The 144,179-nt window shown below is 34.7% G+C and overlaps 1 protein-coding gene across 3 annotated transcripts; it reads left to right on the top strand.

Moving 5' to 3' along the window:
* The first annotated feature begins 51,469 nt into the window (after positions 1–51,469).
* On the top strand, positions 51,470–108,935 carry LOC149536813 (uncharacterized). Of its 3 annotated transcripts, none has more exons than XM_089804654.1 (10): positions 51,470–52,394; positions 53,897–54,036; positions 54,272–54,334; positions 72,228–72,317; positions 103,861–104,026; positions 104,624–104,816; positions 106,419–107,266; positions 107,398–108,051; positions 108,207–108,272; positions 108,530–108,935. In XM_089804654.1, the coding sequence occupies exons 1-10, from the start codon at positions 51,795–51,797 to the stop codon at positions 108,635–108,637; spliced, it is 2,928 nt and encodes a 975-aa protein (XP_089660780.1). In that variant the 5' UTR covers positions 51,470–51,794; the 3' UTR covers positions 108,638–108,935. The 3 variants fall into 3 exon arrangements, with proteins under 3 accessions (XP_089660780.1, XP_089660781.1, XP_089660782.1); XM_089804655.1 differs by lacking the exon at positions 51,470–52,394 and adding an exon at positions 52,493–52,509; XM_089804656.1 differs by lacking the exon at positions 51,470–52,394 and adding an exon at positions 53,446–53,535.
* Positions 108,936–144,179: the final 35,244 nt, after the last annotated feature.

The raw sequence follows: 144,179 nt of genomic DNA, 5'->3' as shown, positions 1-144,179 counted from the left end.
GAAAATAGTTGATATTTTCACCAAAGCTTTACCTAAGGATGCTCATGAATATCTAAGAGGTAAATTAGGGGTGATTCCCCTAGACAAGGCTACTTAAGTCTAGTTGTTTCTCTACATCAAATGTGTTGATCATAATATCTTACAAGTTGATGCAGACAATCCTACTTTAAAAGTTATAATGTTGTGTCAGTTATACACAGATGACAAAAGATGAATTCAATACTGATATGAAGATATCTACATGATCAAGATGCATAAGATAGATTAAGTTTCTTTGGTATTATTGTAAAAGAGGGAGATTATGTGTTATAATGAAGAAGGGAGAATATTGAAATGATCTGCAAGAGGGAGATTGTGTGTTACCATGAGAAGTTAATTTAGAATCATGGTGTTGCTAGAAATTTGTTCAACATTCTCCTTGGGATTTGTGACTAGAGCTTCACTGCCTCATGTGTATTATAGGTTGAGTAGCTGTATCAAGTATTGAAATATTAGTCTTTTGGTGCAACGGAAACCCACTCTAACAAGTGGTATTAGAGCTTGGTCATAGGTTTGAATCCGCAGACCCTCAGGTAATGGTGAGGGGGAGATTATTAGAAATTTGTTCAACACTCCCCTTGGGATTTGTGAAAAGGTATTCACCACCTCCTGTGTACTATAAGTTGAGTAGTTATATCAAGCATTGATGGATCAATATTTTGGTGCAATGACAACCCCACTCTAACAAGTGTTGCTAGAAATATAGAAGAAATCTAATTGATTTCATGATCTAATATGATAGAACAAGCCTATGAGTTACATATCATAGCTACGTGGATGAGAATCAGAATGAAACTAAAGCAAGAGATTATTGGACATAGAGATGAGAATCAAAATTAAGCTAAGGATATTAATGAAGATCTAATACTATACACAGAAGGAGTTTTCTTGATTCAGTACATGTTTTTCATTGCATGGTAACTAGAGGTGTTTCCATCAATTCCAAATAGGGAGATTGTTGGAAACTATAATTGGAACAATTTTTATGTTATCATTGATGTCAAACCTTTTTGGTGAGATAGTTTACTATCCAATTTGAGTGTCATATCTATATGATTGACAAAGACTATTTGAGAAGTTGGTCATAACAAAAGCGCCTAGAAGAAAGGTTGAGTTATAAAAAGAAACTATAATGAAAACATGATTAGTTAGACTTTGAAAAGATAAAGTGAATGTTACAAGTGGAGAAGATAATTGTACTAAAGCCTTGAAGAAGTGATTAGATATTGATGAAATGCATAGGCTTGACTAAGCAACAAAGAAAAAGTTTAAGGAACTTGAAGTTTGTGTTGAGTGATCGTAGTGTTGATTGAGCCATAATATGTGATGAGAAGAAATAGTGTTGACCAAGCATCAGTATTGACTGAATGATAGTATATGTGTCAAACAAAAAAAATAGTAATGACCAAGTAACCTAGTGATGATCGAGTATCAAAACCCAATGTTGGTCGAGGGACAACATTTTGAAAGTTTATGAGAAAATCATGATTTCCAGTAGATAGAATTAATTTTGTGGAATATGTAAAGCATATTGAAGATAAGGATGGATGACCTAGAACATTTAAATCAAGAGAAACTATGTTTGCACATTTTTATGCAAGGATTCAAGGAGAACTTTGGAGAAATTTCTAGAAGAGAAAAGAAGAGGTAAAATATTGAGAAGATTTGATGAATCTAACCAAACCATAAGATCTATGGTGGTGTTTAAGGAGAAAAGATCATAATTACCTATTTAATGAGGTACAAGGGCTAATCTAGTAAGGTTGGAGCAGTTGTTGATGTTATTGATCAGCAAACTTAAGTAGAAGACTGATAAGAGTTGAGAAGAAGTGAAGAGTGATTACTTGAAGGATTGCGAAGAAAATCAAAGACTAAAATGAAAATGAAGGCTAGTCAATGGATCAACATTTAAGCCCAACTAAGATTAGTATTTGCAAAGTGAGTTGTATTTCCCAGATCAAACCTGTTGTTACTTTCTAACCATTTTATCAATATTGAAATCCTTTAATCAAGGTTGGCCTAACAGTCATATTTAAATCTTGTAATCAAGGTGGCATTCTAATAGAATTTTATAAAGTCCTCTAACAAGGCCACTCCTAACAAGGTGATTAAATCCTTTAACAAGGTCACATTTAACAATGTGTTTTATAACCTATAACAAGGTTGGCTCCTAACAGAGCTCACTTCAGAAGAGTGAAAGATTGGTGGCATGTTGCTGGTAGTTTTTTCCAGATTGGGTTTTTGCATTAAATACTAGTGCCAAACTTGTGTGGATTTTATTTGTGATGATTTACTATTAATGTCTACATGCTACAAGTTTTTAATATTTAGGATAGTGAACTTCTAGTTTATGTTACTAAAATTTTACTATAGAGGCCAAGATAGTGGATGTTAAGATATGAAGTTGTTTAAGTGTTTGTCTAGATAACTGATTCCCCCCACCCCTCGAAGCTATCAGATTTCCTACCTGTTTGAAGTGTTAAAGTTTTATAGATACTAATTCACCCCCCTCCCCCTCAATATCTCACTTTCCCTATTCGATTTCCAACACAATATGGTTGGAGTTCACTTAACTCAATCTTCATGAATTTGTTCATCTCAAACTAGATCACAAATACACTTATATTACTCATATATGTTTATATACATGATTGCCCCTTCTCTTTCTAAAGTTCAAAAATATGTGCATTCAAAGGCTAACAAATTTAGGATTTGATCATTATCGATTTAGAAATGACTATATAAAGGCACCATTTTAGGATACTTTTGCATCATTGAATAAAATGCAAGTATTTTTTAGTGACCGTGATAACATATTCTCACATTTTAGAACTAGCATGTCAACTTCTACATCAATAATCAACATTCTTATTAATGCAAGCTAACACAATGATTCATTGAATCACATTACAAACCACCAAGATAATAACCATCTCAATGACATCACTAAGAAAATCACTTTAACATTTATTCCTAAACTTACATATTTTACCATTATTGTGAACTTAGTTTTGAGACTTGATTAATGTGCAAGGAAGTCTACTACAAGCCAACCCTTTGTAATGTCCCCCATCTTTTAGTCCCTTAGTGGAGTTCTTATCCTTTCATTCTCATCAGACTAAATGGAGAAATGAGCTAAATTCAATTCAACATATAAATAAAATCTAAATGTGACTTTATATTTAATTAATTTAATTTTCTAGAAGCACAACTAGTTATTGTATTGGAAAGGGGGAAATTTCTAGAGAGCATTTTTCTAGAAGCACAACTAATTATTGTATTGCAAAGGGGAAAGCTTCTAGAGAGTGAAATTAAATAATATTTTATTTCCTTCTAGAAAGGTGAAGGAAAAGAATAAATAGAAGCGAGAGCTTCATTTCTAGGCATCCAATATTTTCTTATTTGATTTCTTTGAGCTCTAAGCAAGGGTTTCAAAATTTGTCACTAGAGAACAATGTTCCTTTGTGTGCCTCTATTTGAGTTGGTGAAATACCTAGTGAATTTGGTATTGGGAGAACATCACATAGGTGTTCTATTTGAGCATATTCGTGAAAGATCCTTTGAAGGGTTGCATCTATTGGAGAAGAAAAAATAGTCTTTTCATTGGGCTAAATGTGTGGCCTAGGGCTAGATTGTGGAGTATGATAGAAGGAATAAGTTGGATATTGCTATAGTGTTGCCACTGCTATAATGACTCACTACAGCAAAATCCAGATTTCTTAAGTGGTTTCCAATTTCCTATCCATTTCATTTTGATTCACATGGAGGATATATTTGAGTATTTTGGTGCATGTGTAATAATTTATAAATCAATTGTGAGGTATTGTAATTTGATTTATATCATATTTTTACATCAGAATTGGTTATAGGGGATTAAGATATCATTAAAAATCATAGAAGTTGTTGCCTTAATATATTATTAATGTAGATGCTTATTTTCTCATTTATATTCAATTCTTATATTTCTCAAAAAAATACTTGCATCTTTATTGTTGGTTGTTTGGAGTTTTGCAAGTGTATTGATTCAAGTTTGGCATTTAGATTTTTAAAAAATAGAATTTAGATCAATGATATATTCCTTGTGTGCAAAGTGTTTGACAAAATTCTTAGGTTAAGAAATTAGAAAATTAAAATTAGAATTGCAAGGGATATTACAGTGGTATCAGAGCTAAATCTTGTCATCTTGAGAGTTTATAAATCACAGCATCTACATGAGGTTAGCTCTCCCAAATTTTGCACTCACAAGCGAGCTTTGACAAGGATTAATAATTTGATAGGTAGCCTGGTACCATGGATGATACGAAAGAGGGTAGCATACCCAAAGGCAATACGAATAAGGAAACAAAGGAATTTTTTAGAGCAGTGGTCACAGGACAAGAGTAGATGGATCAAGTTTTGTAGGCACTCACCACTATGGTTTAGTGCATGCATCCATAAGACAAACATAATCAAGAGAAAGGGGATAACATGCATGTAGTGGGGTCTCCTAGAGCTCATAGGATGCACTCCAGGATAGCAAAAAAGCCTACTTTTCCTACCTTCATACAAGATGATCCTGAGATAACACCTACAGAAGAAGCAGGAGAGGAGACATTCACAAATATCCTCATGGCTACAAATGATGAATGGGATTTATTAGCTCTATGGGTGTGAGGGAGGATGAAGTTCGAGTGGTTTGTTAACCTGATGAGAGAGAATTATAGTGTGGTGAGATAGGATAGGAGATCTCATGGTGAGGATGATGATTTAAAGCATGCTATAGGAAAGCTTTGCTTGACTGCATTTGATTGTAGTGGCAGACTAATAGTGCAAGATTGGATTCACAAGCTTGATATCTTCTTAACACTTAGACCTATGAAAAAAGTGGAGGAAATAAAATATGCCATGCTAAATTTTGAGTGAGCTACACATGACTGGTGGCACCATGGAATGGTTACCCTTCAACATAACCAAGTGACTTCATATTAGGACTTTGTGGATAGGTTGGTAGAGAGGTCTTATAAGAAGGATCCAAAAGTCTAATTTATGGAGTTGGCATAGTTAAGATAGATAAGAGGATCAGAGTATTTCATTAGTGACTTTTAGAGGCTATCTATTATGGTGCCAGATATCTTAGATAGGAGATTGGTTGTTTTATTCACTCAAGGATTATCCAAACCAATGAAGGGTTGGGTAAAAGCCTTTGATCCATTCAATTTGCAAGAAGTGATTAAGAAGGTTGTAAGTGTGGAACAATCAGCCCCAGTAAATAGATTTCAATCAAAAAGTTCATCATCTAGCAAAGAAAACAAACCATTCTTCAAGAAACATAAGAGGAACGAAACAAAAGCTAAAATTAAAGATAAAACATTTTCTCCCTTGGATAGAGAGACATTGAGTGATTTAAGGAAGAAAAAACTTTGTTTTTATTGCAAAGGACCCTATGACATGAACCATGACTATCCTTTGAGGCCAAAGGGGAAAGAAAATAGGGTTATGTGGGATTATTATGAAGATTCTAATTCTAAAAATTTGGACCAGCAATCTGAAAATGGGGAATCAATTGAAGAAAAGGAAGACACAGATGATGAAAAGTTGAACAAAATGGCTATATATGATGAGAAGAATGAGGGTAGACTCAAGGAGGAACATCTCACTAGTGCATAAAAAGAGGAATCATTCAGGATGAGAGGGGTATTAGATGGTCAATGATTGTAACTTTTCTTGTGCTACTTGTAGAACAAGAATTAGTATGCAAAGAACATTAACAAATAAAGTAAACATTCACAAACCAAAAACTAAATTCACATACATGCTTAGACAAAGAAATCAAACAAGAAGTGCAAACCTCATAAGAGAAAACACTCCATGCTTTCTTGATTCTGTAGATGTGTCCTTTTGCTGTGGATGTATGCTCAAGATGCTCAAAAGCTGCTTCAATGGAGATGGGTAATGGCAAATTGGTAGCTTTGTGAGCTCTCAATTTGGCATTATAAGGGTATGGGTATGGCTTTTGGCTCTCAAAAGGGCATGGTAACTTTAGCTCAAAGATTTTTGATGAAATGGCTTGGGATGGGATTCAATTTATAGGCTAAGAGGTAGAGGGATGGAGGGCTTAGATGCAAGGATGGATGAAGGCTTAAGGAGGGCTAAGATGCACTCAAAGGGGAGCACATGGATTGTGCTTGTTTAGCACCAATGGGAAGGTAACACTTGTCACAAGGAGGATGAGTGTGAGAGGGTAGGGTAAAGGGTTGGTTAAAGGCATGATGAGTGGGGTTGAGTATGTAAGAGGGATGTAAGAGGAATGAGTGTGGAAGAGGGAAGAGTGTGGAAGATGGGTGTAAGAGTCATGAGTGGGCTTGTAAGAGTCTTTTATGTTTTGTAAGAGCACTCATGACTTAGTGGTTGGGCTTTTTGAGGGGAGACTTTGGTTTGGATTAGGAAAGTCTTAAACTTGTTTAAGGAATGTGACAACATTAGGGGGTGGATTAGGCTTGGGTTTAGGATTAGATTAGGAATGTTAGAGATGTGCAAGTGGATGGAATTAATGAGGGTGGGTGAGTTAGTAGCTAAGCTTGGTTAGTATGGGTGGATGGGGTGGATTAGGCTAAATTGAGGATTAGAGATAGGTTAGGGGTTTTTGAATTTGAGGATTTCATTTATCAAATAGATTTATTTAATAAATGGGGATTTTTGGAATTAGATAGCAGAAAAGGATTTAATTGATAAATAATAGATTATTTGATTTATCAATTAGGACTATAGATGATTAATTAAATTAATCAACTAGGGATGGCAAAGGATTAATTAAATAAGAATTTAATTAATGATGCCTTTAGAGATGGCTAAATTAGATTACCAAAGCAGTGTAATCAAATTTAGGTGTCTACACTACTCACTATTTTATTGATTCCAAGTTGATTAAGAGATGTAGGATATAGAAAGAATAGTTTGAGGGTCTAAGAGTGAGGGTATTTGATGGCTACATCCTCAAATGTGACACAAAGATTATAGGTCTACACATAAAGATCAAAAAAATTGATTTCAAAGTAGATTTTTATGTTGTTAACATGGGTGATATGGATTTAGTTATTGGCGTGACTTGACTACATGAAATTGGAGAGTTCACTCTCAATTTGAGAGATATGAAGATAAAGTTTTAGTCAGAATGGAAGACCTATATACTTAAGGCCATTTGTGACAGTGGGTTTTTGGATGATGTCTAGCAAATGCATGTAGAGATTGTTGAGACATGATCAGGCTAAGTGGGCAACTTGTTGTACATTAATGCCATCACCGGGGCAGAAAAACCCATAATATCACCTAAACATAGAGGAACTAAGAATAAAAAACTATAAGGTTTTCAATGACATACCACCAGGTGGACCTCCAAATAGAGGTATTGAACATATGATTGAGTTAGAGGAGGATGCTAAACCCATCATGATCACACCCTATAGACATCCAAAAAGATTGAAGGATGAGATTGAGAAAACCATCAAGAAATTACTTGTTGTGGGGCACATTAGACCAAGTAATTCTCCTTTCACTTCTTCTATGGTTTTGGTGAACAAGAAGGATGGTACTTGTTGATACGAAATTTTGCACCCTTGCCTAAATTTTTTACCAAAAGGCAACATCATGTAGCATGGAAACAATATCGAAAGTGTGGAACTTTCCAATTAGAGATTGAGTCTTTGGAGAAGGTTGACTTCCTTACTATCAGCATGCACCTAACTATTTCTTGAGAGGAAAAGGGAGAAGGAATGCATGAAAGAAAACTGTCTATTCTAATCTAAATGGGGTGATACACCAAATAGTATTGTTCAATCTTATCCTTACCCAAGGAAGCACAGTTCATCAATATAATCCTTAGATATACAGATTCTATCTTAGCTTTGACTTAACAATCATGCACAAATCAAAAATCAATGAAATGATATAAGGAAGGGACTTCACTCTATATCATTCAAAGAAAAATAGACACAATGTATAACTAAAGAATGGAAAGCAATATATCAATATAAGGTAAGAAGATATTTCATGACATATTAATGACAAAAGGAGATACAATAGAAAATTATGTCCATTCGCAGGCAAAAAGGAAATTACAATAGTAGAGCAGAGAATACAATTCTATAGAATTAGAGAAAATATTGACCATTGAAGGGATTACAAAACTTGCTTTTATAGCTAAAGCATAATTGAGAAACTTTTTCCTTAAGCCAAAGCTCAACTACTGCCACTAAAATTGCAAAGAACAAACACTACAAATCTGGGGAAGATCTAATCGAGTGTGTGTCCATATGTAGAAAATCATATCTTTCATACAATTTTTGACCTTAGAGAGACAGAAATGACACCCATAACTGCATGGTTAGATAAATGGATAACCCAGAGCAATGATTGAATGCTCTTTGCATCAAACAAGCACGGAGAACATCAAAGGGTAGTTGCATACACTTTAGAAATTAGTTATCCATTGAAGAACTGCATCAAATAGTGTGTTTTATGTGCCAAATCAGCCATATCATCACTCGACTAAAGTCAATTGTCGAATCCTGCCATGTGGCCCAATGCCCATCAAATATCTCACCATCTTTTCTTTCTTTTTGTTTGTTGACCTAGGTCTTCCTTCATTCATAGTTTCACAACTTGCTTTTTAATTTAACCATCTGGCCTTATGAAACCATTATGGCCCTTGTTTATACCTAATCATTGTGTTGCAACTTAAAATTCTTTGATTTCCTTAACTACAACGACCCTGTAAAAACATGTAATTTATCTCTTCGCACCATTGCCATAGTTTAGACCTAACAACCTTTTACCATGTGATGGTGCGCAAATAGTTATTATTTCTTGTTGCCCCTTCATAGCCCATTTCTTTATTGAAATCAAATGCTTGTGACCCTATGATTGATGTTAACTTCACTACTTGTGTTACTTTTTGTATGATTCGCTTAAAGCTTGACTGTATCTTGAACACTCATGATTATGCAAAAACCAACCCTAACCGTAATCACCCAATCGCAACCTTGATCTAGGGTAGACCTTAACCATGAGTAATCATGTGAAATAATTGACCCTATATGGGTTGCTAACCTTTTCACAACTTTGCAACCTAACCATTAACTTTGAAGTTTCACCCTACAAGCGAGCGATCAAAGTAATTGTCGCATCGTAGCTTGAACTCATGTTAACCCTTAACCTCTTGCAACTAAGGGAAACACTAGAATCTTGACTATTAGATTTAATCTTCACATGGTCACTACCTAAAATTGGGTGAGCTTGAAGATGCCTACGATCGTGTGACTAACAGATAGTCGCAACATCGCAACTTAAACTAAAATCCTACCCTTTGATCTATGAAACTATGATGGCATTAAATATGACTATTTCACACATTTGCAACACTCATGATGGTTAAGCCCTAACTGCTTGCGACCAAGTGAAAAGAGATAGTCACATCATCACAGCCAAAAAAACCTTTATTCAATGAAGTCCTAAAAGACTTAGGACTATAAAGGGAAAAATCAAAGCCTCTTATTGTATTCTTATTGGCCTACATGGAAAAGTGAAAATTCCAACAAACATGAACATGGTTGTCAACCTGAATAAATTGGATTTTTAGGAAGGTGCAAAAATGGTGAACAATACTCTTAGGATGTGCATAGATTATAGGGTCCTGAACATGAAGACTATCAAAAATAGGTACCCCATCCCACAAATTGATGAGTTATTAGATTAGCTACATGGACCATATTTCTTCTCCAAAATTTATGTGAGATTAGGCTATCATCATATTTGAGTCAAAGAGAAAGATATAGAGAAGATGACATTCAGGTGTCATTGTGGCCATTTTGAGTTTGTAGTTATGTAATTTGGGCTAACTAATGCTCCAATTTCTTCTTAGTCCATAATGAAAGGTCTTTCAGCCTCGGTTGAGGAAATTTGTGTTAGTCTTCTTTGATGACATCTTGTTGTATACTAGGACATGGGATGAGCATGTGCAACACTTAGACACTATGTTGAGCATTCTAGGCAAGGATTTCTTGTATTTAAAGGAGTCCAAATGTGATTTGGGATTATCAGAGTTATTATATTTGGGTAACATTATCAGTGCTCAAGGAATATGCATGGGTTCTGAAAAGATTCATGTTATTATTGAGTGACCTACTCCAATGAACTTGACATAGTTAAGAGGATTTTTGGGGTTGTATGGGTTCTATGGGATGTTTGTTAATGGATATTCCATGCATGTAGGACCCTTGATGGACTTGATGAGAAAGGGGGATTTCTTATGGACTCCTGAGGGACAAGGGTGTTTTGATAAATTCAAGGAGTTCATGACTTCTTGTCTAGTGCTAGCATTACTAGATTTTAGCAAACCTTTTGAGTTTCATTGTGATGCATCTAGTGAAGGTGTTGGAGCAGAGCTTATGTAGGACAAGCATCCAATTTCTTAAGAGAGTAGGAAGCTCAAGGGTCCTAAGAGAAGCTTCAACATTTATGATAAGTAAATGTTGGCTATAATGCATGCTTTGGCCAAATTTAGGCAGTATTTAGTGGGTATCCAATCCAACATAAAACTAACCATAATAGCTTGAAACATTTCCTACAGCAGTGAGATCTTAATGACAAGCAGTAGAAATTGATAAGTAAATTACAAGCATATGAATTTGATATTTACCTATTTAAAGGGAACACATAATGTAGTAATAGATGCCTTATCACAAAGACCCCACTTGATCTTGATAATAGATATATCAAAGGATTGGAGACATTTGATCCTTGCAAAGTATGCAAAGGATACATGGGCATCAGAATTCATAGATCAATCGGTCCAGAATAGTGATTTCACCCTTGTAAATGAGCTCATCATTTACAAAAGGCACATTTATTTGGTTCCAGGGTTAGAGGTGAGGAGGATGATGTAGAGATTTTATCATGACTTGCCCATGGCAGGACATCTAGGTTTTTACAAAACCTATTGGCATATTCATGAGCATTTTTCTTGGAAAGGACTCAAAGTTGAGGTGTTGCAGTATGTTAGATGGTGTCCTACTTGCCATTAGAATAAATAGGATCACTCTTACCCAACCAGCTTACTTTAGCCACTTCTAATTCTTGACAGGAAGTGGAAGTGTTTGTCCATAGACTTCATCACAAGATTGTCAAGAGCCTACGGTAGAGACTGTATATATGTTGTTATCGATTAGCTTACGAAGTTTTCTTACTTCTTCCTAATCAACACTACATACATTGTTATGCAAGTGGTATATTTATTCTTTAGAGAGGTATTTAGGTTGCATGGATTACCTTAGAGCATTGTCACTACCAGGGACTACAAGTTTATGAGTCACTTCTGGCAAGAGTTGTTCAGATTATGCAAGACATAGGTCACTCTGAGTACTAGCTACCACCATAGAAAAATGGTTAGATGGAGATAGTGAACAAATGGGCGAAGGGATACCTTAGGAATTACATAGCAGGGCAAAAGAAGGCTTGGGTTAAGTGGCTATATCTATGTGAGTATTGTTATAATTCCACTTATCACATGTCTATATAGATGTCAGCATTCATGGCATGATACGGATATAAAGCACCAAGTTTCATGGATTTGTTGCTATCAAATGGTAGAGTTACTAGTGCTAGAGACTTATTAAAAGAGAGCTAGGACATTGTAAAGGCTCTTAAGGAGAATATCACTAAGGCACATAATCAACAAAAGCAGTATGTTGATCAGAAGAGAACTAAGTAGACTTTTGAAGTAGGTAATATTGTATATTTGATGTTGCAACCTTGCTACCAATCCACTTTCAAAAAGAGTGGTACTGAGAACCTTAAGCCACATTATTATGGGTCTTTCAAGGTGATCAAGAGTGTTGGAGAGGTGGCTTATGAGTTGAATTTTCTGGTAGAAAGAAAAGTTCATAATGTTTTTCATGTGTCGCAACTCAAAAAAGTGTTAGGACACCATATTTTTCCTTTTATAGTGCTTCTGCCCTTGGATGATGAGCGAAAAAAGATATTGGCACCAGAGGCTATCATTGATTTCATGGAAAGTAACTTGAGACAACATACTTTAAGGTAGTATGTGGTGAAATGGAAGGACTTGCCGCTAGAGGATGGGACATGAGAGAATGAGGAGATTTTGCAACACCCAGAGTTGAAGTTTCTTGAGAACAAGCAATTTTAGGGAGGGTAGACTATAATATCCCCCACATTTTAGGCCCTCAATGGAGTTCTTAGCCTTTTATTCTCTAAAGGCTAAGTGGAGAAAAAAGGAGAGATAAATTTAATTTAAAGTCAAAAAAAAAGTCTAAAGGTGACTTTATATTTACTTAATTTAATTTTCTAGAAACACAACTAATCATTGTATTGGAAAGGGGGAAGCTTCTAGAGAGTGTAATTAAATAATATTTTGTTTCCTTCTAGAAGGGTGAAGGAAAAGAATAAATAGAGGTGCAAGCTTCATTTCTAGGCATCCATTATTTTCTTATTTGATTTCTTTGAGCTCTAAGCAAGTGTTTCAATATTTGCCACTAGAGAACAAAGTTCTTTTGTGTGCCTCCATTTGAGCTGGTGAAATACCCAATGAATTTGGTATTGGAAGGACATCATATAGGTGTTCTATTCTAGCATATTGGTGAAAGATCCTCCAAAGGGTTGCATCTATTGGAGAAGACAAATCACTCTTTTCATTGTGCCAAATTTGTGGCCTAGGGCTAGATTGTAGAGTATAGTTGAAGGAATAAGTCAGATATTGCTATAATGGTGTTGCTACTATAGTAACTCTCTACAATAAAATCCATATTTCTTGAGTGGTTTCCATGTTCTTATCCATTTCATTTTGAATTGTATGGAGGATAGATTTGAATATCTTCGGGCATGTATAGGAATTTAGAAATCAATTGTGAGGTATTCTAATATGATTTATATGAGAGTTTTACATCAAAATTGGTTATAAGGGATTAGGATATCATTGAACATCATAGAAGGCATAGCCTTAATGTCCTATTGATGTATTATATATTTCAAAAAAATATAGAAAAAATACCTGCATCTTTATTGTTGGTTGTTTGGAGTTTTGCGAGCATATTGAATCAAGTTTGGCATTTAGATTTTTTATTTTTTTTAAACTGAATTTAGATCAGAAAAATAATCCTTATGTGCAAAGTGTTTGACGAAATTCTTAGGTTAATAAATTAGAAAATTAAAATTAGAATTGCAAGGGATATTATGCCCTTGTTAAAACTTCATAATGCTGCTTAGAACCATTATTATTTTTCATACCTCAAATATCATCAAGAAAACATTTACACAAAGTACAATATACAAAATTCTACTTCACATACAATTGTAAAGTCTACATGTAATTATGTCCCCTTAAGAAGATTGCTACCATTATTTATTCCTAGTAGTCAATTTATTTGATTCAAATAATCTCAACTCGTAACTAAGATTGTGAGACCTCACCCTAACTCGTCATAGCATAGGCATTCTTACTTGCATTTTAATATTTAGGACTTTGATATTTTGACACCTATTTGAGACTTAGACGGATAGTGGTTTGTTCTATCTATTAATTTTGACATTACGGTATTGTTTTGCATTTATGATATGTACTAAGAACTTGATATTGTGTATGGGATGATCAAACACATATGGATGCAACTTTATGAGAAGATAGAAATTAGATTTTTGATGTGATGTGAAATGTTAATTTGATTAAGATGATTCATGATTTAATATGATATGCAAATAGACGTTAATTTGATTATGATGGTTTATGATATGCAAATAGACGTTAATTTGATTATGATGGTTTATGATATGCAGATTAGATATTCTAACGTCCTGAATGATTTATTTGAAATGATTAGGAAAGGAAATTTAATTTGAATTATGTTAATATGGATTTCATAAAATTTGAAATTTTATGCATTTATGATATATATTTTATATGACCTCCTTGGACTACTGATGCTCGAGTTTAATGTGCCAGAAGTGACCATGGAAATTCTTGGGGAAAACAAGTTGCAAACTTGTGTGAAAATAGTTTAATCAAGGTGAATCTTTGGAAGATTCAAAAGCCTCATTGTGATGTATTTTATTTTGTAAATATAATTTTGCTTGTATGTGGAAATGTTTAATCATAAAGATGCATTAGGGACATGTCATGGTGATGTGGAATGTGCTTTTATGTGTCACTTGACACTTGTGGATTTTGTGTGCAATGACATGTCATCTAGGGTTTTTGTTATAGTGGCATCTTACCCTAAAACTAATTATCTTGCTAATGAGTAAGTAAACCTACTTGACAGGGGTAGGATGGGTCACAATCAAAGGAAATTTGAAAGTGGACTTGACCAGGGTTTTGAGGGGTCATTAGATGGTCCCAAAATATCTTTTATGTGAAAATAAGTTGCCCATATGATAGTATAACATGTTAGGGACATAATTTTGACCATGTTAGTGCCTAAACAGCCTAGGGGGGCCCTTTACCCATGCATTCTTCCATCAATTCGAAATTGGAGTTATCACATGTGTTTTCAACCATGTTTCCACTAAGTCAAATATAGAAAATTTAGAGGGAGACAAGTTTGTAAGAGGAAGTGGCTTGGTGTCTTTGCTAAAATAGTTAGTAAGAAGGCCTTATTAGAGAGTCTTGGACAAACTAGTCGGGTGTTCACCCACTCTCTAAGTTTAGAGACAATTAAGGTTTGGAGGGAGATTGAGGGAGCTCTACAACAACTATCATTGCCTTTAGCTTGGACCAAGGTTGGTGTTTTAAACCATAGTCATTTTTCTTTCTTTTGGTATTGCATAGTTAATATGCAAGCATGGAGTATTTTTCATGGGATCATGCATGGTATTGTGAATCTTTGTATGGTAGATTTTGGTATTGTGTTGTGACAGTGTGAATGTGTATTGTGTTCATCTAATTTCCTTGGCTTTATTTCTTGATCTTTTTGTTTTGATGGGAATGTCAAGTGTTGTTATGGGTGTGAGGGCTTCACTCACCCTTTGGGAAGGGAAGAAAAGTCTAGGGGGAAGGGCTTAGTTGGGCTTGAAATATAGTTGAAAACCTTGGAGTATGGGCTCCATTGTATGCCATATTAATTCATATCTTGCTTTGGGGGTGATAAGGGAAAGATGGTGTAGAAAGGAAGTTTATGGAGTATGGGATTCAAAGAAGCTATAACTGATGGTAGTATGTTTCAAGGAGGTTTGTGGAAGCCCCGAAAGGGCATGTAAATTTGTTGATTTTTGACAGCCCCGAAAGGGCATGAAAATTATTATTGCAAATATGGTATGATATGGTAAGTCTCCTTTTTGAAAGCACACCTTCACCCTATGTTCAAGGTTCCATTGGTGAACCATTGTGAAATACCCTTGGGATGGGATTGTGCAAGTTTGTAATGTGATGTTCATGCATTTGAGATTAGAATTAAACCCAGTTTGAATCTTGTTTCCCCTACTCGGTGGGTAGCTTCATAGAAGCCCAGGATGGGAGGAGGTGAGCCTCCATGGTTCCTAGTTTGTGTGTGTTGCGGGTTTTGTGAAGATGGATTCCTCAAAAATATTAGGGTTTCACCCTTGACAATGTTGAATAATCAAGAGTGTATAGAGCCAAATCTTCTGATGTTATCACAAAATGTGTTGTCATGTAAAGTCTCCATTTTGTTTTCAATGTGATGTAAAATGAAATTTTTATATTATTATATATTGTTGAAGTGGTGTAAGGATAGACTGACAATTTGTATATATAGTTACTTGTAAGGAAATATTCATTGTAAGTTCTTACATTATGCGAATTGATGTAATATGGAGATTCATGTAAATGAGACACTTCTTCTTAGAAATCAATTGGTGGAAATATTTCATAATGGTTACGTTTCTATTGATATAATTGATTTAAATCAAAACATAGATGATTGCATTGCAAGTTTATATGTTATGTATTCAATATAATGGAAGAAAGCATCATAGTTGATAGTTCATTTCATGTGTATGAAAATTAGTTCATTTTGATTCCAAGTCTAATAAATTCCTAGGTTAGCTAATACCATCACATCATCAAACATGTTCACTAAAATACCATGGAAGGATTAAAAGAAATTTAGCTTGAGGAAAATACATAGTCCAAAACTAAGAGGAAACTTGTTGTAGGAGCATATTATGCTCTTTGGAAAATGTATGGGGGAAGAAAAATAATTCCTTCCCCAGAATACAGAGTAATAAAATATTCAAAAAGAATATACCCTTGGGGACCCCATACATAAAATAATAAGAATTAGGACATTAGAATAGAGATTCACACAAATAATAAACTTTTGGCTTATAAACAATTGAAAATCAAAGACTCATATGAGTCACATGACATTTGTCACATATTTCTCAAATTATATATATATATATATATATATGTTTAAACTATGTCAAGACTATATTAGTACCTAAGCACCTATCCCTTAACACTAGTTGTTAATCAAAGAAAGCATTACCAATAACATTTAGAAATAATAAAATTTTATACAAAAAAAAAGAGATGCAATCCTAAGCGCCTTCCTTTCCCAAGTGCATGTGACAAGGTTTTTTTTTTTTTGGTGGGGGGGGGGGGGGGGGGGGGCAGCCATTGACATAAAGTCAGACCCTCTTCCCTAAGTGCATCCACCTTGGGGAGGGTGTTATGGTGTCTTAAGAAAAGATGGCTTCAAACTGATTGGGGTTAACCTTCCTAGGTGGCTTCTCCTTGGGACATGGTGAAGTGTGCCTCCCTAGATCCCTAGGTGCATTAGGAGGAGGTCACATGCTAAGGGGATAAGTATTCATGTTTGGGGAGTAGTGAAATCTTAGGTCAGAAGGGGTAGGTGTAGGTGGTAGGTAGGGTAACCTTGTAATGGGAGATGGCCACCTATTTCAAGGGAGAAAAAATCATATTTGTGTGTTTAGGAAATGATTATTATATTATGAGCCAAGTGTTAGTAAAGTTATAAACACTTGGTGTATTTAGGATTAGGAGTAAAGTGGTAGTTAGCAAGTAGGTTAAGCGGTAAGATTTGGTTTGGTTAAGATAGGTTAATAAAGCATGTCATGGGGTGTTTAGTGTTATTCAACTAGAGCTAAATTTTTTATGTAGATTTATATGTAGATTAACTATTATACTAGTATTTAGTAAGCCTTGTGGAATAATGGTTAGGTTAGATTTCTTTCATGTTTGTAATTAATGGGTAAAAAGGTTAAGGGTAGATTGTAGTTAAGTAGTGAAGTATGTTAATATTTTATCTAAGCATACTATGACTAAGTGGTAATTAGTACTTTAAGTGTATTATATTTAATTATTAGTAAATGTGAAATTGTTAGTAGATATTAATAATAGGGTGGTAGCACTTAAGATTTAAATCAATAATTTATGATCTTAATAAGAAAATTTCTAGTACGTGACTAGGTTAGTAAGACATATAGTTAAAATGCTAAGATTAGTGAGCTATTAGATGGTCCTAGTCTAGTTAGTGATAAGTATACCATAATAACTTGTTAAATTAATATTAGTTTGTTAATAGCTAATAATATAAAAAGGTAGTAGTGTTTAGAATTAGAATAAATAATTTATAATTTATAAATTTATATAACATGTAATTAAAATCCTCTAAATGTTTCTAAGTAATCTTCAACTAGAAGAAATGTAGAAAGAAGTTGACTAAGTTCACACTTTATAGGTAATTCGCAGAGGAGTTAGTCAGGGACATGGATGAGTGCTTGATAAGTTGGTTGAGAGATAAAATAAGTGAATTTACCTTTGTTTGTTACAAATTAGTGAGACGGTTAGTATGTTGTAGGAGGGTGGTTGATTTAATTACTAAAAGTTATCATGTGTACTTCATAAAATGAATATGTTATTAATTATACATGCTATCTTGTGGCTAGAAAATGAAATATTAGATATAACCGATCACTATGAATAATAGTAAACATAGTAATCTTATAAGTTTTAATATAGCCTTAATGCAAGTAATAAACCCTATTAATATTTGAAATCAAAATACTAACCATAAAAATTAACTTATTACCACCTTATTACATTCTGATGCATCTTGTGTTAACATATATACAATACACACTATTAGGAAAACAAAACAAAACAATATGAGATGAACTAAAATTAGTTGTGCTTAATAGTAAAGTGATGAATCCTTCTATGCTGACACCTTACCAAAATGTATCCCTAAACTTTAACTTGGAATGTTAGCATCCTAACCCTGACACCTAAGGCATGGTTAGAGTATCAACGTACCTAGAATTTGCTAAGTATTACCTCCAGCCCATGATCAAATTAGTGATACCCTAATGTCCTTAAGAAACATGGATTGTAGATTTCAATCTCTTTGTAGTTCGATAAAGTATATCTATTATACATAGATACATGTGTATTATCCCTTGTTTTACTTCAAAAAAAATTTGTTGGTTGTCTTTTGCCCTGTTAAATTTAGGGCATGACAAAGTTTAATTTTGAATCTAAATATCTATCTTTAATTATAATTCAATATAAAAATTTACTATGCATAGATTTCAAGGTGCACAATCGTAACTTCATCCACTTTCAATTTACTATAGATTTAATTATAATATTATTTATTTATTTAAGTTAATTAATCCAATTCACTCCTAACATACCTCAATTACAAAGTATATTAGATTTATAGGTAAGAGTCTATAATACAATGGTAAATTGTGAGTCTCTCATTTGGGAGGTCTTGAGTTCAAATCTACTCGAGCTTAACACATAATAACAATTAAGTTGAATAAATAATAATAAATGATCTAAGCTTCAACCATTTACCTATTAAAAAAAGATATATTATATTTATACAATTAAAAAATTGATATTAATGATCATCTTATTTTCTTAAATACCAATTTTATTCTAAACTAGGGGTGAGGGGCAAATATTGAGATACCTAACTTTGTGAGTATAGATTGTGATACAACTTATTGCATTAATATTTTTGGTCAAAGATGTTAAAAATGGAAATTTTCAAGCCCTAATTGAAAATTGTAGAATGTGTGAGAGACAATCCATTTATGCCCCCAAAATTATAGTTTTACCTTTTTTCTGCCATTTATTACAGGGAGTTTATTTAGGCCCACCTTTTATAACTAATATAAGATCTTTTATATGGTTTTTCCCTTTTGCCAAAAATATATCTAAGGATAATCTCCATTTTCCCTTCCACACCCATCATGCTTCTAAGGAGAAAAAGGTTTGATTTTTGTTTTATGTGTGGAGCTATCTAAGTCATTTTTTCAAAATTCTATAATTTTTTAAAGTTTTCTACTTTTAGGGTTGTCCATCATAGAATGTCATTCAAATTTTTTTGGTTTTTCCTTTATCTATCAAGATGTTAGGATTCATCTTCATGACATACTATTCTACTTGATTCTAATAGTCCAAATTTGTTTTAAATTTTTTATATGTTGATTTTGTTATTGTATCTTTCAAGGTTGTCACACTTCTTTTGGTACTAACAAAGATGCAAGCAAATAAGAAGGTTTGAGAACTTTATATTCTATTTACTTTTATTGGTTAATTTAATACTTTTGGGAGTTTAATGCTTATTAATAGAACTATTCTATAATGTTTGTAACAATGATTGATACAAAGTTCGTGTACTTATTGTATAGAAGTAAAAAAGTTGAAAAAAACAATGTAAAAGTACTCATAATAAATGCTCTTACATCATAGAATTATTAGCACAAGAGAATTATTAAGCACCAAAGTAAGAAGTTCACATCACACCATGGCAATATTAGACACCTAATTTGTAAAACATAAATTCAAATAAAAACTTTAGAAAGCACAAAATACAATATTCTTTTAAAAGTTAACATTCAAATATAATTAAAGATTTAGATCATAAAAATACTTTTATAATAAAAAATATTGATTAATAATATCTTTTATTGTCAAATCTCCATGACTTCAACAACTAATGATTATTTTCATCAACAACCAACTTTTTCCATGAAGTAATCCACCCTACTATTAGCCCTTTCCTCTACTTAATTTTTTTATGTAAGTAAAATGGTAAAACGAAAATATATTTATGGGAAAACCATATTTACCTTTAGAAATGAATTGGACAACATAAAATATGAGGTACAATTTCCAAAAGTAAAAGAAAAGAACTCCATGCAAAGGGAAAATCTCACTTCATATTTTTCATTTTAATCTAAAAACTCAAAATTGTTTTCTTTAATTACACCTAGAAAAAAACTTAACACTGAACTCTTCTATCATGTAAGATTAACTCCATTCTTGTGGAAAATATTGTGGAAGATTCACATTTAAAAGCCTACAATGAACCTCTCGTACAGAAAGCAATGCCTATAGATTTTTATAATTAACAATTGTTGGATGTTGTTGGGATTATTGTAGGAGACTGCATTTTATGTTTTGGCATTAACATTTTGTCATTGACATCAACATGTTTCTTTTCCTAACAATGTTGATAGTTTATTTTGTGGAGAGATTGGACCAGGTTATGATTTTTGTAGTATTAATCATATGGTGCATGGTTGTAGATGGACTAATGGATGTTTAAGGATGGTTATTGTTGGATCAAAATTGTTGATGTTATGATTTACATGAGTTATAGTGAGTTAACCATTTTTTGGTATTTCTAGTGGTGATATTGTTGTAGTATTTGGATTGGTGTGGATTGGTTATGCAATATTTCTTATTGGTAAGATGGTGGTGTTCTTAGGACTTGGATATGTGTCCTCAATTGGATTAGTTCATGATTTTGAGATGAGCAAGCTATTTTTTCTTTTATGGTAGCGATTGCCTAGTGATCTTCATGATAGACAATGAGGAGTTATTGGGAATTCAAAGACAAAGATGTTGTTATTGTGGTGTTATTCTATGATGCTTTTTATTATTTGTTAATGACTTATCCTATTCTTGTTGTTGGATTTAATTGGCTTATGTCACTGGATTCAAAATATTTCATGAAGCACGTTGATGTTGTTGTCCCAAATCGGTACTAAGAGGGGGTGAATCGATACTAGCTTCCAAACCAGTTAGTCAAACTCCAAAATGAATAAACTTTACCACCAATTATCTAAGTAGTACTAAAATAATTAAAACAACACTAAAAAACTATGTACATTCACACACAAAAACATTCATCCATAATACATGAGTTTTGCACGTGGAAATGCTTAATGAGAGGATGAAAACCATGGTGAGAGTAATATACCCCCTAGCCGTCAAATGCATATAAAGGTTTCCTAGTAAGAGGCTACAAATATTCTTCCTAAGACCACATTCTGTTAAGAATATTTATAACTTGTGAGGATTACAAAAGCTTGTGAAAGCTACCTAGTGAGACAATTTACAAACACTCCTTCTAGGAGATGCCTTGTTAGCAGATTTACAAAAATGATTTATAATGAAGCATGCTTGGTTAAGAGATTACAAGATGGTTGAAATGGTAAGAAATTGTCAATGTAAATAATTAATTATTATTACACTTTATGTAAGTTTACTTAAGAATATGCATAGACACATGAGTTGTCTTGTTGACAACACAGGAGTTAGCAACTTATTTGAACACATGGTGGCTACAACATCTCTTTATGAGATAAACCTATGTAAAATTATCCTCTCATCATCACACAAACTCTTGTGCTCAATGGAGGATAATCCACCTTTGGTGGACACGTGCTGAGTTGTAATCCTTATCTCTTGTGTGACTTCTAGTCATTTTAGTTGCCTTTATATGCAGGCACTTCTAGGGTGTATTCAATTATCCAATTATCCAATTATCTGATATCCATTCTCATTTGATCATCATTTGTCTCTCTTGTACTATCTACTGAGCTTCTTGATCTTGGTGTTGAATTATTGCCTTAGGAAAATTCTTACATGGTATCAGAGCATACCAAATTCTTACATGGTATCAGAGCCATAGGAGCATCATTGCATAGCCATTGGAGATATATTTTTTGTAAGTCAAGATTGGAGCTTGTTGGTACAAATCAGAGGTTGGCATCATATAGAGAAGATCAAAATCCCCCCAAATCAACTTTTGTTTTATCAAAATTGGATATCTGAGGTGAAATCTAGAGTCATTTGATTTTTGGAGGTGCAACGACGACAATTTAGGAAATTATAATTATAGAGCTGATTTTCAAACAGTGATATCCCCTCATACAAACTCCTTTTTTGAAGCAATTTTTTTTGTTTTGGGGTAGAATTTTGTGATCTACACATTGTTGCAGGTTATTTGTAATCCCTATTCCTGAATTTTTCTGCAAATTGCAAATCCCAATTTGTGCAACTTCAAAGGCTTCATTCGGACTTATCTGAAGACATATTCAAGTGCTATTTTTTTTTGAAAGTGCATGATTTTTTGTCCACTTTCTAGATCTAGTATTACTTTGGAGTAATTTTGAGTAGACATACTACTTTCAAATTTTGGTCTCATTTTGGCCTATTGACACTTGTAATTAATAAGATCCTTGAGAGATCTTGTGTCTTATCTTGTTGAGTCTAATATAGCTTCATATTTGTTGTTGTAACCATCAAAATTAGAACTCCACTTACACCCTAAATTGGCAAGTGGCCATTGTAATCGCACTAAATATAAAGTGCCAAATCATGCATTAGCAGGGGGTTTCTTTGATTGTTTTTTTGCATTTTGGGGGTGCATACATTATTTGATCTCATGGAGTCATGTCAAAAGTGTCACTTTGGTTTAAGATTCAAATTGACAAAAAGGAACTATCAGAAATGGAGTGCTTTGATGATTGATTATCTAAGAGAACATAAGGAAGTGGTTCCTTATCTATATTCAAAGATATTTCCACCTAATACTAATTGGGGATATCTTTCTCTTCTTCTTCACTTTATGTATAACAGTATGAGTAAGGAATCTTTTGATCCTCTTAGTAAGAAAAGTAGTCCTCATGATGTTTGGATGTGTCTTTGGGAAGCATATGGAGATCCACAAGTCCCTCCATTACCAGAGGACATTCTACCTCTAGTCACTTCAGTTGTGGTACCTACAACTCCAGTTGAGATCATACCTCCTAATGCTCCTATTGCTTCTACTAATCTAGTTCCAGCCACAGATGCTCCTAATTCAGTGCAGTAGGAAACACCATGTCTTCCTATTTCAACTTCATGGGGTGACTTCCTTCCAGAAATTGTAGTGTTGTTTATGGAGTCTTACATTGAAGATGTGGGAGACATTATTGATGACATCCATCTTCTCTTTGTTGAGGAGAATTCTTCTTCACTTGTTGTGAGGGAACACTCTGACCCTCAACCACTTGATCTTTCTTTTGAGATTGACATGATTGTGGACACTTCTCTTCAACAATTGGAGGAGGAAACTTTTACTTCAAAGGAGACATATCAGTCTTTGGAGATTGTATTCTAGTTTCCTTAAACATCATATCTTTTGAGGATTCTTCCTACTAGTTAGGGAGCATTCTCTACTACACCTATGACACCACTTCTTCCTACAAGGAGGAACATCATTCAGCTTTCATGGTGCAGCTTCTTCAATCATCAAGGAGCTTCTTTCATGGGTGTGCATTCATTATTGAGGGGAGGCTAAATTTCTTCTCTTCCCATATCTTGCTATAAGGATGATTCCTTGTCTTTGGAGTTTGATTCACTTTCATACATGGACATGTTACTTTGTTTGCCACCTTCTTTTGGGCATCCACCAGATTGGCTTGTGGCATCTACATTCATCAAGGACTTGTCAACATATGAGCAGGCTTTAGAGGTAGCATCCATAGCATACTACATATGGATTCCTCATCCATCTTCCTATCCAAAATGGGAAGTATACTTGCACCTATACTTGGTGTATCTTCTTCCTAAAGGGAGAAATGTCATTTGTAGGTGCAATGCCCTGCCCAGAGATCCTTGGAAACAAGGATGAAAAACAAGCAAGATAAATTTTTTTTTAAAACTAAGTGTAAGTGTACATGATAACAACCTACACAAATCATAAAGATCGCAATGGAAGACTAACAAACAACCAAGACCAACGGATCTCCAAATGCCACTACTAACCAAAACATAAATAAGAAGACATACAAGATCAACCAAGCTGATAGACAACTACTGACTCCTGAAAATTGGCTAAGTTTGAAATCTTGAAGCCTTATTTGGCTATCTGGATTTCTGAAGCCCTGAAATTTCTTAGAATCTTTATCTTAGCCCGTAGAGGTCTGAAACCTATTTCAAATGAATCGTCCCATATATTAAAATATATCTTAAATATAAGGAATTAAATATACGTCAGCTATATTTAATTCCTAGTTGACATATATTTAATTCCTTATACTTAAACAATATATTTTAAACCCCAAGAGACTGACTAAGGCAACACACACAACTGGAATCAAAATGCAACACCATAAGATTGAAGAACACTGAAGAGGGTATCCAAATAAACTCTCAAAAAGTTCAAACTAGACCAAAAAGTGCTTGTTGCTTGCCCACATAGGTTTTTAGAAAAACCCAAGTGATACTTTAATAAAACATAGAAAAGTATCGTGCGACATTTCTAAAGAAGGAGGGTGACATTTTCAAGGACTGGGCGATACTTCTCTCAAAAGCGTGCAACACTTTAAGGGTGTCATATGAAATTTCTTATAAGGAGGTACAATACTTTCCAGTATCGTGTGACATTTCTCCAAGAGTGTGTGCGATATAATCAGGGGACGTATGATATAGTTTCAATGGGCGTGTGATACATTTTTGTGTCACACCATGCCAATAAAAGGTCACCCAGGGAACTAAAGAAAAACACTTAAGGACAAACAAAAGACTAAAACTGAGTTCAAAACCTCCACACCAGGGAGTACTGGATCCACATTTCAAGGCAAGAACCCTCGAATTGAATAAGGAAATACAAAAAGAATAACATCTAACCATCTAACAGATAAGAGTAAAAATACAGAAGGAACATCGTAGTGAACTAAAGCAACATTGCAATAACTAAAATAACATCGTAATGTTCAAAACAACCAAACTAAGTATGCGGTTCCTCCCAACTATTAATGACATCATAAGGCCATTGTGGGCCCTAGCCATCCCCCGCGTGTAACATCCCAAGCCACTGATCAAATCGTCGGTACTGTCGTGATAGGGATGTCACTACTAAACATGCTAATAACCAAAAGCATAAGGAATTCTAACATGCTAGTAGTACAACAAAAGATAAACCTACAAGTAGATAACATCACCTATCACATGCTAATCATCATAATAAGGAATGTGTCAAAACTAAGATCATCTAAACATGATAAAAAACATCCCAATGAAAGCATAAATCACAAGAAACATACTCCATAAACCAAAGTACCAAGTGAACACATCCAGCAATGGTTGCACTAGGATATAAGACCGTTTCTGTACACCGGTCCCTAGTAGTGGTGAAGGTAGCTACGCCTCCCAACCATGTGGCACCCGTAGGTCCACACCCACCGTGCTGATGGAGATAATGATCCAACCACAAACATATGCAAAACAACATCCATGGCTAACACACACACCAAGCAGTATGATGACTGAACCCAAGATAAAGACAATGCATAAACTATAGGTCTTGGTCAGACATCTCAATGGGCTACTATGTAGGGACTAACATCATGGAGAGTCGCTTGGCATCGAAAAGGCCAAGCTAGGACTTGTGCAGATTCAACATCCCTCAAAGGAAAGGCTCTAGTACCCCAAATATTTTATTATCTTAAGTTATTACCACCCAGTATTTTATTTAATTATCACTTAATTAAAGCTTCCTTCACCAACCCTCTAGGCACAATGATCACCAGGCTATGAGGTAAAAGCCCCCTCCATATGCTGCCCTACCCTACCCATGTACATCCAATGATGAGTTCTTGTAGGCATGAAAATTCCCAACCCATCCCAAGTGATCACAACTTCTAAAAGTACCATGGAATATCAGGCCCTACAAGTCATGTACTTGTGTGTGGCACACCACCATCATGAAGATCATACCAAAAGGACTAGATGAGAACATAAACAGAAAGTCAATCAACCGAAAACATAATCGAGATGATGGGTGCTACATGTATCCTAATGCAACATAAAGTGAAAAAGTGGTCTGACAAATATCCAAACAGATCATCCAAGTCCACGACCCACATTGTGCCAAGAAAACCCAAGAAAGTAGGGTGACACGCAAAATGAATCAAAAAATTCCAATTTTGGAAAATTTTTGAAATTAAAACCCATTTGGCCTTTTGGTGCAAAAACCCTAAAAATCCAAAAATAATTGAAATTAGACACCGTATGCAAAAATGGCCAGCATAAAGGCTCAAAAACCTAAACCCCCATTTCAAAAATAGGGAAAACATTCATATCCGACCAACCGGGCAGAACTAGAAAATAGAAACGGAGGGGAACACTAGTGCTCTGCCTCCTAACATACTGCTACAAGAAACGAAAGCTGAAACAGAGTGAAAACAACAAAACAACAAAACCCTACTTGATAGAAAAAAGGGGTAGAAACAGTAACTCGCCCAATAAAATAAATCACCTGTCAATCTGCGGAAAATAACGACAAAGTATAAACTCCTTGAGTCGAATCCAATGAGACCAACCTCACATAGATCCCACACTCACAGCTCCCGGAATGAACAAAACAAGAATCCTTCAAAAGAGGATTTACAAATTTTCTCTCAAAATTCTATTTCTAAAAAGAGAGAAGTGAATAATGAATTCACTTTTCCAATACTTATTCACTTTTCGAGTGAATAGTCAATTCTAGAAATTAGCCAGTTGGAGTAGCTAAACTTTGAATCAACCCAAATGAAAATAGGTTATTATCCGTAATGAAAATTCACCTCAGGCAAAGCTGCCAAAAATTAAATATGAAAAGATTTAAAACCCAAAATCACAGAAAATCACTTAACACTTTCGCGACAAATGCAAACTTCTAAATGCACAGACACACTCACTGGTCTAATCACATAATGCAGATGAGTTTAGATTTACTAATCACTGAAAGGTTTAGATTTAAATAACTAAATAAGGGTATGTCGACCATACAGGGACAACATTGGCAAAATATGAACAGCTGAATCACTAACTCCATTTGCCACTGCCAGGGATATAATTCGTACACATTAAAACACACGATCAAGTGCAATTGCATATAATATCATAGCCCAAGTAATGTGTATTAAAATACCTATTTAATCCATTTACATCACTCACATTCGCAAAAAGCGTAAAGATACAAGAATGAAGTAAATAACCATTACATAGAATCCATCTCATAATATACTCAACAAATATGTCCAATAAACCATAAAACTAGATAACATCATAGATCTATTGTCATCTCAAAATAGCATCAACATGCAAAATGATAAACTGAACAACATAGCAGTATAGCATCTATGGTACTGAGTCAAAATATAACATCTGACCCTCGAGTCATCATAAGGTACAAAATAAGAGTATCAAATATCTCTCGAATCAAAATAGACAAGATACAGACTACAAACATGAGAAGCACTATAGTAGACATTAGATACATTTTTGTCTTCATGACATCCTTATAGGAGATTATTCAATATGGGGGGATACCATTATGTATTTTTTCTTATGGGGAATATATGCTTGTACATGCATGATGTATGTCATACTAGGGGGCTCTTGATTACTCCATCCTTGCATGCATCTTGTATTTCTTCATCTCTCTTTTTGGAGGAGGTTTTTCCCATGAGGTTTTCCCTCTTTCTCCATTTTTAGAGAGATTGCATTGCATTTGTACATGGGTACCTAACATGGCCTAGTAGTCAGAACCCACATTGCATCTTACATTTAGCTTTGTGAGCTTAAGTGCATTCCCCTAAGTTGCACTTAAGGGGGGGTGTTAGTGTAAATAATTAATTATTATTACACTTTGCTTAAGTTTACTTAGGAATATGCATAGACACGTGAGTTGTCTTATTGACAACACAGGAGTGAGCAACTTATTTGAGCACATGGTATCTACAACATCTCTTTATGAGATACACCTATGTAGACTTATCCTCTCATCATCACACAAACTCCTGTGCTCAATGGAGGATAATCCACCTTTGTTGGACATGTGCTAAGTTGTAATCCTTATCTCTTGTGTGACTTCTAGTCATTCTAGTTGCCTTTATATACAAGAACTTCTAGTGTGTATTCAATTATCCCATTATCTAATATCCAATTATTAGATATCCATTCTCATTTGATCATCATTTGTCTCTCTTGTGCTATCTACTAAGCTTATTGATCTTGGTGTTGAATTATTGCCTTAGGCAAATTCTTACATGGTATCAAAGCTATACCAAATTCTTACATGATATCAGAGCTATACCAAATTCTTACAGAAATAAATCAAAATGGTTGATCTAAATGAGTGTTACACCTTTCCTCATAGATCTATTATGTATATCTTGGAGATCCCTTGATCTTTTTTCTTTTCTCTGGCATGCCCTGTGAACATGCATGAGTCAACTTCCTCACTTGCATGTTCTACACTTCCTCCTACCACTTGTTTTTTGTTCCTCAACTCTTTGCTTTGCAACTTTGTTCTCCTTTTCTTTCTCCACTCTAACGATGAAAAAAAAATTCCATAAAAATGATTTTTTCAAGTTATATACACTTTGCAATGTCTGGGCATCAACACCCTAAAATATCCTTCTCAAAGTAAAATTTTGAATTTTGAATCACATAGATGAGCTAGTCACAGAATACCCGTGACACCTAAGAGTAGGAGTCTAGACTAGTAGGCCTGTTAGTCTCTCTATGAACCTATGTGTATCTTTTATCTTTCACAAATACAAATGTTTGTCACATCATGATGCAATATATGCATTCCTCTTCTACATCACATCAATGATGACCCCTCATGTTCAATGCTTGACTAACTATTCACTCAACCTCTTTTATCTGTTGTGACTTCTCTTAGCCACATCCCTTATCCTAACTAGTGTGTGGTCTCACTAGTGATGGTTAATGGTTGAACCCTTGGACATCTTCCTTGACTAGTTTAAAATCAATGACAATACTTAGAACTTTGTGATGTTAAGTATTAGTCATGACCTTTCACTTAGTCATTCTACCAAGTTGACTAATAAGTCCAAAATATATATTATTAGTTGAATTAGTTGGTTGGCATGTTGCATTAGATTGCAAGTATGATCTATGGATCATGGACCCAAAAAAATATACTACTTATGTCTTAATTGACATATCTTGGATATAATTGGTTATTAAAACATGTTATTGTGGTTATGATCTTAATCTTGGTTGACTCGGTCTTATGTTGATGTATTATATAAAAGGATGAAATAATTTTATATTTCGAAGAGATGGAGGATACGATGAGTATATGAGATGCAAAGGTGTGTGTGCATATTATGTTTATGATTGAGAGCAGAGGTATGAGTGGAATTTATTGAGACAAAGCGCTGATGTACTTCATTGGAGATATATTGGCATATGAGAGATGTAATCAATCAATTCATAATATAGTGGGTTGCTTCCTATGATGGATTGTTGTCCATTCTAGGGTTATTTCATTTTTTGTACTCTTAGTTCTATTGCCCTCTTTTATAGAATTGAGTAGTGAGCTCTAGGAAGTGATCCTAAATATATGTGCATTCTCATTGTACCTTCAAAAAGGTTTATGTGATAATACATTATCTAGTGGGATTGATCCCTATTGTGGGTTTTTCCTTGTGATGTGAAGCCTAATCAGACTCGGAGGTTAATTTTTTCCCACTTTGTTTGTTGTGGTTTCACCCCAAATCTTACTATGGAGGTCCGAGGGCACCGTCCCCATGCTCTAGGTGTCAAGGGGCAACACCCCTTATGGGTTCCTAGAATAGCGCCCCTAAAGCCAAAAAAGAATTTACTATTGTAAAAGGCGTTGGGATTTCTATTTTTCTATTGGTCATCTTATCCTAGTCCTAATTTTGTAACTTTCAAAAAGCTTGTATAAAATAACTTAGGATTAGGAATTCCAATATGTATGATGAGATTGTAGCTTCTTGCAGTGGTATTGAGTTGTAAGGGATTACATATTGTATTCATGTTGTAATCAATGGATAATAAGCATATTGGACTCGTTGTTTGATGGAAGTAGCCCAGGGATTGGGTGAACCACGTTAAATCTTTGTGTCTTGTATTTTCATCTATATGATTTATTATTTTATGATATTGGTTATATTTGCATGTAATTGTTATTTCTATCTCAATTACTCCTAACACACTTAATAAGATTTCCACATAAAAAATCTAATGTTACGTGTTATGGTGGTGTTTCCTTCTTTGCTTTGATGCTTATGTTTCATATCTAAGATATTTTGGTGGTGAATAGTTTTATGGATCAAGTTTTATTGCACAATTGATTCCCCCGCAGTTGTGAGTGCTACCTTGGTATTCCTAATAATTACAAACACCTCATAAATCAAATCTAAAATATTACTATTTTTATTGGGCTTACATTATGTAATTATCTTATATTTTTATAAATTATTTGAAATATAATGAAAAATAATATATAACACATATCCTTTTATAACTTTATTTCAAAAATACACATATGAAAGAAGCAAAAAGTATTATCCTTTCAATTCACACTATTTTCATTTGATATCTTTGTTGTACGATTTAACACATACACTCATGAATATGTGGTTCAATTAGTTTTCCATCTCTATATTTTGTGTCAACTCAATTTTCATAAACTTTTTCAATTAGTTATGTCTATAATTAGAATTTACCAAACCCAATTTACATCAACATGTTTAACTATGTGATCTCTATATTAAGAGTTCACTTACCTCACTTTTCATTAATTTGTTCATCTCAAACTAGATCATGGCTGCGATTATATTATTCAAATAGTTTTATATACATGATTGTCTCTTCGCACTCTAAAGTTCAAAAATATGTGCATTCAAAGGTTAACAAATTTAGGATTCGATCATTATCAATTTAAAATTTGATTATATAAAGGCATCATTTTAGGATACTTGTGCATCATCAAATAAAATGCAAGTATTGTTTAGTGACCATGATAACATATTTCCACATCTTAGGACTCACATGCCAACTTCTATATTTACATCACTAATCAACATTCTTACTAATGCATGTCAACATAACAACTCATTGAATCACTTCAAGACCCAAGGTGATAATAATCATCTTAAAGACATTAATAAGTAACTCACACTGACATTTATTCCTAACATTATATATTTTACCATTATTGCAAGCTTAGTTTTGAGACTTGATTAAGGTGCAACAAAGTTTAATACTTCAACCCTTGTTAAAACTTCATATTGTTGGACTTAGAACCATTATAGTTTTTCTTATGTTAAATACCATCAAGCAAACATTTATTCAAAGTGCCAAAAAACAAGTCTACTTAACATTAGATCATATAAATACACATGTAATCACGTCCTCTTAGACAAGATTGCTACCATGATTTATTCCTATCAGTCAATTTATTTGATTCAAATCATCTTAACTCTTCATCTAAAATTCAATTTTAAATCTATATATCAATCTTTAGTTACAATTTTCAATATCAAAATTTGACATGCATATATTTCAAAGGTGCACAACCCTAACTTCATCTTGTTTCAATTTATTACATGTTTAATTATAATATTATTTATTTATTTAAGTTAATTAATATAAAACACTCCTAATATACCTTAGTTGCAAAGTGTGTTGTATATATATAATCAAGATGTTTATATTAATTATCATCTTACTTCCTTTTAGCATTTATGTTCCTAACTAGAGGTGAGTGGCAATAGTTGAGATACCTAACTTTTTGCAAGTGGTGTACCATGAAATCGTGTAGGAGTTCTTTCATATAGTAAATGACTTGGTTGCTTATATCTACTACTAAATTTTGTGGGTATAAATTGTGATACAACTTGCCACAAATACAATTTTGTTCAAAGATGTAAAAAATGTAACTTTTCAAGTATTAATTGAAAATGATGGAATGTGTTTGAGACAATCCATCTATGCCCCCACATATTATAGATTTATCTATTTCCCCATATGTTATAGAGACTTTATTTAGACCTGCCTTTTATAACCAATTGAAGATAATTTATATATGGGTTTTCTCTTTGCATAAAATATATCTAAGTCAATCCTACATTTTCCCTTCTATGCTCATCATGCTTCAAAAGAGAAAAAAGTTTTTTTTTTTTTTTTTTGGGGGGGGGGGGTGTAGAGTCATTTCATTCATTTTCACAAAATCCTATAAATTGTCCAAGTTTTATACTTTTAGGGTTGTCCATCAATCCTCGTATGCCATCCAAACGATTGTGTTTTTCCTTGGTTTATTAGGGTGTTGGGATTCATCTTCATGACATACTATTCTATTTCATTCCAATATTCCAAATATATTTTTAAAAAATTATATATTGATTTTGTTATTATATCTATCGAAGTAGTTACAATTCTTTTGTTATTGAAAAAAAATGCAAATAAATAAAAATGTATGATAGCTTTATATTCTATTTGCTCTCACTCGTTAATTTAATGGCCTGGGGAGTTTAATGCTTATTAATAGAACTATTCTATGGTGTTTGTGATAATGATTGATACAATTTTGGATAAAAATAAATGCAAGAGTTCGTGTACATATTGTACCCAAAAAAATGTCGAAAAAAATAATACAAAAGTACTCACAATAAATTCTCTCACATTATAGAATTATTAAGCACGAAACTAAGAAATTCACATCACACCATGAAAAGATTAGACACCTACTTGTAAAACATAACTTCAAATAAAGACTTTAGAAAGGACAAAATACAATATTTTTTTAAAAGAAAACACTCCTATATAATTAAAAATAAAGATCATAAAAATACTTTTAAAATAAAAGATATTGATTATAATATTTCTTATTGTCAAATCCCCATGACTTCAACAACTAATGACAATTTTCTTCAAGAATCAACATTTGCCATGAAGTACTCCACCCAACTTTTAGCCCTTTACTTAAGTTTTCCGTGCAAGTAAAAAGGTAAACCAACATAACAAAAATATATTTATGGGAAAACCATACTTACCTATAGAAATGAGTGGGACGGCATAAAATATGAGGAACAATTTCCCAATTATGAGAAAACCATACTTACCTTTAGAAATGAGTGGGACGGCAAAAAAAAAATGAGGGACAATTTCCCAAAGTCAAAGGAGGACTAAGATGCAATGGGGAATCTTGCTTTATTAAAATAATTTTGGTGTTATTTTCAAAAGCCTGCTTGTGGGCATAATTGATTGTACATTATTTTTCCTATATTTTGTCACGACACAAGATTCTCGGGGCAGAAGATTCAATGAAAGATTCTCCGGGCAACGTGTATGGTGCCCTTGGCGGGATTCGAACACCAGACGTCTGGTCACGCAAGGGCCAAAACGCACGGTGATTTGTACGATGGTCCTTTGGCCATTTTCAGCGTCCCTTTCTTGGAACGGATTACTCGGATTTCATAAGACTTTCACATCCGTTGGTGGAAATCATGCATTGGGGTCACGGAGATATTATAGACCTTCATTTTGAAGTCCATGTGGGTGGGGTCTTCATTTTTCAGCCACATAATAGTCAATATTACATATCCCATGTTTTTTCCAAGTTTTATGTTAATGATAAGTTGGTGTATAACTCTTTGGTCAAAATGGTATATAATTTGAGTTTTGCTTGTTGAAAATTTTGGATTTGTATTATTTGTGGAGATAGTATTTGTTCGAGAGGTTTAGTTCGGTTGGTTGAAGCAATGAGTTTGTAGAGATCCTAGTTTAAATTCTAAGAGGAACATCTTTATGAAATTTTAAGTTCTAACTCTTGGTCTTCCAATTGTTTTTGAATTATAAGCACCCAAAACTAGGGGATTGGCCCTTAAACAGCCAAACTGGTCAACTACTAGCAAAAAACCAACAACCAAAACTACCCCCTACCACTTACAAAAATAAAAGCATAGTTAGGAAACATAATTGGTCTTCCAATTGTTATTTCTAGTGTGATTGCTCGTAAAGAAATCAAATAAGCTTGCAAGTCTCGTGTTGTTGCTCGAGTGAGTACAAGATTTGTAAACAATCTTTACTCTGCAGAAATGATAGAATCTAAAACTTTGAAGATTAAGATTTGAATTGGAGGTTAATTTTTGTTGTAGTTGTTATGTGTTTATATGAAGTATGAAACATTTTGTTTATCATTTTTAATAAATTATCTTAGTTCATTTTGAATCAATGGAATTATAACATATTAGAAAGTTCAAACATTACTAGATCATTCATTAAGTTATATTACTTGTATGTTTCAATCTTTAGAGATACATTCAAGTATTTTTTTTTAACAAAATCTTTTTTAAAAGTTGTTAAATTGATATCCTTGAAGTTTGACTAGGGAGAACACACCCTACCTACCATACTCTTCAAAGGTGTTCCTAAACCTTGCCAGTTAAATTTAGCAAATTGAAGCATCCAAACAAATTGAAAAGCATCAAAGCTTAGTACGTATTAGATTTGCAAACTTAAATTCAAATTATTAAACTTAAGTTAAATCCACATTTCACCTAATCACCTTTGTAGTCATGTAGTCATGGATTTGACTCATAAGGAGAGACATTGAATCAAGGCATCCATCTTTTTCTATATATTGTTGAATCATCTTTAGACATCTATCACAACATGTATGCATAAATTCGCTTAAGTACATTTTCTTTTACAATTTTATCTCATCATGTTACTCTAAATAATTATTGATGCTAACTATTTGATTTTAAGGAAATTATTGAATTATTAATGTTTGATTATTATACATAAGGTTTTATATAAACAAAAAAATTATCTTCTCTTTTCACTTTGGTAAACCTAACCACTACGCAACTCCTTAGAGTGTGTCTTAAGTTTTTTAAGTTTATGACTATTTATATCTTAGATTCATTCTAATTTTGTCTAGCTTTGGATTTGTGATTGCTCATTTTTCCCTAGTTTTTGAATGTTGAGATCTAATGAGAACCTAATTTACCTTTGCAATGTTCTCACCTAAGCCCTCATATGGATTGTCATTTTGTTGATTAGAAGGTCCCAAATGAAGTATTCATCCTAAGTAGTATGATTTTGATCATTATGCACATATAGATAAGCATAACTTTCTATTAGTAGATAATTACATTAAAGAGATTGCTAATCCAACTTCTCATACAGTGTTGCGTCTATTCACAACTTGTTGAGTAGTGTGCTCTTTAATGCAAAGGATCTTTGTGGCATTAATACCATGGTGTTTTTTTTTTAGTTCTTTACATGGTGCATCTTTCCCCTTACCCAATCACACTTCTCTTCTCATCCTAAGGTAGATCCCTCATCATGCATGCCTCCAATTTCTTATGTCCCTTCTATTAGTGTCACTCTTACCACATATTTTGATAGTGTCCAAATTACCTCTTACATTCTAGTTTTTTATTCTTTTATATTTTCCCAAAGTACCAGTTATTCATCATAGCTTTCGCTTGTATGACACATTTATATTTTCCTTTTAGTATTGTCTTTCATCCAAATAGTGATAGCCTTGCCTTGTGTTTCTTATCACCTTCATACCAATCTATCATTATTGATGCTAACATTACAACTAGAATCCTTATGTTTTCTCTCAATCCAATTTTGTAGAAAATGGAGGAAAAAATGTTGATTTCATCCACAATGGACAATATGTTATTACTTTCCAGCACATTGCATACTTCTTAAATTTGAAATTCTGACTTATGTACTACTTACTAGTTCCCTATTAGGCCACTTGAGTTATAGCACATGGTGAATGTGACCTTAATACTCACTTGTGAGCCTGCAATACAACTTTTCTAGATTATTTTCATAGTGACACAAGCTTGGATAAGTTACTTTCTCATACTATTCATGTTCATTATATTTAATTATTATTTTTGTTTTCACTCTTTGAATTGTATCCATTTTTTTTTATTAGTTAGTTACAAATTTATTTAGTCATTTCTAGATAAGTATGAGTTTTAGAAATACTACTTCTAATTTATTTGAATTAACCCAAGGTTCCAATGAACAAAAAAAAACATACAAAGTATTTTGTATAATGACTCAAGCTAGAGAATATTTTTTTTTTTTAGCTATCTAATCATTTTATTTCATTAAAGTATATTCCTCACAACTGTTATGGACCATTGTATATTCAGAGTATTATTCCTGAGTATGCATTTGATGATACCCTTAAATTGATTCACTAATATCGTTTGATACTTGTATAATACAATATTTACATAATTGTCATTTGTAGTAAGATAATAATGCACATTTAGGCATATTCTTAAAAATAATTGATGACATCCTCCTTGTTAGTTTAGGTTGCATAATATTTCCTCTATAAGAGGGGCTTAAGGAAGCCAAGGAATCATTTCATTTCATTCTATTCTTGGTAAAAAAAAAATGTCACTTGTAATGGCTTAACTTAAACAACAAAGTGGGGTTCCATCTACACAATTCATCAATGCTTAAATTATGTTCATGTTGATAGTATCGTCGAAAAGAAATGCATACCTTCGTATTTTTTAATCAAATTACTTCATACTACACACACACATAAAGAAGATAATGATGGATCTAAAAAAGAGTTGCAAATGTAAATATCATGGAGCAAATTGAATCCCTCTTCATGAACTCACAAGATATCTCAAGAGGCAAATGTCATCCTCCACCTTGTGAAAAGTAACAAAATGTTTAATATCAACCACATGTTCAAAATTAATGAAGATTGAATCCTTATCATCTAAAGAAAAATAAGTAAGAAAAAATTAATAATCATAGTGTTACTTGTCTAAAGATATTTACTCTAGACATGAATTTTAATTAAATGTTTAAATGAAACATAAGGACCATACTCCAGACACACAAAGAAAAGAATAAATGTTATTAGGACACACATTATACACCTCTCAAGTATATTCAATGAAGTTCTACATCTTATTATACTAAAATTAAATTACTTGAACATAGTTACTATAGTGTTGTAAATTGTATCCCTTTACAATATCAAACTCCTTTTTGGACCCTTGCTTTGAAGTTTGCCTCATCTTGGGTCATGTTTCGGCCTACTTGGGCCTTATCACATCCTCTATCATCATTTGTCAAGATGAAAACCAAATATTATGTCTCAGACCTTAGTACTTTACCACAAAAAAAATGTTGTCCCTTTTTGAGTGGAGTATGACAACTAGATCCATATTCACTCCAAAAGGGGCTAAAATTTGAACGTGCAAAAGTTTTACTTCCTTCTCTTTGTGATCCAATTCTAATATTTTTATTTGATTCTTGGAAGTTATCCTAAATTGAGATATAACAAGTGAGAAGTCTATATAAGGCAATCATTTATCATTCACAAAGTCTTATTCACAATTTCATTATATCATATTCCAATTCAAGAGTCCTTATTCTTTCATTCAAGAGAGTATTCAAGTACAAGGAGCATCAATCTACACCAACTTATCTTCAAGTAAGTTTTCATGAGCAATTATGTTATGATTTTTTCATTTTATTGCATGAACACTTGGACAACTTACCTAAAGAGAGTCACATTAGCACTATTATTAATCCTAGGGTATAACTATGTCAATTCAACATTTCATGTATCATTTAGCCTCTATCCTACCAGGAGCGAGCTCTTTTTCTGATCATCATGCTTATAGTGGAGGTGGAAACACCTAAATGAGGTTTGAATTAGGAAAGCCCCTATAGAAGACAACATTTTTACCTTTTAGTGTGAAGGATACAAATACAATAATAAAGAGTTGCAAAGTAGTAGAGAAGATTAAGATTAACAATTCTAGACATTGAATAGGTGAAAACCATAGGCCTATTATGATTTGGGCACTTGATTAACAATCTTAAGATGAGAATTTGTGGGAACAATCTACAAGGTATCTTGATATGAAATAATTTGAAGCCTCAATGGATGGAAGCACATTGAGATCTATGATGCCTAGCACACTTGATCGATACTTTCAATATTTGCATCTCATTTCTAGATCTCTATTTTTTTTAATCTATATCTATTTATGCTTAATATTGTCCATTTTGTATCATTTAACCTAGTCATTATATATTAATAGAAAATAAAATCAAACCATAAGAGGAAATATAGTCATGTACACAAAATCCATCTCTCCTTTGGGACTAAAATTGGCCTTGTTGGCCTATTCCTCCAATGAATGATAGTAATTTGAAGATTAAGATCTTAGTGTGTGTCTCTAGTCTAGGATCCAATTTCACGACAATTAAAATTAGAAATCATACTTTTGGTGCGATGATGACTTATCAGATGGGGAACTTGGATTGTTGGTTGAAAACTAAGACTTTCATTATTTAATATATACATATATGTACATGTGCATATCACATAAAATGGTGTCTCCAACTTAGAGAACATATCCTTTACAAAAGTTTGGCCATTTTTATATTGTATACTTTTATTATTCTCTATAGTGTTCTAATTATTATGATCAAACTTAACATTTTTGAATACATGTTACACTAACATATTTTTATTGTTATGAAAACTATCTTAACTTTTCTCCTTGAATGTTAGGTATATAAATAATGAGATGTTTTGGAATACAAAATGCTAATACTTAATTTTGTTTAAGATACTAATATTAGGTTGTTCACCAATGATTCCAAGGTTTCTATTGTCTATACATCTTTTTGAACTCTATATTTGGAAAAGGGCATCAATAACCTCTTAGATAACAAAATGGTTACCAAAAGTTGGGCCTTTTTCCATTAGAAATGTAAAAATGTACATGACACAAAAAAAAAGTTGTAAGCGGGAGTTACACTTGTTGAACAACTTGCGATGCATGTATTGATATAATAAGGATTTGACTAGAGATATTGTATCCAAATTAGAATTCACAAATTGTAGAGTAGATTATGATGTGCTTTGACAAATGAAAATAATATGACATTTTTAGGCTATAAACTCATCTTGGCATTATGGGTATTGGTTTTTTACCAAACATGTCATATTTTTCGTATATTTATGAAGATCTTTTAATCACCATTTGATGCTTTTGTATATCAGTTCTCTTATAATATGCTTGAGATTAACAGATTGAGATAACTTGAGCTTGTAGGCATTTTATGTTGTCATAAGTACTTCATCTCTCTAATTAGTGATGGTATTCTAATTGTTGAATAATATACTGGGTTTCTTTGGACTTGGATTTTTCCTCCCAAAAGGGTTTTACCCATGTATACTTTTATTGTATCCTGATGAATTTATTTATGTTTTATATGTTTCTCCTTTTTTGGGAAATTGTAAAGATGCAAGCTTTGTTTGATATTTTTTTCTAATATCACTTTAGGAAGCATTTATGCACATATATTGCTTCCTTTTAGTTTTCTTATATAGCAGGTGCACGATCTTCCATGACTACAATGCTCATATATTAATGATTCAATGCTTGGTCACATTAATGATAATCATGATTATAACTTATAATAATAAATTTATAGTATTTATACCCTTTTAATGATCAACATGTTACCTTCCTCTATTTTCAGAATCTTGTATCTAACATTCACACATACTTTCATTTACATCTCCAATTAGGGACAACACTAGGGGAAACTTGACACCTATTATTATATGTGCTTTCATGCAAAAAATTTAGTAACTTCTTTGTGATGTCATACAATACTATTCTTACATCATTTTATGAATCTTTAATTTCAAAGATTTCAACATTTTTTACATATTTTCTCTCTCCTTAATAAATTCATTCTTTGCATGGAACTAATTGGAGAGGCCATAGAAGGTCACTCACATTTATTTCTTAAGTATGATTTAGTGACTACCTCATTATCTACTACCAAAATCAAATGTTACCACATCAATTTGATTTCTCTAGAGTACTACCCATTGGCTTCATTATCTCAATGTAGTAGCTTTGTTTCACCACAAGTGAAATATCTTTCACTCTTCTCACTTTTTCTTTTCTTTTTATCATATACTTAATATTCTTATTTTAAATGCCTTTTATGGTTTAGTGACTACCTCATTATCTATTGGAAAAATCAAATGTTACCACATCAATTTCATTTCTCTAGAGTACTACCTCATTGGCTTCACTAGCCCAATGTAGTAGATTTGTTTCACCACAAGTGAAATATCTTTCACTCTTCTCATTTTTTATTTTCTTTTGATCATATACTTAATATTCTTATTTTAAATGTCTTTTTTATGCCACATGTTGAATTATTTCACTTTATATATTTCTAACATGGTGTACTCATTTCAAGGGAGCATGTAGGTCACTCACATTTCTTTCTTAAGTATGGTTTAGTGACTACCTCATTCTCTACTGCCAAAATCAAATGTTACCACGTCAATTTCATTTCTCTAGAGTACTACTCATTGGCTTTACTAGCCCAATGTAGTAGCTTTGTTTAACCACAAGTGAAATATCTTTCACTCTTCTCACTTTTTCTTTTCTTTTGATCATATACTTAATATTCTTATTTTAAATGCCTTTTTTAGGCCACATGTTGAATTATTTCACTTTATATATTTCTAACATGGTCTATTCATTTCAAGGGGGCATGTAAAATAATTGAAATTTATATTTTATCCTATAATGAGCATTTGAATAAACTTACTTCATGTTGATTTCTTGATTATACTTTCACATACATCCTTGTATTGTCTTAAAATGGACACACTTTATTTTGAGACCTTTCAGCCCTCCCTAGTGTGGTTTTGGTCTCTTTCTATTCTTCCCAATCTTTCCCACATTTCTATACCATCTCTCATCTTTCAACATGGTCCTTTAGATGTTATTTTATCACCTTTTTGGCCATATCTTCTAGCAGCTTCAAATTTTCTTGCTCTTTTTGCACCTTCTCTGAGGCCTCCAGGACCCCTTTCTTGGACCCCCCCTTAGGAACATGTTAACTTAGATCAAACTATTCTAGAATAGGTTGACCTATCCCTTGAGGAAATGTGATTGTGGGGCTCAAAGTGCCTCAATTTTGCCAATTATTTACTCTCACTCCTAGGTTGACCTGCTTTAATTTCAATCTGAAAACTAGTATATAGGGACTCTTCATTTTCACACATCAAGCATCCATCATTCATTCAAATCTACAGGAAAATAATAGAAATCATAGACACATTCATAAGGCATTCTTCAAGCATTCATCAAGATCAAGCATTTCCTTTTTGTATCAAGCTTCTTCCTTCAAGGCAGTAGTGAAGTTTGGCTTCTAAGGAGGAAATACATCATTCCAAATCATTCAAGTTCTTCCATCTTCATCATGGTGTGTCACATACATTCCTATTAATGAGGTTTTGGCTTCTTTAATTTCATTTTGGTTTCTTTGGTTCAAGGCTATCACATTTGCATACTTGACTACATATCAAATTCAATTACTTCTACAAAGGTAATTGTATCTTTCTTTGATGTATTCAATCCTACTACATGTTAACATTTTCTTTATCAATGTATTTACATCTCAATTTCAAGGTTGATTCCTCAATCTACAGCTTGACCAAGGAAAGCCCTCATCAAACCAAAACAAAAACCAACTTTTTTTTAGTGTAGGAGAAAGATAGCAAAATTATGACCACAAATCTTTAAAAAATTCGCTGAACCATTTTCAAAGTAGTTCAGTCAAAGTTGTTACTATGTCTTGAGAATACGATGGCTTTGTTACAAAGCATCCAAGAACACAATGACCAAATTGATGTCTTTATGAGGCTCTGAGAAAAATAACATTTTCTAGGTTTTTGGTTGTGATCACGAATCTAAAGTCAAAAGCTCCCTCACAGTCTCATATCCATAATTTTTAGAGCAAAAAGCATATTCCTCTACACATTTCAAGGTGCGTACTTTATTGTTTATTTCATCTTTTAGTCTAGACCTATTTTCATATCTTAATTGGGTTGATTGCTTACATTTAGCACCTAGACCCATCTTACACTTCTCATTTAATCAATCAATTCAATTGCACTTTTACATTTACACATCCATTAATCAAATTTACATTTCATGAAAGAGGACTTTCTTGTGTACTTCCTTGATATATTTTGGGTTTAACATTGGCATCCCATTATTTCCTTGGGCTTTGCTAATCTAACTTGAGATGTGTTAAGAGTTATGTTTGGACGATCCTCTTTCTCTTGTATTGAGTACTAGTGAAAGGTGGAGGCCCAATATTTACATATATTATTATGCACTTCCATTTTTCCTTTAAAAAATCCTCATAACAACTCACATACATGTAGGGATAAAATGTACTAGTAGAAATCACATACTTTTCCTTTTCCCACGTTACTTGATTATTGTTTATATAATGACAAGTTTACAAATGATACAATTTATATTGAAAAATGACTTACAACACAGACCTTATTCCTAAAAGTTAAGAATAATTCTCAATTTATTTATTTCATAATTAAATATTAATATATAGAAATTTAAAATCCAAAATATTATACAAATACAAGTTAACAAGGATAAAATTAATTATGCTCATTAATATTGGAACAAAGCTAAAATAAATTAGCTCTCACATTTTTCTTCCAATGATTGTTTGGAATCACTCTAAATATAGGCTAGAAAACAAATAATCAAAGCTTTAAGGTATTCACGTTGATATGACTACAACTATGAAAATGTATGGATGGGCATATGAAATGCTTCCCACAAGATAATTATTAACATTCAATAATTAAATATAATTGTATTATTATTAGTAATTTGATTAGCTCTTTTGATGTTTGTATACAATTCCTACAACCATGATGCATTTTAATTGTAAGCACATTATTGCAAGCTCTATGAGTTAACTCACATGATTTATATAAGGTAAATATAATAAGACATAAATAAACTATAATGACTCTTAATAAATTTTTCTCTAACCATTACAAATATTTCATCTCTTTCTAATTTTTTAATTTTTTTTTATCATTCTAGTTTTAATAACTGACTATTATTTTATTTTATTTATACAAAAGCAAAGCGTTTGAAAATAATAATGATATTATAAAGAAAAATAAAATACAATATCTTTTTAATGGAGTAAATAAATATTGAGATAAAATTATAAAATTATATGTTTGAGTAATGTTTACAAAGATTGTCACTGTTAACTTAAAATTTAAAAAAAAAAGACATTATAGCCATCTAATATATGTTTAAAAAATACTATACCAATTAAACAAATAATTTAAAATATTTTAGTAGAAACGATTACCTATAACTTGTCTATTAAAGTATGCTTTATTTTGATCATATTTGACATTTGGTATTTGTACATTCAATTTCAACATAGATCTTGATTATACAATAAAAAAAACATTAAATTGCTAGTTTATTTTCTTTTGATAAAGTAACTTTGTAATTAAAAAGTTATAATTTAATGGTAACATATCATTTTATTTTATTTTTATTAGAGAATTAATTTTTTTCCTATTTAAAATCTTGAGAGTCCAACAAATTCAATTTATTAAAGATTAAACATAATATATTTTGGAAGGGTAGGTTTGACTTTTTAATATTATTATTAATATTTTTAATTGTGTGTGATTTAAAACCTATATAAAATTGATAGTTATGTTGAGAGATACGTTGGTTTTCATGGTAGATAAGTTGGAGTTAAAGACATAATATTAAAAAATAAATAAGTTTTTTCATCAATAAAATGAACTATTAAGGAATTTAAATTGAAAATTAATGGAGGACATGTCATTTAATAGCACAAATAATAGATAGGAGTATCCTATAGCAAAATTGTGTTATTTAAAGAAATTTATTTTTCAAATGATAAAGTTGACACATTATATCTTGTTACAAAGTAGGCAAATTAATGAAAATCACATCAATGAATGGAATATGTCAAACATATTAAGAGTTTTGTTTTTTAGGCTCAAGACAATATAGATTATAAGGAAGTGATAACTCAAAATGCATTAAGTCTTCTCAAACAACTTAATCTTAGTTGAATTCAAGGATAAGTGCGTGCTAAAATAGAGGGGCAACTTATAACCATTAACAACATTTATGTTGCCCCTACAAATTACTTCTCCCCCACAATAATCAATAAGCTTTAGAGATTGCATATCTTTTCATGACAACCTCACATATTTCACATCATCAAAATTAAGAATGACTTATCTTCAAGTAGCTCTCTCCTCTAGATTCATATCCTTATAAAATTGGTAAAGGCTCGAAGAATTTTGCGAAATGGATATGCCCATAAGACTTCTTTCAAAAAAGAGGTAGGTATTGTTTGTGGGTTACATAACATACAAAATTTTAAGGGTAATTGTTAAGCATTCTTACAGATTAGTCATTCATGTTGTCATAAGGATTTTGGGGCCAAACTTCATTCACACTGATCATAGATATAGGGTAGACATTGATATACCCTCCATTTTCTAGCAACCATCTTATTAGTGGGAGAGAAAAGTGTAGTGGTAGAGAAGTTGTGTAGTAAGTCTTCCATAAAAAGTTTCTTGGACACTTGGATAGGGTCATGATCAACATAGACGATAATTGAACTATTCTACACCCCTATCACTTCAGTCTAGTTCTGGCATAATGAGAGGTTTACCTAACATTCTTACTCGGTTGGGATGGGTGCTAGGAGGGAGACAAATCCCAAGATTTCACATACTTACATGTTGGGAAGGAGAAGCCCATGATATAATATGATCTGTCATCTTGAGAAGCATGCATTTTCTCAAATAGTGATGAGAATTATTAATTCTTATGAGATGTAATTAGAGACAACATTGGTGAAACAAAGGAGTGGTAATGAAACACAAGCATGATAAAAAAATTGAGGGCATGTGGAGTGAATGTTCTTCTAAAGAAGAGGAAGAATATGCAGGTGAAGTTGAGAGAATGAAGTCAACAACTTCAATTGGAATGTCCTAGGGCATCATTGAAGCAATCTAGAGCTCTCATTTGGGAGCAGAATCATCACCTAGGATGAGCACAAAGACATACCCTTCCTCAAGGGAATGGGTAGATCTTATCCTTCTTATTTACACCTTGGAAGTTTTTTTGCTTACTTTTGATCGATATTTTTTTGGAAGATTTAACAAATATTGAATGTATTGTCTATGGTTTTACTCAAACTTATTGTTGACATAAATCATCTAGTTAATTTATTTTTATTCTTATACCCAAATCTATATTAGATACTGAATGGATTTGGATACTATTTTTTATTAGAATAATTTCTGAAGTGGCCCTGAAACCCTATACAATAAGAAACTAAAGATATAGCATTAATTCCATAAATAAAACATAGCAAAAAGAGATAGATCCAACACCCGAACAAAGCCAATTGTAGAAGGACAATAGAACTAACAAAAGACAACACCAAAAAGACACAAAAAGAACTAGAAGGACACCAAATGGAACTTAACCCATTTTCTTGATTAGCTCAGTTGTTTGCTCCTCCAGTTGGCCCATCTTCTCAGCAACTTCTTTGATTTTCCTAATATCTTAAGAGGCCCCAATAGTCATTTTCCTAGTGTTGGCCTTGGTCCTCCTCCTAGTCCCTTCCTTGTTATCAACACCAACACCTTGATCTTTAGTGACAGTGACAATGGCTTTCTCCCCCGGATTACCTTCTACTTGACTAATGATAATTTTGACATGCTCATTGGAGGCTTTGAAGATTTTATAGCTTTGGTTTGCTATATTCTTAAGGGAGCTCTCAATACTATTCACTTTATTGTCTGGCTCTAGCACCTGGGCCTCCAACCTATTCTATTTCATTATGGGTTGATAGTGCCTTTGATACTTGGTGAATGCCTTTTGTTTTAATCTAGGTCAATAGCGCCCTTAATACTTTATGCATGTTTTGTATATATACAATTTATTTTGATTTTAATATAAATATAAATCTTGTTGTAGCACCATATGGAGAAAAAAATGGTTATATTGAGAGACATTCTAGAATGATTACCAATTTATTTTTTGAAAATAAATATGACACTTCTAAGAACTAAAAACATAAGATGAACTCATCGATTGTTTATATGTGTGTGTGTGTGTGTGTTGGGGGTAGGGGTGGGGGGGAGGGGGTGCCATTGCTTCTTAGTAAAACAAGTTTTGAAAGAATCTTCATAATTTACATTAATGTTAGATAACTTATGATAAAAAAGATTTACATTAATATTAGATAACTTTTGATGAAAAGGTTTACATTAGTATATGATTAAAAATTAAATTTATATAATATCATTTAATCATAGATAGACTCAATAAAATTGACAACATAATCTTCGTCATTACTTTGTCTCCACCTTCAAAAATCTAATATATATTCTATTTTAAGTTATAAATTATCTACATAACAAAACTAGAAAACTATTGATGAGTCTTCTACAAGGACAAGGTATCTATAGATAACTCTATTGTTAATGCTATTGAAGAATCTTCTACACGCTCTTTCAGCCAAAAAAAAAAGCTCTCCTCCCCAGTGGAGGATACTATCATGGAGTATTGGAGACAATATGGACGAAACAAAGGAGTGGTAATAAAATACAAGCACAATGAAAAACTTGAGGGTATGGGGAGTGAATGTTCTTCTAAAGAAGAGGAAGAACATGCAGGTGAGGATGAGAGAATGAAGTCAATAACTTCAATTTGAATATCCCAGGGCATCATTGAAGCAATCTAGAGCTCTCATTTGGGAGTAGAATTATCACCTAGGACAAGCATGAAGACATACCCTTCCTCAAGGGCATGGGTAGACCCTATCATACTTATTTACACCTTGGAATTTTTTTTGCTTAATTTTGATCGATAGTTTTTTTAAAGATAACGCATATTGAATGTATTGTCCATAGTTTTGCTCAAACTTATTGTTAACATAAATCATCTAGTTAATTTTATTTTATTCTTATACCCATATCTATATTAGATATTGAATGGATTTGGATACATTTTTATTTATTTTTGATGCTGAAGCCAAGATTCATTATAATTATTATGTATTGTGATTAATTATTACAATTTATTAACTTCAAGTAGATTCAAACCCAAGACCTCCCAAATAAGAGGCTCACAATTTACCGTTGTGTTGTAGGTTCTTGCCTGGATTTGGATACCATTAATATACTGTGGTAGTTGCATTTCATTATGGGTTGATAGTGCCCTTGATACTTGGTGAATGACTTTTTCTTTTCTTTTTTCATTCTAGGTCAATAGTGCCCTTAATACTTGATGCATGTTTTGTATATACCCAATTTATTTTGATTTTAATATAAATCTAAATCTGACTATAACACCTTATGGAGAAATCCATAATTATATTGAGATACATTCTATAACGATTACCAATTTATTTTTTAAAAATAAATATGACACATCTAAGAACTAAAAACATAAGATGAACTCATCGGAAGAAAAAAGGTTGTTTATATTTGTGTGTGTGTGTGTGGGGGGGGGGGGGGGGGGGGGGGGTGGTGGAGGGAAGGTGCCATTGCTTCTTAGTAAAACAAGTTTTGAAAGAATCTTCATAATTTACATTAATGTTAGGTAACTTATGATAAGAATATTTACATTAATATTAGATAACTTGTAATGAAAAGATTTACATTAATATATGATTAAAAATTATATTTATATAATATCATTTAATATGATAGACTCAATTAAATAAACAACACAATCTTCACCATAATTCTATCTCCACCTTCAAAAATCTTATATATATATATATATATATATTCTATTTTAAGTTATAAATTATCTCCATAACAAAACTAGAAAATTACTGACGAGTCTTCAACAAGGAAAAGGTATCTACTAATGACTTTGTTGTTAATGCTATTGATGAACCTTCTACACACTCTTTTAGCTAGAAAAGAAAAGAGCCTCTCCTTACTGGTGGACAAGGACACTACCATCCCCCCCGGCCCTAATTACACCCTGCAATCCTTGACCCTAAGCCCCACCCCCAACACCCCTAATAGGTTGTTGTTCTGGAGGAGCTAAAGGCTAACACCAACACCCCTAAAATTGGTGGCATGGTGGGTAACATCAAACACCAACTGTTGGCCCTGGAGATTGTTGTGAAAGAGTTGAAGAAGGATGTCAAAGGTATCAATAGGTGTACGCATGAATCTAACAAATTTTCCATCAAGGTGATGCATGCTTTCTCAGTCACCGTCTATATGATGTAGGAAAGGATCACGAGTTTGAAGCCAAAAGATGAAGATGATTACAAAGATCTCTTCCAATTTCTCAAGGAGGAATGTATCTCGACGCTCCTACTGAAGAGACTGGGAGGGAATGCTAAAATCTAGTGGTTTATGGGGTTTTCAATTTTTAGCTATACGGTTTGTGGCAACCTTAGGGGCTTTGCTAGTTTGTTAAACAAAATTGTTAGTATTATTGGCCTTGTGTGGCTCATCATTTACCTTAACTTTCAATTTATTCATGTTCATACTATTACCTCTAATTTTGGTATGAAATACTCCAATTCATTTTATATTTTTGATAGAGGCAAGAAGTGGTTGCTCTATTATGCTATAAATGTGCTAGATGATGTTAATGTACTTTTAATGCTCTAGTTCTTATTGTACCATGGACCAACACCCTCTTACTACTTTTCTTTTCAAAAACAAAAATAAAAAAGCAATAATAAAAATCTATATCATCATCTCATTTAAAAATAAATAAATAAACAAACAAACAAAACTTTCAAATGGTCAACTTTTACTTCTCTTCTCACCTCATCAATTTAGATTTCACTTGAAACCATTTTAACTAAATTTATATGAATACTCTTCTTATTATTAGTTAGCCGATAGACTTTTACATTGGGGCAAAGCTTGCTGGGAAAATTTCATGTTGTTACTAGACCTACCCTGTGATGAATGTCTCAGGCAAACATAAAAGTTTGACAAATTATTTTCTGACCCCTCCAAAGCGGTTGATCCCCAAAGTTATAACATGCATAAAGATGAAAAACATATAGCTAGTTAAGACACACCATTTATTTGAAATGGACATTGCAATGAATAATAAAATGAAAATAAATATAATATATATTTAAACAGATAAAATCATGAATTTGTGAACAATTAGGGTGTGGAATTATAAGATTACAACGAATCAACCCCATTTGAATGCACTAAAAAATTATCGAACTATGTTGTGGGGGTGGTAAATAAATAGAAATTATTTTTCTAGACTGGAAAATACATACTCATTAATTTCATAAACACAAACAAGACAAAATTCTAAAATCAAGCTTAAAACTACTAAATACATAACATGATAGATCCAAACAAGCCACTCCCAAAATCATTTCAGGTAAAACTATTTTTTAATAAACAAAATTTACAGAGCATTTTCTCCATCTTTTCTTTAACCTGGACAAATTCTGCAAACTTGGGAATATTCACAGGAAATACTTCCCCTGCTATTGTTGAAAGCGAAGTGTATTAATTTTTTATTATCACTAATGACTATGAAAGTGGAAATAAACTCTTCAATAATCTAACTTTTTCATTTCACTCAAATCAATTCAATCCTATCAATTCAAATTGTGAGTAATCAATTAATATAACAAATGAGAGGCAAACTAAAATTTTTGTTAGATGTTTATAAATAAACTAATAACTATTATTTTATTTATAAGACATAGAAATATAATAATTAAGTAATGTTAACTCAAATTATCATAAATATTATTATATGAGTTGATGCGCACTGCATGTTAACTCAAATCATAGTGTAACATTTAACAATTAGTTAATTGATTTTTCAAATAATTATGTGATTAGGGTTAACTTATATTTTTATTTTATTGAATCAATTTTATAACATTTAAACAAATAAATAAGCATCACAATTCAAAAAAGAGATGCTCAAACACTCACACAATCAATAACACAAGATCAAACACAATATTCCAAGCATAACTAGAAGGACAATGTAGCCAAACACAACAAAATAAAAGGGTAGGTATTACACATCTTTATTATTAAACATGATTTATTTATACGATTTGATTCTTAATCCATGATCAAACCTCTGTCATAATCAACTTCCCCATTCATAACAATAGTTTTTTTAAATTTTTTTTATGTCACATTAGTTGTCCTTTTAAAGAACCGAGGCTTGAAAAGAAAGGAGAATGCAGGTAGAACATAGAATGTGTGATTTAGAGTTAATATTATATACGAAAGTGACCTCCGTTTTTGTTAGAAATGTTAGTTGGATGAACATGACAATCAATTCCTTCAAAATATTCCACCAAAAAAAATTATATTCAAATGTAATGACCTCTTACACAATTAAGAACCTCGAACCATTTTAAGGACTACACAATTATTTCCTTAACTTTTGAATCCAACTTCATTGATTATTATGTTTGACAAACTCAAGAAAGGGAATCCATATTTATTGAAAACCTAATTACTAGAGAAACATCTAAAAAATACTATATTAAGACCATTTAATTTTTTTTACTAGGATTGAACTTTATCCAAAATGTCTCCAATTGTGATAGTATAAAACATAAATTTAATTTCTTTTAAAGATATGTTTTCATATTCATCAAAGATTTAACAAAATACTCTCATAATTTTATCCATTTAAATTAATCTTTACTTAATATTGTATAAAACATGTTCCTATAACTAATTATTTTTCAAATATATTTAACTTATATATAATTAAGCCGAGACTATAATTATAATTAAAATTAAAATAATAAAAATTAAAATAGACTATAATTATAATTAAAATAATAAAAATTGCAGAGAGGAAATGAGGCAGATCAAGAGTCTCGAATCATTTCCTTACGTCTCTTAGGCTCACATAAATATGCGATGATGAAAATTATGGAATTACGCAAATAGATATATATAAAAAATATATATATAAGCTAGTATCTTAATGCAACCGCTAGTTTTTATTAATTTTAAATGAATCCGTGATCAACAATAGAATCAACTGAAACCCATATTTTAAACAACTACAGCCTTCAATCAGATTAGGGAGGATGCATACGATTACATTCATTCACTAATTCAACTACTAACCTTGAACCATCCTGCATTACTTGATGAAATACGGAATATGGACCTCCAATGTCGAGCTTAGATTAAGCTGAATGCCGCCGAATTGGAATATGCAGAAGTGGAGACGAAATCGACTAGTTAATTACGACCATCCATGTGTCCTATTTCTGCAGAAAATGTATAAAGGTGTTTCCCAAAGCCATGCTCGTCTCAAATGCCATGTGACGCACCCACCAAAGCCTTTGAATATTACCCAGAGGGTTGGAATTACAACACACACGCTCATCATCCCCAACCTTTTGATGTGGCCAGGTGTGACTTCTAATGTTATACCCTGCACCCGTCGCTGTTTAACTGACTGGTACGCATCCTCCCTTTAAGCTCGGAGGCACCGTTATCAATCCTCATGAATTTTAGATTCTCTCTCAGAATCCTCTATACCCACACTAATACGCAGCACAAAACAGGCCATAGATGAATGAATGAGCCAACAAACAATATATATGCCATAATTTTCAGACACAACAAAGTTGTAATCTTTTTGCATGGATTAGCCCATTTCACGCCATTGCTATCCATTAATATACACTTGGAGGTTATAATATGGGATGCTTATATTACAAAAACACCCACAAGTTCCTTTGGGTTGTTGCAATTGGCATACTTGAATTCACAGTTTATTTTGCTTTATCTCAATCTTTGCAGTGCACATATCCGCCAGATGTTGAGGAGTTTGTGCAGCTGACGGACAGATTTTGGGCTTATGACAGCGACTCCAATAAGTGGACGCAGTTGGAATTGCCCTTTGATTTATTGAGCTGCAATGATGGCAACTGCTTCAGAATTGGAACCATTGAAGACCTTAATCAGGATAATGAAAACAGTAGCCACCCACATGACTATAATCCAAATTCTAGGGAGGAAGAACAATTTGATCGAGGCTCCGAGGACGAGTCTAATTTATTGGCTGAAGAGGAATTGGGTCCACCTCTTGTTATTAGGAAGAGGTTGTCCCTCACAGTTATGTCAGAGACCTCTGTCTGGATTACGGGTGAAAGTGGATCAATATATGAAAGGTTTTGGAATGGGATGAACTGGGTGATTGCTCCTCATGAACTGCAACCCTCTGCGGGATATGCTACTTCGGTTTTTGCAGTCAATCATACATTTACCGCTTTGTCTGAAGCTGGATATTTGTACCAGGTGAATAATTAGATGTGACCGAGGCTCTTTTTCCATGACTTTAATCCATTCAATCTTATATACATAAACGCTGCTGGCGTGGGTTACGCTACCAAGCTGATAGAATTTGACCCAGGTGCAGATAAAATAAGATTTTCCCATTTCTGAAACGCATTCATTATAGCTTTGGTAAACGTTTTGTTGATTAAATGTCCTCCCAATTTGTTGCGCAGACTAATATTTCTTAGACAATCACAAACAGAGAGTGCATACGTTTGATTGTGTATGTGTGGAAATGTTTAAAACCACACTGAAAAAATAAAAGAGGAGTGGACACCTTGGTGAAATATCCGCTTCGGCCTTTTCGTTACGGATCCATGTCCTGTACTAGCGTACTAATTCCATCCTGTTCTAGAATAACTTGTGAATTTTCATCTTGCAGTACTTATTTTTTCTGGATCCAAACATTAGAGAACATAGCAAAGGGTATGCTTGTTGCTGATCAGTTAGCCCTTTTGATGTTCAAAGGAGATTTTACATTCTTAAACATGGGATGGTCCGTGACCTAAACTGCTAAATTCATATTCGATAACCTTGGAGAGATTGGATAGGCATGTGTCTAGACAATCTTCTATTGCGTTACAAATTGTTTTCAGATAGCGAGCCAAGACCTTTTAATTGAGAGAGAGCTCCAATTTGATCATGGGGCTTTAATATTCCTCGATTAGAAAAATACTTACGTCTCTGCATCTTTGATTATTTCTCCGGGCTTCTTCAAATAGGATTACGTGGTTTAATATAACATTTTTGCCTCTTCTTTATGTTGCGAAAGTTTTGCAAGGTAAGCGTTGCTTAATCTCCCGCCTTTGTATCTGCAATCACTCATTATTAATTCTTCCTCAGTTACAATCATTCATATTTTGGCATACATAATGCTCTTTTGGGTATTTGCTGAAAGCAGACATATATAATATAATCCCTATAAATGAACATTTTTAACTAACAGACCTGAACACTGGGAAACATAGTTCAGTTCTCACATAAGTTCATTCAGATCTTGATAATCAGTTGCAATGATGCTAAATCCCAGTAAATTCAGCTCAAATTTGGAGTCTAACTGTATTAATTGGCTTTGGTGGCCAGAGATGCCACAAGATCAAATGTAAGAACAAAGGCAGCTTGATGTCCTTTACTTTATGCAGGGACAACACTTAGCAGTTGTTTTTTATTTTCCCTTTTGGAAGGTTGCTATAAGTTCTCTGAATTGATAGTAGTGGAATAGTTCTTAGATATTTAAGTTTTCTTCTCTATTGCATAAGCTGCTGTATCGTCTTTAGGTGGGTGTAATGGGCAGAGATTCATAGGCTTTCCTATCTGAGGGTTCTGTTATTTTTTGTTCTTGTTTAAATGTGTTGACTAAATCAGGCATTTCGTATAATCTTCCTACTCGTTACTTATTTATCAAGAAATATGGTTATGTATATACCATTCCAATCTGTACTGTTTTTAATCCAACTTTGCAGCTAACAATGGATGCCAACACACAACCTTTGTGGGTGGAATGTGGGCCGTCATTCCAATCAATGGCAAATATAGACACGTCAGATGAAGATTCAAGCATGAACATTCCTTTGCGATCAGGGTTTCCATCAGTAGATGGAAAGTAAGATTCTTCTGTTTTCCATGCAAATAATTTGCTAGTGAAGGAATGGTTGGAAATTGTGAAACAATGTTATAATAGGATGAAATGTGAAAATAATATCTGGGAAAGCTTGTAAAAATCTTTGGAATGATAATATTAAATAAAAATAGGTTACAGTCTATAAAATCCTACTGCAAATTTGATGGATTTGTGACATATTTTTTTAACTATGGGCATCTTTTTGTTTTCTTTTCAGGTCAATGTATTTTTCTACAGCAGAGGGATCACTTTTGGAGCTCTCCGAATTGCAGCCTGTTAGGTAAGATATTTTATATAAGAGCTACAATAGCTGCATCTCTTACTTTTTCATTTTTTCATCTTTTCTGATATTTTCATTGTATAAATTTCTATACGGATACATCTTTTAGTATAAGGTAACATTTTGTTTCTGTCAGAATGATTCTTTACTTTAGGAAGAGGATTAAAAATGAATAATTTGTAGGCACTTTATTTAGCTTAAAGTTACATGTTCAAGGTCTAGAAAATTTTCACTGAGGGTGATTATTCCTTTCTCCCAAGGCTATGCATCCTCATACGTTAGCCAAGGCAGAAAGGTTGCATAAGCTGATGTCCTCTGCAAAGCCCTCTGCTTAAATATCTGAGAAGTGAAAGCAGCTTTTGCACCACCTTGCAAATAGTCAACATCCTTTCTAAAGTCTCCATTATAGGTGTAACATCATGAGCTAAATTGACCTGAAAAGAAGACGAATTACCCTAAAAGTAAGTCTTCGTCTCCTCCAAAGGAAATAAATTGGAACAAAGTCACATAGATTGTGGTATTTCTTTCCCACAATCCTTCATCTTTGAAGTATCTCCATGTATAGCCTGTTAGAAATAGGGGATACTAGGGGAGGGCAGGAGGTTTTGTGAATCAAACAATTTTCTGCCCAACTATGGTTATCAATTGCAGACCTTCAACTTGCATAAATGAGTAAATTAAACAGTAATACCATGTATAACATAAGAAAACTCATAACACCATATTTTCTTAACTAGGGAAACCCTGCCCAAAGAAAAACTTTGACGGGGATGGTACCCACAAAATGATCCACTAATCAAAAGTATTTTGTAAAAGATGTTGACCCTGTTAGGAGACTATTGCATGCATATAGTGTATTTGTCCTTGTTAGAAGCCTTAACCCTATTAGAAGTTATGTTTACAATACAAAGATGGAGCTCACTGCTCATACAAACTTATACAACTTTACAAGAAGTAAAGATCAATACAAAAACCTTGACTATGCTGATATCTTCAATATCTGATTAGTCCTTGTAGTTACTGCCTCAAAAACATTCATAACACTGACCTGCTCTTCTATAACCATCAAATTCACATCTATACAATACCATCAAAATGCTCTCATAACAATTATATTATTACGATACAATTGCATGCTTTGCTAATCAAAAGCTTCTTTCCTTTATACCAAAATCTTTAAACTATCAGCCTTGATCTTCTTCACACGTTTCCTAAACTCAAAATTAAGATCTACCATGTGAGGGTTACCATCTAGGATATCATCCCTACCTTGTCAAGTTTTTGATTTGACAAGTCAAATCAACTCCTCGACCAATTTGCCAATATTATGTCGACTGCTCTGTTCCTGCGATGTAAAACTGCCCTCACCAAAACTAACCAAAACATATGCAAAACTCAACATAATGTTTAGTGGCCTCAAACATAGCTTCTATGATGTCCAATCTAACTTCCTCTAAGCTTGCAAACTTATATCTGCTCTCTATAATCCTCGCCGAACAACATAGTCTGCCTGTGCATTGTATTCCTGTCTGATACTTAAACGGTTTTCTAAATTACCTTATACTGAACTTATCTCTTAACATCAGTGACCTTAGTATGTCATCATGTTTCCATTAATGGCAATACTTATCAACTTGCATTAGCCAAATTGCCAAGAGTCTCCCCCTTTGATATTGATGGCAACATAGGGAGAACTTGGCTAAGTGATATACTTCAAAATCTCAAAACTCCAAAATTGTGGCTAAAACAAAATTTCAACATGTGGATCATCTTACTTATACCATCTATCCGAACTTTATACATTCTGTACATATGCTCCCCCTTAGAATATAATCTATACATACTTGCATATATCTACTAGTCTCCCTTTGTATAACTTGTCCTTTACAAAAACTTTCACCGACTATTACTCCCCCTTTGACATCAATGACAAAGGTGAGTCAAAACTCTTTATACAAATAAAAAATTTGATTCCCAAAACTGCACCTCAATGTAAAAGCCTGACAATCTGAAAAGTTTCTCTTGAAGGTCTGAAACTCTGTGTCCCATGTAGCTTTTACTTGCTCTTTTACATGAATTAAGGCACAAATTCCATAAGCTGCAACTTTTGCTCCATTAAGTTCCTAGGTACAAAGTTAACATAAGATCTTTTGGCACTAATCAATGTTTCCAACTGTTTTTGTAATAAGTCAATTCTGGATGTTAAATGATCTCTGAATAGATTGAATCTCCAATAATTCTTTCCTTGTCATGCTTCAGAATTTGCAATCCATCATAAGCTTGACTAACTTTCTTGTCCAAATCAATAACACTTAAGTTACTGCCTTTCAAATCCTCTACCAATCTCAATAATTCCTCTTCTCTTTCCCCGATGGCTTCACTCACATCTGATATATGCTTGTGCGCTCTTGCACACTCAATGTATAACTTCTTACCATCTGCTATGCATTTTCTGATATCTTTTATACATGTATCTATAACTGATAAGTCATTCTTGATGTTCTCACATACCTGATTAAAAAGTTTTGCCTCATGCTGTGCTTAAACATTCATTCTTACTGATTCTTCAAGTGTGGTATAATGAGCATCAAACTCATCAATTACTTTCTCTAATTTCTTCTCCCTGTCTTGGTCTGCAAAGTGTACTGAAAAAGGTAATGTCTTTTGAAGTCTGTCCAATGCTAGTTCTAATACCTTCTGAGTGTTTGCTGACTTCTTCTCTGACTTCTCAATTGCCTTATTAAATGCAAAAGCTGACAATTGCATAAAAAATTCCTCATCCATGTCCTCTGTCATCAATTTTGTTATGTCTCCTCCAATGCTAGGACTGGCTAGTAATGTTTGAAATGTGGGGGCTGGAATACTAGCAATATCTTTACCTTTATCCACTGATTTAGTTGGTGTCTGCATAAGAGATGTGGTCAAAATATTCTGGACTGCTTCCTCTGATCTCTGTTCTACCTCTGACCTCTGCACTTCTTCTGATCTCTTATCTGTGAAGTCATTTTTCTCTGTTTCTGGTCTCTATTATGATGAAACTTTCTCTATGGAGTCAGATCCTGTGGGTAATGAAGATCCTTCTTCATTTGCCACAGCTGGTATAGTGTCCTCTACCTTATTCTTATCTCACTGAATGGTTTGATCCCACTGATCAACTTTTTCCCGCTCAACTGTAGACTCTGCATTATGAAGTTCTTCTTGTACATCAGTAACTTGATCTTGTACATCCAATCTCTGAACCTCTAATTGAATCTCTGTTTGTCCATCCTTTCCATCTTCATCTTTGGCATCCTTGTCTTGTTGACTGGAATTAATAATATCATCTTTAATCTCTTCTGTCATTTGCACTGCTTCTTGCATAATGTTGCCAATTCATGCAAATTTCCAACATCAGTAATGGTTTAGTCTTGGAATGGGTCTTCTCCTGTTGTAGCTGCACCAAGATAGTTGGCACACCACCAATATAAACAGCTGGTTGTGCAACTGTGCTCACAAATTCCTCTGCTTCTTTATCATCTATTCTTACAATTTTAGGCTCATTTATAATACCTACTAATTTCTTCTTAGATTTCATGGCCATAGGATCATTAACGATTGTATGAGCTACATTCTCTGTTTCTTCTATGACACCGTTTGGTGCACCTGCTTTGATCGGCTCTTTTGTTTGTATGCTTAGTCCCATAAACCCTTGTGGTTTCTTGTTTGACATTAATATCATTATATTATCATCTTATCTTGAATCTTTTCATGTTGTCCCGCCATAATCTCAATAGTCCTCAATTTTTTTCTCAATAATGGCTTCATGTTCTCAAGAACATTATTCAAATCTTCATAGCTTACCAAATTACATAATTTGCTAACAGTAACTTCTCTTAATTTCTTGTCCTCCTCAATTGCTCTTAGCTTCCTTCCTTCTAATTTTCTGCAAGTGATCTGCTATGCTCTCTTTAAGCTCAACAACATTTCTCTTAAACTTTAAAAGATATTTTACTACTACATTTTCTAACTGTTTCTGATCATTGACATTATATCTCCACTAGAACTTTATCACCTGATCTAGGCTACCATCAAGATCAATTTTTTCTATAATCTTTATTATCTTAGGCTTCCATTCTTTCTTTTTGCAATTAAGTCTGATGGTTGCTCCTCAATTTGTTCTTCATTTCTTTGTTTTGCAGTCTCTTCTTCTTTCTTCTTTTCTTTTTCTGCTTCCTTATCCTTCTTGCTTATTTTTTGAAATGTATGTTTTAGCTTCTTAAAGACTGGCCCATGTGCTTTATCCGTTTGTCTAGCGACTCTTTTCTGCTCTTTAACGCCAGTTATTACTGCTTTTCCAACATCTTCCTTCTTTACTGCAGGTGAGGTCCTAGAAGATCTTCTAGAAGTGACAATTTGTGTGATTTCACTGTCTTCCTCAACCTTACTGTCATCATCCTTAGCTTCTTGTGCTGCCTCTTCTGCTATGTGTTCTTGTGATGCTTAGCTACTAGATGCTTCAAGTTTAACCTTTATTTCACTTATCCTTTTCTTTGTCTCTTGCCATTGTTCTTTTTTCATGCCTTGTTCATTTACCATTTTCTCTACCATTTTAGCTACTTTTCTTTTGCTAGCTCCACTGTATAATTGTTCTCTCACTGCACTTGATTTCTCTTCATATGTTCTCCATCTAGGGTATTCAGTTTCCCTCTTAGAATTTAACATTGCTTTAGCACATACTTCTAATATTTCTTCACTAACCTCATAGCCCATTGGGTGAATCAGTATACCACAAACAATTTTCTGCCCTACTATGGATATCAATTGCAAACCTTAAACTTGCATAAATGAGTAAACTGAAAATTAGTACCATGCACAACATAAGAAAACTCATAACATCATATTTTGTTAACTAGGGAAACCCTAGGCAAGGGAAAACCCCGATGGGGATGGTACCCACAAAATGATCCACTAACCAAAAGTATCTTGTAAAAGATGTTGACTCTGTTAGGAGTCTATTATATGCATATTGTGTATTTATCCTTGTTAGAAGCCTTAACCCTGTGAGGAGTTATATTTACAATACAAAGATGGAGCTCACTGCTCATACAATCTTATACAACTTTACAAGTAGTATAGATAAATACAAAAACCTTGACTATGCTGATATCTTCAATATCTGATTGTCCTTGTAGTTCCTTGCCTCAAAAACATTCATAACAGTGACCTGCTCTGCTATAACCATCAAATTTGCATCTATACAATAGCATCAAAGTGCTTACATAACAATTATATCATTACAATACAATTGCATACTTTGCTAATCAAAAGCTTCTTTTCTTTATACGAAAATCTTTATACTATCAACCTTGATCTTCTTCACACATTTCCAAAACTCAAAATTAGGATCTGCCATGTGAGGGCTAACATGTAGGATGTCGTCCCTACCTTGTAAAGTTCTTGATTGACAAGCCAAATCAACTCCTTGACCAATTTGCCAATACTATGCTGACTACTCTGTTCCTGTGATGTAAAATTGCCTTCAGCAAAACTAACCAAAACATATGCAAAACTCAACATAATGTTTAGCGGCCCTGAACATAGCTTCTATGATGTCCAATCTAACTTCCTCTAAGCTCGCAAGCTTATATCTGCTCTCTCTAAACCTTGCCGAACAAAATAGTCTGCCTGTGCATTGTATTCCTGTCTAAGACAATTTTCTAAGTTACCTTATGCTGAACTTGTCTATTAACATCAGTGACCTTTGTATGTCATAATGTTGCCATTAATGACAATACCTATCAGTTTACATTAGCCAAATTGCCAACAGAGCCCCTTTCCAATTGAAGAGAGCCACAAGAAAGTAATTATATTTATTATTGAACAAAGCCTTTAATTAATAGATTGAGTGACATAAATGGCTCTTCACTTTCCACTAAGAAATCAGGAAAGATAGATGGATCAAAAGAGGCGACAACGTCTCATTTTTCTTCACATATTCACCTTTTTATGTCCACTCAGATGTGGTATCAACATAATACATGCAACAATAAGTACATCGTGACTATCTAAAACCTATGCAAACAAGATTCACATTGTATTTACGTAACAAATCCTTTCAGATCATGCTTCCCATGTGGAGATGTATGTGGTCCACAAAAAATGGATATATGGTGAGTTTACCTACCTATCTTCATATTTGATGTGTTTTCTTTTTCATCAGCTATATCCATTGGCTTTGGAGTGGTGGAATAATATTCGTCTTGCACATTACTCTGTCCACTCACTTTGAAATGTCAAAGCATAATTATTGCTAAACAGTTCCTGTCCACCATGGAGAGCATTACATTAGAGATTTTACAGCTGAAACAAAATAACTACAATTCATGGTGAAAACATTCATTCTGTAACTATTGCCTAATTCAATCAGCTGTGGATTTTCCTGCTACAAATCTTGCCAAAGTGGGTTAATACACACTACAAACCATTGTCATGCCCAAAATAGAGCTACAATGGTTGCATGCAAAGTTAGAATAGAGTGAACATAATAGGAGAACTTTAACTAGTGTTACTAGGATAGGTGACTCTCCCCCTCCGAGACTCGTCTTGGAGACAAAGATGCATCTTAGAGACTTTTTGCATCTCTAGAGACCTCAAAGAAGGTTGGAGACTCCATGACAAAGTCTCCAGAAGACTCCTAGTCTCCAAATCCATAAAGTGAAGTCTCCTCGGTGTCTCCTGATTAAAAAGTAAATATAAAATAAAATATTAAATAAGTAAAGTATTTTGACCCTCATTTTAATGTTGTTTTTAATGCAAAACCAATGGTAATTTAAATGATTTATCATTTAAGTCGTATCATATTAGATACTAGATAGATTTTTGATTTTTGTTTACAGTTCTGTTGTCCTGCATTTTGTCACCACAAAATGTAGGTAACAGTTCGAAACTTTTTCAAACTAGTTTTAGATCTCTCTAAGTTGAATTTGATATTCAATTGCTGAATGTTGGTCGATCAATCAACTCCAATTCGTATATCAAATTGTTTTACTGAAGGCTTTCGTCAAGTCCTTTTCGTTTTTCTTTCTATCAAGCCTATGCTTGATTTTTAAGGCCTTCATCATCCTTTTCTTTGCTTTTGAGTGTGCGCTTGTTGGTTTTTAGTCCTTTAATTTTTCTCTAGTCATGGCTTTCGATTTCCTCTTTGATTTGATCTAACCTAGAGCGTAATCGGAGTTGTTAGTCAAGAGATATGGTCGTTTTAGTGCCCAAAAAGTGGACCTTTTTGATGCAACAACACGGATTACAAATATCATGTTATATTTTTAATTTGACATTCACTTTTTGAAAAATATAACTTAAATTCACTTTATGTGATGTTTTTAAGTTACTTTATCATTTAAATTTTCACTTAAAGTAACTATAGTGCACTTTATGCTATAATTTTAAGTTGAGTTACTTTTTGATTTTTCACTTAAGTGCCTATATTAACTATATAGTTCAGTTTAATTTTTAGCATTTAAATCGTAAATATTACCTTTTAAATGGTATTTACATGTTATATTATTAATATGATATGTAAATATAATTTATGTCCCACTTAAGTAATATTTTAATGAATTTAAATTGACATGTGCTTATTAAATCACTTAAAAGTTATCAAAAGTGGACATTTTATATGTTATAACATGTAAAATCCATCAGAAGTGGACTTTTTACATGCCATTGCATATAATTTTCAACTTAGAAAAGTAAGTCCATCAAAAGTGGACCTTTTTGAAGTCTTAGCATGTTAAAAAGTGGACCTTTTTGATGTCATTGCATATAACTCACTTGAAATGTGCATTGACATCAAAATGGTGAGTTTTATAACTTAAATGTGTTATTGCATCTAAAATGTGAGCTTTCACTTAAAATATGCAATCACCCCAAACAGGTGAGTTTTTAAAACCAAATGCATATTTTAAAACATGCCATGCCTCCCAAAAGGTGCGTTTTGCACTATGGAGGGATTTTTAAACATGTAATGGACACCAAAAGGTGCGATTTTCACCTTATGCATATTTTAAAACATACTATGGACACTAAAAGGTGCGTTTTGCACTAAAAGTTCATGTTCTTGCCCTCATGAAACCTGTGTTTCGAAGAACACATGCAAAGAGCCTCCAAGAACCTGATTTTGAAGATTGTGGGAGATTTACTTCATGGTTTTTCACGAAATCTTCTCTACTAGGGTCGTTTTTGCTTAGCCATGGATTTTTCAACATTGAAAATGGATTTATCTTGCTAAAAAACATTATTTCAAGTTCCTTCCAAGGGCACATTTTTGGAAAAATCTTCAAAAAACACCATTTTTGGCTCACGTTTTGGCCTAAAGAGAATCAATTTGACATTTTAAGTGTTTTCCATTGCATTGTGATATACATATTCAACTTTGGAAGCCAAAACGTTTTGATCTCACACTTTGAGAAACATATTTTTGGCTAAAAACGTCCCATGGCATGTGCAACAAAAAACGTTGGATTTTAGAGCAATGATAGGGCACGTTTTTGGCATCTACCACTAAAAATGCCTCATTTGCTGCCTTCTCCATATTGAATTTGCAAAGTTTGAAAGAGTCCAAGTGTTTTTGAAGAAATTTTCAATTTTGGAGCATATTTTTTCATCATTTTTGGCATCTAATTGTTGATGTATAGCAGCAGTTGAAGTAATGCTGTATACTGAAATCTGTTGATATATATGACCAGTGGAATATATATATATATATACACACACTTGTGTGTTCAAAACAAATCATAAAACAAACTTAATGTGCATTGGGCTTTTGTCCTGAAGGTTATTGGGGCTTTACATCTGCCACAAATCACGACTTGTCATGTACACTGCCTATATGCATTGGTTAATAATCGGTTATGTTTAGTAGTTGTTAAGTCATGCCTACGTAGAGGCATGAGGTCATGTAGAGTCATGTCTCTACGGAGACGTGACTCTTTGCACTTATATATGTGGCAAGCAAATTGTTGAGAATAACATCAATCCATGGCATACAAGTCCCAGCGATCTGCTTTATATTCTCTTCAAGTTAAATACATTTAGTTTTGGTGATCCTTTATTGAAGCAATAAATAGAAGATCAATATACATTGACTACCATTCAAAAAAAAAGATCTGCATCTCTGTTTCTATAGTCTATGATTACAAGTAAGAATATCTATTATTGTTCAATTCTGATATAATAGTTTTTATCTATCAGAGATCCTTAATTTTAACATGGTATCAGAGCCATTCTGATAAGAAACTTTATTATTCAAAATTAAATCTAAAATCTCAGAATTTTAAATTTTGTTTATCCTCAAAATCAAAATGGTTAATCACGTAAGATTAGAGGATACACTTGAGGGAGCATCAAACTTTTCATTATGGAAAATTCGAGTCATGATAATATTAAGGGAAATGGAATTAGAAGAATACATAGAATCAAATAAATCCATATCTAGAAATGATCCAGATAAAACAACATGGAAAAGATAAAACAACAAAGCTATGAAGATTATTATAGACTCTGTGAAAGATCACATCCTTCCTTCTATATCTAGTCTTAAGACTGCATTTGAGATGTTCTCTACTATTAAAGACATGTTTGAAATCAACAATACTAGTAGACTGTTAACTCTAAAACAAGATCTACTGTACATAAAGATGAATAATGGGGAATAAATTACGTCCTATTTTCTAAGAATTTCTGAATTAAAAGATCAACTTGCAACAATTGAAAATTGAGTTGATGATAAAGAACTTATCATGATAGCATTAAGAGGACTTCCTCTATCTTGGGAAACATATATTCTAGGTCTAAGCTCTTGACCTAAGTTTCTTAAATTTGAATTTTTAAAAAATGAATGTACACAGGAAGAATCAAGACTAGTCTCAAGAGGACTAAGTATAAATCAAGAGGGAGACATTCAAGCTCTTCATGCAAATTTTAACAAGAAAAGAAAATTCAAACATAATAAGAAGGAATTTGACAAACCATATAAGAAACGAGATTGGTCTAAAGTAAAATGTTTCAAATGTGACAAAATTGGTCACTTACACAACTTCTACCCTGAATGAAAGAGAATTCAAGCAACCCTAGCAGAAATCAAAGAAGAGAAAGTAGAGAAAGAAGAAAAACAAAACTATGTATTTTATTTATCTCTTTCAAGTGAATTAAACTCAAACAAAAACACTTGGATTATAGATAATGGAGCATCTCAACATATAACAGGTTTTAGAGACAAATTTAATATTTTTTCAGAATACTCCTTAGAAGAAGTCACCCATTGGAGATAATTCTACTCATCCGATCAAAGGTATTGGCTCATGCTCAATTCATCTAAATTCAGGAATTACTCTCCAACTAAAAAATATTTTATATGTACCTGCTATAAAAAGGAATTTGGTCTCTATCTCTAGTCTTGCTGATCAAGGATTCATAGTCACCTTTCAAGAGGACAAAGTTCTATCTTGGCCAAAGAACTCTAATATCAAGAAAGCTATTTCTATTGGATACGGAGACGAAAGTCTATATAAACTTTGTAATAATCGAAATTTAGCCCTAATTCATGAAACATCAAATTCTACTGACATTTGGCATAGGAGGCTAGGTCATCTTCACTATCGTGCATTATCATCTATAGGAAAAATTGTAAAAGGATTACCTAGTCTCAAAACTGATCACTTAAGTATCTACAAAGGATGTGCCCTAGGCAAAAATATTAAGCAATCATTTCCTAAAAGTGTTCACAAATCAAAATCTATTCTTGAACTTATCCACACTGACCTTTGTGGTCCTATGTTTGTACCTTCTTTAAATGGGTGTCTCTTCTATGTAATTTTTATTGATGACTATTATAGAAGAACTTGGATATACTTCCTAAAATAGAAGGAATCAGTTGTAGTATTATCAAAATTCAAGGAATTCAAAACTCTAGTTGAAAACCAGATAGGAAAGAAAATAAAAATACTAAGATCAGACAATGGAGGTGAATACATATCTGAAATTTTTAAAAACTTTTGCATTGCTATTGGGGTTAAGAGGGAGTTTTCCGTACCATATAATCCTCAACAAAATGGAGTTGCAGAATGTAAAAATAGATCAATTATTGAATCAGTCAAAGCAACGATGCACGATTAAAACTTTCATACTTCTTTCTGGGCTGAAGCATCGAACATTGTAGTTTACATTCAAAACAGATGTCCACACTCAATATTAGAGAACACCACTCTTGAAGAAGTATTTACGGGTATTAAACCAGATTTAAGTCATCTGAGGATATTTTGGTGTCTTGTTTATATTCACATTTCTAAAGAGAAAATAACAAAACTAGAACCATCTGGAAAGAAGGTGATACTCATTGGATATAGTGAAACAACCAAAGGCTACAAAGTTTTTATTCTGGGTCAAAGAACAATTGAAATTAGTAGAAATGTGAAATTTGAAGATGTCACATTCAATCTTTCTAAAAATAGTGATGAATCACCTACAGAACCTGTCTCTGAATAGATAAAAATTGCACAACAAAAATTAAGAGGGAGAGTGATATTGAACCCTTGTCTACCACTAAATCCTGAGGATTCTGAAAATGTTAACAATAAAAAGAGACCACTTTGGGCTAGAAAAATGATAGAAGAGAATAATGTTGAACTTAATGAAGTAATTTGAGAAAGTAAAAGAACAAGAAACCAGTCATGTTATGTTGCATTATTAACTGAACTTATAAAAATAGAACCTTCAAATGTTGAAGAAGCCTTATCAAGCCAACCTTGGAAAGAAGCAATGATTGAAGAATATAATTCTATATTAAAAAATGATGTCTAGGATATTGTACCCAGACCTAAAAACAAATCAGTTGTTTCTTTTAAGTGGCTGTTCAAAATCAAGCATGCACTTGACGACAGCATTGAAAAGTACAAAGCTAGATTTGTAGCACGAGGTTTCTCTTAGAAAGAAGGTATTGATTATGAAGAAACATTTGCGCTAGTTGCTAGATACACTTTAGTTAGAACTATCTTGGCTATCGCAACATCCAAATGATGGAAAGTTCATCAATGGATGTTAAAACATCATTCTTAAATGGTAAAATTGAAGAGGAAGTTTATATTAAGCAACCAGAAGGATTCTACACTCATGACAAAAAATCTCATGTATGTAAGTTAAAGAAAGCATTGTATGGCCTCAAATAGGCTCCCAGAGCATCGTATGAAAGAATGGACAACTATCTAACGATGTTAGGATAATCTAAAAATGAAGCTGATCCTAACTATAGATGGTGATGATATGATTATTCTTGTATTATATGTTGATGATTTGTTGATAAAAGGTGAAGAACATCTTATAAAGAAATGCAAACAAGAACTAACAACAAAATTTGATATGAAAGATCTAGGCCTTCTTCACTACTTTCTAGGACTAGAAGTTTGGCAAAAGGATAACTACATTTTTCTAAATCAGGGAAAATATATTGTCAATATTTTGACAAAATTTGGAATGATGGAATGTAAACCAGCTATTACTCCTATGGAAGTCAATTTACACAAGTTGAAGGATGATATGATCAAATCTGAATGTACGGATCCTACTTACTATAGGCAGATTATTGGATCCTTAATGTATTTAGAGAAGGGAACATTCCTATGTATTTATCCTTTGGGGGGCATCTAAGGATACTTTGGTGAATAATGTAGAGTCTCATACTTTTCTTGGGATGATGAATGGCAAGAGGTTTTCTCATTTTTAAAATATCTACAAAAACAGTCCAAAAACTTGCTCAAAATCATTTATAGTATGATTAAAATGGAGATTTCAATAGTGCAAATGGGGATTGTACTGAGTCTAACAATGACGTATTAAATAATGGTATGTCCACTCAAGATAAGGGGAGTACATATTAAGATTCGTCTCTAATGCAAAACGTCATACTTTAGTGTATAAATTTCAGCATCATTTTAGTTGTAAATTATTCAACATTATATAGAGGATTTATTGCAATTTGTTTTACCATTTTATGCAATTAATATTTGTAGGTTATTTGAATAGCCATTTCCCCAAATTTTGTGAAAAAAAATTGCTGTCCCTAAATCCATTCCTTTATCCTAGAGACCTTGTGGAACATTGTGTTCTTCATTTTCCTAAAGCGTTCATGGTACTTGGTGATGGATTACTTCCTCCAACATATAACATAGAATGGTTACTCTTACAAAAAAAACTAAATGGTTAAAGATCCCAACAATTATATTTTACACGGTCTCTTCTTTCTCAACAGAAACAAAAAATAGAGGAACTTTCTCCTATTTAAGTTCCTTGGTTGTTTTTGTGCTTTTCTTCTACCTTGCTTTGGCTTCCAAGTGGCAAAACATTTGGAGTTCCACAGAATCTTCTTAACCATCTCTTCTCTTCACATCGATATAATATGGATGGATAGTTTGATGTATGATTCACCAACATGTATTTACTTATCTTTATCTTTTGTTTTAATATTTTATGCTCTTGAAATAGCAGGCTAAGACTGTAAATTGATGGTTCGTACAGCTCTGTCTGCCGTCTCTATCACATATTTATTTTACAAGTGTATGCATGCTCACATCATACCATGTCTTCTTTATTCCAAATAAATAGTAGTGCAACAAAAGAGTATATTTTTTTATTAGTAAGCTATGGAGTAAGACTCTCCCATAGCCTCCAATACACATAGGAACCCACTTTGTCAGATCATCTCACATGCACCTTTTCATTAAAGTGAGAACACTTAATATGAGGCATGGACATCCCAGAACTCGCACCTAATAGTTTCTCAGGGAATTGAACCCAGATCTTCGTCTCGGTATCATAGGAGTGCAACAAAAGAGTACTTTTTTTTATCAGTAAGCTGTGGGGTAAGATTCCCATAGCCTCCAATAAATAGAGGGACCCACTCTGTCAGATCATCTCACATGCACCTTTTCACTAAAGTGAGAGCACTTAATGTAAGGCATGGACATCCAAAACTTGCACTTGATAGTTTCATGGGGAATTGAATCCAGATCTTCATCTCGGTATCATAGTAGTGCAACAAAAGAGTATGTTTTTTTTATCGGTAAGCTGTGGGGTAAGACTCCCATAGCCTCCAATACATAGAGGGACCCACTCTGGCAGATTATCTCATGTGCACCTTTTCACTAAAGTGAGAGCACTTAATGTAAGGCATGGACATCCCAGACTCACACTTGATAGTTTTGGGGAATTGAACCTAGATCTTTATCTTGGTATCATAGTAGTGCAACAAAAGAGTACGTTTTTTATTAGTAAACTGTGGGGTAAGACTCCCATAGCCTCCAATACACAGAGGGACCCACTTTGTCGAATCATCTCACGTGCACCTTTTCACTAAAGTGAGAGCACTTAATGTAAGTCACGAACATCCCATAACTCGCACATGATAGTTTCTTGGGGAATTGAACCCAAATCTTCATCTCAGTATCCCTCTTTTCACCATTCTGTCACATGCACAAGACTGCAACAAATCAGCATGTTGCTTCTTTCATATATGTGATATTGAAATCAATTTCTATTTTATTTTATGAGCAGTCACTATGCTTATTAATCATAGTAACATGTGGACGTGTCTCCCTTGTTTTTGTACCACGTCGTAGATACAGGGACGCACCCGGGACTTGGGGACTCGGTTTCCCCATCGCCAGTTGTGCCACCAGAGTCCACCACCTCCACCAAGGATGGAGGGACATCCCGGTGTTGACTATTTGCTGATTCGACTATTTATGTTAAATGTTTGATGATCCAATACAATACAATGCTCAAGTATTTACTCTTTTACATCTTTATATCTTATATTGCAATATATTTTTTCATAACTAGCATTTTAAGTACCATATGTATAGTATATACAACCCCTCCTGTCCCCTGAAGCTATCCCCCTGCCGTTCCCCCGCCGTCCCCACCGTCCCCAAATTAAGGCCCCTCTCTCCCCCGTCTTGGAAACTTGTCCCCTCCTTCCGTCGCCCCCTTGTCCCCCAAGGCAGTGTAACTATGTTATTAATATATTATCAATTGAGCAAATTGTTCTCATTATTTTTCAGGTGCTTGAGATCATGAATCATTTATTTTGGATGGAATAACTAGTAATAAGCAAGCAAATAAATCAGCACGCAAATGAAAGTACGAGATAAACAAAAAGCTTACCTTGGAAAAACTCTATTTGGGAAAAATCCAAAAGAATTGAGCTATATATCCTCATCTCCACTATAATCTTGCTTGTTTTTGCAAGTTAATTGCTTGATTTAAAGTCTCAAATGCATTATAGCTTTGCTAGCATCTCTACCCTTCTCTCCATCCTGCCTTGATGTGGATTACTTGCTTGTTCAACATACTTGACTGCCTCTGTTTTCTGTTGTAGTCATCATCTACCTCAGTGACCCCTTTACTTCTCTCTTGGTAATGATTCAATGGCTTTCTGCTGCCTTTGAATTCACTTTCCCCCATTTTCCAGGAAATCTTGAGTTATATCTATGGACTCGCATGATAACCCAAACATTAAACAACTTGAAGAGTGTTTTCTTTCATTACTTTTCTTCCTGTTTGAAAATTGAAATGATAAAAAATCTAATGGACATCACGCATAACCACCATGTGGTATGCACAATTTCTGTGACAATGAAAAACGTCCACATGCACAACTGCCATTAACACAAATGAAACTGCCATGAAAAATAACCACCTCCCAGTTGTATCTTGATTCTCAAAGTCTTGTCAATGTACAATATTATTTGTGATTCTTGGTGGCAAAGATGTAGTACATTACCCCATTGATTATTTTGGTCTCTGCTTTATACTTGCATTGAATATCCATCTTTGCCATCATCAACTCTTCCTTAATGAGGTCAAAAACATGTTTCAAGCTTGTATTTAGTTTCCTGAACTGAGAAGTGCAGATAACCAATTTGATTGACTAATTTTAATGATTTTTACAATTCACATTTTGGATTAATGAGTCCTATGAATAGTGATGGTTTTTTACATTAATGTGGTTTTTAACAGGAGTCTTGCATTTTGGCTCACATTTCTTGGGAGCGCGATTTTTCTGTCCATTCCAAATACCAAATGCTGCAAAAGAAAAGGAAGAGAATGTCACAAATCACCTTAAGGTCAAGCCTGCAAAAGTTCTATGACTAACAAAGAAGAAAGCTTAATTTCCATTCCACATTTTCTCTGACCTACATAGGGATGCTAGAGTAATGTGTGATCAAACTGCACAATCTGCCTTATCCAAATTCACATAAACTTTACCCTCTTCCAGAATTGATCAAATGCAAAAAATGTTTTTATTTTTATAATCAATCACAGTGGAGCGATGTGGATCATATTAAAACCATTATGAGAGACATTTTGCTTGCTCTCTAAATATGTACTAGAAAAATTCTAAAAATAATTTTCAGTGTTCCTAGTCTACTTATAATTGATCTAAAAGAGTTCAATCTATCATTGATGTAAATGTCTTTGATCTATCTTTCGCTGATCAGAGAATATTTGAAGTCAGATGTCTCTTTCCATATGCTAATTATAGCAATATTAAGAGTACTAATTTTACAAAAGGGAACCAAATTTGATATATCATATCTCAAAGATGAGTTTCCAATAGGTCACTTTGATGTCGAAGTGTCATGCCCTGCCAAAGAGGCAACCGGATCACAGCTTTGATAGAAGTAATATCCCAGAAATTACAAGAAAATACTGCCTATATTGAATCATGATTGCAGACCTTAGAAGTAGAAGTTAGGCTGATTAAAACAAAAGTTGCTAGCGATTCATAGAGAAAGTGAGTTACAAATTAAAGAATTTTTTGAAGGACAGCAATTTCCTACAATGAAAGAAAATTTAATCAAAATTAAACTATTATAAGGGTTGTTACTCCTGCAAAGACAATCGTGTGATGAAGAGGTGTGACTCTTCCTCATTTGAAGATACAAGGAGAACAAATGCACTAGGGGAGGGATCAAATAAGGAAATCTGATTCTGAGTATAATTCAAGAAAGAGCAGCAATCTATATTATTTAGATTACTGATTGGTATGCTACATGATTGTATCAATTATTTATCTAATTATGAATCTGTGAGGAAGCTATAATTTACTTTTTTAGTTGACTGTAGGGAGATGCAGCAGTACTAGTTCCCTCTTCAAGCACCCCACCCCAAGTTGGTTTGCTTGATGGTCAAGGCTTCGAATGCATGTATACTTGCCCCATGGATAATTATCTTATACTAATAATAAGGCTGGAATCACCCATTTTTAATTTTGGATTGTGAATTTTGCATATCGATGTTAAACCATTCTCTCACTTAATTATTGGTGATATACAAGAAAAGGTCATAATTACTCACTTTCACAGCAATGTTAAGAAAGTATACATTATCTTATGGTACCACTGAGTGTATAAAACTGTTTACCAAAATTTCATCATCTATACAAAGCACATGTTAAACAAACTGATTTAGAAGCATCTGCTGTTATTCAACTCAGTTGCCAAATTAACATAAGCTTTGTCTCTAGAATATTCTTTTTCTTCCTGTGAAAATTCAATAAGAAGCAGCAGTATCTAAATTTTCTTACCATGATTTACTTAGACCTTATTGTTTTTGCATAATGATAATTTTTTGAATCACTCCACTGAATTTACTAATTTGTGTTATACTATCCTAAATAGACAACAAGATTCACCTTTTGACACTAAATCAAAATTTGAAGGACTCGATATATGCCTTATATAATAAAAAATTGTATACTTATTTTGTATCTTCCGTTGTTCAAATGTTGAAATATTTATATGGACATTGATTATCTTTTGTTTATGTCATATGAAATTTCTGACTTCGAGATTTTTATTAGGTGGATAAACCATGGTCATCCTCGTGGTGGGGATGTTGCAGCTATTGCTGATGCTGGGACTTTGAGACCAGAGGTAATATTTACTGTAAGGTATGGTAGGTTGCCTTATTCAAAACAGTTTACTGAACTATGTAGTTATGTTTTATAGGTAGTATATTGAAAATTTCATTTTTTTCTTGCTAAATATTGAAATGCAAAAAACTGGCAAACAAGGAATACAGAGGTCCCTTCACGAAAGACACAAACAATAGTAAACATGATAAGATAGCATTCTCACCATACATTGAAAACATATTAGATAACCTAGCTACAACACTTAGAAGAAATGAAATTAATATATTCTTTAGTTTTTGAACCTTTGAACAACCATAGAAAAAATTATTAGGATTCTGAAAGATCATCTTTCCCATAGAATGAGGACGGGTCTTCACTTATGCTCATTCAGAAGACCCCAAATGGGAGAAACAATTTAGTATCTCGAAACTGGAGTTGAGGAGTATGATGCAGATAGTAGGTTCAAAAGTCATCTTTGGCCAAACACAAGGACAAAAAACTAATCAATTTATTTAGATTGAAAACATAAAACTTCTAGCTTTGCAAAGTCAAACACAAAAATGAGATAAGTTGTGGAAATGGAGAAACAGCTTAACAATGTAAAATCGTAAATAGTGTAATGTCCCATTTTTAAAATTTTTTGGGAGGAATTAATTATACGGTTATCAATTAAAAAATATATATTACAAGGTAACGTTATAAATTAAATAAAAAAAGTTTCTAGAGGTTGCTGGAAGAAGCGGAGGAAAAATTAAAAAGGGAGGCCGACCTATCAAGGAAAAAAGAATAAATAGGCATTGAGGGCTCATTGCCTATCATCGAGACTTATTATTGATTTTTGCTTATGTGCGTTGTGGAGCCTAGGGTTTCTGCAAATAGTCACAATTGGCCATTGAGAACTAAAACTCTCAATTGGTACGCAATTTTGAGGGTGTGAGAGATCACCTGAATTATTGCAGCTGTGGGAAGGATATTTCAGTCCTTTCATTTGTGTGCTTAATTGCTGATTTGGAGTTTTAGTTGGAGTTGCACTTTCACCATATCATCTTCAGCAGTCAGTCTCCAGTATTTGATCAATCCAGGTTCTTCTTTTCAATCTGTAGTTGCAACAAGTTCTCAATTGTATACAGCCAGTTAGGGTTTCTCTGTAATGTGCTATGTCATAATGTTTTGGCGCTGAAATTTGCCATATCATTTGTAAAAACATTTGGTTTTCATTGAATGAATATTATTTCTTTTATTTCAGCAATATATTTTAGCAGTGTGTTAAATCTAGGGTTAGTTTAGTGGCCTATTGGTACGGGTCATTACAGTGGTATCAGAGCAGTTTCCTACCAGCCTGATAGGGTTACCCAGCCCCCATTTAATTTAGTTTACAAAGGAACCCGCATAACTAAGAATATGGCTGAGAGACATTCTCCAAGCCCATCCAGAAGTGTGCGAGATGATGAGACTTTACAGCAACAAGAGAGGCTTCTACAGTCAATAGAGGCAAGTACACAGGCAATGATGGTTATGGTGCAACATTTGATTGGGGAATATAGGAGAAATAATCATGATCAGGATGATAGAAGCATAGCAGGATCACAACATAGGACACGATCTGGAACAACTGATAGACCCACACGTCCTACATTTAGAGAAGAAACTCCAGCACGAACACCTGATGCTATGGTAACAAATATTGTAGATGAACTCCGACAAGTGAGGAATGAGTGGGATTCATTACCAGAATATGTACAGGATGGATGGACATTTGATAGGTACCTGAACTATAGAGCTGCCAGGCAGAAGTAAGTAGATAAACACAGTGAGTTGCAACAGGTCACCAACAAGTTGGTATTACCCACATTTGATGGCAGTGGAAAAATGACTGCTCGTGCTTGGATTCATAAGGTGGATACTTTCCTATCTCTGAAGACTATGACAGAAATTGAAGCACTCAAGTATGCCACTTTACATTTAGATGGGGCAGCACATGATTGGTGGACACATGGCATGATCACATTGCAACACAATCAGGTAACCACTTATCAGGAGTTTGTCGATAGATTGATAGAAAGGTTTGATAAAAAAAATCTTGAAGTTTATTTCCGGGAGTTAGCCCAGTTGAGACAGTCAGGAGGCTTAGAACAATTTATCAATGACTTCCAGAAGCTTACAGTGATGGTGCCTGACATTTTAGAAAGGAGGCTAGTCATTTTATTCATAGAGGGATTAACTGAACCACTCAAGGGGTGGGTAAAGGCCTTTGATCCTCCTACATTATAGGAAGCCATGAAGAAAGCCCGCAGTATGGAACTTGCAGCTCCATCAAACCGGTTTAGTTCAAAGGGTTCTTCATCATTTAGAGATAAGGGGAATTCAACAAGGGTAAAGAGAAGGTTAGTGACTCAAAAGACAAGCTAGCTGCACCTTGGGATAAGGAAACACTTAATGACTTGCGTAGGAAGAAGCTATGCTTCTTTTGCAAAGGTCCCTATGAGTTTGGTCATGATTGTCCTATGAAGCCTAAGGGGAAGGCTAACCGGGTGATGTGGGCTTATTATGAAGGTTCAGATTCAGACATCTCAGAGCACCATGATGAGGATCCTGATGAGGTAGAGGGTGAACAAGAGGTAGATAGTGCTGAGAAAAAAGAGGCTCCAGAGATACATTTACAAGAGGCACGTCTGTCTAGTATTCAAAGAGAGGGATCTTTCAGATTTCGAGGAGTCTTGGCAGGACAAAAGATTATTACTCTGTTGGATACAGGTGCCACGCATAATTTCATTGATGCACAATTTGTGGAGAGGCGTGGACTCATTACTGAGGAGTTCAAGGGACTAAGAGTTAAGGTAGCTGATGGATATACTCTTCGTTGTGATAGGATGGTGCGAGATCTACCTTTGCGCCTAAACAACTATGAGTTTAAGGCAGACTATCATGTGGTCAACATGGGTGACATGGACATAGTACTTGGGATGCAATGGCTACATTCTTTGAAGGAGGTTACCCTGAGATTGGAGGATATGGAGATACAATTCGTGGTGGATGGCAGGACTCATGTGCTGAAGGCTATCCGTAATGGTGATGTTAGGACTATCTCATTTAGGCGGTTGGAGAGATTATCCAGGCATAATAATATAGAATGGGCAGCAATATGTGCCTTGATGCCTACCCAGGGGGAGCAACATAAAACTGAATATCATCCAGATATTCAAAAATTGAGAATCAAGTATGGGAAGGTATTCAGTGAGATTCCACCAGGTAGGCCACCAGACAGAGGTATTGAGCACATTATCAAGTTGGAGGAAGGTGCTAAGCCTGTCATGATTACACCATACCGGCACCCAAAACAACTCAAAGATGAGATCGAGAGGACCATCAACGAGTTGCTAGCAATGGGACACATCAGACCAAGTAAGTCACCTTTTGCATCTTCTGTTGTTTTGGTAAAAAAGAAGGATGGAACTCTACGAATGTGTATTGATTATAGGGTGTTGAATAAGAGAAATATAAAGAAAAAGTATCCCATCCCACACATCAATGAGCTGATAGACGAATTATATGGGGCTTGTTATTTCACAAAAATTGATTTGAGATCAGGCTATCACCAGATCAGAGTTCGAGAGCAGGATATTGAAAAAATTGCTTTTAGATGTCATTACGGTCATTTTGAGTTTGTAGTCATGCCTTTTGGTTTGACTAAGGCACCTACCACTTTCCAGTCCACTATGAACAAGGTCTTCCACCATTAGTTGAGGAAATTTGTGCTAGTGTTCTTTGATGATATTTTGATCTATAGCAGGACATGGAAGGAACATTTAGAGCACTTGGAGACAGTATTAAGCATTTTACAGAGCGAGTCCTTGTATGCCAAGGAGTCCAAATGTGATTTGGGGATGACAGAATTGTTGTATCTTGGACACATCGTTAGTGCGGAAGGAGTGCGAATGGATCCTGAAAAGATCCATGCTATTGTTGATTGGCCACCACCAGAGAACCTTACACAGTTAAGAGGGTTCCTTGGTCTATGTGGATTCTATCGCAGGTTTGTTAATGGCTACTCACAACATGCAGCGCCCATGACAGATTTGCTGAAGAAAGGGGCATTTGTGTGGATTCGGGAGGCACAGGAGTGTTTTATGTAGTTCAAGGAAATAATGACTACATGCCCAGTATTAGCATTGCCTGATTTCACGAAGCCATTTGAGCTTCAATGTGATGCTTCTGGAGAGGGAGTTGGTGCTATACTCATGCAGGACAAACATCCTATAGCTTATGAGAGTAGGAAACTCAGAGGGGCCGAGAAATCATTCAGCATATATGATAAGAAGATGCTGGCCATCATGCATACCTTGGCCAAATTCAGATAGTATCTTGTGGGCAGCAAATTCTGTATTAAAACTGATCATAATAGTTTGAAGCACTTTTTGGGACAGCGGGACCTGAATGATCGTCAGCAGAAGTGGGTGACTAAGTTACAGGCATATGATTTTGATATCACATATGTTAAGGGGACACAAAATATTGTAGCAGATGCTTTATCTCGTAGGCCACACCTCACTTCTGTGTGTAATGGACACCTAGGAATGCCCAAAAGCTGAACCAACTACTGAAATTATATTAATTCTAAAAATGCTGCAATCAAGTACAAAGAGATGTATTCCAAAGGCCAAACCCTAAGGGAATGACGTCTAGAATGTTACAACAGAGAATGAACGTCCCCTATTGTTAGCCGACTGGATGGTTCCGGCGGTATTTTGTATTCTGTGGCCGACGGTCCGGTGATATTTCTGTAGCCGACGGTCCGGCGGTGTTTCTGTAGCTGACGGTCCGGCGGTGTTCCTGTAGTCGACGGTCCGGTGGTGTTCCTGTAGCCGACGGTCCAGCGATGTTTCTGTAGCCGACGGTCCGGCGGTGTTTCTGTAGCCGACGGTCCAGCGGTAAATAGTTTGTAACGGATAGAATAATGGTGGCCGATGGACTCCTTCGGGAAGGTTCGGCAGTAGTATTTATATCCCGTTTGGGATCATTGTAAATCATCATTCATCTACTATTGCGAATATAATTCTGCTATTCTGCTATTATTGTCTGTATGTGTTGACTTCTTTACCTGTACGGTAAACATTGTAAGACATGTGAGACGATCTGGCGGGCAAATGGAATCACAGATGCCGACGAATGGGCCAGGCAATTTTCGGCAACCCTACGGGGTGTCGCGATTGATTGGTTTTCGGATATGGATCCGCAGAAGCTGGATACATGGGATAACATTAAAAAGGAATTCTTGGCGGAATTTAAACTCTTGCGGGATGATAATGAAATTGTAGCAGAAATTTTCAATACCAAGCAAGGGAAGCACGAAACTGTTCGTGTCTACGCTAGGAGATTGAAAGACTTAATAAACAAAATGGAAAGCAAGCCAGCGAACGGATTGCAGAAAAGGTGGTTTGTGGACGGCCTATGCTCGAAACTGGAGGAAAATGAAAATTGTGCCACCGTCATCATATGCCGATGCTTACAACAGAGCCCTCGACCTTGAAAGTGCACAAAAGACAAAGAAGAAGAAAACCAGCTCCTCTGACTCTGATGATGATGAATTCGTGGAGGATGATAGCAGCGACGACGAAGGTAGTAACAAAAAGGTTCATGCCTTACAGAAGGATATGGTTCGAATGATGAAGGAGTTTAAAAATATGCAAAAAGAGCCAAAAGGTAATGAATTGTGGTGCACGGAATGTAAGACCGACGGTCATACTAAAGGATCGTGTCCGAAGAACCAATTCTGTGACATCTGTCAGATCATGGGACATTCGACAAAGGACTGCCCCTTTAACATGAAAACAAGAGGATCTCCGCAGCTGCTTCTTACAAAGGAGGCCTCCCCGTCATGTAGCAACGGAAACACGAATGCCGTCGGCGCTACATCTGGAGGCTACAGGAATAATCGGTGTGGACAAAATAACAACAATAATAATACCAATACAAGCAGAAGCCGGATTCAGTATGATGCAAACGGACGACCAATTATTCAGTGCAGAGCATGTAACTTGTGGGGACATTTTGCGCGGGAATGTCCAACAGCAAATACACCCCAACTATTGTGCCGATGGTGCGGACCCGGCGATCACGATGACTCAAAATGTCCAAAATCCGGAGTGAACTTGATCACTGTTGGAGCCGAGGAGGAAGAAGTTCTGGCAATTACACGGAGGCAAGTGGAGGAAAAGAGAAAAGTGGGGGAAGTGCAGGCGAACATTGCAAAGGCATCGTCGGCGGGGACATCTCAATTGAAGGATATTACCGGCACCTTGGCAAGGAACTTTGCAGAACAAAACATTGTACGACAGATCTTACAAACAGAGATATCGGTCAAGATAAGTGACCTCCTTCTCACAATGCCCCAGTTATGGACGGCCATTCTGAATCATACACCGTTTCCGAAAGAAACAGAGGACACAGGAAGGGACAGTAGGGAAGTGACGGCAATAGACCCAATGCTGCTGGCACTCACCTCCGGACGGCATCTAGCGGTCGTTGAGATGGGGATTTTGGGAAATGTTTTGACAGAGACAATTGTTGACGGAGGGTCCGGTGTGAATGTCTTACCGGAGGATACTTGGAAGAAGTTGGGAAAGCCGACGCTGTGGCCACTTGCATTTCAGTTGCTCACGGCAGACCAACATGGAATCAAACCGTTGGGAATTCTGAAAGCGCAACCGGTAACAATTGGTAGGCAACCATTTTTATTGGATTTTGTGGTCATTCCATTAAAAAGAAAAGACTATGATGCTATTTTGGGACGAGATTGGTTGGTGCAAGCAAAAGTAAAACATGATTGGAAACGCAATACCCTATCAATGGAGCGCGGAGGCAAAAGATTCATAATTGACCTGTACACGCAAATGGTTGGCGAGGAGGCAGCATTGTCAGATTTTGACAGTGAAGGCGAGAGTGATGACGAAAGAAAGAGGAGAATGGAACCGGATGAAGGAGTATTGAGACTTGACGGAGGATCGAATGACAACGACCTGAACTCGGTGAATGGCCTTTACCACTGGCAGATAGAAGACTACGAACTCTTTCCGAGTTGCAATATGTTAACGGTCGACGAAGATGAGAAAAAGGAGGAAAACGAATGTTTGGAGGAATGCAGGGAAGTGGAAGAAGGAAAAGCTGCCATGGTTGAAGCTGAGGGGAAGAACATACAGTCTGAACACAGAAAAATGAAAAATCCCACTATCCGGTATATGGTGAATGGACCGCGTGGAAAGAAAAGGTTACACCGCAGCATAAAATTAGTAGAAGGGCACCAACAACAAGGAAATAATCCAGTTGCGCGACGACCGCAGGCACAGTGGGCGACGGGGTTGGCACAAAACAAATGTAAGGCGTACGACAGTCAAAATGAAATCAAAGTGGAAAAGTTTAAGGGTAGTTGGGTTGGACCATATCAGATTCGGAAGGTCAGCGACAATGGAGCGATCAGATTATCAACTCTGGACAAGCAGAAGGTACCTCCGGCAGTCAACAGATCCAAATTCAAAATATATGGTGCCAGGAAGACTCCGTCGCTGTCACAGGATGGCCACCTGACTCCGTCGTCGTTGCAGAATGGCGACGCCTGGAGGCAAAATGGAGGTACCTCTGTTATTTGATTTCTTTTAGGAATAAATTTGAAAAAAAAAAAAAAAAGAAAAAAGAAAAAGAAGATTAAAAACAAAACAAAAAAAAAAAAAAGGCTGCGGAAAGGCCCCGCGGGCAGCACCTGCCGGAGGCCCCACGGGCAAGTCAGACCCCGCGGGCAACACCCGCCGGAGGCCCCGTGGGCAGCACCTGCCGGAGGCCCCGCGGGCAAGTCAGACCCCGCGGGCAACACCTGCCAGAGGCCCCGCGGGAAACACCTGCCGGAGGTCCCGTGGGCAAGTCTACCCGCGGACAACACCAAACGGAGGCCCCGCGGGCAACAGCTTCCGCGAAGAAAATAAAGCCCCACGGGCGACGAAGAAGAAATAAAGCTCCGCGGGCGTTTGAGAAGACGGAAAAGCTTCCGTTGAAGAAACGCCTGAAGCAAATGTTGTCTCAGGGGACGCAATCATTGTCAGATTTGCAGGGTTCAGCTTTGGAAATTTTTAAGCAAATGCAGCAAGCAAGCGATCTCCAAGCCAACGGTAAATTCAGAGCCATGAAACAGGGTATGGAAATTCTTTGACGAACAGTTGGAAATTGGTTTTTGTCAAGCTCTAGTTTCACACAGGCAGATAAGGGCGTCTCAATTGAGGGGGTTGCCTCGTTTAGTTCTTCCTACAAAAGTGCACAGAAGTTTATGAGTGGGTAGTGGCGGTCAGCGAAAATTTGATCACGAAGGAAGAGAGAGGAATTGAAACTAATGATCCGCGGGGAGAACAAGAAGGCCGTGGGTGATGCCAGGAAGGCCGCAAGTGAGGACAAAAAGGCCGTGGAGTAGGACGCGGGCCCCAGGACCCCGCGGGGGCGCTGCCCCTCGACCCTGCCGGGGGCGTTGCCCCCTGGACCCCCAATCGTGGCGGATATCAGTCGTGGGAGTCTGACCAGTTGAGAAGAGTTGAAGTTGCTGTAGGCATGGACTTTCTGTTTGCCAGAGGCAGTGGGAGCAGGTGTTGGCTGTGAGGCTATCTTGGTGGATGCGTAGAGAGCTCGGGAGGAGCTGATCATCCAGTTGGAGGCAGTGCAGTGACACTGGGCTCAGGGTACCGAGGAATTGGAATCAGAGAAAGCAGCAAAGGTGGCTATCAAGGTCAGCTTAAGGAGACAGTATTGTGTTAGCAGAGGCTACAGATGTAACGAGATGAGTGTGGAAGTGATGTGACAGAAGCAGATTTCTCTTGTTGTAGTCACTTTGTTAATGTATTTTGTTTGTTAATTTGTCTCAGATATTTTGTCAGTCGTCAGGAGACGACTTTTCTTTTTGGGGGGGATGGTGTTAGCCGACTAGATGGTTCCGGCAGTATTTTGTATTCTGTAGCCGACGGTCCGGTGATGTTTCTGTAGTTGACGGTCCGGCGGTGTTTCTGTAGCTGATGGTCCGACGGTGTTCCTGTAGCCGACGGTCCGGCGGTGTTCCTATAGTCGACGGTCTAGCGATGTTTCTGTAGCCGACGGTCCGGCGGTGTTTCTGTAGCCGACGGTCCGGCGGTAAATAGTTTGTAACGGATAGAATAATGGTGGCTGACGGACTCCTTCGGGAAGGTTCGGCAGTAGTATTTATATCCCGTTTGGGATCATTGTAAATCATCATTCATCTACTATTGCGAATATAATTCTGCTATTCTGCTATTATTGTCTGTATGTGTTGACTTCTTTACCTGTACGGTAAACACCTATTGCCAAAAAAGAGTGTGATTCACACATCCAAGCTCTTATCAAATGCGAGTTATAATCATCCGATGCTCAGCAATGAGACTTTCAGCCCTATTTATCCTTTTTCATCCTTCTGGAAGGAAATAAAACATTAATTAATTGCAAGAGCTAGAAGCTTCCTCCTTCCAATAGTTAATGCATACCCTAGAAATTCCTCCTTGGCAATAATTAATTAAATCAGGAGAGGCTTCCATTCTTCCAATAATTAATACAAACCCTAGAAGCTATTAATACAAAGTCACCTTTTAATTTTAATTGAATGACTTTAATTTTCTTATCCTCCACTTAGACTTTGGAGAACGTGAAGGCTAAAACATGGGAACATTATAGGTCCGCCCTCCTTGAAATTGCTTGCCCTCAAGCAATCTTAGTCTTGTTTGTTGTAGCACCTGCTCACTCTCCCAAGTAGCATCTTCCTTTGGCAGATATTTCCATGACTAAAGATTCTTTAATCAACCTGCTTCACAGAGTCCTTTCCCTAGTATCCAGAATAGCCTCAGGAATTAATACAAGCTTCCCCTCCTCATCTAATGGTGGTAATTCTGCTGAAGGCACAACTCTTTGTCCGATAGCTTTCTTAAGCCTTGACACATGAAACACATTATGCACCCGACTATTTTCTGGAAGCTCTATCTCATAAGCAACCTCACCCACCTTGCGGATCACTTTGTAGGGGCCATAAAACCTAGGCTTCAACTTCTCTGCTCCACTTTTCTTGAGTGATGACTGTCTATATGGTTGTAGCCTCAAATAAACCATATCCCCAACTTCAAAACTACGCTCTATCTGGTGCTGGTCAGCATACAATTTTTGCTAATTTTGGGCTTGTTGTATATTCTCCTTGAGCACCCTCAAAATATCCTGACTATCCTGCAAGAAGTTTTTTGCTTTGGGCACTCTACTATCTCCCAAAACTAGATCCATGAAACTAGGTGCTTCATAACCATACAGTGCCATGAATGGAGTCATCTTAATGGACATATGATAAGTGGTGTTATAACAGTACTCCCCCATATGTAACCATTTGACCCAAGCCCTCTGTTGTGTAGTCACATAGTTCCTCAGATATCCTTCCACCCATTTATTCACAATCTTTGTCTGCCCATCTGTTTGTGGATGATAACTAGTGCTAGGTGTAAGTTCAGTACCACACAACCTAAACAGCTCTTGCCAAAAAGTGCTTATGAATTTACTATCCCTATCACTAACAATGAAAGTAGGTAGCCCATGTAATCTGAATATCTCTCTAAAGAAAAGATCAGCCACCTGTGCTGCTGTATAAGTGGATGAAATAGCAAAGAAGTGAGCAAACTTCGTCAATCGGTCAACTATCACATAGATGCAATCTTTCTCTTGTACTCGTGGTAACCCGGTGATGAAGTCCATGGAAATACTTTCCCATTTCCTATTTGGAATGGGCAAAGGTTGTAACAACCCTGCAGGATATGTGTGCTCTCCCTTATTCTGCTGACAAATTGTACACTCCCTGACATACTTCTGAACATCATCCTTGAGCCCTTTCCATGTGAACCGTTCACGGATCTGCCTGTAGGTCTTAAAGACCCCTGGATGTCCAGCTGTAGGTGCATCATGAAATGCCTTCAATATTACTTATACTGTGATGAAGGAATCAAATATATCCTGCCCTGAAACTTTATCAACCCATCCAACACTACATAGCGATCATCATGTATGGTGCCTGCAATTACTCCAGAAGCCCAAATGTCCCTCGCATATTCTTCTGTGATCTTATTTCTTAGAACTCCTGTAATCTCAGCTAGAGCACAAATATGAGGCTTCCTGGATAAGGCATCTGCAACCACATTCTTCTTACCTTTGACAAACTCAATGTCAAAGTCATAAGCCTGCAACTTTGTGATCCACTTCTGTTGTCTATCATTCAAATCACGTTGATTCATGAAGTATTTGATGCTGTTGTGATTGGTTTTGATAACAAACTTTCCCCCAACTAGGTAGGACCTAAACTTAGCCAATGCATGCATTATAGCCAACATCTCTCGATCATATATGGAATAGCTTCTCTCCACTCCACAGAGCTTCCTGCTCTCAAAAACAATGGGATGCTTCTCCTGCATCAAGAATGCTCCGATCCCATCTCCTGATGCATCACAATGAAGCTCAAATGGCTTTGTGAAATCTAGTAGAGCTAGTACTAGACATGATGACATCACCTTCTTGAAATGATCAAAGCTTCTCTGAGCTGCCTCTGTCCATGTGAAGGCCCCTTTCTTGGTAAGGCCTGTCAATGGTGTAGCGAGCTGTGAAAATCTTTTAATAAATCTGCTGTAAAATCCACAGAGACCAAGGAATCCCTTAAGCTGTGTAAGATTTTTTGGAGTAGGCCAATCAACAATAGCCCTAATCTTTTCAGGATCTACCTGAACTCCCTTTGCATTGATAATATGTCCAAGATATAGTAGCTTGGTCATCCCAAACTCGCACTTAGATTCCTTGGCATACAATGATTCTTTTTCCAAGGTAGACAACACCATCTCAAGATGTTGTAAATGCTCCTCCCAAGTCTTACTAAAAACTAAAATGTCATCAAAGAAAATCAAAACAAATTTCCTAAGCTGCTCCCTAAATACCTGATTCATGCAACTTTGGAATGTAGCGGGGGCATTGGTTAACCCAAATGGCATAACCAAAAACTCGAAGTGGCCATAGTGACACCGAAAAGCTGTCTTCTCAATGTCCTCCTGCCTCATCCTGATCTGATGATACCCTGACCATAGATCAATCTTTGTAAAAAAGCATGCACCATGTAACTCATCAATTAGCTCATCTATTCGTGGGATGGGATATCTGTTCTTAATGGTCTTCATGTTTAATGCCCTATAATCAATGCACATGCGCATTGTCCCATCCTTCTTTACCAACACTACTGCTGAAGCAAAGGGACTCTTACTAGGCCTGAAATGTCCTATTTCCAACAACTCCTTAATTGCCTTCTCTATCTCATCCTTATGTTTCTTAGGATGACGATAGGGAGTAATCATGACCGGTTTGGCTCCCTCTTCAAGCTCAATAACATGTGCTATCCCTCTGTTAAGAGGAACCCTGTGCGGAATCTTGCCAAATACCTTAGTGTGCCTGTCAAGTATCTCCTGAATCTTTGGTGGATGACTCTTCACCTGTGGCTTTTGTGAAGTTGGCATAGTGAAGCATTCTGCTGCCCACTCTATGTTACTATGCCGAAAAAGTTTTTGCATTCTCCTCAAGGAAACTACTCTGCAACTCCCATCTGAAAGTCCTCTAAGTACCACAGTTCTTCCCTCATGCTGAAACTTCATCTCCAATTTTGCTAGGTTAAGTGTGAACTCTACTAGCGAGGCCATCCATACCATGCCAAGGATGATATCATAGTCTCCCATGTCTACCACATACAACTCATCTTCCAACTCATAGCCATCTCCAAACTTGATGTGAAGATTAGATATCTTCTGAGTGCATAATAGTTTGTCACCATTAGCTACCATAACTCTAAATTCGGCGTGCTCCTCAGTCTGTAGACCTCTCTTGGCTACAAATTGTGCATCTATAAAATTGTGTAGCCCCAGTGTCAATGAGTGAGATCACTTTTTTCCCTTGGATAGTACCTCTGACTTTAAATGTGATTGCCTTCTGAGCCCCCGTTAATCGTGCTAATGACTTCTCATCCTCAGGAATGCTGCTCTCCTCTGTAGTGCTATCATCATCTGAATTTGAGTGTTGATCCTCTCTCTCTGACTGTGACTCTTCTACTGAGAAATACTCCATTTGATTTGCCTTAGCCTTGAGTGGACACTTATGAGATAAATCCCAAGGCTCTCTACAATGAAAACATAACTTTTTCTTTCTTAAATCATTCAAGGTGTCATTACCCAACTTATCTCTTTTGGGCTGAACATCCTTGTGAAAAGGTGTTTTGTCCTTCTCCTTGTCCTTTTTCATATAAGAATCCTTTTGCTGAAATCTGCTCCTAAATGAAGAAGGTTCTAAGTCACGAGCCTTTTTAGTGGCCTCTTGCAACGTACCTGGGTCATGTCCCTTGACCCAACCTCGCAAGGGTTCTGAGAGTCCATCCATAAACAACACTACTAACCTCCTCTCTGAAATATCTGTGACCAACACAGCTAACCTCTGAAACTCACTGATATATGTTTCAACTGATCCCCACTGCTTGAGTTGTGCCAGCTCCTTAAACTGTAATTCAAGATCCCTAGTATCAAATCTCTCTATGAGCTTCTCAGTGAACTCCTCATAAGATGTGATCTGATTATGTCCCAAAGTTACCATGCCATGGTGCCACCACTCATGTGCTGGTCCATCCAAGTGAATAGCTGCATACTTTATAGCCTCCTCTTCAGGCATAGGATTCAGCTGCAAGTATGTATCCATCTTCTGCACCCAAGCTCGTGCTGTCATCTTCCTTGAAGCATCATAATAAGCTAAAGAAAGTTTGCCCACTTTCTTTCTCAACTCAAAGTTTTGACTTCGTCCTCTTGATCTGGGCATGTGTCTCATCCTCAAGTCCAAGTAATCTTTGAGAGAGATATCCGCCTGAAACTCTAGCCCACTGGCCTCCCAATCCCTCCTAAAATGATCTTGTAACTCTACAATCTGTGGTTCATTAATCGGCTAAACTGGTTCTTTGGGTGGAAAGGTCAGTAAAAGAGGTCTCGAGCTGGTTGTTCGAGTTTGTCGTGCAACATGTCTAAAGTTATCAGTCTCATTTCCATTGTTGTCATGTCCATTATTAACATTAATGTTGTCTCGGCCTCCATTATCATTACCCCTATTATTGTTGTTTCCATTGTTGGCATCACCTGGATTAATATTGATGCCCATCTGTCTAGCCATTAGCTGCAACATATCCGTTCGCCTATTTTGCTCCTGTTGCATCATATTCTGCTCCCGTTGCATTCGTTGCCCCTCCTCTAATGTACCCAGTAACCTGAATATTACATTTTCTTGGTCGGAACTGGTATTTCTATCATCTTGGTCACCCATGCTACTGTCTTGTTCAAAGAATGTCTCCTCTGTGTCTGTATGACTGGATTGTATGTTCCCCCTGCATAAACAAACTATCCCGTTCGTTAAGCGAGTCCGAACTCCTACTTTGTCTTGCTCTGGTATTGCGTAAATTATAAAGCCCTTGTCGCATGCTCAAACATAAATGTTGAAGATCTCCACAGGATGGCAGGACTTATAGCTCTAATACCACTGTAATGGACACCCAGGAATGCCCAAAAGCTGAACCAACTACTGAAATTATATTAATTCTAAAAATGCTGCAATCAAGTACAAAGAGATGTATTCCAAAGGCCAAACCCTAAGGGAATGACGTCTAGAATGTTACAACAGAGAATGAACGTCCCCTATTGCCAAAAAAGAGTGTGATTCACACATCCAAGCTCTTATCAAATGCGAGTTATAATCATCCGATGCTCAGCAATGAGACTTTCAGCCCTATTTATCCTTTTCTTAATCCTTCTGGAAGGAACTAAAACATTAATTAATTGCAAGAGCTAGAAGCTTCCTCCTTCCAATAGTTAATGCATACCCTAGAAATTCCTCCCTGGCAATAATTAATTAAATCATGAGAGGCTTCCGTTTTTCCAATAATTAATACAAACCCTAGAAGCTATTAATACAAAGTCACCTTTTAATTTTAATTGAATGACTTTAATTTTCTTATCCTCCACTTAGACTTTGGAGAACGTGAAGGCTAAAACATGGGAACATTACACTATGATTCAGATATCAGAGGATTGGCGACACTTGATTGTAGCAGAATATGCCAAAGACACGTGGGCCTCTTTTATAGTGGAGGGGACAACAATCAACACCAGATACACTCTCATAGATGATTTGATCATTTACAAGAACAAGATTTACTTAGTCCCAGGATCGAAAGTGAAGCAGTTGATTTTGAGAGCATTCCATAATTCACCTACAGCAGGCCATCCTAGGTATTTCAAGACTTACAGGTTAGTACGAGAACGATTCACTTGGAAGGGACTTAAGGCTGATGGTTTGCAGTATGTGCGTGATGTCATGTTTGCCAGCAGAACAAACAAGAGCACACTTATCCAGCAGGGCTCCTACAGCCACTTCCTATTCTTGACAAGAAGTGGGAGTGCATCTCTATGGATTTTATTACGGGCTTGCCTAGGGCCTAGGGGCTTTGTATCTATGTGGTGGTGGATAGGCTGACAAAATATGCTCACTTCTTCCCTATCGCTACTGCATACTCAGCAACTCATGTGGCAGAGGTCTTCTTCAGGGATATTTTTAGATTACACGGGTTACCTCGGAGCATTGTGAGTGACAGGGACAGCCGCTTCATGGGTCATTTTTGGCAGGGGATATTTTGGTTGTTTGGCACTGAGCTTACACCTAGTACCAATTATCACCCACAGACTGATGGTCAAACAGAGATTGTAAACAAATGGGTGGAAGTGTATTTGAGGAATTATGTGGCAGATCAACAATGAGCTTGGGTCAGATGGATATATCTCTGTGAATATTGTTACAATACTATATATCATATGACTATACAAATGACACCCTTCATGGCACTTTACGGTTATGAGGCACCTAGTTTCTTAGATTTGTTGTTGGGAGACAGTCGAGTACCCCGTGCAGGTGAACTATTACAGGAAAGTAAGGATATAGTTGCTACTCTCAAAAACAACATTGATAGAGCTCAGAACCAGCAAAAATAGTATGCAGACGAGAAGAGGACTGAGCGTAGTTTTGAGGTAAATGATATGGTTTACCTCATGTTGCAGCCATATAAGTAGTCCACTCTCAAGAAGAGTGGTACAGAGAAACTCAAGCCATGCTATTATGGACCATTCAAGATCATCAAACGAGTTGGTGAGGTGGCTTATGAGTTGGAGCTTCCAACAGATAGTCGAGTGCACAATGTGTTTCATGTATCACGCCTCAAAAAGGCGTTGGGTCAGAATGTGATGCCTTCTGCAGTATTACCTCCCTTGAATGATGAAGGGAAATTGATCTTAGTGCCAGAATTCATTCTGGATAGTAGAGAGAAGCAGCTTCGCAGGAGAGTAATCAAAGAGTATCTAGTTAAGTGGAAAGATTTACCTATTGAAGATGCTACTTGGGAGGGAGAAGTGATTTTGCAGCATCCAACATTAAGATTACTTGAGGCCAAGCAATTTTAGGAGGGGCGGACCTATAATGTCCCATTTTTTTTATTTTTTGGGAGGAATTAATTATAAGGTTATCAATTAAAAAATATATATTACAAGGTAATGTTATAAATTAAATAAAAAAAGCTTCTAGAGGTTGCTGGAAGAAGCGGAGGAAAAATTAAAAAGGGAGGCCGACCTATCAAAGAAAAAAGAATAAATAGGCATTGAGGGCTCATTGCCTATCATCGAGACTTATTATTGATTTTTGCTTATGTGCGTTGTGGAGCCTAGGGTTTCTGCAAATAGTCACAATTGGCCATTGAGAACGAAAAACTCTCAATTGGTACACAATTTTGAGGGTGTGAGAGATCACCTGAATTATTGCAGCTGTGGGAAGGATATTTCAGTCCTTTCATTTGTGCTTAATTGCTGATTTGGAGTTTTAGTTGGAGTTGCACTTTCACCATATCATCTTCAGCAGTCAGTCTCCAGTATTTGATCAATCCAGGTTCTTCTTTTCAATCTGTAGTTGCAACAAGTTCTCAATTGTATACAGCCAGTTAGGGTTTCTTTGTAATGTGCTATGTCATAATGTTTTGGTGCTGAAATTTGCCATATCATTTGTAAAAACATTTGGTTTTCATTGAATGAATATTATTTCTTTTATTTCAGCAATATATTTTAGCAGTGTGTTAAATCTAGGGTTAGTTTAGTGGCCTATTGGTACGGGTCATTACAAACAGCATAATGGAAGGAAGCTTATTTAAACATGGAAACCTCTATTAAATAAGCTGCGGAAAACTTAATTGCTTTCCAAGTTTTGGATTCTTCTCCTCATTTTTGCCATGTTTTAGTTTTGTTCTTTGGTTATTTTAATTAAATAGTGTCTTTGTATTGGTGATAACTTATTATTATTACAAAGACAATGAGACTTCTATTTCCCACTGAATATTGGGATGAGGGGATGAAGGGCCTAGATTTGTGTACAAAAGTGGTAGGTGGGCATAGAGTCCCCACTGATATCTCTTGTTGTCATTTAGTAGATGTATGTAAGATATTTATGCCAATATATATTAGATTATAAGCATAATAGTTCACATTACCACCACCCACAATTGGGTGTAATGAAGGTCTAATGTGTAAATGACTTTGAAATTTGTGTTAAAAAGATTTTTTCATCCACTCACTCCATCCAACCTCCCTGGCTGCCATTATAGCTACATCTCTCAGTGTAATAAGAAACATTTAGATTGTGAGCTGTCTCTCTGTGTAACAATCAACCTTAAATTGTTAGCCAACATGGCATATCCTCCTCTAGATAGGTTTAGTTCCACGATGATGAGTTCCATTAGTGTGAGATGAAGTGTTAGATCTAAAGAATATACACAGTTATATTTCCAGAAGCATTAAGTGTACTAATGTTTAAGACAATAGTGAAATAAAATGCTCTTACAAATCCTCATCTGGATAAGTAAAAATCTTGCAGGTTCTGCCTTGTTGAGAGATGTTGTAGTCTGATCTCCATAAACCGCTGCATTTAGCAGTTATGCTGTAAGCATCAAACTCACTAATACTATGCGGAAAACATAAGTTCTTCTGGTAGTGGACTAAAAATCATTGCTTGCATTTGCATTTTATTTTGATGGTCAAAGTAGACTTATCCCTATGGCAATTAAATTTTATTTGGATATGTAGCAAATAATTGGTTTTTCTTTGATAGGTAATGGGCCGAAGCCCAGATTTATTATTATAATTTATTTGTTGAAAATAATAATAATAATTATTATGTGTTAAATTTGAGCACACTCGAACCCAAGACCTCCCAAATGAGAGGCGCACGACTTTACCATTGTATTGTAGGCTATTGCCTGTATATGTAGAAAACATTTATTTAACATTTTGGTTCTACAATAGTTGAAGCTTGATTCGAAATCACATGTTATCAATTACTAGTCCTTAAATCTTACATGAAAGCACACAAGTGAAAATATTTCAACAATTTTAAGGTCTTGAGAAATGCAAATGTGAAAATTATTTTCCTTTTCCCCTGAAGTTTTTCAAGAGATAATGGTCCTATTCAGATGAGATAACCATGTCATCTATCAAGCAGAGCACCTCTGTTACTTTGAGTCTATAACTTTTGAGGACTGGATGCCTCCACATTGAGGTGTGATATGAAAAAGGATCATTTTAAATCTCTAATTTCTTGGTAGGATGTAACTCAGCTTTAGATGGCATGTTAAATAGTGGTGAAAGAGAAAGCATGTGTGTCAGAATGTAGGTGGAGGGTAAGAAATGGGGGTTTGAGGCACTTTGTATGAAACCTTTGATTGCAAAAATGGGTGATTTTTTAATAACTCGGTGATTTTGTCAGGAGTGGGATTGTTCAAGAAATAGGGATGATCTTATCAACTAACAAATATGACAACTTCAAGTTTGTAATAGGTAATGATTTTGTAATCAATTTGGTGATTTTGTCAGAACAAGCAGTGGGTTTGTACAAAAAGTAGTTATAATTTTATCAAGTAGCAGATTTGCAGATTAATAATTGTTTTAAATCACCCCTTGTTGACAACAAGCTATTTTGAGATGACCTTTGAAATGACCTCTGCATGTGACTCAAATACCTCAAATTTCTCATCCTGTAAATGTCAGTGCCTTTTTGTGTTCCTTACAGGTTCGTTTAGACATGTTGGCCTACAAATAAAGCCCAGAAACATGGCAGTTGCTATTGTTAGAGATCTAAGTTGTAGGAGTGAATTTAAGAAAGGGCTTCATAGTGAGAAGTAGATTGCATAAACGAACTAGATTTGTAAGAGAGCTGTTAGTGATCATAGAGACTGACTAATTTTAGATTTAGGCTATTTGTGCACATAAGTGGCCCAGGACTGTAATTAGCATCGAGAAGTTTTGTATAAGTAGTGTGACACCGGCACGGGGGGATGTTAGGACAAGTTTCCAGGATGGGAAAAAAGGGCCTCAATTTGGGGATGGTAGGGTGGAGGGGGGCGGGGAAGGGAAAGGCGTGCTGCATATTATACATATAGAACTTGAAATGCTAATAATGAAAGGATGTTTTAGTATTACATGCCAAATTGAAATACTTGAACAAAGAAAAATTGCAACTCAAGCAAAACCATTGAACGATCAATATAGTACATATCCAATAGTGACATTCAAAAATCAAGATTCAAATTATTAGCAAGTAGGATTTATATATGCTCTACAAATATCAATTATATCATAAAGATGATTACAATGAGTAACATCATGCATGACATGAATCGTGATCAATACCAAAATGAGTACAAAATCATGTCAAGATGACAAAATGTGTGATGGGAGGCCTCTAATCATCCCCAAGCCAAAGTCCTCATAATTGGAACTACTGGACTCCTCATGCTCAAGTTTTGCCAAAGGAACACCGACCAACCCTAGATGTGTTTGTGCTACAGTCTTGTCCTCATCAATTTGAGATGGATCCTTTTGCACTACATCCCATTGTGCCATTGGGCTCTCTTAGTACATGTGTCTTGCAATCTACCATACACAAGACACTCTGTACAACAACTAGCTTCTTCGCTCTCTTAGAAGTAAGCCTGTTCCTCTTAATAGAGTGGGTGAAGCACCCAAGTACCCTTGACGTCGCCAAGAACCCAAGTACCCAAGTGGTACGGTGGTGCTTGGGCGATGTTGTGGGTACTTGGGTACTCCAAGTACCCGTCCCAAGAATGTCCCCTCATTGTTTACTCTTGGGTATTTGGTCTGGGTGTGCATCCTTGGGTTTCACTAATTTTACATGGATCCCAATTCACATTTTGTTTGACTTTCTTCCCATTTGGATTTCCCTTGAGTAAATCCCTTGTTTTCATTTTGTGGGTATTGCCTCATGCTCAAGGGTAAATCTTTTCTCCATTTTATAGGAATTGTCTTACTCTCATTTATATTTGCAAGTTTTCCTTGGAAGGCAGTGTTGATTTCTTTCACGAATATGTATTTTTGTGACTACTATATGGGTGTGGACAGTGAACCATAAATATTTGGTGGTGTTCAGAAAATAGGATAAGTAGGGAAAACATACAGTATTTGATTTTTAATTTTTTTTTAAACTAATAATAATAGTATTTTTAAAGAAATCTAAGAGAAAAAGAGAGAACTTTTGTTGAGTTTGTTAGGATTAACCACAGATAGAAATGACAGTTACATGAAAATATAACTAATATCATAAAATAATAGATTGCACAGAAGAGAACACAAGACACAAAGATTTAACGTGGTTCACCCAATCCCTAGGCTACGTCCACCAACAAGAAGTCCAATATTATTATTATCCAGTGATTAAAATCCACAATCCCTTACAACTCAATACTGCCGCAAGAAGCTACAATATCACTATACATTATGAAATCCTAACTCTAAATCTTTTTATACAAGCTTTTTACCTCTTACAAAACTAGGGCTAGAATAAGTCATCCAATAGAAAAATAGCAGCCGACGCCTTTTACAATATAAGGTCATTTTTGGCTTCAAGGGCCCTACCCCCCAAAACCCCCTTGGGGGCATTGCCCGTCGACCCCACCCTATATTGCAATAGGGAGTGCACTTGGGGTGTTGCCCCAGGACCCCACAAGGGCGCTGCCCCTTGACCTCGTCTTGGGGGCGTTGTCCCCAAACCCTCATAGAAATAATCTAGGAAGAAACCGCATCAAATAAACCTCTAAGTCTGATTACGCTCCATATCACAACAAAGTTTCCAATCAATATTCCACCATAAAATAATACAATTTGATATATTTTAAATATATAAATTTACAATAATGTTTTGAAATTATAGAGGCTACAAAAATTTGTTGAGTTTCAAGTCAATATTCTGCCATAAAATTTTTATCATTTGTTTACAATTATTTGCAAATTTAGGATACATCAGTTGTAAAACCTCCAAGGAATGTACCAATTACACATCACGGGTATTGTATTCAATTATAAAAACCCTAATTATTTTCCCATGCCAAATACACAAGGCTATGCCACCCTCATCATCTGTGTAGTATTCTAAAAAATCTAACTCTAAATGTTAAATAACATTGCGTAGAGGAATATCAGTAGTAGAGGAATGCATGATTTAAGGTAAGGTCCTACGGCGGGGACTTCTAAAAGCTTTCAGTGGGTGCTGCTGAACTTTTTTAAAGATTATTTTTAAGTAGGAGGTCCTACTAAAATTTGTAGTGGAGCTCATGCTTATTAGTTTAAGCTCCACAATTTATGGAAGTTGGTGGTCTCAAGTATTTTTTATTTAGCATATTCAATTTAGAGAATTGAATAAAATAAAAAAGTAAAAATAATAATAATTAATAAGAATTGAAAAATCTCATATGATTGACAAGTGACAAAAAAAAGCCTAAGCTAATAGGACAATTTCTAGGATTCCATCTTTTCCACCCACTCAAACTTGTGGCTCTAAAAGGTAAGGGTTGCTACTTTTGAGGAAAAGATCTCAATTACTCTTGTAGCAATATTTTTTTTACTCTATGGGCCCTTGCTCCATAAAAGTAGACCTGAAGCCCACCTCGTGGGACCATAGCCTTACTATTTTAATTTTAAGCTAAATGTTCCGGTTTAAGTTTCAGCTTTTACTTTGTGTCTTCTATTTTAATTTTGATGTAGTTTTATTTATGTTTAAATTTATTTAATTTTTTAAAAAATTGTTTGTTTTGTTTCAGACTAGGTTTTTTAGTGTTTAATCTTTTTTTTTTTAATTATTAATTCTGTGAAATTATTGTTAAGCGAGTTTTATACCGAATTCAAGTTCTTATTATTAAGTGTATAATAAAAAATGTTGATTAAATCTTTAATTATTTTTATTTTATTGTTTATTTAGTTTTTAGTTTATTGTTTCAGTCTTTTGAGTTTAATTTAATCAAATATTAATTTGTTCAATATCTTTTGCGCTACTTTATACTTTTTAAATAATGTTAATTATACTATTTTAAAGAAATTCTATTGTATTTTTAGTAAAAAAGTATTCAAATTATTTTTGTAAAGGTTGTTATAGGGAAAGCTGTCTCCTCCTCATAGATCTTATTCCCCCCTATTCAGCTATTTGTATTAGTTTTTTTTACCTTGTGTTAGTGGTCTCTCACTGCATTTGAGTTTTCTTTTGTTTCTTCCCCGTTTTGGGACTTAGGGGGTTTTCTCTTCCTTGATCTTTATATTGCATATTGATGCACTTTCAAGTCTGATTGACTTACTTTTGTTCAATAGTGTGTTAATATAATTTTTCTCTTTCTTTCTAAATATATTTATCAACTTATTTGTTTGGATGGGGAATTTATAGCTAAATATAAGTTTTCTGCAATGCAGTAATAATTATATCCCTATAATGCTTTTGAAGTAATGAAAATCTTCTTCTATAGCGAAAAAATTTGTGCTATTTAATGCATTGAAAAAGAAGCCTAATGAAATATTTATGTACAATAGAAGTTGTGGATATACAATCTGAAACAAAAAGTAGAATAATGGAAAGCAAAGACAATTGGTAGTATCTTCACTTGGAAAACCCTTTTGGGTCAAGTAAGATGATTGTTTTATACTATTGCAAAATTACCATTCCCCAGTACAACAATGAATCTCTCTTACTTCATCCTTGTGTGGACATAAATGGGCACATCAAAAGCAGTATTACTTGTTGCATGAAATCACACAAAAGAGAAAAGTAAGTGCTTTGATGCGTGGGGAGAAAAATAAAACCCAAAATAACCCCAAAAACTCAAAAATTCAAAATGAAATGTATGCAAATGATATATACTATATAGGAGTGTGCTTTATGAAAGTCATATCCAACTATATCCGTATTAGGGGTGTCTTGCAACAACCAAATTAAATAAATTTTATTTTTAATATATGTATTTTGCATGTTACAAGTTTTTATTTTTATTTTGGCGAAAAGTGGCATGCCACTTTGAATATATTTATTTATATATAAACCTGGTTCAATGGTTCACGAAGGGAAGAACCAATAAGAGACTCTCCAATCGTTACCAAATATAGAGTAATAGAAAATTATACAATAATGTATACATTAAGACCAACTCTGGATAAAAGTAGTCGAAGCCCTTATAAAAATGGGCCATATACAACATACATGTATGTGACATAAACAAAACAATTTACACCAGCTAGTCACTATACATAAAATACACCACAAAATGTCTTGCCGTATTTACAAGTATCGGTCCCAAAAATTAAGCCCCTTAGAGCTCCACCAAAGCTTACTGTTGAAACACATTTAAAAAACAAAAAACCATCCTATAGCCGATGACAGCAGACCCGCTTCAAAAAATCCCAAATCCACCGAATATTACCCATTCCTCTCAAAAACAGCTCTATGAAACTGGCTCCCAATCCATCACAACCGGGGCCCCTTCATCCGATAAATCCATTCGAGCAAATGGATTATGAATTTGCATTAAATTCACTGAGCTCCATTCATAAACTTCCATGCGTATCCTATTCCTCCCGAATCCTTGCATGTTTCCCAAATCGTCATGCCCATGACTAAGTAAATCAACAATGGACTGAACTTTCCCTTTTAGAAAAGTAGCGGCTTCTCCCAATATAAAATCATTATGGCTCCACAAAATACTATCAATCAGCCTGAGATTCCTGTCTACTACCACACTTTTAAGAGATAAAAGAAACTTTAGAAATCTTTCATCCCTCCTAAGCGCCAAATTTTCAAACACACCCCCAATTGGGGCCAGACCCATTTGAAGATCAAATTTCCTTAATTCCTCTTCAATTTCTGATTTCCCAATAACATTATATCGCACCACCTTGTCAGCAATATGAACAACTCCATCCAAATCCAATAGAAGATCCATAACGTAAGTTAAAAATAGAGATACAACTTGTGACGGCAATATCAGTCTTGGTAAAACTGGAAAGAGAAAATCAGCCCCCAAAATCCCCATAACATCTTCACGGCACTTGACACACTCAAAATAGAAAATTTCCTCCAAATTACCCATGGACAACCAGCTAGAGAATGGCATTTCCCACCCAATGCATTTCAAAGAGACTCTAGCATAATTACTGCTGCCCTCCATCACACTAAAACCAGGAACCACTACCAAAATCGCAGCCAAATTTTATGCCAACGTGAATGCAATAACCAGCATCAGCAAACCCTTATAACATTTACTTCACACATTCGATCATCAATATTCATCAAAAAATCCATCTCCTATTAACATAGTCTCGTACCTCACATACTTAAATCGCAGCCAACTAGTTGAAATAAATGCATAGCACCTTGTATGATCATGCACATTGTACGACTTACATTCACGTTAGCCACAAAATCTTCAATAATAATGAAAAAGTCTGACAATGAATGCTTCCAGCATCCTTTTGCAAATAGCTTAGCAAGCTTGAAAATCCAATCATGTATAAGGTAAAGCACGTGAAGTATGGATAGCTGGTAGCAATTATCATATGTTTAAATCAAAAAATAAACAATGATTTTCCATCCTTCCACTCCAAAATTTCCTAAATAGAGATAAATAATATTTTATCCTGATCTATCTCCTTAAAAAGGTTAGGAAACTTTATAGCATCAAATTCTCTTACTGACTTATGTGCACCCTGCAAATCACAACCCAAATTAGACAAAATATCCACAACTCGGTTTCCCTCTCTCAAAGTGTGGGAAAAAGACACGGAATTAAATAGATCAATTATGCTCTAGGCTTTATGAAGAATATATCCAAATTTCCAATTTTCCACTTTCCACTGTATACATGCATTTATTACCAAGGTGGAATCTCCCTCTATGTGAATATTTCTAAAATTCATGCTTAACGCCATATCAACCCCAAACAGAAGGGCCATTGCCTCTACACAATTATTTGTTCTTGAAAGAATTTTTTGAGCTAACATTTCAATCACCTTACCTTCATGATCTCTGATACACGCCCCTATACCTGAAGCTCCAGGATTTCCTCTAGAACAGCCATCAAAGTTTAACTTTAAAATTCCCTTCTTAGGAGGTATCCATCTTACTTTCCTTATATTTATTTTAACACTTGGCCCTAAAATAATAAAATTGTAACTCGGAGAAGGTAAATTTGTCCATCTATTTGACATTTAAATGTCCCATCTTGTAACAATTAGATGCTCATTTTTTTTTTCACATGTGCCAAAACCACTTCAACTATTGAACCTTCTTAAACTTTTAACACTCCTATATCTGTATGTTGCTGTCTGAAAATTCGTTTGTTCCTTTCCCACCATAGAGCCCAAATGACTAAAGCTGGAATACATTTCCAAAAGCAAGCATAGAAGGAATGATTATCCGGAGATGGCCAATCATTAAACAAATCCCATAATGTATTTGGTAATGGAAACATAACATTTAACTTCTGAAGAACAAAAAACCAACATTGTTGGGCCATTTTACAATGAATGAATAAATGATCAATTGATTCAAGTTCCTTTGAACATAACACACATTGAAAATTTTGAATTATTTTCATTTTTTGCATTTGTTCTCTTGTCAAAATTCTCTTTCTAAGGGCCAGCCAAGCAAAGCAACCAGCTTTTGGCAAAACCACTAAATTCCAACAAAACTTATAAGCCCTTGATTTTCTCAAACCTAGTTGTTGATTTGAAGCAGCCCAATAACCAAGTTTTACCGAATATCTTCCTTCCTGGTCAGGAATCCATATTAATTCATCATTCTTATTTGACACCAGCACAATTCTAGCCTTGCACATGCTAACAAAATCCCTCTTCATTTCCTTTGGTATAGGAAGATCTTTCGGATTCTTCCAGCTAACTACTCCTAAGATTGGATCCACCTTCTTAAAATATTCTGCAACATAGTTACCCCAATGCTCACAAAAAATATATTTCCATTCCCCAAAAGAATGCATTGTATTTAAAACTGGTAACCCATTCCAAGAATCTTCCCAAAATAAAGCTCTAACCCCATTATTGATTTTCCACAAAAGATATTTGGTAACCAAGTCTTGAGATTCCACCATAAAGTTCCAAACCGCAGAGCTTTTAGGTTACCTGATCTAATGTAAAAATCCTTGTAGGTGCTGATGAATCTAAATATTTCCATTGCATAATCTTACGCCATTTAGCATCTGCTTTTTCATACATGAACCACACTAACTAACCCCCAAAAGCTTTATTCCTCCATTCCAGATTTGGCAAATTTATGCCCCCTACACTTTTGTCAATTGACATTACTTTAAGTGATATTAATGGAATTTTCTTAACTCGACATATTTTTTGACCATAAGAAACCTCGAATAATGTTTTCAATCTGCTTAATAACATTACTAGGAGCTGATAATACAGAGAAGAAATAATTTGGGATAGTAGCAAGAACAGATTTGATTAACATAATGTGACCCGACAGAGATAACCATCTCACCTTCCAAGACATAGTTCTAGCTTTAATCCTTCCAATAATATTTTTCCAATAAGAAGTCTTGTTGCTACCCATGAAAAAAGGAACTCCCAAATATGTAGAAGGAAGATGATCCTGCTCAAAATCTAGAATCTTGCAAATTCTTTTCCCAACATCAGCCCTTGTATGGAACAAAAAAACCTTAGATTTTCCAGTACTAAGCTTTTGCCCAGATAACTTTTTTATAAGTCCAGTCCAGACTTTATATATTTTGCCTCCTTAATGCTTGCTAACCCGAACAGTAGAGTATCATCCACAAATAACGAATGGGTAACTACTAAATCCTTCCCTCCAAATTGAATACCCTGCCACCTATCCAATTGTTGGGTTTAGTAATAGCTCTGCTAAAAGCTTCTGCCATCAGAATAAATAAAGCTGGAGATAAAGGGTCGCCCTGCCTGATACCTTGTGAGGACTTAAACTATCCTTCTGGAGATCCATTAATGAGAATTGAAAAGTAGGCTCCCAACACACAAGCTTTTATCCATTTACACCAACCCTCACCAAAACCCATTTTCTCCAAAACTTTGAAAAGAAAGAACCAATTTACCCTATCATATGCTTTCATCATATCAAGCGTGATGAAGATAAGTGATGCTCATTAATAAAATGCAAAGTTTCATGTGCAACTATTGCTCCCTCCAGTGTTTCTCTACTAGGCACAAAATCTCCCTGTTCTGAAGAAATAATCTTAGGCAAAATGAGTTTTAATCTAGAATAGATGGCTTTGGTAAAGATCTTGTAAATGGTATTACACAAAGATATGGGTCTAAAATCTGAAAAAGATTGTGGATCCCCATTCTTATTGATAATAGCACATTTGTGGCATTGAAATTTTTCAGCATTATCCCCTTCCTTCTTGAGAACTCTAAGGCTAATAATAACTCCCAACCAAGAACAACCCAACAATTCTGGAAGAATAAGGCCATAAAACCATTAGGCCCGGGAGCTTTATTAGGTGGGAATTATTTTACCACTTGCCAAATTTCATCCATAGAAAAAGGTTCCATAAGAGCAAGATTATCCTTGTCTGAAACAATGCTTGGGACAGCATCAAGAAATAAAGCAAGTTGGTCTTCACAAATATCTTCTTTATACACCGGATCAAGAAGTTCCTTACAAATTTTTACCCCTATCCTCTTAATTTCTGAATCCTCTTTGATAACCTTACCTGATTTCTGATCCAAAATAAAGAAAATAACATTACTTGCTTTCCTCTGACTGGCTGCAGCATGAAAAAACTTCTTATTACGGTCTCCCTCACTATGTCATAACTCTCTTGATTTTTGCCTCCAATACTCTTCTTCTCTACTACAAAACTCCATCCACTTAGACTGCTTCTCCTTTTGAATGGAAAATAACTTTGAATTTAAGCCAGACTTTATAATTTCTTCAGTTATCTCTGACAATTCCTTATGCACAACTTTCTTTTCTTCAAAAATGTTTTTATAAACTTGTTTATTCCACACTTTAATTTTGTTTTTAAGGTATTGAAGCTTCTTAAAAAATTTAAACATACAATTCCCCTTTTCTACTGGTGCACGGACCCACCATTGTCTAATTAGAGGCAAAAATTGAGGATGTCTAAACCACATTCTTTCAAATTTAAAAGAGGACTTCTGCTTGCCCACCGATTCTGAATTGTTCTTTTCTAAGTTTAAGGCAACTAGAAAATGATCAGATCTTGGAAATGATAAAATTTCCGAAATAAAGCAGACTGAGGTTAAGTTCCAAGCTTTGGCAATTAGAAATCTATCAAGTTTCTCCGCAATTTGCAAAACCCATCTCTTTTATTAAATGAAGAGAAAATACCATTAGAAGACAACACCTCAGGCAAATCATTATCACAAATAAATTTGTCAAAATCTTCCATAATTTTCACAGAAGGAAAGATCGCTCCCTATTTTCCTTTTATATTTCTGATTGCATTGAAATCTCCTCCTATTATGCAGTTCTGGCCCAAAAGATCTCTAAGTTTATTAGAAATTTCATTCCAAAGCTTTAGCTCGTCCGTGCCACTAGTTGGACCATATACATTAAATACCATCATAGAAATATCAAAATGTTCAAAATAACAACATTGCCAACCTGATCCTTTATCCAATGAGTGACTTGAAACTGACCTAGGATTCCACGAAGTGATTAGCCCTCCTGATGCCCCAATGCTAGTTACATGAATAGACTTCCAACTTTTCCATTTTGCAACTGTATCTTGAAATTTACTATCTGATAATTTTGACTCTTGCAGCAGAATACTGTCACCTTTCGAATTCTCTAATAACTCTTTAATTCTACCTCTTTTGTCAGCGGCATTATGCCCCTGACATTCCATGTAATGATCTTCATATTTCAACCAGAGGACGTTTAGTCCTTCTGGTAATTCTCTTGGCTGAATGAAATTTGTCTTCCAAAGTAGATTGAATCCCCGCAGTAATTTCTTCCTGAGCTTTCATGATTTTACTTTTCCTACCACGAGTCTTAGGGGTATGAACAACAACTTGTTTTTCACCAGGTGATTTCATTATTGAGAAAGTTTTTGAAAAATCAAACTTGATCTCCCCTTCCTCCTAACTTTTACAAGTATACTGATCAGCCTGAACACTGGAGTCTTTCCATTCATTGACTACTGGCCCCTGATTTAAATCATTATCCTCATGCAAACAATTTGAATCCTGAATATTTTCTTCTCTATTAATTTCATCTGCTATTAGCTTATACTGCTCCGAAACAATAAATCAAATATCTCCTCTGCCAAATTTAAAAGATCCTTTTCCACATTATATCCCAGATTAACACTCTTCATGACTTCTTGACATTGTGGAATAAAATTTTCCAATGAAGAATTGTTAAACATTACTTGCTGACTGATAATGTCCTCACTAGGCCATCTGCAATTTTCCATGGTAGCAATAGGATACTCTTTGAAAAAAATCTCTTGATGCGTATGATTCCTTACTAATAAATGATGAACTTTATCAACATGCTCCATAAATTTGAACTGATCCTTAAAACTTACACCTATAATGCAAATAGAGAATTGCAGAGCAAATTGACATTAAGCCATACTTATGTTTTGGAATAAAATCTGCTTATGAATCACTACCTCTGAGACTGACTTTTGCTGAACAGGGAGTTTACTGCTATGATTTATTTCCCTTAGAGACAAATCTTGCTGATTTGATCTTAAACCTTCCACTATGGATGAGACTAGTGAACATTTCTTTCCATTATTCATGACTGATTCTGCTCTAAAATCAGCATTGCCTGCAATCCTACTGACTAGAGCCCTAGAATTACTGAGATCCTGCAAATGATAAACGCCCTGAATATTTTGATGATTTAAACTTTCAGACTGAATGGGAGGTGATATTTCATTTATAACCCCTACATCCACTCCAATCCCAACCCAGTTTGGTGGAACTTCTGAGACCTCTTCTTGATATGGATTCGAGGCTTTTCAATACTTACAATGTTCAACCATCGTGGAGTGATCTTCACATACCATAATCCTATTTGTGGTATTCCCACGACATGCTGTGTTGAAGTGTCCTAATGACATAGCATGTTTTTCAATTTCCTCTAGCCCTTGAATAACAATATTTTGGTTCCATACACCCCATTTCGAGTGACAGATTAATTTAACAGGTGCTGGTTTTTTATTACTCAAAAGGATGCAAACCCTAGCCGACCTGAGGACTTGCTCAAATGGGATCAGGTCATGCTTTATAAAGATACCCATCTTATTTGCTAATAGTTCAACAATCTCAGGATCATGATATTCCAAAGGCAAATCTGGAAATTCTACTCAATGTGGGAAGAAATTAAAATCATCCGGTTTCGGAACAAAATTCGGTGTAAAGTGATATGTGGACATACCAAAACCCTTACAGAACCACCCTTTAAATTTGTGTACCCTATCTCTATACATGGCAGAGTAAGATAAAGCTGTAAAACAATTAGGGGTTCATTCATGAAACAGAATATCTTTCATACCTTTCCAGTTTGCCTTAAAGTTTTTATTTTTATTAAACTAGCATTTTTATTAATATTGAATCATCACAACATTACAAAGAATAACAGCAACAAGAAGTAGCTGAAGACCTAATTGGTAACTATGCTAGGGACCGTCCATTTTAGTGTTTAGAGATCAACTGTATGTATGGTTTATTCCATGCAAATTTGTTTCTGAGAATGATGCAATTTTTCCAATTTCATATAATCATAATCTACAACATACCCAAAATAATTGCTGCAAATATGATAATGGCAAGTGAGACAAGTATAGTTCTTTATGATTCCATCTGTTGTTGCTCAATAGTTCTGAGTAAAATTTACATATTATTTTTAATTAAAGTTTCAAGATGGTAGCTATTTATCAATTGATTGCAATTTTATCGAAGTTTTATATCCAGTCAAATGAATATTTTCTTATCCATGTGATTTTGTTAGTAGAAATAAAATGAAAGTATCAATGATCAGAATTATATAGTTTTTCTTTATTGATAGTTTTGAATGATGAAACTTACCTTCTTTGAATGCAATTATGTAGTACAATTGGAGAGCTATATGAATACGACAAGAACTCAAAGCCGTCATGGAAGAAACATATCTGGGGTAAATCAATGGTTGAAAACATCTCTCTAGCACCATCAAGAGGCAGTACTTTACATGGTTTGGTCGGATCCAATTCACAATCACTTTTTCTGTTAAGCAAGGTAAATCTTGTGATTTCGTCCAATGCTAAAATATTTTCTTGTTCTATTCTAAACAATTTCAATTGGTTTAATCAGTAGACTTCAGGTAACTAAAATCAATTCTTATCCCTCATTATTTTTCCTTGGATTTTTCACATTGTACTGCCAATACAATTCTTGTACTTTGATGTCCCCGTCTGATAACTTCAATTGTTGAAACTATTTTCTTAACTTCGCTTAAGCTATAGAAACTGTCAAGCATTCCCATGCATTTTACAGTTTGTATGTCAATTTTAAGGTTTTCAAATAGCCTAGTAGTCCTTGGGAAAGAAAAAGATAGTCTAGCAATTACACCTAAACTTGGCATGATGATCCTCATTCATGTATTGATATACATTGCAATCCATCACTGAACAACAAGAGTTCATCTTATTTGCCACCCATTTTGATTGTATAGAAATAATAAAAAAATTTAAGTGCTTAAACTAACAGAATTTACATTACTTCATTTTTGGTTGCACAATCATGATATAGTTCTTGTTTTTAGGATTATACAGATTGATCAAATTGTGTTGCTGGTACTTGTGAGAACTGATTGGAGTTCATTTGGATCTGTAGGATGGCCTTCTGCTGGAAAGGCAATTGTATCAAAGAAAATGGAAGTGGCTGATACATGCAAGTCCAAAAGGTCTTTCTTTTAGTGCCTTAGGGCCTATTTTGGTAAATGAAACATCTGGAACAAAGACATTCTCATTATTTCTGACAACCACAATAGGGTCAGCATATGAGTACCAGCTTCCAAAAATTTCAGGTATATTCTCTCTTTTTAATGCAAATATATAAAAATGTTGAATTCTTTGAGCCATAAGATGTGAATATAGCCAGTGGTCTCTGTTTGTTGGTGAAAACCGTAAAATTCTATGTTTCTCCTGACACTTATAGCAGTAAGAAGCAGAAACAAGCCATAAACCTATTCCATGCATTGAGGTGAATGCTTTTCCTTCAAACCCAATAAAATGTTGCTACTTTTGGAATTGATACGTGTGTAAGAATCTCGAGTATAGACCTATGGAGAAAATACTTGCTATTCACCACATTACTGTTCTCAATAAATCAGTATTTTAAAATTTTTTGGCAACTTTTAAGAAATTTGTGGTAGAATAAAAGCTCTTAATTAATGCCTAAAGTGCTCCCACCATCACATGCCTGCCTTGCATTTGGGGTGAAGAGGCCAAGCACCAAATATCTAGGTCTTTTTGGTTTCATGCACCATGCTTTGTAGGTTGAGAATCAAAAGAAATAAAATAATTTCATCTGTGCTGAGGTCTAGGGTTAAAATATTCAGTTTTTACCAAACAATTAGAAGCAAGTTGAGCAATGGAGTAGTTGCTAATTTCGAAAATTAGGGTGATTTTTTTGATTGAATGCCTGTGAAATTTGAAATGTGACAAAAGCTGAGAGACAAAAAAAAAAAAACTGGTGTGGCACACATACATGCAAGAAATAATTCAGGTTTCAAATGTGACCATTTATTTTTCCTATGGACCTAATTGTTTTGCATCTGGTTCTTTCTAGTGAAAATGCCACCACTATATTTTACATTGCATGAACTTTCATTTATTTAACAGCATTTCTTATTTTTTATGCTTGGAAACTGACTTCTTTATGCTTTATGAGCTCACATGGATGTTTTAGAAAATATCTCTAGGATTTATAACATAAATTGGACTCAAGGAAAACACATTTATAAAATTAATAACCTATGTGAGCTTTAATGGGAACATTTCTGTAAGCCACCATAGTGGAAAATTGATAACTAATTAAATGTATGCCTTTTTGGGAACATTTCTTTAAGCAATCAGTGTTAAATTACGACTTCTGAGGACTAGCTAATCATGATTCACGAATTAAATGTGGACCATTTGAAAGAGAAATCTATAAAGCATTTGGTGCTGTAAGTAGAATTTTACTTGATGATACTGCCTTTTATTCTGGGTGTTAATTGTTTTCAATCAAATTATGGCTATAATTAGCATGCATATGTAATTTACAATGAATTCAATATCTCAATGTTTACCCAAACAATATGTTATGCTTATATGGGTTAGGAATGTCAAATAGAAGCAATATTCTCATTTATGTTAGGAGCATGAATAAAACCCTTTGTGGTTATAGATGTCAAATGCACTTGGTTTTCTAGAATCGAATTTGTCTATGCAACTAACATGAGCCAGAAATTTCCTCAAGAAACATGTGGAATATGAAAACCCCATTTACTTTGACCTTGCTTTTTCACATATCAATTTCTATTTCACGTAATATTATCCTCAAGTTCTTTCTATCAAACTTTGATTAGTTTGCTTGTATGAATGCTTCTTATTTTCTCATATATTCTGCTTTTAATAAAAGACAGGTATAGCACAAAGAAATATGATACCTTCAAAGTGGATAGACCATAGACAGCCATTTGATGCTAAAGTTGCAAGATCTATTCCAGGAGTGTTGCTTCAGGTTGGCAGGATTGTTTTTCCATTAGATGATGGTCGACTTGGGGAGCTTCATTTGTCAGGCCTTGGTGGGGAAGATGTTGGCCCATCTCCACAAAGTGTGTTTCGACGAAAGTTATTTGCTAGTTATGAATGGTCAGTAATAGATGCACCTGAAAGTGAAGGTGGAAATGCAGGATATTGTACAGAGTCTCAGGGACCTTGGAATTGTGTTGAAGGACTCAAGGATGCACAAGGTCAAGATCAAATAACTGATTCTGGAATCTCGTCAGCAATGAGAAGGAAAAAAGGAAGAGCTTATCAGAGCCGTTCGTCTATTCAAAAGATGCATAGGCATAGTTTACATTCTGAAACCAATGATATGTACAAACCCAATAACAATATTGACACCCTTTTCCGAATTCGTGCTATGCAACCGGATAGATCCTTTTTCTTGGTGACAGATGATGGGATAACCTTTGAGCACCTTCTGAATGAAAACTTATGGATTTGGTTGAAACACGATCATTCATCTGTTGTTCGTGGCATATTAGGAGTATACAATGGTAGTTTGTTTGTTGTTGACAATTATGGTAATCTCTTCATCCGTGAGAGGAATGCTACTGGTTTAATATGGTTCAACTGTAGTACCATGGAAGGAGGAAGACAAGTGACACTAGGATCACCGTGGGATGTTCATGGTCAAGATCGTAAGGTTACAGCTGAGGATGCACTGTTTTTCATTGACAAAAATGGAAACCTTATTCAGTTTACAGTTAAGTCAATAAACTTTGGTTGAAATAAACTGAATATAACTTTTCTCAAATTTGAAAGTCTTTTGGTTAAAATAAAGTTTTAGCGTTTCAGTAATAGTCATATTTACCTTTAATAATCTTGTTTCTGTAGGTTGCATTGAGAAAATTTGTATGGCAAGACTGTGGTCAGCCAGATAATACACAAGTTGCCTCCATTGCAGATCAAGAACTGTTGAGGTACAATATAGTTTTTGTGATAGGAAATGATGGGCATCTCTACCAATATAACCGTGTTACAAAGCTGTGGTATGAACATGATCAAGCCCCACATTTGGTGCTATCAAGGTTACCTGGGGTGGTTGTCAGGCCATCTTTTATGTCTATGTCAGCTTCACTATTTATGCGGTCAGAAGATGGTGGACTCGTAGAGTTTCATTGGCATACAAGAGATGGATGGAAATGGATTGTGCATGGAATGCCAGAAAATGATGTCACCCTTTCAACAGCTCCTGGCCCAAGTTTTGATGGTAATCAATTGTTTGTGGTTGGCACAAATGGCGAAGTCTATAATAGGTATATAGATGACAGTACATGGAAATGGAGAAGATTTGGTTTTCCATCGGTAGAAATCATTAATCCTTTTCCAAATGAGTCTCTAAGGGACATGGCATACAAAGAACAAAAGTTACATTCTGATCACAAGGAACAGAATAAGGAGTTCAGGCATGAGACTAAATACCATAATAGTCCAGGTTCTATGTCTGGTCACCACATTTACTTCATTGATATTGACTGCGATGAAAAGGTAAGACTTGTTTGTTTTTTCTCAAAAGAATTAGAATTTTTGTCCTTCACAAAAGATACAATTGGCACTTTTACTTGTAGGAATTCTATAATACACTTGAAATGGATGAATTATTCCTTTTTTGGAGGACTTGATGGATTGCACAATATTTTCAGGTAGCGCCACTTCGTCCGGTTCCCTTTTCTAAACAGTCTGTTCTCTTCGTGTTGAGAGATGGCAGGGTAAGGAATATTTCACTTAATTTCAACACATTATTCCTTAAACAATGACTAAGTTAGTCCTCCTGGGCTGAGTGAATATCCAACAGTGAGTGGAATTGTTCACCTCACCTTGTTGGAGACGGTGCTCACCCTGGAATGTGTATCCAGAAGTAGAACAGATTCCGGGCATATAAAAAGCTGCAATTCTGAATAGTTGGTTCATATATCTCTTTATTTCCTGGAAAATGTCTAATACTCAAGAAATTTCATCTTTGCAGCTTGGAGAACTAAGGAAAACAGAAAAAGGCAGTTGGCATTGGGTTCGTATAATAAACACACCAACAAGCCGCTGCAAGTCAAGTTATTTGACTGCTTCTCCCTCTTGATTGCTTTTTGTAAAGAGTCAACGTTGTGACCTGTGTACATGTCCTCAGAAAATGTCCAGCTAAGCCACTCTGCTTCTTTGTATGGCACGGCATGGCACTAGGACATTGAAAACATGCTAGCAACGAGAATCCAGATGTAAATAACACAACTGTAATAAATGCAAAGATGTATATCCGTTTTTGTTGGCTAAATGCCAACTCCCACTTAGTCATAAGAAAGGATGTATACATGTATGTATATATATCTCTTGCTTGTTTTGGCCAGAGTTGTTGGGCATGTACCCAATCTTATGTCAAATACACATTGTCTTTCATTTTTTGTTGTGTTGGGTAGGGTTGTGATTGTGCCAAACGTGAAGGGACAGAATGAATTAAAGTGTAGATCTGTGAATAATAAGATCATAAAAATGTTACAAGAACATAGCAGTGGGGCTCGCAGTCAATGAATGTCAACCATATGGTATTACTATTATTGTTTTGTTTATTAGCAGATGGAAGAAGTAGGATACCCGACTATGACACTACAGTTAAAAACTTAGGGAGAGCCTGTGCTTACAAGCAATTAAGGCAGACTCTGTATCTGTAAGTGACTCACAAAAGAATGTCCAATAATTTGGTTAACGAATGTAATTCATTCATTATGACCAAATGAAATTGGGAAACTTCAGCACCGTGTGTTATCAGCATGGGCGAATCTTCTCCTTAAATTTCTCATAGTTAGAATCTGGGGCTGTTTCTGAGTGCTTGAAAATAAATAATGTTCTCCATAGCACAAAATTCAAGTTGAGATTTTTATGGAATTAAATGATGGTGTTTATATGGGAAACCAAGGAGGAGGGCATATATGCTGTAACTATGACATGTACTGTGTGAGCTACAGGACAAGGTAGATGACTGCAACTGACAAGTTATCAAACAATGAATATATTGACCACTAGAAGAGGTAGGACACAGATATGGAGCAGAGAAGAAATAGCTCCCTGCAGTGTGCAGTGATAATTAGACGTTAAAAGTTGACTCATGTAAAAATCAATAGATATTGTCATAATGATGATTGAATGCTCACCTTATGTATATCACAGATAACTGCAATTTTGTGCAGCTGCAGACTTCATTGTCCAACTCATGGAGAACTTTAGTTATTGAAGGAAAGTGAGATGTCAACTTACAGAAGCTTCTGCATAGAGTACTGGATGCGGAAGTAACTGATGGATCATGACCTATAGAGGTCTACAAAAAGGAGAGTTGAACAAAGCACCGACCCTAAAAATTCATTCCTGCATCATGTCTAGTTCTACAGAAGTATTATAATGTACTTGAAATCCATGCACCAGTTGACAGGATCACCTCTCTCCTGAGGTGCCAAACCCTACACCTCAAGAAAACCCTATCTGAAATCTCCCTTATCTTGACCCCCATTGATCTATGAAATGCTAGTAGCCTCTCAAAGGAAAACAAAAAACAAAACTTGGAAAACTTGGAGAGGAGGTTGGTTGTAGGTCACAAATGGACATGACAATCCATAGCTTCGGAATGGAACTCAAATCCTCACTTTGTTTACAAATGCATAGAAGACCTTCAAGGCTTCATCAAACATCATACTTATAGATTAATCTCCAAGTCCATCCTTCCTTCTAGAGAGGTGAATGGTGTTGCCTAAAAGATGGAAATCCACGCATTTATCATTTTCTCCATAGATGAAATGGAAGATTGGTTTTGGCTTCTCAAGGAACAAGACCTATTTTTTTCATTCTTCTATGCTTTCATTGGACCCAAACGTCGAGTTTGGTAGAGATCCTCCTAATACCTCAAGTGTTGTAATAGAGGTTCTCTCCTCTAGAGGATTTTAATTTTGTGAGGCAGCCCTAGACCTCAAGTGTTTTCATGGAGGTTTTCTCCTTGAGCAGATTTTAATTTATGAGATAGCTCTTGGTTTTGGAGGAAGACTAGGCACTTTCTGAATTATTGGTACCAAACATTCTATCCAAGAGATGATCTTGCATGTATTGTACTCGTATGGGTAAGAATACTCCCAGTATGTCACCTCCCCACTCAAATGGATATTGGGGTACCAAATATTCTATCCAAGAGATGATCTTGCATGTATTGTACTTGTATGAGTAAGAATACTCCCTGTACATCTCCACAACCCCCCACCCCCAACACTCAAATGGATATCGGTGAGGGATCATAATTATAGAGAGGATCCAATAGTTGAGCACCCTAAAATTCACACTGCTCAATGTCTTATATGATAATTTCAAACTGCTCCTATTTTTTTATGTCAACTTTCTTGACAAGATTCTTGCTTATAACTAGGGTTTCAAGGCTACATCCTGAAACATGATGCCATATCAACAATCTTTTTTCCCAGGTGTCTAAAATAGTCCCCCTAAAAAAACTGAGAACGATACTTGTGCTATAACTCATCTTTAAATCATTTTTTATAGGCAAGCTAAGGTGGCATCTCATGTTTTGTTCATTTTTAGATCTAAGTAATACAATTCATTCAATAACAAGTAGTCATTATTAACAACAATTTTGAAGTCACAACTATTGGTGTAATATTATAAAAAAATTTGGGCATTAAATTAACAAGTTTTGTAGCAACTATTGGAACACACTCAACTATTAGTAGATAATGGTAAGGTGATCATAAGTATAGAAAGGATTTAGTAGCTAAGCAACCTAAATTCCCCTTACTCAAACTCCTATATGGGAATTTCAAATTGCTAACATTTTTTGACAACTTGCTTAGCAAGCTCCCTACTTCAGGTTTCAAGGACACGCCTTCAAATATGATGCCAATTTAGCAATCTTTTTGTCAAGGTGTCTAAAATAGCCCCTCTAAAAAGAGTCAAATATGATGCTCAAAGTTTACGACTATGAAACTTTTGGAAACCCCAAAGATAGCTGGACAGGTAGAGGACTCACCAAGAACTTTGGATTAGACACCCTTAGTAGAGGAAGGGGAGATATACCCTCCTACCATTGTGGTACTCCACACCTCAGTCTCTTCATGCTCTTGTGAGAAAGGTGTTTAAGCATCCTCTAAATCATTGCTTACACCTATGAGTGACGATGGTTTTGATAACACAAAAAGAAAACTAAAAATAAGAAGGCATATATTGGATCAAAAACTAAGGTTGGTTGCTCATTGCAACAAAAACAAGGCAAAGGGAGATTACAAGGGAAATTGCCAATAGTAGGAATATGGCCCTAGATTTCAAAGCCAAATATAAGAAATGAGGCTCCTTTCAAGGAAAATGAGGGGTTTTAATGACCCCAAAAGAAATATGCTTCTCCTTCTACAAGAAGATAAGATGACAAAATCCTCTTTCAAAACATTTACAAAGGTTATGTGGCCAAGTTCTCAGATGTATAGTAGTGAGGCTAATAGTCTCCATCCAGAATTTGCAGAAGGTGGATGGGAAATTATTTCATTCTACCTAATTTTGATTGTCAAACTTGTTTCCAATTGTGACACATGCTATTTGGTTAATGTTTATGCCCTTAAAGATCTCTTATTCAACAGTTTAGAACATTACATGGATTGGTTGTTGGTGATTTTAGTTCATGACTTCCCCCTCTTAAAAGTTAGGTGGACTTGACAACTACTCTAATAACATGATTGATCTATCAGATTTTATCAATAGTACTGGTATGGCTGACATTGATTGGATAACACAATTCTTCACTTCAAATCATAGGAGAGACAATGATATCATTCAAGTCAATCTAGACATTTCTTTGTTATGATGACAATCTTATCCTCTTGGACTAGAATAATAGGTTGTAAAAGAGGTACAATCCTTTCAGTTATGAAATTATGTGGGAAACAAACCTTGATTTTGATAGCTACATTCAAAATTGGGGGAGTTCCCTTGTTTGTGGGACTTCAATGTATTGTGTGGTTAAAAAATATAACATCATTAGAAGGAATGTGAAAGGCTATAACATGTTCATGTTTGGAGACATTTTTGCAAATAGAAAAAAACTTGTACAAAATTGATAACCTTTCATAAAAAATTGCTAATAGAGACCTCTCCATGCTACCCACAATGAAGCAGAAGCTCTAAGTGTAATCACCCAAAATTGGTTTCCTAAACCATGGAGCCTTAAGTCTCAACTATTGATCATAATCATAAAATCCCTAACCCAAAAGACAATTCAACTCTATCATTAAATTTAATTTGATCAAAATTGCAAAACCATCAAAAAGGCTTGATAACTAAATATCGACTTAATATGATAATTAATCAATTCATTTAATTAAATGTCCTACCATATTAATTAAATAACACATTTTCCATTCACACATCAAAAAGGAAATCAAATTGAGAAAAAGGAAGATAATTGATGAAAACAAAGAATCAAAAACCAATAAAAACAAAGAGATAGATCAAAAGCTAGAGTTGCATAAAGAGAAAAAGGAGAAAAATCATTAAGCATAAAGATTAAATCACTCAATCATATCTCCATAAATCTTCCAAAAAGAAACAAATTAACTCCACTTTCATGGATTAATTCAGCTTTGAGAAAATCAAGACGGTTTATTAGAAATCAATCTCAACCATTGATTTTATGAGGATTTTCTATAAAATTGAGGTTGCTCCTATCATTTGATTTGTGTAGTTGGTGAGTAATGATATCCTGTTGGTTTTCCTCTTGAACTATTGTGCATCAAATTAAATTTAGCATTTTCTTGCTATTTAGTTTAGATTTGCATATCATATCATAGCTTAGAATCGACTTTATTTCAATATTGATTTAGCTTAGTTTGCTTATTGTTTTCACATCTTATTTGCATAAAAAATCTAGAAGAATAGATTAATATGTATTTCATATAAATCTTTCATATCATTGTTGTCTATAGTCATTGGTCATGCTTGAAAATTCTAAGAGCACCACACTTGCACTAATCAAGAGGCGATTAGATCGATTTGTATGGGTTTCTACATATATTTATCTTATAGTGTTTGTCTGACCATGCATGCAATGATTTGTTTAGTGTTTGTGATTGTAGCTCTTGTAGGTACAAATTCAACACACACATTTTTGGCTAATAGAGACTTATTTGTGCTAACACTTAATGATTAAGAATCTCTAAGAACCATATGGAATGAAAATACTTTTAGGGAAGAGATCTTTTAGAAACAAAAATCTAAGATTTTGTGGTTGAAAAAGCGGTATTGAAATTCATCCTTCTTCCATCCCCTTTCTAGCATACAAAAGAAGAGAAGCACTATTCTTAACCTTGGGGATGAAACTAACCATGTAATAACAGAGGTCACCATACTGGGTTTGATGGCCTCTGATTATTTTTGCAAGACTTTCATAGACGATGATCGTGCTATGGGCAAGATCTTGAAAGATCAATTGTTACATGCCTCCCAAAGTCTTTCAATGTTGTTGATAATGCAAAATTTTTGGCTTCAATGTCATCAAAATAAATTAGAAATGCTACCTTTTTTGTGGGTTCTTCTTAAGCCCCTACCCTAGATGACTTCCCTCCAAATCTTTTTCATAATTTTTGGGAGATAGTTGGCCCTTATGTTACTTCTACAACTAAGGATTTCTTCAAGACAAGTAGATTGTTCAAAGAGTTTAATAGCTCCTTCATTGTCTTAATTACTATTATTTTGGAGCCACAAAGTCTTAACGACTTCAAGCTAATGAGCCTTTGCAACACAATCTTTCATTTTTTCCTAGAGTCCTACTTAACAAGGTCAAACCCACACTGGACACTCTTATCAAAGATTTAGAGAAATTTGTTTGACAATAGAGTGACTAGTTTAATTAAAGAATGTGTGATTATTGTTTGTTAATCTATCTTATTTTTTTGATAGGTAATGAGCCGAAGCCTAGCTTAGTTATTATTTATTTATTATTATTTGTTGAGATTGATTATTATCACATGTTAAGCTTGAGTGGACTTGAACCCAAGCCCTCCTAGATCAGAGGCTCACAAATTACCATTGTGTTGTATGCTCTTGCCTTGTACATTAATTTATCTTGATCAATGGTGTTGCAATACTTTTTTGGAGCCAACAAGGACATTAGACAAGGGGACCCTTTTTACCCATATCTCTTTATAACTTGGTTGAGGTTTTGGGGAGAAATTTTTTAAGAATTGTTGACGAGGGAAAACACATTGAGGTCCAAATTTGCCTCCACTTTGTCCCTTGTCCTACAACAATTTGGGAATGATGCCATCCTTTCCTGTACTAACTAGGTGATTAAAGGTTGAGTTTGGAAATGCTTTCTCAAATAAACATGCCTATGTCTCAGGCCAGGCTTTGAAGTATGAAAAAAGTAACATCTATTTCTTCAACACCTTAGATAGTTTATTGAACAAAATAAAATAAAACAATAGTTTATCAATGTGTGAAACTTTATAGTACCCACGTTGGGCTTCCATTCATTGTTAAAGAGGTTTCTAACACCTTTTGGAGCTCAATCCTTAATACAACTTAGTGCAAAGTAGATGGGTGTAAAGGTAGATTCCTCAATAGTGACGGTAAGTTGCAACTCTTGACAACTTATTTTCAAGGGATGCCTATTTTTGTCTCTCCCTCTAAAAAGTCAAATTCTAGAAATGAGGATGACCCTTATTAGCTAGGACAAAGTTTATTGACGAAAATAATTAGAGGACTAGGTAAATAAAAAATGTCTCAACTTAATAAAGCCATTTTTTTTTTCTAAAATTGGCTTGAAACTTGCCTTACAAAAAGTTAATTGGGATGACATTATGAATGCTAAATACTAGAATAATGAAAGGTTCTATCCTTTCCTTACTACATGAGGTCTATCTAGCAGGTCTAGGATTTGGAACAACATTCTTAAATGCAGGAATATTATATTGTTATATTGTTGGGTTTAGAAAGATCAGAGATGGTGATACAATTTACTTTTGGAAGGAATTATGGTTGGAGGACACACCATTATTCTCCCACCAAGTGTTCAATGCTTGATGTGAAACTACAAATCATTTCTTTGGAGATTGGTCGAAGAACATATCTCTTTGTTGTCATGATCACAACAACTCCTACCTTTTCTTTGAAATTTGTCAAAGAGGCTTCAACATATGAGATTTCTGATGTTTCAAAGGGATGAAAACTTCTTTTGGAGCATGCATGTCAGGTGTAAGTTCATTGTGAAGATTGCTGATCAACAACATCAATGTGCAGGTACTGTCAGGAACTTATGTGAAATATTTTTGAATTCCCACCTCATCACAATAAAATCATTACATAGGATGATTACCAAGCGTGGACTTCAACTTCCAAATCATTGTGTCATTTGTACGCATAGTGAGGAAATTGTATTTCACATGCTTATTCACTCAAATTCTTTGGAATAAGGTTCAACAAATTGCTTCCAAGTGGAGAGGGATTTCCTTTAACCTCCTTATAAGGAAATTTTGGAAGCAAATCTTGCCCCATTTGAGTTGGGCCATTTGGAAGGAGATAAATCACACATTTTTCCAAGGTGTGAAGTGCTTGGTCAATGATTTTTTTAAAGATCTTCCACAAAATAGCTTTGGAAGAATTCGGTTTTATCACCTAGTTGTGCCCTTCCTTCCCGCCCACTTAACTTGAAAACCAAAATTCCAAAATTGTGATTGCTCACTTTTATGTAAAGTTTGATAACTCAAAGATATTTCAAAGGAGAAACATGAAATGGATCCCCTCTAAACTAGGCTATTTTAAGAAAAATTTAGATGGAATTGCAAACTAGATTCAGGGCGATGATGTCATTGGAGGATTGATTAGATTGAATGTCAAAAGTTTTGATTAAGTAAAACCAAGTTTTGAAAGGACCCAAAACCTTGTACAATGGGACAAGAAAGATATAACGATGAGAATATTAAAACAACTGTGGAGAACCACCCAACAAACTAGAGGGACACACTAAGGTTCCCAACAAGAGGGCAAACAACCCAAGAGATAACAGACCATCAAGATTTACATTTTGGTCCATTCTTTTGAGAATGTAAAGATATATCAAATGAAGGTTTGGAGGATTTTCTTTTTTTTCCCTTTAACTGAATTCCAACCATCCTCCACCTTCTTCATAGCCTTTTGCCAATCCCAACTAACCTCGAAAACTCCCTCAGCAGAAGAACCAACAACAGTGTTTTGGACAGAGTCAACAGTAGAAGGGACAACAACAAAATTCTAACTCAAAGCTATCAAAGGGACTGTAACAACAGAGTCAGCCGTAGGAAATGGATCAGAAACAACATTTTGAGTCAAAATCGTCGTAGGGACAACATGTGAATCATCAGAGACATCAATAGAATCCTCATCCAAAGTGATATCAATATGAGAAGAGCTATCCAACCCATCCACATCTGAAGCAACTTTATGAACCATATAGTGATCATCTGAAACCCGCAACCACCAAGAAGGTGATTTCTTTGATCTAACCTTATCAGAGGAGCATCAAGCAATGAGATGGCCGATTTTATGACATTTCCTACATCTGAAGGGAATACCTTCATAATCAAGAAGCTAAGTCCAAGAATCACTTGAAGAAGCCAACTTCAACATAGTAGGGAACCCCTTAGAGATATCCATCTCCACAAGGATGCGGGCATACCTTGTCTTATAGACATTGGAGGAGACCAAATCAACCAATAAGAAATTCCCAAGGGCTTCTCCCACAACCTCCAAGACTAAGTCCTACCAAAACTGAAAGGGGAAGATTCAATAACCTATCCCAAAGAGGAATCTTATTAAAGGACTTGATAGTTAGGTTAAATGCTAGATACCAAGGTTTGGCCATCAAGGGGAACCTTTCCTCCCAAGAGAAACCATGACACAAGATGGAATTCCTGTCATCATCATTAGTGAATTTCATAATAAAAAACCTCTTGCCACAGGGTAGATCTAAACTAAATCTAAAATAATTGGTTCACAAATTTTGAGATCCAAGCATGTAAATCCAAGAGAGAGGGCCAAAAAACCCTAAAATAAAAAATAGCAGCAGTAGCAGAGAAATCATCCACATATGTATTGATCTCATCAACAACGTTTGATTCAAGATTAAGCACTATCAGATTACTTACAAGAATAGGCACAACCGCATGACTAACCACAATTGGATGAGACCCCTTCTTCAAAACTAGAGCATTAATACCCGTGTCAAAAGAAACCACATCTATATAAGAGATAGTAGATCAGCCCATAGCAAGCCGAGATACATTAGGAAAGGCATCCATAGCTAGAGCAACAGTTTCAGATCCTGTAACAACAATCTTAGCCACAACAGGAGGGGGCATAGGATTCACCCAAACAGAGGAAGCCGCATGAGGAGATGCAGCAGAGAGCTGGGCCACAACAAACATAGCCACCACACCATGAGCATCCTCCACACCAGCTTAGGCCAAGGAGCAGAGAGCAGGAGCCAAAGTTTGAAACGCATGCGTGAGAGCATAAGTTTGAAACACACAAGTGGGAACCATCTAGAAAAGAAGTTCACGTTCCAATTAAATGATAGACCATTCAAATGTAAGAAATTTAGTGCTTTTCTAAAATGGAAAATTGCAGAATTACACGAGTAAGCAAGCTAATGGAATGGATCTTTTCTACGGGCTCAAGATGACACTTTCAATTGGTGTTAGAGTTGTTTCTGTAGAAGAGGAATACAAAATAATTGTTGATGTTTTTGAAGGATTTTCATGGGTAAATTGGTCAATTGATGGCATTTTGAGAGATATGCAAAGACTTCTTCTAGGATTTGACTCCTTTGATATCAATCACGTTTATAGGAAAGGTTACACATCAACATACTCAATACCTACAATAGACTACAACCTAGAGGGACTTAAGTTTTAGAGAAAAAAAATCTCCCTCCTCATCAATATCTAATCTCTCCAAAGGAGAGAGAGTTCAACTTCTAATAGAAATTGGAAGTGATAGTCCACATCAATTTTGGTGGTTCCTACTTTGTACTTCATGATGCTAGGCCTTGTTTGGTGAGGTGATTGCCAAGGCTATTAGATTATCCTCTAAAGGAAGGAAATGAAAGAAGGTTAATGGAGTGGTGGACAACAATAGCCTAAACATAATTTTCAAATGAGGTGAAGCTCTCAAAAAGGGAGCAATTACCATCATCTTGGGATAAGGTTTGTCTCATTATCATGAAGTATTTCACTATTAAAGGACATTTTAAAGTTCACTACTATCACATGCCCCTCCTTAACCACTATAGAAATCATGAAAGTATATCCTTTTTGTTTTTCTTGCTTAATTTTTTGAAAGTTTTGTTTTGGAGAGGGCCTTTAGAGAAACATTCTAACTTCGTGCCTCTTAAAATCATTTGAACTCTTTAAATCATTCTTGGATTTGTACAACTTACTTGGTAAGTGCCTAAATCTTTTTCAAATCCATATGGTCAAATATGATACTACATTAACTTTATTTATTTAGGTGTCTTATATGGTCCCCAATAAAATAAGATGCAAAGTTGTGCACTAAGCCATGTTTATTGGTGCTCTATGTAGCATCACATAAATGGTTATTTCTTAATCTATTGGAATCTTTCTAAGGATAAGTATCAACATGACACTTTTCGTGCTCCATTAAAGGGTTAATTGTGCCCAAGTACCATCTCCATTAATCGATCTCTCTCTACTATGGGCTACTCTACCCTATGTTTACACATAACATTTAAAATTCCATCATCTTGATTTGTTTTTGTGGGTGTGAGATCAATGTCATTGTTGGAAATTTGTTCAACACTCCCCTCAGGATTTGTGACAAGGGCTTAACCACCTCCTATGTACTATAAGTTGAGTGGTTGTATTGGGCATTGACAGATCGGTCTTTTGGTGCAATGACAACCCCACTCTAACAAGTGGTATCAGAGCTTGGTCACAGGTTCAAATCCTTAGACCCTCAGGTAACGCTGAGGGGGAGATTGTTGGAAATTTGGTCAATGCTCCCCTTGGGATTTGTGACAAGGGATTAACCACCTCCTATGTATTATAAGTTGAGTGGTTGTATCAGACATTGATAGATTGGTCTTTTGGTGCAATGACAACCCCACTCTAACAGCCATGGTCATGGATCTAGCTCTTAAAGTTCTAAATTTAAAATTTTGAACTTGCAAACTTAGGCACCCATTTCACTAGACATTGTGCACAAATTAATCACACTTTTGTATGGTTATTGAGATATGTTTTTCTATATTTAAATAAGTGTAATTACATGTATTTTCATCATTCTCTCATAGCTAAATATCAGCTCTCATCCTATAGCATTAAAGGAACATCTGCAAAGGAATCAAATCTATATATTCATACCAACAACATTTGCACAACTAAATCTTGTCCTCTTCAATTATTTGTGCGACCATAAATCCCATCTTTTTGAACGGTTTGATTAGTAGAATTTATTCCCTAGAATCTACCAACCCTCTAAAAGTATTCATAAATGTTGTCACTTCTTAGAGGAAAATAAATGTTAAGGATTTAACTATGCCAGATTAATTACATGGAAACAATATTGCAAGTAAAGATCAAAATAAGCTAATATTATTATTATATATAAAAATAGAAGATTGATATTTTTTAATCGGATGCTATGAACATAATAAATAAATCTTACCATCTGTAATGGCAAAAATTGCATGTTCATATTATTTCTCAAATACTTTTATGGTCATTTTTAGAGAACGGATTAATATATTTCCATTTATGGATGGTGCAATCTTATGTAAATCTTGGCTCATCCATTTAGCCTTTACTTATCCATATTATCTAGAGTATTATACATTTAACTTCATCTTAACCATTTGCATACATCTTTCAATCTATATCACTTTTATTTCACCTAACATCATCAAACATTCATTTATGTATATAATTATATATTTCATCATCTTGATTTACTTTTAAAGGCATGAAATAGATACCAGGGTCATGGATCTAGCCCCTAAATTTATATTTCCTTTTCAAATTCAAAATTGACAAACTTAGGTACCCATTTCATTAGATATTGTGAGTTAACAAATCACACATTTGTGCAATTATTGAAATACATTTTTTATATTTAAAGGAATCGAATTACATTTATTTTCATTACTATCTCATATCTCATATCATTTCTAAGCCACATTTTATGTAGAAATATTTTGAATTGGTGCACATAAAAAGGAATAAAAAATTATATATTCATACTAGCAACATCAACATAGCTAATGCTTGTTGTCTAAATAATTATTTGCATGACCATAAATAGTAGAATTCATTCGCTAAAAATCTACAACAATCTAAAGTATATATAAATATAGTCACTTCTTAGACCAACATACATTTTAAGGGACTCGATTGGAAAAACATACATCTAGTACCATATAATTCATGCTTTGAAGTATAAATCCATAAAAATGAAAGTACTTTAAGTGCAAAATTTGTCCAATAAGAGACATAGATCTTAAAAAGAACACCCAATAACAAGGGGGGGCAAACCCATTACAAAAACAAGACACATCAACATATTAACATGCCATCAACAACACAACATTAGCACAAAGTGTGCTGATAGAAAACATAACATAACAAAAAAAAGCATAAAGGATTCTTCACAAATAGAGCAGGCCAAAAAGCACCCTTCGAAAGAGTGTGGGCGAGAGTTCTTCCTATGTCATCAGACTAAAGTCTAGGCAATACTATTCTTAGGTTCCCCAATGAAAGAAACTCCATTAGGGTAGTTGCCAACACAATAATCAGAGTGTTGTAGAGGCTAAGCAATGTCAACATAAGTTTGGTGTAGAGAAGTGGTAGAACAAGAGTGAGCGAAATTGTCACTCTGGACAAAAGATAAAACATTATTAGGAAGAACAACAAGAAGGGTTGAGTTAGAGGCAAGAGGAGAAATAGTCATAGAAGTTTGGACATGATCTTTAATAGGATCTTAATCAAGACTTTTTGTTGGGGTTTCATCTTTGCCAGCAGTCTGAGAATCCTTGGAGGAGGACATAGAAAGAGAGTCAACAACATGAACATTTAGGTGATCATTACTTATAGTCTTCCACCAAGTAGTAACATCTCTGCGTTGCACACTAGCACAAGCAATGACCATGTGACTAGTAGAAAAACAACATCGACCACATAAAGGTAGGCCCTCATAATCCCGTGCATGGTTCAATGACATATCCCCAACCATGAGCACCACGCCAATAGGAAGCGATTGTGAAACATCCATATCAATCAAAGTATAGACAAATGTAGTATTTACCCATAGATGTTGTAGGAACATCCACCTTGAGGAGCCATCGAAAGAAGTTCCAAATTGCCTCAAAATAAGTCATCTCCCAAAAATGGAGTGAGAGACATGAAATGCCAACCCACACTAAATGCACGTTAAGTGGTTTAGTGAGGGTGTTGAAGGAGACCATTCTGGTTTGGTAGAGAGGGAAAGATTTCCCCAAACCCATAGTTTGGGTTTGGTCAAAATCATATTTTGATCTTTAGCCTTTAGCATATGGGTAGAGCTATAGTTGCCAAGAGATGGAAATCCATCCAATCGTGTAGTTCCAAGAGAAAGTGTCTAAGACCAGCAAACCTATCAACCAGCCCACATTGATGCTAGAACTCTACATTTCCCCCCACTTCAGAGCCAACTACAACTACGGTGGGCGTCTTAGCACAAGCAATGAAACAAGCTTTCACCTTGGAAGGGATGGTAGCATAATGCTTACCACTAGCCGCAGAAGTAGTTTAAAGAGAGGGGCCTCCTCCACTGCCTGCATCAAAAACACCAACACCACTAGTGAGAGAACTCTTAGACCCAGTGGTTAGGAGAGGCCAAATTTGCCTCCACTAGAAGAAACCTGCCAATGAGTCCAGAGAAGACACAAGGAGGAATCCATCGTAGCGAACAGAAGCAGCAGATGCTCTGACAACCACACAACCCGCAACAAGCTGCAGAGCCAGAAACATGGTTGGGAGATTTTGAAAATGGCATTCCAAATATTAGTATGTTAATGGCATTCTAAATTGTAAAATACACATAAACATGTAACTAGTGTACAACTACAAACTTGGTAGAATAAGAGAAACATATCTTGTCCATTATCTAATTGTCCATGATCTAATGCATTACAAAATAAATGTATCCTATTATTAGTATTTTAAGACATTCCAAATTTTTAAAATACTTCAAACTTCAAATTGCATATCCTATTTAACTTTGAGATTTACTCGTTATAATTAATATCTAAATTTACTAGTATCTCACCCAAAAATTTATTTGGTTAAATTGAGTTGATTTATTTTTTATATTATGATAGCCTACAAAATAGGCAAATTGTTCTTCAAGTTTGAATATAATGTAAAATCTTTTTGTATGAAAATTTAAAGAGCATGAAATGAATAATATAATTAAAACCATTAATAATAACGAAGTTGTATGACACTATGTCATATAATGTAATTAATGTTTAAAGGTCATTCCAAATTCAAATTCAATTTTCTCTTATCAAAATGTTATATTAATTTGTATAATTAATTGATAAGGAAGAGGAACCAAACAAGTCATTCAACCAAATCTATATGTAAAAATAAAATATATTTGAAAATTATTCTAAGAAAATTTAATTATTTATTAGATTAAAGAAATAAAATCACAAGAATTAGAAAAGCGAAAAATTGTCATAGAAATAAAAGAAATCATATCAAATCTACACAATTTTATTGTCTAATTTAAGAATAATTTAAATAAGTCTATCATGATACTACTATGGAAAAATATCTTCTACTTATGAATAAATCTATCAATCATTCAAAAAGAAAAAGAAAGCCATTAAAAAACTATCACCTTTTTTTTCTAGAATTCACTGCCAACTTTTTGAGGAATACATATGAGCTACATTTGACTTTAGATTTGACTTGCCAAAAATCAATTGTTAAAATTCTTTTAACTTGTAACAATAATTCACATGAATTAATCTTTTATAAACAAAATATAAAAAATACTTCTTACAATATAATTTACATATGTCATTTAGATCTTAGGGATGAAAAAATTAATTTGCCAAGCATAATAAAGATTTGTTGAAGTTGATGAAAGATCAAACCCATAGCTCCCACAAATCACCTACATGCAAACACCTGTCATAGAAAGAGAGAAGCAAAAGCTAAAGAGGCTAAAATTGCTTGATCCATAGATGAGACATTCTTGATGAACAAAAAGAGAGATTGCTATTATCAAAAGTGAATCGGTTTATAATTATAAAGAGAGATCATCCTTATAAAGGAGGCTGAAACCCTAAAAAATTCTATCCTAAGTTGCATCATAATAATTAATAAAAGAATTAATTATTAGATGCCTAAAGTTTAGCTTAAGTAGACCAGAGTTAGTAAAAAAATATTTAATTACTCTAACACCCCTTCTTAAGATAAACTTAGGGAGTAGCTAAAAATTTAGAAAGTACTATAGAAAGTAGAATTGGGTCCCAGTAACAAAGCCTAAGAAGGTACCCAAGCATAACCAAATCTCTAAAAAGAGGAAAAATAGAGAAAACCACATGGAAAAACTCTACTCCAAAAAGAGATGGAAATAATGTTCTAGAAGATAGGAACAAAAGGATGATCATGAAGAACACCACTGAAGCATGAAGCTGTAAACATTATCAAACTGTTGATTTGAAGAACCTCCACTATATATAGAACATGACCAGGTAGAAAAGACTAGCGCTGAAGAGATGATGGATCGAAGATGGAAGGTATCTTCATGGCCTCCAAAAATAGGAATGCAAGAATACCTATATAGTAAATGATCCATCTCATCGAAATGCATAGGTATCCAACCATTGCAATGACCTAGTACATAGGATCAAACACTGAATACATAGCTCACTCCATTGAACCAAGAAAGAAATAGAACCAACATAACCCCCCTATAATGCTGAGAGGTAAGACATGAACACTGAAACCGAGTGAAATATCTTCCATAGAAAGAAGAACTAGGAACATCAAGAGTGCAAAAGAAGTACAAACGTCTATACTAGCATGTGTCATCGACACATCATGAGGCTAATGTCATGGAAGGAATACTCACTTGACAAAGGACGATGGTGAATATGGCCAACATAAAACCCCCCAAGGAACTTTATAATGTAGTGTGAGTGCAACAAAACACAAAGATTTGCAAGATCCTAAATTGTAATAGAGTGACACTTTATCTCAGTGTGTTTGCAAAAATACTACAAAATGATGTTAACAAAGATCAAAAGAAACATAAGACTGATATAATAGATAGTATAACCCATGAAAAATCATCTGAAACAACAAAATCAATCCCTAGACCTGAAATAACCAAGATATCCATCATAATGCAAAAAAGTAAAAAACTGAATGGGATGTGCTTAGAGCAAAATCTAGAAAATAGAATGTCTCAAAATTTATGTCTCCAGGAGTGCAAAATAGAACTCATGAATTTGACGGCCAAAACAACCATCAAAAGAGCACCAAAATAGAAAATAACCTACACCACTAGAATGGGCTTGGAACTAGCTTTTCGACAATATTTTGTTGACAAAAATGGAGTGCGAATGAGCAAGTTATGGCCAAGAAATCACATGTAGGTAAAAAAGGCACTGGAAGGGCAATTTTTTTACCACCTTGGGATCTGTGTCAAAATATCTCAAAAAGTATGCCCACTAGTACCAAAATTTCCTCATGAAGCATGTCAGTTCCATATCAAAATGATCTCGATTTACATGCCCCAAATTCTTTATTTTTGTATAAAAAAACTCAATTTTTGTGCCAAAAATCACAAAATCACCACCTCATGAAACATGCAAAATCTTGAATTTTGAAAAAATCTCCAAAAAATAGAAAATCATCACCTCAAGAAATGTGCCAAAAAAATAGAAAATCACCACCTCAGGAAACATGCCCAATCTGGGAGAAACAATTTAGCCTTAAATTCCAACTGTGTCCAAATTGGACAAATTTTATATAAAAAATAGGGTTTTTTAGACTCAAAGTTATTGTAAAATCAATGATCCCCCAGATTCAATACATTTTAACTCTGAAAAATGAAACCTTCTAAAAGAAAAACACAGATCTAAAAGCCAAGCCAAACTTCTCGTAAACATAATAGGGGATGGAGATCTGGAGCTTTGATACCATGTTGAAGTTGATGAAAGATCAACCTCACAACTCCCACGAATCACCTGCATGCAAACACCTTTCACAAAAAGAGAGAAACAAAAGCTATGGAGGTCAAAATTGCTAGATCCATAGATAAGACATTCTTGATGAGCAAAAAGAGAGATTGCTAGTATCAAAAGTGAATCTATTTATAATTACAAAGAGAGGTCATCCTTATAAAGGAGATCGAAACCCTAAAAAGGTGTAACCTAGGTTGCATCATAATAATCAATAAAAGAATTAATTATTAGATGCCTAAAGTTTAGCTTAAGTAGACTAGAGTTAATTAGAAAATATCTAATTACTGTAACAAGATTCACAAAAAATAACTACCTAAGTTCTTTGACTTGAATAATAGTATTTTAGGTGAATTTATCTCCCATAAACATGATAATGTAGGTATAGGGATGATTACTAAGAAGGGGGGGTGTATTGGTAATCCCCAACCCAAAAAAACCTATGGACCCAAATTTTTTATCAAACATATTCACTAATTAAAACATATTCAACCCATTAGCAACATTACTAGTAAAGTAAAAATTAATCATCCATGCAACACATAAAATTATCCATGTAGAAATGACACTAGATTGATCTCGTGGACACTTGATTAGGGTTAAAACCATAGTGTGAAAATGGTGCCCACAAATATTTGCACTCTTCTAGAATACATTTGGCTAGGAGCTTGCCTAGTTAAAAGTTATAAAATCACCATTAAATGCTATTTGGTTAAGGGATTTCCCTAGAAATCTATTAAAGTCTTATACCTTGTTAGGAGTAACCTAGTTAAATGATTTTATACACTCTTTTGAGAATGTCACCCTGTAAAAAGATATATAGTTGACCTGTTAGGGTCACCCAATTAAGGTATTTAACAATCATAATGGTTAAAGGTAACAACTACAAATGATTGGTAGTTTGTACTAATATTCTTAATCAAGTCCAATAAAGTTCCTCAAAATATCAACATGCCATATCTATTCTAAACAATAACCTCCTCTGTGATGGAAACAATCTTCTCCGATTAACTTCTCCTTTCTTGATATTTGGTCTCAACAAACTTTGCCAAATCTTCTTCGTCTGCAATGTGATTCCAAACTTCTTTCTTCTTCCTTAAGTGGAAACTCTTTGATTACGAACACTAAACCTAAATACAATGATCCAAATCCAATCACTTAGTCAACCTTTTATTTCATAAGCTATTTTGACCTTGTAGAAACTTCTTGATGAATCCATCTTGAAACATATTACCTTGATCCTTGTGTCATCACCATGTTTTCTTAAATCATGCCTTAGTTGTCTAGCTTCTAAAATAATTCAAACTCATCTTCATTAGCTATTCTTCATTTGTTGATAAGCCTTCACTATCTCTGATAAGTCATTCTTTGTACCGATAAGATTATCTGTTCCAATTTAAATAAGACACTTTATGTTCTTTACTAACTTCCAACTAGTCAATTTACCTTCTTCTATTCTCACATCTTAATAATCTCTTTATTGTATCTTCATGAATAATAACCATAAGTAAAATCACATATACTGATAAACAATCAAATCATTCAACTACCCATCATTGTTCATCTCAATTGTTACCTGATAAGATTCCTATTGACATAACTTACTTAAACCTTTACATCACTTATCTTTGAAACAATCAACATTTTCCTTCAAAATAAATGGTGACAAGTAAAAAAAATATGCCAAAATGTTTGACATCAATGACAATAGTATAATTGATTATCATGTTCTAATCCTTATTCTATTATCAAGAACATTATCATCAACTTCATCAATCGGTAAGGTTAGTTATGCCCACAATCTCCCCCTTTCGCATTGATGGAAAAGACTAGTGATAGTATAGATAGAGATGGAAACATTTTCCTCTCCATTCTTCCTAAGCATTAGATTTATTTAGCTACAACCATCCATTGATCAGTCACATCTTGTATATGAACATTACTCCCCCTTTTAATATTCATCCAATTTTTTTGCTTGCATATTTCTCTCTGTTTACAACTTTGATTACATCTTCTCCCCTTTTGTTCATCTTTCCAATTCTCATATAAATTCTATCTATGGCATCTGATTATTTCTTCTCCCCCTTTGATAATAGTGCCAAAGGTGACCAACCTTTCTTCATTTGAACTTTATCTTGACATGTTACCTATTCTATCCTTTTTTTTTTATGAGCTACTCCTTTTGTTCCTCATTTTTAGCTTGCTAAGATTTCTTCCTTTTGTGGAGTAGTCCACCTATACACCAATCCATTCTTATGTTTTCTTCTTCTTTGTGTCATGAACTGATGTAACTTGCATCCTCTTCCTAGTTAATATGCAATAGGGATAAGACCCATAATCTAACTCTTAGATATTCAAAACTTTCCTTTGGTAGAGGTTTGGTGAATATGTCTGCAACTTGTTCTTTTGTAGGAATGTATTCTAGTCTCACCTCTTTATCTTGTAACCGTTCTCTTAGAAAATGACACTTAAAAGTTATGTGCTTAGTTTTTGAATGCATCATTGGGTTCTTTAATATATTTATTGCACTAGTATTACCTCAATGTCTTACAACCGATTTACCTTCTCATGTATTCCTTTCAGTATTTTTTTGATCCATAACACTTGTTGAGAATTAATAGAAGCAAAAACATATTCAACTTTACTAGTAGATTGTGAAATACAATTTTGCTTCTTGCATAAAACTAATTTGTTACCAAGATAAAACACTCCACTTATGCATTTTTTTCCATCAATATTTCTGACCCAATCAATGCCTATGTATAGCTTTAGATCAACATCTCCTTATTTCTCATACCATAAACCATAATCTTTATTTTCTTTTAGATGTCTAATATCATTTTGACAACATTCGTTTGTGAATCCTTTGGATTTGATGAAAATATTGCAACTATACGAACATCATGTGTAATATTAAGAATGCGATGAACATCATACTATAATTTTACAATCATTGATCTATATAGTGTTTCAAATTCTTTAGAATTATCTTCTCTTGACATTTTACAATTGGTCACCATAGGTGTAGCGATAGGTCTTGAGGCTTCTATTCCAAAAAGTTGCATTATCTTCTTAATATACTTGAATTGAGTGATGTAGATTCCTTTCTTCATCTATTGTACTTAAGATCTATGAATAATTTTTATCTCTCCTATCATACTTGTTTCAAATTCTTTTCTCATTTCATCAACACACAATTTATGCATTGATTCATTTCCTCCAAATATTATGTCATCAACAAATATTTCAGCAATCAGAACATCTTAAACTTTGGATTTTAAGTAAATATTACTAATATCATTTTTTCCTTCAAATCCAATTTTTATATGAGTGCAGTCTTTCATACCATACTCTAGGTGCTTGCTCCAGACCATATAGTGCTTTGTGTAATTTGCAGACCAAATTCTTACCTTTTTCAACATTAAATCCTTTAGGTTGAACTCAATGTAGACTTCTTCCAATATTACATTTAGAAATGAAAATTTCACATCTATTTGATAAACTTTAAATCCGTTGTAAGAAACATAAGCCAACAACATTTTGGACTCTTTCTAATCTAGTAATAGGTGCAAAGGTCTCACCATAATCCATTCCTTCTTCTTGTGCATATCCCTTGCAAACTAGTATTTTTTTATTCCTTATCATTTCACCATTTTAATTTAACTTATTCCTAAAAAGCCATTTAATACTTATAATATTTTTTATCTTTCGACTTGGGCACTAATGACCATGTTTTGTTCTTCTCAATTCAATCAAATTTCTTATTTCATTGATTTCCTCTTGTCTTCATCCTTTAGTGCAACCTTTACCATTTTTTGTTCTATCCTTGATAGTACACATGTAGGATCTGTAATCACCAAAAAATGGTCATCTAGACTATGAGCCTCCTTTCTAGTATTTTTGCATAATTTATTAATCACTTTTCTTTGATCAAATCATCCCTTTGCTATTATTTTGATTATAACCTATGGTTTGACCACTTTATCCTAAGTATTTTATTCAATAGAAATAACTTTCTCCCTTTACATTAAATAAAAATTCTCAAATCCCACTTTATCCTAAGTGTGCACATGAAAAGCATTATTCCTATTTTGAAAATAAAAGAAAAGGATTTTTGTCTCACATGAGGGGCACACTTTTTTATGTGAGTGGAATTTAAAAAAAAAAAAAAACTTTAATTCACCTCCACACAGCTTTTGCCTCTTAAAGTCATCCATTGATCTTTCTTAGGCAAGATTCACCTATTTTGAAAATAAAAGAAAAGGATTATCCTAAGTGTGCACATGAAAAGCATTATTCCTATTTCGAAAATAAAAGAAAAGGATTTTTGTCTCACATGAGGGGCACACTTTTTTATGTGAGTGGAATTTTTATTTTTAAAATAACTTTAATTCACCTCCACACATCTTTTGCCTCTTAAAGTCATCCGTTGATCTTTCTTAGGAAATATTCTTGTGCACATGGATCTCTCAAGGATCATTCTCCACCCTTGATTTTTGCCTCTTTTGCCTCTTAATCTCTACCAATCATTTATCTTTAAAAGGAGACTCGCTCCTCACACTCTCATATCTTAGTTTGTTATACTAACGTTATGTTGTAGGTTTTCATATAGCTTTTGGATCACTTGGAGCACTCACCACACTCTTTGCATTCTTGCATTGTTGGAGCATCTTGCATCTCATCATAGCATCGTCTTCATCCTAGCATAGCTCATGCTTGTTAGCTTAGATCTATACTTTCTTATAAGTAGATTGTATTTTTCTTTCCTTGCATTGCATCTCTCATTATAGACTAGTTTTCATCTCATTTAGCTTGTAGCTTCATTTGAATATTCCATTGTAATGTGCACCTTGCAAGGGTTTCATAGCTAGGTTTATTTGAGAGTCACTCTCATAGCTCTTGCATGTCATAGATAGGAAGCTATAAACCCCCTCCCAAGTCTCTCTTTACATGTGATTCTTTGGGAATAAGGGTTTATAGAAGTGTACTAATTTTTGGTATACATTTTTTGTGCCCACCGTGGGGCCGAGCATCATTTTTTTGCCTCCATTTTGCACATTTTTTTCATTTTTTGCATTTGTGGGTTCAAATTTAGGTTTTGTAGACAAAAATATAATATAATACTTTTCCTGTGATCACATGATACTTACTGTGAAGTGATACAATACATAGCCAATTTATCTATTGTACTAATTTACTAAATTCTATCATACTGCAATTGTATAAAGTGTCATATTGTTTGATATAGAGTATCGTACTAGGAAGAATTATTACCTGGGCATACTAGGAAGTATTGTATGATACTGGTTCAACCAACACTATCATTCTGCCTATTTTATTTGCTCAATAAGACTTTTAAATTGCATTTTTCACTTCCAATCTTTCATATTTCTATTTTTTGGTTTTCTAATAGCTTCTAACAATAATTTTGTCACGTTATTTTAAGTTTTTCACAAGTCATTTTGATGCCCTAACCCTTGATTTTTTTATAGGGGCCTACTGCTTTATTACACGCTAAGGAAAATTACAAAATAAAAAAGGGTTGCTAATATTGTTGCAGGGCTACCCAAGCAAAAGAAAAAAAAAACTTTTGTGTGTCTTTATTTCATTTCATTTGTGAAATATACTATTTTTTTCATTTCATAGGCACGTAAAACTCATTGGTAAGGGTTCTTTGTTGGTAGGAAAGTATGCTCTTCATCTTTGAGGTGAATCAAAACTCTTGACCGTTCATTGAGTTAAGAAAGTGGGTGGTATATTCCACTTTTTAGTAGTCTTAATTAACCTTGTTGGTGTGTTTGGGGGAAGCATTAGGAAATAGGAGAGTATTCTCTTTACCTTCTTGGTGAATAAAAAATCTTTACCTCCTTGATGTGGATCCATTTTGTTAATATCACTAGTGAGATTTTACCTTTAGAGGGCATGTTGCTAGTGGAAAGCTATCAATAGGAATGACCCAAAGTGGGAACAAGAAAAACATAGCTAATCTAACCCACTATAATCAAAACCTCTTGACAAAGACAAAAGCCTTTGGGGGCATAACACTTGACTTCACTTAGTAAGATTGCTTGTAGAATTGGGACCATGAGGAAATCACTAGGTGGGTATGCTTAAGGTACTCTTGTGGCCATGAGGTCTATTATTAAGTCTCACATCAAGAATAAGAGGGGTGTTGTGAATGAAACCCTTAGTAGACACCAGAGGATTTAGAGGCCACCCTTTTTAGCCACTCAATATCTTGGTGCAAAGATCGATCCTAGTGACTACCCAGATCACACCAAGATTTTATACTCACCATATGTGTTCCTTTAGATGTGGGTAACCCATCTATGAAAAAACCAATATCTATTATGGGCAACCACTTTGTGTGAGGCGAGGGAGCATTAAGTGTGGGCCAAGGTATTGAGTAATGAACTATGTCCTTTAGGTATATTTTCTTTAATGTGTCTCTATGTGTGCTAGACCTATGGAAATCATTTGAATGTACACATGATGGTAGTATTCATAGGGGTTTCTTTCTTTCAAACCTCACAAGTATTTGTATTGGAAATGTTGCTTTGTCTCTAGTCCAATTGTTTGAAGACTTTTTTTTGTCTCTTAAATTATTTTCAAAATTTTCACTTTGTTGTTCTAGACTAGAATAAAATTTTCTACAACAATCACATTACACAAATTGGTCAAAAAATTGGTTGAAATATAGGTCTTTTTAGGCACATAGTCACTAAGATTGTCTATTTTGATCAATTATTGTACTATTGTATGGAGAAATCTCTTATCATACTTCTAGACTTTGATAAGTATCATTCCTCCATTCAAACCATGTCATACTACTCCTCTAAGGTCTATCACACTAGTATACAAAAATTGTTGTATTGGTTTAGACTATTACTACCTCTTGTAAACTGTTGTACAAAACTATTTGATGTGTCGTTGTCATACTTCTTACTGAACTCTATCCTTTGGACTCTACATTTGCTTAGTTTGACCTCAATTGTGCTCTTAACTAATTTAGGGGTATTTGTACTTGATCATGTTGCAATTCTAGTTTGAATTACATGTTTGGCTTTGTTTTAGGCTGAAAATTATCACCTTGGCTCCTTGGCTACATACTTGAGTTGAAGGATTGTTCACTTATCATTTTCGCTCACCTAACCTACTTTTCTATTGAGCTTCTTTCCTAGCTCTTGGTTCAATTCAATAGTGTCATAAGATTCTTGGACACTTTTGACAAGATATTCTCATTGCTACCCACTTTGACAAGTGAATGTATTGCTTCTCTAAATTTGCACTCCAAGTACTTTGTGTTATCTTACTAGGCTAAAAGCTAAGTTATTACATGTCAGTTACAACTAGTCTCTAATTTGGTCCAGGTAGTCATCCTTCTTTTAGCTTTGAATACTTACCTTCTCCTTCTAGACTTCAGACATAAGCAATAATTTGAGGGTGAACCTATCTTTGAAAAAGGTGAGGAAGAAAAATCCACCACTTGGTATGATCCTCTTAGTCATTTTGGTATCTCCTTTGACACCCCACTTGATACTCCTAGGGCTGGAAACAATGTGTCTTTCACCATGAATCAAGAAGAGAGAAATTGATGCTTAGATGAATTATTTACATTTAGGAGAGAAAAAATCTAAAGAGGGAAGAAAGCATACCAAGATGAACTAGAAAGACAAGCCGATTCTAAGATGCATGCTCATACATATGAGGAAAAAAATAATTACAACTATAATGCTCATGAATTTTGGAATCATCACACGTATGCCTTTGAACACCAAAATGCTAGCGTTGCCTACATTAACCCCTTTACAAATCATGCTAACTTTGGATCCAATAGAAATAACACCCCTCTAAGGACTCCAAGGTTTCATGTTGAGGGTTATGTATCCCTACCTAGATGCTCCCACCATGAACAACCTTCACAACATAGAAGGGAAGACAAAGTTACTAGTGATGACCTCATAGAGTTTCAACAAGTTAATCACCTTCAAGGGCTTATTATCAAAGACTTAGAGAAAAATGGGGACCAATAGTTTACATACTTGACTTCTAGAGGATGGAGGTTACCCCATGAATTTGATGTCCAAACGATTATTCAATAGAGAGAACCAACTAAAAATGAGATTTTGAACAAAAAAATTGAGGATGTACAAAGCCAAGTTCCATGCATGAAGATGGAAAAGGAGAAAAATAAATCCTCATTCATTGAATCTATATGCTCATTCTCTTTTGACAAAAGTCTTTACGTGATGCCTTTTCCAAGGGCTATGGAAATTCCTAAATATGATAAGTATGATGGAAATGGGGATCCACATGATTACATTAGGAAATTCTATGTGCTTAGTATGGAATTTATGCATGAAGATACATACCTCATGAGGCTCTTTCCAAGAAGCTTAAATGGACAAGCCATGGAGTGGTTCACAAAAATTCCCCCATCTCTTAAATCTTTTGATGAGATTGTGCAACGGTTCATTCAACATTACTCTTACAATATACAACACCCAATTACTATGTTGAATTTATGTAATATCAATAAGAAACAAGAGGAACCTTTTGTCACATATTTGTAAAGATGGAGAAAGCTTCATGCCAGATACCCTCACCAAATACTTGAAAATGAGGAAATTGACATCTTTGTTAGAACTCTTGTTCTTGAGCTACATTATGACTTTAGGAAACAAGTGTCATAACTTTTAATAACATGATTGAGAGTGTTTATCGCATACTGGAGGTTGACATTAAGAAGGGGGAAATAGTTTTAAACAAAGATAAACCAATGGCATGGGAATCATAAGGACAAAGAAAACCTTGGAATAAAAACAAGTATGTTGTCAATGATGGGGTATAAAATGTTCCTAAAACCAAAGAGCCCATTTTCAATCTAGTTAATGCTATTATAACCACAAAATAGCAAGAAGTTGCAAAGAAAAATAACTCCAACAAGCCTAAGTGTAATCGACCTCTTATGCCTAACTATATCATTACTCCTTTGGTTGATTCCTATTATGTAATCTTAAAAAAATTGCTTGCTAACAAACTCATTATGCTTCTAGACAATTTGATGACCTATTATTCCGATGTTAAACCTCCTTGGTTGAGAGAAGGTCTCTTCTACAACTATTATAGGAATAAAGGTCGTGACATTGATCATTGTCTTAAGCTTAAGGATGTTTTACAAAATCTCATTGATGAAGGAAGAGTTGCTATAGTTGAACTAGTTAAAAATTTCAATCATAAGGCTTTTAAGGAACCCCTTCCTAAGTATGAGCAAGGGGAGACATCAAATGAAAGTAAGAAAAATCATGACACTAAGATCATCTAAACATATACCAATAATGACAATATTATACACATGCTTGAAATCATTGATGAGGGTGTTTACATGATGAAACCCAAGTATGATGAGGAGCCTAACTCTGACACAGATGATGAAAGGCCTAAAGTTTTCTTAAAAGTCACTAGTCCCACCTCTTCTTGTTATGGTGAAAAGACCAAACACCATTACTAGAAGTCAACCCAAATTTGTCCTTAAGGTTTCATATACTTTGAAAAAACTTATGATAAATATGTGAGGTCTTCTTCCTCTAAGAAAAGGGATACCATTGCTAAGTTTTCTTTTGACCTTGTGAACCAATTACAATGAACCCCCACACAGATTTCTACCTTTAAGCTACTAGAGTTATCCCCTTTGAGCAAGGGGATCTTAGAAAAATCATTACAAATGGCTAGTGTCCCTCCTAATATTGATGCAGATAAGTTCCAAGCTATGGTCAACCACATTTCTATTCCACATTACCTAACATTCTCCAAAGAAGATGACAAATAATTTAGCCATTCACACAACCTTGTGCTCTACATTGAAGTTCAAATCTACTATATTTGATTCAGGTGTGTGTTGATGGCAAATGATACAAGGTTAAGTATCATATCTTTGAAAGTTGTTCAACAATTGGGTCTCTCCAAGACTTCTATTGATCATAGAAGAAAGATCGCTATCAAAGATTGTGATGAAATTGAGCATTCTTCCATATGTCTAATTGTGCTACCTATTTAGGTGGGTCTTATGGAGAAATATGTGGTCTTCCAAGTTCTTGATATTCCACTTGCATATAACATCTTGTTAGGAAGACCTTGGATACATGTCATGCAAGGTGTCCCTTCCTATTATCATCAATGTATCAAGTTCCCCTTCAATGGTACTGAAGTATCTATTCATGGAGCTAATACAATGCCAATAAACTTAGTTGCTATTGTTGAATCCTTAGTTCTGAATAATAGAACTGCTAATGAAGTGTTGGTACCCTATGTAGACCTAGTTTTTCAAATTTTTGAATTATGGTTTTGAACCTCTTTGAACCAAGGTTCAAAGTAGTTTGAAGTGGTTTGATGGTTCAAATGGACATCTTCTAGGTTCAGTTCAAGCAAATTTCAGATTCATGGTGTGAAGTGCAGATTCATTGATTCAGAAAAGTTCAGAATTCAATGGTTCAGGTTTAGAGTTCAAAGCCCATTTCAAAAGCATTGTTTGTGTTTTCAGATATAGGGGCCCATGGATCTTATATTCCAGTTTAATACTTCAAGGTTCAAAGATGGAAATGTTGAAGCAAAGTTTAAATTTAAGTTCTGAGTTTGAAATGGAATACAAATTTGGAAGTTTAAAACATGGAAGCATGGTTAAAATATACAGATTGCTTAAGGCAATGCTAATTAGGAAAAACCGAAGATGCACTCCTATTTTGATGCATTAGCATCAAACCATGCTTAGTTAATGACACCAATTGATGAATTATGAATTGAGTTTTCTGCAAACTGAGTTCATCATCAAAAATGAGGAGATGAAAACTTGACTCCACACGGTATTAAATTTTCTTTGTCACCATTAATCCCCATAGAATTTCATCGAGCCTCCATACTGGAAATGGATTCTGTGATATTCTAAGATGTAGTGAAAAGTTGAAGGTGTAAATTTTCCTAAATTCTGTGCGAAGTTGGCCTCTCATATGCCCGAGTTATACAAGAAAATGTTGATGAAATACATCATCCAGGATATCCTCTCAATCAGATAAATGTTGAGGTTAAATCTTACAATGTTGCAACTACACATTTTGGTGAAACGAAGCCCACAAATTTGGATGTGATCACAAAGAAAAATTTAGAAGAAATTGATAACTACATGATTGCCAAATTGTGCCATAGGCGGGCTTCTTGATCCACTTCTTGTTTAACACTATGAAGACAAGACCCAGATTCGTAATCAACATTATACAATCAACGTTATTTCTGACAAAACCCAATTTTTTAAAACAGAGGCAGTGGGTATGAATTGCAGAAAAATGGAGGATTTATGCCTGATGTCAAACACATGATGTCGAAGAGATTAGAAACACCACCATCTAAGTCCATCGCAAGAGGCGTCCTTAGAGTGTGTTAGGTTACAAAATGGGTGGAGGCATATCAAATAGAAACCCTCATAGTTGACAAAGTCCTTCATCAGGTGGATAGTCATCATTCAACATGCTTGAATTCATGAACAGTCATAGTAAAAAACACAACTTCATGCAAGTGTCATCAGTGGGAAGATAACACGCATATCGAGTTTGGAAGAATATTTGACTTTCATCTCATTATCTCTGCACCTTAGAATGAGATCGGATTTTCTTAATAGAAAACACAGGAGCATTGATGTTCTATGACATCAAGTGTCATGTATAGTAAAGATATTGCTCTCACCTTAACTTGTCTGGCCCACGATGCATTCCATACCTAATCAAAGCTTCTTTATCAATGTCAAGGTTTTGTTTTAAGAATACAGTTGGAGCGGAGACTGCCAGGTGTTTGACATAACATCTATGGCTATGGCACCCAATTAGGATCAATAGGTATGTATCGAGAAATAGATGTCTTCAACAACATTATGAGATAGAAATCCCACTATCAAATCATATGCCTTCTAGCAAAGAGGAAGTGCACAGATTGTTTGAGAAGACCTTTTTTTCCCATTGGTGTTAGTAATTTGGAGTGTGAAAATTTGAATTCCTGACACATGATGCAATTTAGAACACTAAAATTGGGACCTTTTGAGTATAGTTTTAAAATTTGATGAGAATGGAGGGTGATTTGGCTTGATGGTTACAAGTGGAAGAATGATATGATTGCACTTGGTTTTTTTCTTTTCTGCGACTGATCAAGTGCAGTTTAGATACAACAAGACACATGGTAATTCAAGATTTGAGAGTGATTCTACTTAATCATATAGAGCACTCCTACTATTATCTTTACAAAGATAATCTTAAGTAAACATCAGATCATGTGAAGTGATAAAGGGGAATAGCTTCTGAATGTAATAAAGAATTAGTTATTATAACTGAAAAGTCATTTTGGAACACAAGAAGCAAAGAAAAAATATTATTTAAGGAGGAATTTTCATGAAGGAGGGGTTCCAGTTTTATTTCAGTTTTTGCTAGGGGAAGGAGAGACTGTTCTTTTTTCTTTTTTTTTTTTTTTTTTTTTTTTGTAGATTTTGGGCTTCTGAGAAGAGGGTGTCTTTGTACTTTTCTTTTCTGTTGTAATGTGGGGAAAGGGGAATTCTTATTTCCAGATAGTGATTGTTGTATAGAAACAACATAATCTTTGTCATTCTGTTGTGTTTAGAGAGGGGATAATAGCAATATTAAAAATTTGAATTTAAATGTATGTTTCATGATCATTATTCAACTTGGAGTGGTATTGATTTTCTCTAAACATGTAAGTGCTGCATTTAATCGTGATTATGATCATCCTTTGGACTTGGTGCTATGTTTTTCGTGTATTTGGGATGAATGGTTTATCTTTTTTCTACATTATTTTTGTTATGTAATATTTGGGAAAATGAGCTTTGTGTCATTTATTGTTTATTTCCTTTTAGTTATTTAGTTTTTTCACATCTATTTTGTGTTTATGGATAAATGTTTGTAAACCTTTTATGCTTTCTAGTTAAAGGCATCCATATTTGTACTTTTGTGAATTCATTGTAAATCATACGTGGAGAGTTGTATCTAGATAAATTCAAAGGGTGCTTGTGCTTTTCAATAGCAAAGTGACCCAACTGTTAGTGCATATTCAGTTTTCTAACTTGGGCTTTTGGGGTTAATTTGTATTTATTTTTTCAGAGGACAATTTGTTCACTAACATATTTTTGGCAACTCTACTGCGAAATCTGGAAACAAAGATTTAGTGCCTAATATTTATTTCCTTAGGTTTATTATTATCTCTGTTTGTAGGAGATTGGTAAATCAATGAAGATCATGCCAGATATAAAAGCCATGAGAAGGTGAAAAACAAACCCTTCTCTCTCTTGAAACTTTATCAAATCAATGATAAAGTGTTACATGAATTTGTGGATAGCTTTAAAGGAAGCATTTCTCGGGTTGTTTGGAACAATATAAGTTTGGAAGATGATGCTACTTCTTCGTTGCTATGGAAAAGTCTTTGTGTGAGATTTCAAAAGTTGAAAGACTTGCAAGAACTTGAGGAGAAAGTCTCTTGGTTGAAGAAGCATTTGGAGGTGGGTGAAGAAGAAGCTCCAGTTATCTCAGTCTCATCCTCCTACTTCAATCACCTTGTCATGAATGACCAAGAAGTCCAGCCAGAGTTACTCTAGTCTCATGCTGATCCAGTTTTAAAAGATGAGAATATCTATGACAGAAATGGAGTAATGGTAAGTAGTAATAATGAAATCTTGCCTCAAGTTCCTTTTTTACCTCTTGTAAAAAGTTTCATAGTTGAGGATCATGATGATCATCTTTTTCTTAAAGATTCTATTGAAATGATTTCTAGTAGTGCCTTGTCAAAAGATGAATCTTTAAAAGTCATGAAAGATTGTGAGAATAGTAACTCTTTGTATGTAAATGTTAAAAAAGGCCCCATTCTGGAATCCTTTCACTTTAAAAATAATGCAGCAATAGATCTTATTGTTAATGCTGATTTTAAAAATGGTGTTGTAATTTGTCTTGAAAGGAATTCTATTGTGACTGAATGTTTGGCCAAAAGGTTGAATCTGGAAACAAAATTGAAGCAAGAGGCCTTTTTACTTCAAGAAGTGTTACAACTTTAGACAAAGGTGGATAAGGACATTCAAGCTGAAAATGAAAACCATGGCAGCAGTGAAAACAAAGATAAAGAATGACTGACAATGAAAGAGGAAGATTCCCTGGTAACATCATCTTACTTCACCTCCCACAACCATTATGTTCTTGTTGATCATGTTGAAACTCAGGGGAACACTAGTGAAGGTGATCTTGAATTCTTTTCTTCTCCAATTTTAGAAATCTTTGTATTTGAAATCCATGATGATCATCTTGCTATAAAAGTTACTATTTGTGAAAAAAATGCCAATAACATGTTGTTGGAGCTTGAATCCTTTGTCTTTAATGAGAAGGATGAAAGTAATATTTCCTATTGTGAAATTGGTGCTCAATCCATGGGAGAGCCTTGTCAATCTAAAAATGAAAGTGATGTTTGTGATGAGCTAAACATGTCTTTGGCTAAAGCTTCTCACAATGAAATTCTTTTTGAAAAACTTGATGACTCAGCTAGAGTGTTGAAAGATAGTCTTCTTAGTGAAGAAGAAGAAATCATACATGAATTTCTATCATCACTCAAATAGGATCATCTCTTCAATGATGACTCATGTAGTCATTCAAATTAGATTGATGATGAAGCGTTCAATGATAAATTTTCTTTTCATTCATCTATGTGTAGCTTTTCTGATTTGGATTTTGGAAGTGATGCCACTTTGGGAAAGAGAAGGGACATCATACATTGCATGTTTGATGGTAGTTTGATTCTTGAAAAGGATGAAGAGAACATGTACCCTAGAATTGACCCTATTTTGGATGAAGCATCTCTTTTTTAAAAAGTTGATCATGATGTCAAATGCTATATACAAACGGTTTCTTCTTCTCAAATTTTTTAGCTTGAAGTGAAACTTGGTTGGGTTTGTTGAGGATTATTTCTTGGATGAAAAAGAGTGCTATGACGAGTTGTGGCTATTCAAAAAGGAGTGTCGGGTCAACATATGCATGTATGCTTTTAGTTTGAGGTTTGGCATTGAAGAAGTCACTTGCTGGCAATGGTGTGGAGCTACTCTACTGAGGCATGGTTTGCGGATGTGGAAAGGCCCCTACTTCTTCCATTCAGTAAATGGATTCACATGACTCTTCTTCTTTTTTTATTTCTTTTGGTAGGTTCTCTTCCTACCTTTCTATATATTTTTGTAAATACATTATTGGTGTGTGTAGTGTTAGTTTGAATAATGCACAAGCTTCGTGCTCGTTGGTAGTTTAGGTGTTTTTTTGGTTAGTTGGCTTGATCTTGCTCCCCTCTACCCTCTCTCAAAGCAGCCCTTGATTTTCTCTTTTTGATCACTCTTTTTACCCAATGGATAAGCCACTTGTCTTATGTTAGAGATTGTTAGAGTTCTTTGTTTTTGCATAAAAAATAGTCCCATAGTTAGAGCCCCTGTTGGTACCCAATTTTTGAATTATGGTTTTGGACCTCTTTGAACCAAGGTTCAAAGTAATTCAAAGTGGTTTGATGGTTCAAATGGGTGTCTTGTAGGTTTAGTTCAAGAAAATATTAGATTCATGGTTCAAAATGCGGATTCATTGATTCAAAAAAGTTCAAAATTCAATGGTTCAGGATTAGAGTTCAAAGCCCATTTCAAAAGCATTTTTTGGATTTTCAGATATAGGCCCATGGATCTCATATTCCAATTTAATAGTTCAAGGTTAAAAGATGGAAATATTGAAGAAAATTTTAAATTTAAGTTCTGAGTTTGAAATGGGAACACAAATTCAGAAGTTTAAAACATGGAAGCATGGTTCAAAGACATAGATTGCTTAAGACAATACTAATTAGGAAAAATCGAAGATGCACTCTTGTTTTGATGCATTTGTATCAAACCATGCATAGTCAATGACACCAATTGATGAATTATGAATTGAGTTTTTTGCAAACTGAGTTCATCTTAAAAAATGAGGAGATGCAAACTTGACTCCACACAATATTAAATTTTCTTTGTCACCATTAATCCGTAGAATTTCATCGAGCCTCCATAGTGGAAATGGATTCTGCAATATTTCTAAGATGTAGCAGAAAGTTGAAGGTGTAAATTTTCTTGAAGTTTGTATGAAGTTGGCCTCTCATATACCTAAATTATAGAAGAAAATATTGACAAAAAACATCATTTGGGATATCCTCTCAATTGGATAAATGTTAGGGTTTAGTATTACAATGTTGTAACTCCACATTTTGGTGAAATGAAGCCCACAAATTTGGATGTGATCATAGAGAAAAATTTAGATAAAATTGATAACTACATGATTGCCAAATTGTGCCATAGGCAAGCTTCTCAATCCACTTCTTGTTTAACACTAAGAAGATAAGACCCAAATTCATAATTGACATTATACAATCAATGTTATTTCTAACAGAACCCAATGTATTAAAATAGAGGCAGTGGGTATGAATTACAGAAACATGGAAGATTTATGCCCGATGTCAAACACATGATGTTGAAGAGATCGAAAACACCACCATCTAAATCCATCCCAAGAGGTGGCCTTAGAGTGTGTTAGGTTACAAAATGGGTGGAGGCATATCAAATAAAAACCCCCGTAGCTAACAAAGTCCTTCATCAGGTGGATAGTCATCATTCAACAAGCTCAAATTCATGAATAGTCATAGTACCAAACAAAACTTCATGCAAGTGTTTTCAGTGAGAAGATATAACATGCATATTGAGTTTGGAAGAAAATCTAACTTTCATCTCATTATCTCTACACCTTAGAATAAGATCAGATTTTCTTAATAGAAAACACATCAGCATTGATGGTCTATGATGTTGAGTGTCATGTATAGTAAAGATATTGCTCTCACCTTAACCTGTTTGGCCCACAATGCATTCCATACCCAATAAAAGCTTCTTTATCGGTGTTAAGGTTTTGTTTTAAGAACATAGTTTGAGCAGAGACTGCCAGGTGTTTGACATAACATCTATGGCTATGGCACCCAATGAGGATCAATAGGTATGTATCAAGAAATAGATATCTTCAACAACATTATGAGACATAAGTCCCACTATCAAATCATATGCCTTCTAGCAGAGAGGCAACATACAGGTTGTTTGAGAAGACTTTTTTTTTCCCATCGGTGTTAGTAATTTGGAGTGTGAAAATTCAAATTCCTGACACATGATGCAGTTTAGAACACTAAAAGTGGGACCATTTGGGTATAGGTTGAAAATATGCCAAGAATGGAGGGTGACTTGTCTTGATGGTTACAAGTGGAAGAATGATATGGCTGTTTTCCTACAACTAATCAAGTTCAATTTAGACACAAGAAGACACATGGTAATTCTAAATTTTAGAGTGATTCTACTTAATCATATTGAGCACTCCTAATATTATCTTTACAAAGATAATATTAAGAAAACATTGGGTTATGTGAAGTGATAAAGGGGAATAACTTCTGAATGTAATAAAGAATCAGTTATTATAACTGAAAATTTATTTTTGAACACAATAATCAAAGAAAAATATTATTTAAGGAGGAATTTTCATGAAGGAGGGGTTTTAGTTTTATTTCAATTTTTGCCAGGGGAAGGGGAGATAGTCCTTTTTTTGTAGACTTTGGGCTTTTGAGAAGGGGGTGTCTCTGTTCTTTTCTTTTCTTTTGTAATGTAGGGGAAGGGAAATTCTTATTTCTAGATAGTCATGATTATTGTACAGAAACAAAAAAATCTTCATCATTTTTTTGTGTTCAAAGAGGGGATAATAGCAATATTAAAACTTTGAATTTAAATGTATGTATCCTTATCATTATTCAACTTGGAGTGGTATTGATTTTCTCTGAACTTGTATCTGCTACATTTAATTGTAATCATGATCATCCTTTGGACTTGGTGCTATGTTTTTATATATTTGGGATGAATGGTTTGTCTTTCTTTTGTGTTATTTCTGTTATGTAATAATTGAGCAAATGAACTTTGTGTCATTTATTGTTCATTTCCTTTCAGTTATTTAGTTTTTTCACATCTATTTCATGTTTACAAATAGATATTTGTAAACCTTTTGTGTTTTCTAGTTAAAAGCATCCATATTTGTATTTTGTGAATTCATTGTAAATTATACGTGGGGAGCTATACCCAGATAAGTTTAGAGGGTAGTTATGCTTTTCAATAGCAAAGTGACCCAACTATTAGTGTATATTCAATCTTCCTACTTGGGCTTTTGGGGTTAATTTGTATTTATTTCTTCAGAGGAAAATCTGTTCACTAACATGAAGCTAAAACCACACTTTCTAATTGTGATAAAAG

Source organism: Cupressus sempervirens, chromosome 10, assembly GCF_028749045.1.
Source record: "Cupressus sempervirens isolate cs-2001-9-10 chromosome 10, ASM2874904v1, whole genome shotgun sequence".
NCBI classification, from domain to species: Eukaryota; Viridiplantae; Streptophyta; class Pinopsida; order Cupressales; family Cupressaceae; genus Cupressus; species Cupressus sempervirens.
The sequence above is the reverse complement of the archived record's forward strand: the minus strand, read 5'-3'. Positions and strand labels throughout refer to the sequence as shown.

Coding starts and splice junctions, on each gene's coding strand:
- LOC149536813 (XM_089804654.1), top strand. CDS start 51,795: ATGGGATGCTTATATTACAAAAACACCCACAAGTTCCTTTGGGTTGTT. Junction 54,037..54,271: donor TTTCCATCAGTAGATGGAAA/GTAAGATTCTTC, acceptor TTTTCTTTTCAG/GTCAATGTATTTTTCTACAG. Junction 54,335..72,227: donor TCCGAATTGCAGCCTGTTAG/GTAAGATATTTT, acceptor GATTTTTATTAG/GTGGATAAACCATGGTCATC.